This window comes from Haliotis asinina, chromosome 15 (genome assembly GCF_037392515.1).
Source record: "Haliotis asinina isolate JCU_RB_2024 chromosome 15, JCU_Hal_asi_v2, whole genome shotgun sequence".
Lineage (NCBI taxonomy): Eukaryota > Metazoa > Mollusca > Gastropoda > Lepetellida > Haliotidae > Haliotis > Haliotis asinina.
This window is the reverse complement of record NC_090294.1, coordinates 22905706-23011316: the sequence shown is the minus strand read 5'-3', so window position 1 is coordinate 23011316 and position 105611 is coordinate 22905706. Positions and strand designations below refer to the sequence as shown.

The 105611-nt window shown below is 39.8% G+C and overlaps 3 protein-coding genes across 3 annotated transcripts; all 3 read right to left on the bottom strand.

Moving 5' to 3' along the window:
* Positions 1 to 901: 901 nt before the first annotated feature.
* On the bottom strand, positions 902 to 1990 carry LOC137265620 (BTB and MATH domain-containing protein 38-like). The gene has a single exon (XM_067801051.1). The coding sequence runs from the start codon at positions 1878 to 1880 to the stop codon at positions 993 to 995; it is 888 nt and encodes a 295-aa protein (XP_067657152.1). The 5' UTR covers positions 1881 to 1990; the 3' UTR covers positions 902 to 992.
* A 4232-nt stretch (positions 1991 to 6222) lies between these two features.
* On the bottom strand, positions 6223 to 7033 carry LOC137265755 (speckle-type POZ protein B-like). The gene has a single exon (XM_067801204.1). It carries the CDS (start codon positions 6988 to 6990, stop codon positions 6301 to 6303), a length of 690 nt encoding a protein of 229 aa, XP_067657305.1. The 5' UTR covers positions 6991 to 7033; the 3' UTR covers positions 6223 to 6300.
* Positions 7034 to 22168: 15135 nt separating this feature from the next.
* On the bottom strand, positions 22169 to 69573 carry LOC137265371 (serine-rich adhesin for platelets-like). The gene is made up of 3 exons (XM_067800760.1): positions 69442 to 69573; positions 27433 to 31396; positions 22169 to 25965 (listed from the first exon to the last, which is right to left on the bottom strand). The coding sequence occupies exons 2-3, from the start codon at positions 31329 to 31331 to the stop codon at positions 24540 to 24542; spliced, it is 5325 nt and encodes a 1774-aa protein (XP_067656861.1). The 5' UTR covers positions 31332 to 31396; positions 69442 to 69573; the 3' UTR covers positions 22169 to 24539.
* Between the last annotated feature and the right edge of the window lie 36038 nt (positions 69574 to 105611).

Sequence of the window (105611 nt, the reverse complement as noted above, 5' to 3'; positions counted from 1 at the left end):
CCAGTGATCAACAGCATGTGTATCCATCTACACAACTGGGATACTATGACGTGTCAACCTCGTCTGCAAGCCTGACCACCCAATCACCACCTCAACGTTTGGCGAGAGAATATGCAGGTGCAGAAAAATTAAAGTGTATACCCTAAAACCTGAAATCTGCTCATCACCCGAATCTTTCATGTCACAACTTAAGACCTTTCTTTTCTGTCAGGGTTTCTCGTGTCAAGCGCACAAATCATTGGATAGTGAATGATGAACTATAGAAATTCGCGACTTATTATATGGTGTTGGTCTGTAAATAATCAACTCGTTTCCTGTTCCTGCAACAGCGTACTGTTACTTTACGCTTGTAAACCTTCACACGGAAAATTAAAACAAGATAATGATACTTTTTTTTATCATGGAGACAAAGTTTATGAAACTTTTTACAGGGTTGGTCTGATGTTTTCTCAAAAATTCCCCACTCATCGAATCAAGTTTGACGGATTCAAAGTCCTGTCAACCAAAAACCAGGACTTCACAAAAAGGAAACTGTTGGAAGCCATCGAAATCCGCCGCCACAAACCTATGATCAATAGACCAAGGATACTACATACCATCGGCCCATGAAGAACTTATCAAACCACAGACTAAGCATTGTGTCTGTTTGTTGTTACTACTAAATCCCGCTCGTCGTTGTCTTCATCACTAGTGCTCTTTGTTGTTTTAGTTCCCTACTGGCCTCTTCCTATTATGTACCACTTGTTTACTCTGTCACATACTGTTGGTAATGTTTATCTGCTGTTTGTCACAACATACCATTATAATAGTTAACTTCTCACTATTTGGTTGTATTCACACTTAGCGTGAAAACGATGTAAGAATCTACATCGAAAAGTCGATCAACGTAATAAACAAGAAGTTGCAATCAATAAAGCTGTATGTTTAATTTTTTCACATTCTGCGTTGAAATTAATGTTTAATCATGAACTGATTGGGAGCTAGATTGTGATTCACCATGCAATGTCATGTTGACTCAAGACAGACTTAGTTTTGCCTGTAATATTGATAACTCGATACCTAAAACGTGAATCGAGTAGGAACATTCTCTTCAGTTGTTCGATTGATTGCGATAGTTTGTAAAGTATCGATTCAGTATTCTGCTGAAAGGGTACACTAGACACTACACTGGGTGTTGAGCGTTTCTTGAACGAATCTGGAATGTTGACACCAAGCATATTAACCACCGGTATTTCCATAAGTATTAATCTCTCCGACACCAGCCGAAGTTTCGTATCTGGTGTCAAACGTTGGAATTCTGGCAACTTGTTCACTCCATGTATGCCGTCATAGGTTCTGTATTTAAGCTTTTCCAAACATTCGTCCAGCAGTGACGTCAGTTTGTATTTATCTGCCAGGTAGGAAAAGTGAACCAGTTCTTCATTTGCTGGGTTGTTTTGCTCGTTATCTTTAAGAAGGAACATTGTCAGGACAAACTGCTCACACCGCTCCTTGAGCGACTCGACTTCGTACTCGTCAGCGAGGGACAGGACAATGTCAAGCGTTTTCCGCTGAACAGGTTTGCAGGTGGATGGATGAATACACAACAGGAATTCAACAAAATCCGCATACTTCTTTTCCGCGATGGGAACCTCTGTTTTATTCTTAAAGTCACCTTCGAACATTTTCATGAAGACTGGGGAGGCGAGACAAAGCACAACTCGACTCATATGTAGTTTCTTTCCATCGACAACGAGCACCACGTCAGACATGGAGCTGGGCGTAGAGAACAAGGAGTCATCAGGCGCCTGCTCTTTAGTTTGAACACTGACATCAGTATCGGTGTCGAGAGAAGCTTCGGATTCGGCTGTGGCCGCCGTTGACGATGTTGGATTTGACATTGTTACTTAGAAACGACCTGACTCAAGAGAAACGTATACTACTGACTTCCGTATGGCGCATGAGGTGTATTTCCTGGAAACCTACTTTCAAATTAACTTCAGGATCATTCAACTTGAATGGGTTATCTCCCTTCGACTGAATGCTTCCATATTGGCAGTACAAATGGTGCAAGATATGCACACATCTGGATGCGTGGCGTCCTTACACCGGCAGATTCTTTGTTCCTTTAATTAAAATATAAATTATAATCTTTGCAACAAAGTGTTTAATCAGCACAGGGATTGTGTATCATGACCTGGTTTACTGAGGTAAAACATTTTCGTTGTTTTCATTCCTGCACTCTAAAAATGAATTAGCCACGCCCATCAAAGAGACTACTAAGCCCATTTACAGTGAAGAGAATTCCCGTTCTGATAACCCATGTCAATCTTGCATGAAGAACATGTTCAGGATCACTTAAACCATTTCATTCTTACCTTCATACGTCAAGCACCTTTCAGACTTCCCATCACACAATGTTCAAATGTAACGTGTTATATTTAGAATTAGTAGAGTACAGTGATGAGCCCCACCCTCCCGATACACAAACTCAATCCCAGAGTGAGGCACCTGATCGTCAGCACACAAAGTCAGCCATCTAACTCACTGCAGCATAAACACAAACATTTAAGCATGACAATTGGTACCCTTGATCACCTACGCGTGCACCACGGCCGAAAGCTATAAACACGCAGTTCCTTTTCAGAGAGTGATCAAATGGAACATATGTTCATGAAAAAAATGGAACACATGAAAGTACAAGTGTTCCCTTATTTTGTTCCAGGTTTTTTCGAAGGGTTTTATGGCACTTGAGTGAAATTCGTGAAACAAAGGAATACTTGTATTTTCATGTGTTCCTTATTCATTTCAGTGTGTATATCTCACACTTGGGATTACACATTCTAAGCAAACGCTTAACAAGATAGTCTGTGTAGTTTTCTTTACTATATTCACCTCATAGACACTTGTATACGACAAGCATCGAATTTCTTTTCCATATTTCACTTGTCTGATTTGACTCACATGCTCAGTGCATCAACATATTTAATTTAAGTATAATTGATAATGAAGTAATGACGAACTATCTGTATTTGTATGATTGTGATGTGCTGTGCTGGGAATACGTATGTGATCTGGATGAATGTAAAGTGCCATGTGAAAATCAAAACATACGAGGACGGCATACACGAGTCAGTTACAAGTTGCCTCCCTCGGACTGGTGACGGGACAGGGAACTACGTCACATAATCGTGATTTGCATATTGAAATGAACACAAAACAATGTTAAAGATTATATTTATGTATCGATAAGTTATTAATTCTGTTACAACCGAAGGCAGTGCTTGAAAGGACTTAACAAGCAGTGTAGGAAGTAAGCAGGATTCAGCATTCAGGATTGTTTATTCACATAAATCATACAAAACGATATAAAGAACACACATGTTTGGGGTGGATACAATGTGCAAGTATGGCTACTATGCATATGAATATAATATACATGTGCAACTAAAACAGGGATAATACAATTTCAGCTAAATAAGACATTTTTTGCTAATGGATATTAGTCTGATGTTATAAAGAAAATAAATTTATCAATATGAGGATTATTACAAAATTAGCTGGGGAGAATACGTTTTCTTACATCATCTAGAGCTGAGCATGATAGGATAATGTGGAATTCGTCACATATAGCGCTGTGGTTATAGATTGCACATTGTCTATTTTCAGTGTTAGTATTACACCATCTGCCGGTTTCAATCGGTAATCTGTGATTACACCTTCTGAATTTTGTTAACAAAACACGTTGTTTCAATGGGAGGCTGGTTAAATAAGGTTCTAAGTGGAGAGTATCCTTATATAGGGAGTAATATTTACCTTTTGGTGAGTTTTGGAGGTCAGCATTTCATGATTGCTTAAACTGATCTATAAGTGTGTATTTAACAGAATTTTTCAGCCAGGCTGCGGAAGGAAAACTTTGGGACTGCCATATATGTGATAATCCAACATTTTGAAGTATATTTTTACCATATTTAAAACATCAAACTGAATGTCCATACAGATGGACACATTAGCCATTACATTATATACTTTACGGGGTAACTTATGTGATGATGTGATGACTTTTCACCAGTAGCTTATGATTCTTGTTTTAATCATAATTTCAACTGGGTATCTACCAAGTTCCCCATAAACCATAAAATCGGGAGTAGATTGTCTTACTTTAAGTATATATTTACAAAATTTCAAGTGCGTATTTTCTAGAATAGTTACATTTTCATACCCTCATACCTCTGACCCATATAATAAAATTGGTAAAATGCATTGATAGAAAAGTTTCAGCTGACAGTCAATTGGGATTTCAAGTTCCCTAATGGTTTTAAAGACAGAAAACATCGCTCTTGTTGCTTGTTCTGCAAGTCTCTTAATTGTCTCAACAAACTTACCATGGCCATTAAGTAGAATCCCCAGGTATAGGTATTCTCGAACAACTTCTACTTCCTCATCAAAGAGTTTAAACCTGTATTTGTTCTTTACATAGCCTTTGGAAAAGATTACACTTTCGGTTTTTTCTAAGTTAACTTCCACACTATCCAATATGACAAGAAATTGCCTAAGCTAAATTGTAATTCTTCAGCACTTTCCGATAGTAAGACAGTATCATCTGCATATAGTAGTGCTAATAATTTTATATACAAACCAGGCTGTTCTTCAATGAAACAATTTATCGTGCTAAGTCCCTTTACATAGTGTTCACATAAGAACGTTTCAAGATCGCTAAGGTAAAGAGCAAATAAAAACGGAGATAGATGGTCACCCTGTCTAACGCCAATATTACAGTGAAAGAATGGTGAAGAAGAATAACCTTGTTTCACCCATGATTTATTTTGTTGATACGTCATATGAATTATCTTAAAATATTTGCTGCTTATATTACTTTTGATCATTTTAATCCATAAGCCCCGTCTCCAAACCGTGTCAAAGGCCTGACTAAAGTATATGAAAGCACAATAGAGTTTTTTTTATTAAGAACTTTGTATATATCGATAAGGGATTTCAATAACTAAACATGGTCTGTAGTAGAAAAAGCTTTACGGAAACCGGCTTGTGCTGTACTTATGAGTTCAATGGAATCTGAAAGTATTGTAATCTCTGCGATAGTATGGAAGTAAAACCTTTGTCTAAGCAGTTTACAATTGTTATACCTCTGTAATTACTAGGATAGGATGGGCACCCCTTATCCTTATAGATTGATCTGATGTAACTGACTGACCAAGATTCAGGTACAACTCCATAGTTAAACACACAATTAAACAATCTTACATATACAGGCATGAGAACACCAAGCGTTGCTTTTATATATTCATTGTGTACACCGTCAATACCAGAAGCCTTCTTGTTGTTGTTGTTGTTGTTGTTGTTGAGCGCTTTCACTGCACATGCTATTTCGATTTCGGTAATTGGATTATCTAACATATCACATTCACTCAATTCACTCATGTCGATGTTTACCTCGTCGCTTTCGTCAATCTCATTCAATTCAATCTCATTGGTTAAAAAGCTTCACCAACTCAATAGTGACATTATTAGCATGCTTTTTTAGAAAGATTTTAAAATATTCCAAAACGTTTTGGGATTGGTCTAGATGACTCCGGAGAGCTAACCGGTACAGCGACGGGTGGAGCAGGCAAGTAGGGCGCTAGGGGTACACATCCGTATCCCTTGAACACATGGTTCGAACCTCCATAACCTTGATTCGTCGCCATTTCTTGTATTTTGTCGATCGAGGGTGGCGAGGTATTTTCATCTGACTTTTTAGGGATCTTTACAGTGTTGTTTGGGCTGCCCTCGCTTTTTTTCCCTCTTTCGTCTTATGCCCTTTCTATGCCCTTTGTCAACCCATAGTCGGCTTGTGTCCAATCTGTAAAGCTCACCCTGACACGTCCTCTCTCGTCGACAGTCAACGCAGGGAACACCCAGGAAAACACCCAGCCAGACACCGGAACTGGTAAATTAACGTTACCAGCCTAAATGGATTTAACCACACTAGACAATCCAAAGAGATTTACTCAGATGCATGGAACATGTTATCTACAGTTTTTGCCTGACCATCGGGCTGGCGAGCTGTAAAATTAACCCGTCCGCCAGAAATCTAACCCATCTCAGGCGACCAGACGGGCAACAACTGTCGTTAATACATTTATCTTCAATCAGTTGAATATAATCAACAAGTTATGAGATTTTCGTGTGTAGTTTCTGTTGCACAGGTATTCTGTGTTGTTTGATCAATGTCATCTGGGGGGACATCGCCGTTTTCAGTCCGAGGCTCGTAAAAACGTAATCTTCTTTCAACGTTCTCTTCAAGCCTCTGTTAACTATTACTTATTGTACTTTTGGATCAAAGATAAAATGAGCCATGGCAGGCCTAAGGTAAAAATCTATCATTCCACGTGAAAAATGCTCCCTCAGTGGGGTCTCAAGAAGGGACAATCTTTCAGATGTAATCCTATATTTAAGTCCTGGTGACAGCAATCCAAATTCATTCAACTTTTTAACACCGTCTTTCCCATCATAAGATCGGTGAATCACCTTCTCCACAGATTCTTCTAAAAGAGAGTTCAGTTTGAACTTATCCGCCAGGTAGAGGAAATGAACCAGCTCTTTGTTGGGTGGGGTGTTGAATTTTTTATCTCTGTGCTGAAGGCGTGCTAGGACAAACTCCTCACACCGCAGTTTTATAGACTCGATCCCGTACTCGTCAGCCAGCGGTAGAATCACATCAAGCGTTTCCATAGAGATGAGCTTACTTTGTGGCGGGTAGGCACACAGCAGTAGCTCCACAAAGTGGTCGTACGTTTTGTCTGCTAGAGGAACTTCCGTCTTTCCCTTCCATTCCCCGTTGAACATCTTCAGGAATACAGGCGATATGAGAGATAAAACACTTCTATTCACGTGTAGTGGCCTCCCTTCCACAACAAGCACCACGTCACTCAGCTCACTCGGCGTCCGGAACGCCGAGTCATCGAGGCCCTGGGTAGTTCCCTTTTTCTTCTTAGCATCAGAGGTGGCCATTGTTTCTATTTGAAAATATGATCAGATCAAGAGTTGCTTATGACTTTGATATGGCGGTTTGTTTGGGTGTGGAAATACGTGCGGAATTCCTGGAACCCTACTTTCGATTTACCTTTCGTGTGCGACAAATGTAACTCCGTCAGTGACGTTATTGGGTAGACTAGTTTGCCTGCCGTGATGCACTTACGCTCTCTCCACTTTCTGCAGCCACTAAGAAGGCGTTGTACCAATACAATCAATGGCAGCACTCACGTTCGTAGTGTTCAACAGGTTTACGTAAAACAAACGTGTAGACGCGTAATGCCATTGTTTATGTGAACATTGTTTATCATGAAGCAAGGAAAAAGAAACATTACTCCATGGATGTTTCAAATGAATGATTTACAATGAAACAATATAAAAGCTTTACTATTAATTCAGTAACTCTGTACCATAAAAATGTAAAGCTATATATATCACGTGTAACATGGTCTGATTGATTTTGTACATGGCATGCGGAGGGCTAGGAGAGTTCAACTACACGAATTCACTTACATTGAACATCAGTTTAGTAGGGGAGGGGATGGGGGTCACTCACACTGTGCATGCTCTTCCATAAAAAAAAAATACATCATACCACATGACACAGGTATATACAGGTTTATACACAGACATAAGACTGATATATATAGTGTATAGTGAATACAAAGACATAAGTCTGTACAAAGACATAAGACGGGTGTATGTTTGTATTGCAGTGAGAAGAAAGACAGAAAGGTGTATAAAGTATTTTGTCTTCAGTACACATGCAGTAAAACTAGGAAGTTGTAATTGTGGATCGTGGTAATATGAAAATACATTATCATTTCATTACAGGGTCTCAACAGATAGATGCCAGGGAACATGACAGAGGTACGACTCGACTTTGGAATGAATATACGGCGGTGCTGTTGGTGGTGGAAATAGTGTTTAACGTGGCTATCAACAGCTAAGGGCATATCGTCACGGGAAGTGTGAGAAAACTCGACGAAAGTGAACTGTTACATTTAATTTAGAAGTCGCTACTGCGAGTTGTAGAAGTCCTTATCACGAGTTTTTGGAAAGTCGTTATTACGAGATTATATGTCGTAATTACGAGATAGTAAGTCATTATAACGAGATTAATATTTTTCTTCATTGGATACGCAGATGTCCCTCCTACAGCTTCGTATTTTGAAGCTTATTCATTTGACGATTTGAAATAATTTAAATTTAAAAATGTGAACGTAATCTAGAGTGTGTCAGTACAGAGCAGGCCAAATGTAAACAGATGACAAACGTTAATCATGTAGCTATATACACTAGATCCAACAAGGTTCTCAAGGTCACGGTCCGAGTAACGCCACGCACGATTACACCAACGTATCACTTGGGTTCATGGTGTTTTTTTTATTAACACTGTTTTACTAATACGCCTCCATTAGACATAAAAACTGGATAGTTGGCATGTTTTCGGCTGCCTCTATTTCATCTATTTTGTTTCCCACTTGCTCCTTTCCGTAACCTCGCTATTCGGCTTGTCAAGGAATAACACGAGTTGGTATCGAATGCGTCCCGATGTGACGCGAGTTAGTCACGAATGTTCATAGAATATACACGCTGATACACACCAACATATGAAACATAGAGTTACTCCCCTTTCACCATAGCGCGCAGTTGATTAATTTTCGGCAAGCGAACAGCATCAATCAAATGATGACGCTACTTAATCTCTTCAGTCTCACAGACACAGCAGATAATTTACATTCCTAACTAAGACAGTGTTCATGCTGTAGATGCTGGTATTTCTGTGGCTTCTCCAAGGAAACGGAACGTTTCAGCATCTTCGTGCAAATTATCTCCACCTTAAATATTCATTCAGCGCGTGTGTCAATCGTGGAAGTCTTATTCATCATCATGCTTTCACGAACAAGTAATAACCACTAATAGCTTTTACCCTGTTGATTCTGGGTATAATGTGTTAGCCATCTTTCAGACGATTATAGTTCACGGCATGGGTGTGAAGACATTCAGCAGAACAGAAGATTTCTTCAGTCAGGTGAAACACAACGGTATGTGTTATAAACGTGTGTCAAAGACAAGGTGAATACAGTAAATGATTCTAACTCACGATCAGCCGATCCTTGCGACTAGGGGACGCAACTCTCATAGGGATTTACAGACCGCTGAAAAAGTGAGTGAGTTTAGTTTTAAGCCGCACTCAGCAATATTCCACCCATATGGCGGCGGTCTGTAAATAATCGAGTCTGGACCAGACAATCCAGTGACCAACATCATGAGCATCGATCTGCGCAACTGGGAACCAAGTCAGCGAGCCTGATCACTCGATCCCGTTAGTCGCCTTTTATGGCAAGCATGGGTTGCTGAAGGCCTATTCTACCCCGGGACCTTCACGGGTCGACTACTGAAGAAACTCAGGGTACTGACAAATCAGCTTCATAAACAGACTGATAGGAGGAGATTCCGGGGATAATCATCCAGGGAAAATCTATACAACAGGGATAGGTCACTCGCTCGCTTTCTTTACCATTTGTACTAATTAACGTGTGCCTCGTCATCCTCCAACGCACACGGGGACTTGGTTCGTTCCCAGCACAACTTCGGCTGTGTTTAACAGAACTTCAGCCAGTTTATTGTATCAGTGGGAATTTTACAATGAATGGATGAATGAATGAATGAATGAACGAATTATAGTAAGAATTAAGAGCAAAAACAATATGTGAATGAATGAAAAAAAGAGAGTAAAAGAATAAAAGAAAAAAGCACATACGTGAGTAAATGAAAGAATATATGATACACCACTGCCACCCCTCCCAAATTATGTTAAAGAACGCAATATGGACCTCATTGAGCAGTGACATTGTGAAATACATTGTTCACCGTTTCACATACGGGAGGGTGGTAAAATATGCAATAACCCAGAGGGGCGCCAGAAATCGGGGAACAGACGTCCTGTCCAATTTTCACAATGTATATTTCTTCGCGATTAATATCCAAGAAATACTCCGGCAGCATCTTGGCGAGGGAATACTTAAATTGTATGAAAATGGTAAATCAAACTCGTGTCTTCGATATTAAGAGCGAATGCTTTAGTCTTCTGGCCACACCAAGCCTTAATAAGCAAGTAAATAAATAAGTACACGTACGCAGGTGTGCCACAAATGCACTGAGTAGATCCCCTAAGCATTTATATTCATCAAGTACCAAGGAATACCGTCACTTTATTGTGACAGCTACGGTATGAACTATCACTGAACTTGAGAGAGAAAAAACACGCCCTCTGTGGGATCACATACCGCTGGCGTCAACAAACTCATAATGTACCCTGAATAACACTACTGTGCCCTTTGCCTTACCATGCTTCCAAGGCTGTACTGAACGTTGAGCACATGCATGTACAACAATCCATTAAAGAGGGTAGTCTAGATAAGCTGACAGCGAAGACACCAGTCTGTTAGTTGTATAATGCTATAATTTTTTTTACGTACCAATAAAAAGAATTGGGAATTTTCCATTGTGCGTTGATACCACTAGCCATTTGGAATAAATTGTCACACATTTTCCTTAATTCCTCTTCATCATCTGTTTCCTCACTGATTTCATGATTTGCATTTTAGATCTTGTAAATCCATTATCCCCCCCCCCCCTTTTAATTGGTATTTATTTCAAAATTATCAATCATATTAATAATTATTACCTGAGAGATTTGAGCAAGTCTACCTGTGTCTCAGTGTAATCAGTCAAACCCACACTTTTTTCAAGAACGGTTTTAGGTCGAGTGACAACAAAAACGAAATTAAGATTTAGATAATAGAAATGTACTCCATGAGACAAGGTAAAACACACGCATGTGTTTCCGGTAGCTTGCTTCACTGAATGAGTATACATATCGCTGTATCTTTAATTCTTGAACAGCCATAGTGAAATGCAGACCTCGTGCATGGGAGAGAAACGGGCCCAGAAAGCAATCTCGTAATTTCACACACAGGTCTCGCTATTCAAATCACATGTATGTGGAACCATTGAGGGTCAGATTCACTAGACATACGAGCAGACGGCCATACAAAAGGCGTTGTTGTTGATGGGTGAGAGCGCGAATTCCGCCATTCATGCCGCTCCCACGTGGTGATTTCTCGCCTGCCTAGGGCTGCAGACGGGATTGAGTTACTGTTTTGAATACACGTGCTGCATGCTGATAGACGCACGTATTGCACGAGCTTTTGTTAGCGGGCAGACGTGGGAGACACGTGGCTCTGGAGATGGTTAAATTGGAGGGAAACGTTTCAAACAGCTTAATGTTTTTAAACTACATCAGAAAACGTTTGTTTTTATGACTTTCTCTCTTTATAAAACGGATTGGTAACACGAAATTAAATAAGTCCTTTTAATTTCAAAAGGTTTTAACATTTTGCCAGAGTATGTATTGAGTATGAGAAAATCGCGTAAATCTGACTGTACAGAATGGCAGTCAACAGGAACGACTTAAGAGGAATTTATCAGTCACGCCGAAAACACGATATCATTAAAAATAAACGACTGAGCCAATGGTTCAGATATATATTTAGCGAAATCATATTATTCACAACAGCCCTACTATTTACGACCAGATGTATGCACACTCCTTAACCCAGAGCCCCTTCCAATAGCCTATGTCTGATGCTGATTTTGCACCGACCTTTGCAATCCGCCATGGTTCAAAACAAAGGATATCGTGGAAAATTCAACTCTGCATAATTCCTCAACCATTCACAAGTGCTTATGTCTAACATATATACTGAGGTGTTACTACAGGCTGTATGTTGAAACAAAAGGCAATCCAGCGAACTCCCCCTCTATGTTTTCAGGTTCTTAACTCATGACAGTGAGTGAGTGAGTTTGGTTTTACGCCGCTTTTTGCACCATTCCAGTAACATCATTAGAGTAATACCCGTGAAGACCTTCAACAACATATGCTTGCCATAAAGGGCGACTATGCTTGTCGTAAGAGGCGACTAACGGGATCGGGTGGTCAGGCTCACTTACTTGGTTGACACATGTCATCGGTTCCCAGTTGCGCAGATCGATGGTTATACTGTTGATCACTGGATTGCCTAATCCAGACTCGATTATTTACAGACCGTCGCCATATAACTGGAATATTGAATGAGGCGTTAAACTAAACTCACTCACTCACTCACTCACTCATTCCAGTAACATCGCGTGACACCAGAAATGGACTTCACACATTGTACCCATGTGGGAAAACTTTTACCTGTTTTTTTCGAACGCTTTAACCACGAGGCTACCCCACCGCCCACTTTACCATGACAGAATACTTTTCAATCCAAATACTTGGTGTATTTAAAGACAGAGGGATGTAAAGAAATGGATCCTGTACAAGCAACCACTGGATGTCAGGTAGCCAGTCTCTCTGACGATTGAGAATAGTTTAAAGGTCGCATGCAACCAAAACATCAAACATAATTCAAACACAATTAATATCATACACAATACAAGAAAAAAAACCAATTAAACAAAATTACAATCGCGATTCAAAAGTGCAATACTTTGTACTTGGAGTTACTTCCCACGCAACGAAGCCTTCTGGAGACCGAACCCAGTCATAGCGGGTGAATGTGCAATCAAGTGTAACGACGGCTTCCTATTGGCTGGTTCATTTTGCTGATACGCTGAGGGCTCATTGTGTTTCTAGCAAGATGATTTGTTTGATGGGCATTTTAGAAGTACTTGTATGGCAAGTCACAAGAAAGTAAGATTCTTTATGGATAACAACTTCTTTTATTGTACTTGATGCGTCGTTTCAGTATGGATTCATATATCGTTGTCAAACAAAATCATATACACAAGAAGAAGTTGCTATCCATAAAGAATGTATATAGAGATGTTGGGTTGTGTAAATACATGTTCGATCCGATCAACAATCATCTCAGTAGAGATGGTGAACTACTGCATGGCTGGAAACTGTCATTCGTCCAAGCACAAAGCAGGAGTTGAAACTGATACGAGTTTGCACCAGTTTCCGTCCGATCTCAGTTTAAGTTAACTTATCCTCAGTACTTTTCGTTATACTCCACCACTGAGTCTAACAAAACCTTATGGGAGGTCGCGTCAGGTAACCTTTGAGATTGACCAATCAGAACACAGCTTACCAAATCGCAAAAGTGGACATTCGCACATACCTTTTGAACTTTTTATCTCGAAAAGGTTTGTACCCGAACGATTCCGAATGCTATTTAGTGTACGATCCCTTCCGGGTGATGCACACGGCGCACGTCACAACCATGACAACGGTGAGTAAACAGTCGCTGAAAATAGTGGTTTTGGCAATATTCAAGGATGTCATCTTGCGGAAATATTGGCTGATGGTAACCATGTCAACAGAACCCCCAAATGGATGTAGTTTGTTTGCAACCCACAGACATAAAAACATGTCATGTGTACAAAATGTGGCAAAGTCAGGACTCGGGTGCACGAGTCATAAATCAATTAATTTTGTTCATAGCATATAACCTGATAGGTGTTAAGTTCAAACTGTATGTGGTCAATGACTGAAGCTGTGTATTGCATATTGTCTTTAGCAGACAGGCAGGCAGACACATAGGTGTCAATAAACCAGACATTGAGCTTTCTCTGTAACAGAGGCTGCTTACCACAATCAACAAGTTTTTTTATGTAACGAGTAAATTATTTACTTGTTTGTGTACACAACCAAGATTAGACTACTGCTCACGACCTCATACTCCGGATATGCATACTGTTTCAAGCTCCGCGAACCTATTCACTGCGCATGCGTTGTAGGCGCAGCGCAGCACAGCTGTTGAAACCGCTTTTTCCGCCAGCGCTGGAGGAAATTTAGTGAATCGTTTGAACTCTGATTTCGCGGGCTTTTTTCATCGTGTTTTTTTTTCAACTGTATAGGCTGAATTGGAATTTTGGATGATTTGTTTCGGTAGGTGCATACCGAAAGGTATCATAATTTGTGTCGTACGTTGCATGTGACCTATAAATGATGCAAGTCTCCCTAGGACTTATTTTCAATTTTATAGTTTATTTGTTACTATCAAAATTATGTATATCCAGGGACTAAGTGTTAGTCTACCGAATCAGGTGTGTCCCCTCAAGTAGGCATTCCATACAGGTTCAGTCAGGCTAGTGCCAGAGAGTACTGGTTTATAATGCTTCTTTGGACATTATTCCGGATATAATGGCACGTCAGGATGATTCAAGGAGAAAGCCCGAAGCGACGCAGGCGTCAGGGTAGTCTGTCTGAAAGTCCCGAACCACATTCTTTCCTCTACCGCACAAACCATTCAGCAATTCAACACTACATGAAGCAAGTCTAGATTTCATCCATTTCTGAATTTCAAGGCACATTAATTTCAGTTAAAATGGAGTTATTTGTTTCCATCAACATTTTTCAATTTTCAGTTTAAACAACAGTCTTCAGTCAGTCTAAGTAAACTTAGTCTCAGTACTAGTGTTTTTCGTTACACTCCACAACTGAGTCTAACAAACCCTAGTAGAAGGTCGCGTCAGGTAACCTTTGACCGACATATGACCGTCCAATCAATAGCTTACAAATAATTCGGGTAACTGACACCGATCTCTCCACAAACAAAAATCTGTATATAACACAGTTATTTGACCTGCAGTATATACGCATTGGGGTTTCTGTTGACATGGTTACCATCAGCTGATATTCCCACAAATTGACATCCTTGAATATTGCCAAAAACACAGTCTTCAGCGACTGTTTACTCACCGTTGCCACAGTTGTAACGCGGAAGGGATCGTATGCTAAATAGCATTCGGAATCGTTCGGGTACGAACCTTTTCGAGATAAAAAGTTTAAAAGGTATGTGCGAATGTCCACTTGGTAAGCTGTGCTCTGATTGGTCAATCTCAAAGGTTACCTGACGCGACCTCTCATAAGGTTTTGTTAGACCAGGGAGCCTATATAGAGAGATGTTGTAGATTTACCAGGGATCCTATATAGAGAGATGTTGTAGATCATCCCTGGTTAGACTCAGTAGTGGAGTGTAACGGAAAGTAGTAAGGCTAAGTTTACTTAGACTTGCCTTCAGTAACACACAGGAGCACTGACCTGTGAAGATCCCTACTAGAACTGGTCTTCCGTTACCTGTGCTTGTCGTTGGAGCCGAAGGGAGGTCGCTGGAGGTAAGGCTCGTTGACTTGATTTACACATGCCCGTCGGTTCCCAAATGCATACTTTGGTGTTCATGCTGTTAACTATTTACAGACCGCCGCCATATTGGTAGCCTAGTGGTCAAAGTTCGTCACAGGTTCGATTCCCCACCCGGTAGGCCTACGATATGTGAAGCCATTTCTGGTATGCCCGTCGTGATGTTGCTGGAATCATGCTAACACGGCTTACTACACTCACACAACACTGAACTGTTCGGACTAAATAATTTACAAGCCGTCGTACGATTGGAATATTGCATTGGCGAGCCCGATATTAACCGGCAGTCAAAGGAACGATAAGACAAGGAGCACTAAACCGAAGTGTCAACTGATTCATCTATAGGGGCACTACAGTTAAGCAATGCGAGTGACAGTCTTACGAGGTGCTGTCTCAATCGACGTAAAGATTCTTAACTGAAGCAGACAGCCTATCGGCCTCGACCACTTGATCCCAGGGCCAACTCGTTATAAAGGAAAGGGCAGTTAATGGTAGCTGGATAATGGTCGCCAGTTCCGATGGGACTGTCACTGCTGTTCGACAATAGACATTTTCTTGGCATCAAAGTATTATTCGCATCCACTCTGTTCTGAAAATAATGACTGTAGGCAAACTGACCAGACACACTGTCATCATCAGGGCGATATTGCACATATCCCATTGTTACAAGGTGCTCTGCGACCAGAAGAGACTACCTTCAGTGTAGAAATTGGTTAACGTTTTGGATTGATGGTAGATAGATAACACCCAATATCAACAGGCAATTCTTGCGACAAACAGGATTTGGTCCCCTTGTCGTAAAAGGCGATTATCGGGATCTGGTGGTCAGGCTCCCTGACTTGGTTGATGCGTGTTAACGTATCTTCATTACATGGACTGATGTTCAAGGTGTAATAACATCCGATTGTCTGGTCAAAACTCAACTATTTACACATCGTCGCCACACAGCGGAAATATTGATGGGTGCAATGTCAAGCTACAATTATACAGATATTCGTGGGGATGCAACAGAAAATTCTTCTGACTGCGCGAACATATTATGTTCTGTCCAGAAACGTCTTGCAAACATCTCACCAAATGAAATGAAGTGTCATATAAAATATTTCTTGATAGTAATGAGGTGGTGGGGTAGCCTAGTGGTTACATCGTTCTCCCGTCACGCCGATGACCCATGTTCGATTCCGCACATGGGTGCAATGTGTGGAGTCCATTTCTGGTATCCTGACATGTTGGTATTCCTGGCCGTCATATTGCTGGGGATACAGCAAAACTAAACTCACTCAGTCACTCACTTGATAGTAGAACAGGACAGTAGGCTACACACCCAAGGCTCCGGAACGATGGTTCTTTTCGATGTCTTTCGTCCGTTTGTGGCTTCATTTCCGTTCGATGTAAATCGTTCTGTTGAATCAAAGGAAGAAAACAAGCAGTGCAGCTCCCAGGGTTTAATGCTTCACCATTCGGTTGTTACTGTCTCTGCACGTTTTGGTCCTCCATGGGTGTCGAAGCGTATAGCCTATTATGTAGTCAGATCAAACAAGACTGTTCCTTCAGAGCGCGGGCCAGCTGTATTTCATTCTTTGGTAATAATGCCGGGTTGGAAGGCACAACTGATTTAGTTCTCGTGTAAATGAAGACGTGTAATTGTGCGCCACTAGCGGGTGCCTTAACGTCCTTTCAAGTGTTTAGAGCTTCTCATGGCTGACTCATGGGTCCACTTAGAAGAAAACTCAGCAGAAAGTGGGAATGACTTTCATCACGGAGATCGCACGACACAAATAACCTTCTGACCATCCGCCCAAAGAACACTTTCTCCACTGACTAGTGCCGACCTTATAGGACTCGTCTGACGACACGAAACTGGAATTTAAGTACCTGCGATTTTACAAGAAGACGGCAGTGATTTAGAGAATGTCTCCAGGCGGTCATCCCCATTACAGTGCAGCTGCATCAACCTTTGGAACTCCTACTGGTTTCCGGAGATGAAGAGCCAATACCCGATGTTTGACGTCAGCCAGAAACCAGAATGGACTGAGTCGTTGCTCATGATGTCGGTCACAGGTTCATCGCTTGTGTGAAGAGAAACGGTGGGGTAAACTAGTGGTTAAAGCGTTCGCCAACGGCCCGGGTTCGATTCCTCACATGGGTGCAATATGTGAACCCATTTCTGGTCCCATTGCTGGGATATTGCTAAAACTAAACTCACTCACCCACTGGTTTATCTGACCTAATATTCATTTTTCATGACTGTGTTTTGAGTGTGCCCATCAAACTGTATTCCTGTTGATATGATACGTAACAATATAGCTGCAATAATTCCGATGTGACGTTAAATATTAACTCACTCACACTGTTGATATGATAGCATGTTGGCTTGAACTGTGAAGTCGGAAACAACGCAGGTCTATGAAGTTAACAGCGTGTGGTGACACACAGGCAAAGTGTAGCGCAAGATGGGTTGCGCAGCAGAACGAAACTGACCAGTCTTCATATATGCTTCGCCTGTAGGTGACTGTAGCCTAAAACCACCCCATGCTTGTGTGGCAGAGACATTATGTTGTATGTTATAACACAAATTAGCTATTTAACAATTTGTGGATATTTGTATATTGACAGTTACTTTCAAAGTGAGTGAGAGATTTAGTTTTACGCCGCACTCAGCAATATTCCAGCTATGTGGCGACGGTCTGTAAATAATCGAGTCTGGACCAGGCAATCTAATGATCAAGAGCATCAGCATCCATCTGCGCAAATGGGAAACGATGACATGTGCCAACCAAGTCAGCGAGCCTGACCACCCGATCCCGTTACTCGCTTCTTACAAGCAGAATCGCCTTTTATGGCAAGCATGGGTTGCTGAAGGCCTATTTTATCACGGACCTTCACGGGTCAGTTATATTCAGAGTGGCAGTGGATTGTTTCTTACGTGTACTAATGAATGTGGTTTTGTTAATATAGGTCCACGTAATATTAATTATATCAGTATCGTTCTAATTTAATTAACCCTTGTGCTATACACCAGGTATGAATTGCCAAGTGAGTTAAGTTTTGGGCCGCGTTTTGCAATCTTTTAGTCTATTACGGTGGCAAACACCAGAAATATGTTTCATAGTGTACCCCTGTGGGAATCGAACCCGAGTCTTCGGCGTGACGAGCGAACTGTGTGCCATATATGGCTACAACACCATCTCGTTTCTAAACGATGTAATGACCGATCTTAGATCTTATGTACGTAATATGATATTGCATTTATTCAATCATGTATTTTTTCAAGGTGAGTCATTACACGTGGAATAAACACTCACGCGGACATTGTGCCAATTTAGGGAATCGAACCCGGGTCTTCAGAGTGCCGAGCGGACGCTTTAACCACTGAGCTACCCCTCCGCCAGTTAAGATGGGATCTGTATGGCAGAATCAGAGGGGTATTGTACATATGAGGGAAACCGAACCCGAGTCTTCAGCGTGACGAGTGAACGCTTTACCCACTAGGCTCAGTGTGCGAAATAGTTCCAAAGTTTGCTAGCCAGTCGGTATAGCTATGCCTGAGAGTTACTACCCCCTACAATACCCCACTGACCCGAAATGTGAACGTAGGAACTGAGCAAGAAGGTAAAATACCATAAAAAAAACCAAATACTCCAAGAAAATTCACTATCCAGTCGGGCCAGTGACGATGGAGATTTTCTGGCCCGACCTCGTTTGTGCTAGCCACGGACTAGTGGCTATTTCGTACACTGGCTAGACTACCCCACACCCTAAAACAACATTCACACTACCGCCCTACAAGTGCGCGATAGGTCATGCCAACATCCGTGTGCCCCTACCTTAATCAATCTCGCATTACCAATAACACCAGTGGATGTCTACATAAGATCAATAATTCAAGTCTCAATCTCAAACAAATCTTTCTACTCTGACAGTGTCTGTCAGACTCGCCTATCTTTCCAGCTGCATTGACGTTTTGAATCCGCCTGTTGCGAGAGGAGTTACAACAGTAAGGCAGACCTCTGCAAATAGGTGAAGTATTTTAGCAATGCCCTTCGAGCTCTTCATCCTTAACACATGTGTCCGTCAGTATCGTTTCAACCCGTATGTACCTGCCTAGGCTTGATAACCTTCGGCAGCACGTGAAACAGACGTCTTCTTTCTGGCAGCGAGCCAACGGGCCTTGAGTTTGTTTTATCACACAATTACAAGGAAGCCCGAGGCTGTAATTGCTGACAACAGCACCCTGGCCCATTTACACTAGAACATTAATGTATACACGACACTAACTGACAAGGTGAAATTATGCCATCTGAGAAGTCGTGGCTACATTTTGTCTTGGAAACAAGGTCAGCATTTCCGGTGTAAGTCAATCATGACTATATTCTTTCACAATGCTGTGTATAACGTATGTCATTGATATGAAACGTGAGAATGTATTGTTTGGACAGATCACTATAATCTAGTGCCCAGGTGAGTATGGGTCGTTGTTCACATCAATCACTGGATTTTATGCTTGGAGCTGTTATGCATGTGATGTTAAAGCCCACCTGTTTGTTAACATGCATACCTCATTAACAGACTTGCACCAAATCATTGTATTGTCCCCTAAGTTGTGTTTTCTTCTCTGAATGACTAACAATACATGATCTTAAGCACCAGTGCCTTGATTTTCAAACTGTCTTAGCACTAAGATATATAGTCTGAAGTTAACGTTAACATGTATGGCGTTTACGACGATCTTAGAACAATCAGACATGGACTTCTAGATAATAATTGGTCTACATAAACATGTGTTTAGGGAAACTCGTTGGGTGGTCATCCTAAGGCAAATTGGTTGACAAGTGCCCGTGTGGAACTGGGTCTCTGTTCCTTTCAGGTTCTGACCTCGCTTTTCCACGTTACCATCTCACTACTGAATGCTGTGTTATGAAAACATGGATGCGTATTTAAAAAAGGATATTCCACAAGCCTTCAACTTCATAAACGTTTTCATTAACCCTGAAATAAACAGCGAGTGTACCCATTGTAAATAATATTGGATTTCCATTATATCACAACAAATACATTGGATTCACCCGAGCTCTGCATCATTGACAGGATGACAAACATCCAGTAGGAATTTCATCACAGATGTTTGTGCAGTGTAGTGGAAGAGAGTAGGTGAAGTTTGGTATAGCCATGATGGCTGCCACGATGTAACTGGATCTGGGGTATTCATGGAGCGAGTCAGTGGGTTTAGATTTACACCTTTTATAGCAAGTTGAAGCTTTTATAGCCGTATCAAGGTTGGAAACGCCTGAAATGTGGGGAATCAAACTCGGGTGTTAGGTGTGACCAGGAAACGCCTGAACACAATGCCCTGTATGTAAACCCTGACCACGGCGATAAGCAACAGGCACCTGTAAGGCTGACTTTCCAGTCTGCTTTGTGACAGTTCGACCAAAATAATCCCTGTACCATGCATTGATTCCAAACCTCCCACTACATTTCTCGCTATCTAAGTCTGATTGTGTTACTTCCCGTTATTGGTCTATGTTCATACTGCAGTACATTCACAAAGCAAACTCCAGAGATTGTGTATAGCATGTCTATAGCCCTAATAAACATATCATACTCAATGAAACGATGATAATAATCAAAATACTGAACGAATTCTGTGGGGTTTCTTTTCAGGATGTTTGTCCTATATATACAAAAGTTTTTTTAACAATCTATCATTTAAATACTGACACAGTTGACTATTTGTTACGAGATAGGAGTGCAGGGAGATACAGGCACGTGTACAAAAAAGGGCGGGGAGAGCACAGCACAGGTAAATCAACAAGTATCTTTGTCGGTACTTGTGCACGCGCTTCTCGAACACCTCGCCGTCCCTTTTTCCTCCACTCGTCCCTCTATCAAACAGTTATCTGCGTAGTTCAACGATAACTCCTACTCTGTTTAAATACAAAAAAAAATATCTGCAGAAACCTCACAGACTTCGTGCATGATGTTTCAATTATTATCAACGTTTCATAGAGTATTTTATGTATATTATTTTTTGGTTCGTTGGTCCACTTTTGAGCCAAAAGGACAAGAGGATACATTCAAAAAAGCCAAGCCATGTGACAATCATGTTTGATTAGAAGAGTGTGCAATAACGATTCTGTATTCATATGCCGTTCCACTCCTTCCGTGTTGGCAAATAGCTCCTCACTTCTGGACTTAGGTGCCACTCAAGATGTCCCAGCGTTAAGGGTAGAGAGTCTTACCCCATTAATTACTTTGTACTTCACTCCCACAATTTAACTGCTTCAGGTAGCCTTAATGAAATACTGATACCAGCATTCATAGATTTACTGTCCACAGCGCAAAGACACATGTCATGAGATCAATAAGTCTTCCAATCTTGAGTTCAATTGACCCTCCACAGCTTCTTCCAATATTTAGCATTCTACTATGTGACACACCTTTTTACCCTTCTTAAATTACTACATGTACTTCTCTATATCACGGACAGGAACTTAACACAATGGATGCAATCTTCATGTGCAGGTGTTCTAAAGAGATGGCCAGCAGGAGAGAATTCTTCACAAGCCAGAGAACGGTGAGGTAACCTAATGGTTTAAGTGTCAGTTTGTCATGCTTAAGACCAAAGTTCGATTAACTACATGGGTACCTGTGAAGCTCATTTCTGTGTCCCACACTGACATTGCTGGAATATTGCTGTAAGTGGAGTAAAACCATACTCACTAACTCTTCGCCACCAGAAGCTAGTGAGTTTATTTGGTATACGTGCGTGTAGGTGCATTTTTTTACATCCTATGGTCTGAAACTGTATGGCATTTTTAACAAATAAAGACTTCACTGGAAACCAAAGGCAAACAACAAGACCTTCAATAGATATGGTCTTAAAATGACCTATTATCACCAAGTATGGCACTCTACAAATTCTTTTCTGGGACACCAAGAAGCACAGAGACGCCATTTATTTTACACTTTATTAACATTTTTACATCCAAATCTGCTGAAGATGTACTCGTGTTTCTTCACACATGGCTGCAGTCCCAGCCAGCCATCTGTCTATCTTGTTATCAGCCCACATCAGCTGAGATGTCAGACAACTCTGACATAGTGTTGTCAATATGTGGTAGAAGGGGCTATATATACAAGGGCATTCTGTACAAGATATATACACTACTATAATACACCAGTGTACAATTCATTATATACACACACCCGCTGCCAACTCGACAGGGGCAAGATGGCACCAACAATAAGTACAATAACAACATGGCATATGCAGTGCTCAGTCTACAGGCTGGTTAAAATAATATAACCCTGATTCCAGAAGATGTCAAATAATGTGGTTATGTTGAAGAATCTACCAGGCAGATTTTAATTCTCAATTGGAGGTTTTCGTCTAAAAAACATGAAGTTACATATTAGCTGAAGAGCTCCATACATAGATGATCTCATTGGTCAGAAGCTGTTCAAAATCAAATCTGAATTTGTCAAAAATGGGGTCAATTAACGGATGCATCACCAAAGCCATAATTGCATTCTCACATGGAGGTCAAATAAGACAACTTGAAAGAGATGGATTACCTATAAAAAAAACTTCAAAAAAGAATTCAGTTGTTCCTTGAAGCCGTCCCAAATAACTATTTTTACCACAAGTTAAACAGTTTCATTGGTAAATATACATCAATTTGCAAGCCATTATCAATTCATTGTTTGATCAGCAATCTACAAGTTGAGGAATCAAAAAGATACTTCTCACCATTTAGTTGTGGTCACTTTTACCCTGATAACCATTTAAAAATCTAAATTAAAACATCCTCCAATGCACAAAAACAAGAAGTTGTCATCCATAAAGTTCTTTTTTTCCTCGCTTTTTTTCAACTCACCTCAGGGCCCTTATGAATTGTTTCAAGAAGGCATTCAACCAGCTTCAAATCTCACATGCAATATGCTTTAGCTTATACTGGTTGTTCCCTTGGTTCCCTCTTTAATGAGCTCTAAATACAACACAGCAAATGATGTACATGCAACATACAACAGCTTAACTTCCTTACAACCTAAGCGATGATCAATTCAACATTATATGGTGCTAGTCCACACAGAAAATGTGCCAACAAAATTTTAACTAGGACTGACAACAAAGAAAGTAAAACAAATTTTAAAATACCAGTGAATCGAACATTAAAAATTTATCATGCGAATGTGTAAATAAATGACTTGGATCAAATCCCAAAGAAGCCCCCTATGTAAAAGGCATCAACTTTGTAACGATGAAAGAGGCATCATGTTTTCTGAACATACACCTTTTTTTGCTGAATCAAAAGCAGAACCTTGAATGTTTACTTACATCTATAAAACAAAACCATACGCAAATATGGTCAAAACTTAATTTTGTCAGCAAAATGAATTTCTAAATGCAGTTGAACATTGAGCCAAAATGTATATCTGACAAGATATTTCACCACTTCATATGACATAGTTATTAACTCGCAAGTAAACTGAAAACATTAGATCAGGAAGAAACATAAATAACAAGAAATAATTAACAAATACATAATGCACCAACATGTCTACAGACAAAGTACATGACTTAAACAAAGACAGTCAAAAAACAAAATAGCACTTACAATGTATTTGAGAACATTCAGCCAATGGGTGTGCTGCTAACTAAACATCAACGTTTTCTTGTACTGATGTTAATTCTGTAATGATCTTGAACAACCACAGCTTTCCATCTATATGACAATAAACCACAAGAATCAGTTAAACGAAAAGTTCTAATTTCCACAATCCTTAGCAAGTCCAACAAAAGTGTTACTAATTGTCTGACAACAAGTAAGTGTAAATCTCTTATTACTGTACTAGGGTAATATTTACCAAACCTGACTGAATAATGACGATGTTGCTAGGATATGAATTAATAGTTAATCATTGCAATAATTTAAATTCTAAGATAGAATGATAAATGGAGGAAATATTCATGACAAGGATGATAGCAAGTATTGGTAAGCATAAGCGATGAAATCTTATTGATGGTGCAGGATAGTCATATTACAGTTAGAGTAACATCATGACAAATCCTGTGCATTTAGTTTTTCCCCCTGATGCAACAGATGTAGAACCACAGCTTCCTTTGAAGAAGATACATTGCGTGTATACACTTCCACAAAAACTGTACACTTGATAACACATATTTCCACATCAGATTTTTTTGGGTCATTTTTGCCATTTTAGATCATTTTTTTTGTTGAGACTACAAAAGCCACAAGGCTGAAATGCAATATTAATCATGGCTTATCCATATGAGCATCACAGAGACACAGCACATCCTGCTTTAAATCTCGGGTCCATCCTGCAATGCAGTGTAGTTTGTAAGCTCCGGCCCGTTACTCAGAGTTAGGACGCTGTTACAAGCCTCTGCTGCTACTGCTGCAGCCTTGACCTCTGTAGGTGCTGAGACAGCAGGACTAACATCCGCTGCCTCTTCTCCATTCATCGATAAGTCCAGACGAGCTACTTTCTTTGAAAATGAGTAGTTCTCAATAGGAAACAACTGTCTTTCTTTCCTTTTTCTCGAACTCACACGAACACCACTTAAGCCTGGAGCCCTTTGAGGAGGTCCCGTTGCAGTCACTGGCTGCTTAAATTGTGGTACTTCAATCTTTTTCCTCAACTGTGCTTCAAGCTCTGACACAGGTTTATACCCTGCTGGAACTGTATCAGAAAGAGAAGGAGGCTTGTGAACAGTGGCGGGTTTAGGAGGATGAGAGGGGACAGAGTCAGAGGTAGTGATCACAGACTTATTCACAATATTTAAGGGTTTAGACAGCACTATAGGTTTGCTCTCATTTACAGGCTTGGGCCCTTCCAGTTGTCTCCTGCGTTTGTTGAACTCCTGCCAAAGACCTTTCTTCCTGTCTGAGAGCTTAATGGATCGTGGCTCCAGAACCTGAGGCTGGGCCACAGTGGTAAGGATTTCAGTGTCATCAGGATAGTGCTGATGGGTTAGGAAGTTCCTCAAAGAAAAGAACTTCTTGCAACTGCAGCACTTGATACACAAGCTGCTCTTTTTCTGGTATAGATCCAAGTGAATATCCCCATCTTGGGTCACAGATGGATGCGAGTTTGTTGGTTTGGGGTCCTTGTGACGAATCTCAATGATCTTCTTATCAGTATCACTCACATTTTTCTTATTGCCCTTTTTGAAATGAAGTAAACCCTTGATCTTCACCTTCAAGGGCCCCATCTTTTTCAGCCTTGACCTTCTGTTACCATTCAGTGGAGGGTTTGCTCCTCTGGATCTTGAACCACTAAACCTGCGTCTGTTTGCAGGTGAGGAATGATTTTCTTCCTCTGAGTCCTGTTCAACAACTCTAGCTGACTTTTTCTCTTGAACAGCTTCTTCCAAGAGCTCAACCTTCCTCTTTTTCAATTCTTCTTTAGCAAGTTTGAGTTTCTCAGCATCTGACAATTTAGTTTTCTTTTTCCCATTTGGACTTGCTGGTGGAGCAGCTGCTTTCTTGCCAGTTTCACTCACAACTTCTACATCTTTCTCATTCACCTTTTCCTCAACAGGTTCTGGAACAACAGTATTCTCGGAGTTGCTTTCACCCTTTAGTAGTTCCAAGAAATTTATCTTCTTATGTCTCAGACGTTTCGACTCCTGTGGTGGTGGAACCTCTTTGGCAATTTCGGTCACAGGCAAGGGCACATCTTGGCTTGGAGTTACCACTGGTATTGGAATTGGATCTGAATCCATCCTGTAAGACCAAACACATGTACGTTTTTGTACCCATATTATGAACTGGAACAATACAGTACCAATGATTGAAGATGGCTAAAATGTTGCTAATGCCTCTATTATCATTCAACATCACAGTGAAATCAGTCAAGACATGAACTATAGTAGTGGACCATAATCCAGAGATGCCAACCCCAAAGTGTTGCAAATAGTGGTTTCGATGTTCAAAATTAGTAGTTTGAGTATACAATTAGTAGTTAACTAAATAAACAAAATCATTATGGATTCTGAGGAAACAAAATGAATGATATTACGGTCACATGGTTAAATTATTTCCACCGGAACTAAATATGTCAAATTGCAAAGGTATTGAAATCAGCTTCGCTAAAATTACGCTTGTTACTTGCAATCATTCCATTTCAAATATGTCATTAAATATGATGAATGGAATATGATGAATGAATGTATTTCATCGTTGAAAATATGTTTTTGTCTATATATCCAAATTTTAATGCATTTTATTCAAATTTCGTAGGATGTCTAGTGGAATTGTACTGGCATAGTTTTAAGTTAAAATTTGTAGCAACTACGATAAAATCGTAGAGGTTGGCATCTCTGCATAATCCATGACATGAAATTCTGAGGTACTTGCAAGCTGCATTTTCATCCAAAGCAAAAACAATTCAAACTATTACTGGATCAAGCATATGAATAAATCATTAAGCAGATGTAATGTATTTACATTCAGCCAATTAGCCTGAACTTCTACAACAAATAAATTAGTAGCTAAAGTATCTGTCTCCTATGCCCCAGGAAATCTAATTCTTCTCCTGCTGACTGAAATATTACCAAGTTCATACAGCTTATCAGAAACCAGATTGAAAGAACTTTTATGTACTTTTCATGGCTCAAATAACAATTTTTAGGTTTTAGGAACTACAGAAACACAGGCATCAGTGCATACAATTTTGTATTAGCTGCACCTTGATCATTCATTCGTGCACTATAAGAATGAGTGTCTGTTAGAACAAGCGTGACTGAATCTACCAACTCATTAACACATAATAACCTTTCCTAGGTGTATTTCTGAGAGGAAAAAACAAAAAAGTGTTCCTCCCAGTCACTTCCTTTTCAATCAGATTCTCTTAATAAGTCCTACCACCCTTGTCATATTTGAAAAAAAATGTGCCCGAGCAACATTTAATTTTTTTTAAAGCAGCCCAAGTTGCTGCATACATCATTTGAGAGAAATAACTCTTAGCTACATTGCTTCACTGGGAAAGTTCACCAAGGTATTATACATAAGCTCAGTATAAAATATTAACTTGACAAGTTTTGCTAAATATAGGTGCTATTTAGGTCAAATCTCTGGCACTTAGGGTCTTTCAAAGGGTAAAATGTTTTGCTTATCTCATGCAAATCCTGTAATCTCAACAAGAGATCAGATATTACTTAACATCTTACCATCCCTTCAATATGAACTTACTTCTCAACAGCAGCAGTTCTTGGCTGAGCTTTAGGCCTGATCTTCTTCCGCAGAACACCAGGAGTAACCTTGACTGGTTGACTCTCACCAGAGTAAACTGAAGCTACAGAACCATCAGAGGACAATTCAGGGTCATCACGACGGACAACTTCATCCAACTTTGACATCCTTGGCTGAGGGTTTACGTAGTATCCAATCAGGTGCTTGGCATAATCTTTTGAAACAATCAGTGTGCTTTTAGAATTGTATGCTCGACCATACTGAACCAAAAAGTATCTTTGCATTTCTGAACAATTCAGGACATCTATTCCCAGCAACTGACAACGTTTCTTCAGGATGCCTGTATCTTTAGCTGGCAAGATCTGTTTATGGATGTCAACAAGTCTGACAAATGGCTGATTTTCAATCATGATAGCCGGGAGGTCATTCCAGAACATTGTAACAGTCACAATCCAAGGAGTGTTATAGTCTGATGCTGCGGTGGTAGCAGGGGTTGTAGAAGTTGTTACAGACGGAGCAGAGCTGTCCATGACAGTAGCATCTGGAAACAAGTCTGACTTATCAAGTCTAAAATCATGTCCCAAAAGGTCAAATGGCTTCTCAATGTCACCAATTGTTCCCAAATCTGCTTCAAGCAAAGCTCTGACAGGACTTTCACTAGGATTGACTGTGGGAGGGACCACAACTTGAGATGATACAGCTGCTGTCACAGATGTATCTACAGGTGCTGCAGGTGGTGCAGGTGAAGCAACTGTTGTAGTTGTAACTGTTGCAACTGTGTCTGATGAAGTTGTAGGTGCTGCTAGAGGTTCCTTTTTAATCTCAAACCGATCCTTTTCTGTATCAAACTCAGACGCAGCACTAGAAACACTCTGTCTTCTCTCTGTTTCATCTGATGTACTTAAGCCATCCACAGACTGCTGGTCAGAAAGGTCCATGCTTTCCACTGACCTGTCATAGTTCTGGTTGTTGTCCAGGTTATACTTCCCCGCAGCAGAATCAATGATTTCCTCAGGTGTTGTCTCAACATCCTTCACTGCATCCAGGAGAATGTTCACCTGGTCTGCTGTCAAAGTCATGTTTTCACCCATGAAACTGATACCAACAGAGTCTTCAGAAGGGCTGTACAGGTCCACAGTGTCTGATAAGGAAGACTCATGTGCAGAACCAGGAGAAGCTAGACTGTCATTCTCCATGCTGAGAATTGTACTGATGATCCTACTATCCATATCTGCCATGTTCTCCATCGTAGGTGCGTGTGGTGTAGGCTGAGATGACTGTGACTGGGAAGTAGTGCTTTGAGCACTGCCTCCACTGTGGAGTGTAGAGGACAGCCCTGCACCATAGTATTTCTCACTAATGGATAAACCAGCTTTCCCTCTGCGTTTGATTGCTTCAATGTCTGCATCAGTTAGATGTGGGACAATAATGTCTCCAGGTTTGGGAGCTGGAATTATAATCTTATCTGTGGGAGGGGGTGGTGGCAAGTCTGTGCTGGCCCGCCTTCTGCTTCTTGAGCTCTTGTTCAAATAATAGACATAATCATCTTTAAATTTACCCGTTATTTTCAATTTGGAACCATTATCAAGTTCCAGCTGTTCTTGAAGCTTCTCCAGCCTCCTTCGACTTGTCCTCCCAATAACTGAATGTGCTCTGTCCTGAACAAAGTCCACCTCAAACGGTTGTTTGAAGTCAGTCACATCCTCTGTAGATGGAGCAGCTCCTGTTGGACTGTCAAGCAACTCAACCTTTATCTTTTTCACTTTTGTCTTTGTTTTCAATTTTGGTTCTTTCACATGCCTAGCAATTCCAGATTTTGTCTTAGACCATGAAGAATACTTCCTTCTTTCTTGTTTACCTTGAGTGGTATCAATTCCATAACCTGGCAGGAACTGCCCTTCTCGAAGACAGTAGTCATGGTCATGATGAATTGAACTTGTGTCAGGAAGTCCAGGCTCTGTGTTATTTTGTGAACCCCCATTGCTTACAGTACTGTCACTGCAGTGTGGTGGTCCCAATTCATCTTGCACTTCAGACCCTGCGTCTGACCTTTCCCAGTCTCCACAAGGAGACTGTAGGAAGGAGGGTAGTCCAGGAGATGGAGGAACACTCATTGGAGGTGAACCAATTAATCCTTTGTCAAAATATGGAGAGGAAAGTGTGGAATGATCCCTTGACACATTTAATCGGAAATTTTTACTCCCAGTTGCATGACTTGAATTGTCACTTTTAATATTGGAGCTACTGAATGATGCAAATGTTCCTATTCTGAACTTGCCAACTTTTGGTGGAATCTGTCCATGAAGACTATCAACGCTGCCAATGGGTGAACTAAGTCTGCTATCACAACCATCACTAAAACTAAAACCCTGAAGTGTTTGCTGCTGCACAGTAGAATCTGGGTCCTTCTCTGGTAGGGGCAAAGGTGCCACTTTAAAGGAAGGAAAGTCTGTCAGAGAAGAGTCTACAGAAGATGTAGGCGATAGAAGGGATGGTTCTCCAGACATATGATCACTATCTTCATGTTCTTTCACAGGTAGAGTCATGTGTTTATCCTCAAAACCAAATCTTAGACACTCACTTTCTATTGACATGCTCCTTGCACGATGTTCTACTTCTTCAGTCGAACTATTTTCTCCACAAGAATCGGATTCTGCTCCAGTTTCTGTGTCATAATAGTCTGTGCTTTGTCTTTCAGTCACCTTTCCTGGTTGAGAGGCATATGAGTGGTCTGACTCAACACTAGAAGCAGGCCCCGAGGCATCACTGCTCTCCATTCTCACATCACAATCAGTTGTGTCTCTTATACTCTCCTCAGAGCTCTTGCTTGCATGCATTTCCAAGGAAAAACTGTTCTCTTGAACCTTTTCTGTATGACCAGTTGTCAAATATGTTTCTAATAAACTTGACTTTTCTTCATTATCAGAAGTGTCCAAACAAGTCCTATCACTAACAATGGCAACAAAGCCAGACTCAGACTGTTCATTATCAACACCTAAACTTGGTCCTGCAGCTGATCCCGGGACTGGCTCCTCAACAAATCCTGATGGACTAGCTGCCTCATCACTTTCTGACACTGTCTGTTTCTCACAGATTGCACAAAGCTCACTAGGATCAGACACTCCAACAGCATAATCAGTCCTTGGCTTGTGACATACAGGACAACAAGCCGGCGTTGGTTCTGTCAAGTCAAAATCACTGACATTGTCCTGCTCAATCACACTTTCATCATCTTGCTCTACCTGAGCAGGTTCTGTCACACTCACATCACAAGCAACTGATTCCACTGGAGAACATTCAGATGTTTCTTTAACAGATGCAGAGTCAGATGAGTCATCTTCATCTGCACTCTGAGCACCTGTTGGATCAGGTGGAGGTGGTTGTGAAGCATCTTCTGACACTTCAGTAGAGTCCCCACAACCACTCTGACCAATGTCTAAGCTGTCATTTTCACATGGTGCCTCATCAGACTCCTCAAATGCCTTCTTGGAGGAGTCAGTTTTATTGTCTTCATGTTCCACAGACAGGTCTGTAATTTTAGCACTAACACCAACAACTTCTCCTTCCGCACTCCATGAATGTCTCCTTATTGTTCTTCCAGGAGAATCCTCATCCACAACATAGTCAACACCACTTGACTTTTCACTGAACAACTTGCCTACCTCACTTGAGGGTAGGTTGCAAGAGTTCTGTCGCTTAATCTCGCTACGAAGCTTTCTGGCTGAGCCCATTTTGTTACAATTGTTTGAATCTTCTTCCTCTGTTGACTCTTCCGTATTTTTATCATCACAGTTCGCCTCACTCTGAGTCTGGCCTCCTGACTGGTTGGATGACTTGGGATCGTCTCTCTGCAGGGCGGCGGCTGCTGCCAGAAGATCCAGAGGGTTGAAATCCATCATCCACTTGGTTTGTCCAGTCTTTACCCAACATGGAGATTAGTGGTGAGGTGGAAACGTCTAAGAATCTGGAAAAATGAGAGAACTACATTTAACTAGTTGTTCCCACAAGTTATTTTGCCACATTCAATGATCAAAAAAAGCCAACACTACCAGTACTGAAAAACCCAGTCCAGTGATCAAAACGTCCCATTACAAGAACCACAGACGACCAAGGCTTCAGCTAACTGGCCCGTCAAACAACATGTGAGTCAAATGTTCTTTACAAGGCATATACTGTAACATTTGTAGTTAACCATAGGTTTATATTCTCTGAATTTTAGTGTGAATACATACATAACAATGGAAGCTGTAAGAGAATAATAATGACAGCCAATCTTAACTCACCCAAATTAAACCAATCCCAGCTACAGTCCCAAGCAAAGGTCAAATAAATTTATTCTGATCTAGTAACATCTGCTTATGCTAGTGCATTTTATAAACATTATTTTTTAACGAAAAACAAAGCCTAATACATGTTTTGGCTATTAGACTCATAAGTGGTCTTCAGTTGAATAAATTCAGCATATAACTATGAATTGATATAGTCTCACCTTTTGCAATATTACAGCTATATCACAAAATGGATACCAGAAAGTGATCCCTAATATAATATTTCAATTGATTCAATATACAACTAGTAAGAACTTCCCATCTATAAACATCCTCAGTTATTTGAAATCTCTGGCCTTCCGACATACACTCTTTGCATATACTGATACACTTAAACTTACTCTAACAGAGATTTACACCCAGCTGAAAGTGAATTCCAAGGTCAACACATGTTACATCAAACACTTGCCTGTGTTATCAATACTATTGCCAAGCAAATACCCAAACAATACAGTTATAATACTTGACTCAAGAGTGTGTCGACAGAGTTTAAGATCAGTTCATTTCAAGTACACTGGGCAATTTTCAAAATAAAACTCAATAAAGCTTTTTCTACAACATGATAATGAAATAGAAGAAATATTTGATCAAATCATAACCAAGTGTTCATGACAGTAATGCCATTTGTTTCCAACAGAACCGAACTTAATATCACATCATGTTTTGTTCACTGCTTAGGTTCTCCATTATCAACAAAACAACTTGACAAAGATCAGTTGGTACAAACACACATACATTGATCCTGCATTTCAACCACCAACAAAAACAGCTTCGACAACAAGCCTAATCAAACAGCCAATCCAGCCATGGTGAACTCCACAATAAACATGCCAAGGGAGAGAACTCATCTTGACACTCAGATGGCTTTGTTCTTGAAACTCGCTCACCAAGCTAATCAATACTCGGCCAGATTTCAAGAACACCTCAATGAAGGAAGTAGGGATACAGGGCTGCTTGCCTTGCCAACTCACTAAACAGGGAACGCCATGCAGCCCACATGCTTGCTACAGAAAACTTGATATAAGATACACTGTGAGAGAAATCTCGGCATGCATACAAGCACATCCACTGTGACCTAAATGTAGTTTCTGCATCAAGCAGCCATCTCGCCATATGGTGACTCGACATCTGCTTTTAGCACACGTACTCAATCTCCAGGATAAAGCAGGCATTTGTGGGCTTTCTCTCAATCACAAAACCTTTTCCCTTCTTCAAATTGAGTTCATTGCAATTTCAAAGGATGAGGCTGACACAAAACAGACATTATTACTGGTGCTGTGAATTTCATCAGTATTGCTAAAGCATTGAAGATTCCCATCATCTTGAGATATTTTTATTCAGTAAACCATCACTGATTTGCAACAAACTGCAGTTGAGATTTGCAGAGCACATATCTGGTGTACGTGCATCTTCAAAATTAACATCATAAATACTGTTTGTGAATATGTGAACACCATCAAATTCAGAGATGGATCAAGAATAGTATGTACTGAATGCTAATAAGATATCACTTCCGTTATCAGAATTTCTATCATAGATACAAGGGAAATCATTTCATGAAACGTTTTTCACAAAAACTAGAATGAATTTCATTTGATTATCCTTTAGTCACTCGACTATTGACGACTTTTCCCCACTGAAGACAACATGTTTGACAGAACCCTGAACCAAGGCACATCTTCTACAATTCTATTATATCTAATGATATTTATACAACATCCAAACACTCAACCACTTCAAGATCACTTCCTTTCCTGAAGCAATCATGCAAAATTCACAGCATGAGTATCATGCCCTATAGTAATATATCACCATTAAAAGATATTATCGTGACATGCACGACCTAAAATAACAAACCAGCTGATCGTGTCTAATAACCAGTACAGAAAGTTTATGCACTTGCACAATTTTAAGACTACTGACTAAAATTGTGATTTGACTATTGACTAAAATTGTGATTTGAGACAAAGCAACAATATTCAGCTCTAACAATAGTGTCAGGTAAATATTTGAATACACATACATATACCCTTACCATGACTATTTAATAGAAAATCTCAGTGAAACAGCCTTAAAACCATGCTCAAGTTAACTCCCCCACAAACACGAAAATTTCCTCTGTTTGGTCAGCACCAGACTGACATGGTCAGGCAACAGGACCAAGCAAGCAGTGTCCTCCATAAAACTCAGTATTCACTCAACACAAATACAACATTTGTCAAACGTGTCTGTGCCTAATCCTACAGCAGTGTTCACACAGATGCGCTCGGCGGACCACACCTGTATTCAACTAAATAGATCGTTGTACATAGTATGTAGATCGATTCTGATATAAAGAACAAGAAGAGGAGGAGATTTTAGATACTTAACATGAGTAAATAACTGGTTTATCACCCTGTATTATTTACTCAGAAAATAAAATATTGTTCATCAAATGATTCATTCAAAGTGATTTTCAGATCATTTTCTCACAAATTTTCCTGATAAGACACAAAAGGTATTCATAAAAAGTTGTTTATTCCTTAAACCTGATTATGGACAAAATGGAATTTGAGACATGTATACCAAACAACATTTGAGAAGGATCAAACAGCTATCTTCAATTCAAAGTATTTCTAAACATAGGTTGAGTGGTGTAGGATACAAATGAAGCCGATACTTACGCTTACAAAATCACAAACGCACCAAATGATCTTAGAGGCCAGAATGGTTTGAATGATATCAACTTTTCTGCCTGAAGCCCCCAAAACATGCACCAATTAAAAAACTACAGCAATCCATAAAAATAAAACTACAGGGATTGGCTGAAGAACAAAAGAACATTTCCGTATTTTATTCAAACTTCAGTAAAAAAATAGTACAAAATAAGCTTGCAAATAATAAATGACAATTACAATGAACTTAACTGACTGGCCAATATTACCTTCTCAGACCAGCGTAACAAGTTGTTAAAGTCTCATAAGAAAAGCACGACAAGATATACTGCACGTTAATTGTGTCCCCTTGCACAAATCAATGACATTATGGGCTTTGTCTTGCAGGCCTCACTGAAGAGCTCACCAAGCCCCATACAATATTCATTGCCAGCAGTCTCTCCAGCTGATCAATACAGGCGTACAATTCAGATTTACACAAAACTGCCTTTGTTTAGGCCCAACATTGATCCCGGAGGCCTGCATATATATGAAAACATGGTATATTGGGCATTGGAGTCTGGACAAAGTCACTGTCACCAGCTTACAGTGTATGTCATCTGAGGTTCATTAGCACACTGGTCCATGGAGATTTCTTACACCCGTCATAACACAACAAGAATCAACTGTAATTATCACTGCCTTAGCGTATTACCTTCTTGAGGTATAACCACTGTGTTTATATTACCTTTGTGAGGTATAACCATTGTGTATATTACCTCTGTGTTTCTATGTAAAGTCTATTTTCTTTGTTGAATTGGGGAATGTATCAGGGTTTTCGTCGAAACATTTCAAACCATTCATGACAAAACAATTACACTGAAATGAAATTCCCTATCCCTTTATAACATTATCAAGAAATAACTGTCATTATGGCCTTGGCAGATCCTTTGTGGGGTATCACTATTGTGTTTATGTTAAGTGTCTTTCCTTTGTTGATTTATAGAATTTATCAGCAGTTTTCATCAAACTGTTTCAAACCATTCACAGGAAAACACAATTATCACGCTGGTCAAATTAAATTTCTGATTCTTTACTAACATTATTAACAAATGACTGTAATTATTGTAGCCTTAGAAGATTACCTTTGTGAGGTGTAACCTTTCTGTTTTTGAACGCAGGATATTTCCTTTGTTCATTAGTAGAATTTATCAGAGGGTGTCATAAAAATATCACAAAACCATTCTCAAAATCAAGGCTTAGATTTCTAAAATTGCGAATTGTCATGACAGCATATTCAAACAGAGGAACAATCTCTCTTCAGCACCACAGCTCTGAATGGTTTATGAAATCTAACAGCAATGTACCTATACTTAAAACAGAACAAGTGATTACAATGATCAAGCTTGAACATTTGTCAAAGTGTCCTCTTCACAGCATGAAAATTATACCGTCAGGGGTTCTCAGATTTATATACCATACCTAACTCCACAAAAACATCCAAGCCCCAATAAATTTCTAGCCCTACAATGCAATATTTGATGATTTTTAACATTAACAATCAATGCACCCAATTATGTAACCAACTGGAACACATCGAAAAAACTTTAACTGCAATTTTTGTTCGTGCAATTTTCTGATCTCAAATATACAGTACCATGTAACAGTCAAATCCACACATCAATAACCTGATAACACATAAATCTTACAAACAGCAACAACAGGGTTAGCAATATGGTTACATCAAACACTGAGCTGAAATATTTAGCACAACTTGGTAAAACTCCAGATCTCCCAACCTAAAACAAACATTAATCCAGTGACATCCAAGTCTGTTCTTTTCCTGGATGTAATAAAGAAGATTAACAGGCGAATATCTCCTGTGAAGATTCGGAGCAATGTCTCCAGCACCTGACTTTCAGGACTGGCATTGGTACGAAAAAACATAGAACAGGTCCAGAGTAGCTATTGTACTGGACTCCTCTGTTTAACACAGACCAATGACAGTTGTAATATGTGAGACCTCATTGTTGAACAAGCCCTGCCACCAGTCTGACCCCATTACAGAATTTTACTTGCGGGATCTGCTGGCTTTTTCCCCAGGATAGCTGTGCGTGTAAATCAATTTATCCACCATTAAACATGTTCAAGGTTATGCCACTGAGTAAGGTACATGATGGATGCAACACTAGCGCCTTATTACAAACATTTTACCCCTCTGACTATCTTAGTGGAAACGAATTCCTAGAATAATACTATTAATATTCGACAAAGCATGACAAGAGAGTTTCTTCTCTTGCTAGAATACTGAACAGGGACTGGAATTGGCTTCCTACATCCATGCATACAGAACAGTTTCTACAAAGCCCAGAGAGTTGACTCCTTCCAAACAGGAAAGAGTTGAAGACAGTCACAATGAGGTCTCTCCGAAATGCCAGTACAACTTGACTTCAACTTTCCCCACTTCATTCTGTGGCAAAAGATACCTTGATCAATAGATCTGCAATTTCATCACAAACCGGAAACTCTATCCGATTTCCTGATCTTGTCCCAACTGAAGTGTTTTTTATGTGATTATGGTGACCTTTGGAAGGTGCTCAGGAAAATGTAGAATAGCCTAAATGCAACAATCACTTCTCCTTTAGGGATATTCAAAGAGCCTTTATCATAACTGTGAAACACATGAATTATTACTTTAAATACTTCATAAATATATCATTCTTAAACACCTGTGACTTTTCTATGCATTCACAAATACAGTGGGCAGTGGGGAAACGTAGTCGTTAAAGCATTCGCTTGTCATGCTGAAGACATGGGTTTGATTCCCTACAAGAGAACAATGTGTGAAGGCCATTTCTATTGTCTCCCCGCCATAATATTGCTGGAATATTCCTAAAAGTACAGACTACAGTGTTTACAAATGGTGTTTCCAAATAACAGGACATTGGGTCCTGTAAGTTTCAGATGTCTGTGTGACCCACTGAAACTTCACAGGACCCACAGAATAAAATTAAACACATATATCAGATTTAACATTTCTCATAATTGGCATTGAAATTATTAACATTTTATAATGACAAACATTATAAACATAAATTTATAAAGAGTGAACAAGTATCACATGCCACAAATAACAACTTCAGGCAAAGTCCTTGTGATATTTTCAGTAGGACTGGGGCCAGCATGTTGGGGACTTCTGTCTGACCATTGGCAAATCTGGCAGATTTGTCAGAGGGTCAAGACACTATTCGTGAACACTGAAAGTACCTCAAAACTAAAACTCACAAGCATACTAGCACCCATGACATATGTCAACAGTCTGAAAATAGAACACACCACATACTTATCAGACAGACCATTTAACACCACATTCACTCTCACAGGCCAACTGCTGTGTAATTTTACGCTTGACAATACAGAGGGATGCATACAGTGTGGCTATTGAGTTAATCGGCAGGTTGGAAGGGGAGAAGCAGCTTGAAAGATGGTGAAAGTGGGGTGTATGGGCCATGACAGTGGATGGTGACAAGGACAAGTGGAAGCAAGCGAGCGAGCGAGTTTGGTTTTACTGAACCAAATACTTACAATATTCCTGCAATATCAAAGCGGGAGACATCAGAAATGTGCTTCTGTAGGGAATCAAATCCTCGCCTACAGTATGGACGAGTTGCAGGGAGGTGATGGAGTGAAAGGTTATTTAGATTCTACATAAATACTACATGAAAAACAGTAATATCTAAAATAGACATGCTCGCTCTATGCATCTCATGACCAGGTGAAAAACACATTTTCTCATCCGTTTCCATCTCATGACAAGGTAAAAAGCAATACATGTCAATATCAGCTTCCAGGGGACTTATGACAAAGAGCCAACATGTCACCCAGAACACTGCCCTACCTCATTATTACACAAATACTGTTCATAAGGCCGTTAATTTCTGTAATGAATATACAAACTAGCTATCTAGTTTAACAATAACAAATCCATGTTTTCCACACAAAACCAAGACTGCCTCATTATAATGCTGTTCTACATTTGGTCCTTATTATTGTCTGTTCCTCTCTATAGCACGCTGGGCTAGAGGATAACAGCTTCAACAGCAGACAGGCATTGTAATTATCAGCACAAAGCTGTCACAGTGGGTATCATCAGAACACCATAGATATTGCACAATTCACATTCGGTAGAAAATCACAACAATTTTATGTAACTGACAGAAGAGTTTTAAAGCCAAAGTTAAACATTTCCAACAGATATCCACAACCAATTTCTACAGCTAAATGATCTCACATAATTCAGCAAAATAAGAAAATATCACCAATCAAAACTAACGAATGTACTAACCCTAAACAACAGATACAAAACAAGTAAATATGTAGTCTAAAACAGCATTAAAATCCACAGAAAATAACCTAGTTCGAACAAGTAGATTCAGACCTCTTGGGCACAGACTGATAGCATCAAGAATGAAAGTCACTGAAATTATCAAAGGTTATGTTGAGGAAAGTCAAATGAATGCATGTTATCTCCATCTCGTAGACTGGAAGTTGGATGAACTCTGCCAGCCATTGATGCAGGGAGATTCAGGTTGCTGATAAACCTCCCTGTGGGAACAGCCACCTGGTTATAGCATTAACCACTTGATCAAGACCAAGTCCAATGTTTTCACAAACATCACTGCAAGCTCCTCTTGGGAACTGATGAGTAGTGTAGTCAGTTGGTCACATACAATCGAAAGTGTCACACAACTGACTTGATCATCATAACCATAATAGATGGGTTGTAAGATCTTAGTTGCAATCAAAGTTACAGACTTGAGTTTGTGGGATAGCATAGTGGTTAGAGTGTTCGCTCAACATGCCATAGACTAAGGGCACTACGTGTGATGCCTGTTACTGATATCCCCAGCTGTGATACTGATGGACGTAGTAATATAGGCCATTTTTATTTACTTACAATATTTGATGTTTATTTAATACTGCACTAGTAATAGTAGATTTATCACTTTGGCCTGGAATTAATCAAGCTTGGAATGGACACCCAAGCGATTGATATTATGAGCAATAATCAATGTTGAGTCTGATGACATACAGACAGACAACTAGTTACCAAGCCTGACCACCACACATCAGCTGCCTCTGGATTCAGAAGAGCTGTACTGGACTGACAAGCACTCTCTGGTATCAATAATTGATGAATCTCAATAACACTAACGTCATTAGTCAATGTGCTATTGCAGTATACAATGACAGCAATACGTTTTTGGGGAACCAAGACTCGTCTCTCGCTCGCTCGCACACACGCACGCAGTTTCATGATAAGATAAGATGTCCTAAGATATGAGTAATTACATACAGTCCATTTTTAAAGAGTAAGATATGTTTGCACATTCAAAACATACATTTAACTAAACACCAGTGTCTCAATCTCTGGTCTTTCTGGGGATCCTTTTCAAATTTCATGTGTTAGCGTTATTATCAAAATTACAAGTAAAAATATATTCACAGACTTAGCCTTACACCTACATTTGTACTTTGCTTGGCATTATTACAGATCTCCAACATGACCTGTGCCAAGAAATGTACTTCTGAAGAGAAAGTAGCCATAACACACAAGAAACAGCCTTGCTGTACTCACAGACAGACAGCCCGAAGCTTCCCACCAACATGTCTGTGAAAGTTAACAAGAAGTATACCCATGTAAAAATTTGAAACAGACCATGAGTATTGGATCATCAAATCCTTTGATGTGATTTAACAATGAAAATTCCATAAATATTGAACAAATTCAAATTCAATCATATTTTTCAGGCTACATACTGCTATGTCAGGTAAAGCTCCATACCCATTAAGATTTGAATAGGCCATGAATGTGAGTATGAGATTATCCCAAAACATTCAAAGATTCAACATTGAAATTTCCCTATACATTGTAGAAAGTTGAACTGAACCCCGCTACTCTTCACAGACAAATGCCCAACGATACTTTTCTTTACTTACAATTCATCATATGATTACTCATAAAAACGAAAAAGAAACGGAATATGTTTCTCACTGCATTCACTGAGAATGTTGACCGGCCCTTTACAGCAGTTCATTTTGATCTTACACTAGGTCACAGTCAGAAACATATCTCATAAAATGCACACTGCACTCCCTCATTATAGAGACAGGTGGTACTCCCAGCTTAGTGTCTGCTATATTCTTAAGCAGGTTCATTAGATACATACAACTGCCTCATTGTAAAGCAAGGTTGGGCTCATATCAGTACAGGTCAGAAAGCAAGCACAGATAAATTTCATGTCAGGCAAGTTCAATAAATGGCTTTACAGTGAAGCACAATGAGGAGGATGTATTATTCAGACAAAGCCACATTAACTTACAAAAACCAAAAATGCCCTTTTATAAAATAAGGTGAGGCTTGCACCACAACTGTCTAATTTAGAAGCATGGGCCTTTCATCAACAAAACCTCTTTTCATAGCAAAGTGGGGCTGGTATATTATCTTCCTCATTATAAAGTAAGATGATATTTTATTGTTGCATAGTTATTTCCCTTACATAGCAAGACAGGGGTTGCATCATAGCAGCTTTATTTTATAGTAAGGTGTGGCTTATACAATAGAATCATAATGATTACCGAACCAAACAGTGAGGTGGGGCTTGTGCTGTTACTGCCTCATTATACAGCAAGGTGGGGATAGTTCCATGGCTGACCATTTCATAGAAGGTGGTGTTTGAATCATAACTTCCTCATTTGTAGTGAGGGGAGTAGAATCATACTGTCTCACCACACACAACTGCCTTGTTAAAAAGCAAAATTGGGCTTGGATCATCATTGCCTCATTTTATTCTGAGGTGGGGTATGGTAACTGCCTAATTAGTTCATGAGGTGGGGCACCATACCGGAGTCATCATGTACCATGTTGGGCTTAGCATCACGATCAGATGACTAAAATATCTGTCTCACTATAAAGTGAGTAGGGCCACTATCACCTACTTATCTCAAACACCAAGAGAAGACTTTTATGTCAAGCCAGTTCAATAAACGACCTTACATTCAGGTTCAATGAAATGGCTTCCTTAGTAAGAATAACTGCCTCATTACAACAGCGACACTACCTCTTTATAAAGCAAAGCAGAGCATAATATCACTGTTTCATCATTTACTAAGGTGGGGCTTGTATCAACACTGCTATATCATTTATCAAGGTGGGGCTTGTATCATCACTGCTATATCATTTATCAAGGTGGGTCGCTTATCATTACTGCTATATCATATATCATACATCAAGGTGGAAGCTTGTATCATCACTAATATATCACATATGAAGGTGGGGCTTGTATCATCACTGAAATATTATATCTCATAGTGGGGCTTGTATCACCACTGCTATATCATATATCCCAATGCTTCTTTTATCATCACTGCTATATCATATCAAGGTGAGGCTTGTTTGACTGCCATATCATATATCAAGGTGGGGCTTGTATCATCACTAATATATCATATGTAAAACTCGGCTTGTATCATCACTGCTATATCATATCAAGGTGAGGCTTGATAACTGCCATATATCAAGGTGGGACTTGTATCTTCACTTACATATATATCAAGCTGGGTTTCATATCATCACTGGCATATGATGTATTATATATCATGGTGGGGCTTGTATTATCACTGCCATATTACATATCAATGTGGGGTTTGTATCGCCAGTCATACGATAGGTCATATATCATGGTGGGGCTTGTATCATCACTTACATATATATCAAGCTGGGTTTCATATCATCACTGGCATATGATTTATTATATATCATGGTGGGGCTTGTATCATCACTGCCATATAATTATTCCATGTGGGTTTATATCGTCACTGCTATATGAATTATCATTTACATGGTGGGTATTATCACTGCATCATCATATAGAAAGATGCTTGTATCCGTTACCTGCCTCACAATAAATGACATACATAAAGAATCCATTTCATCCTTACATCCAGAAACTATAAAGCAGGCTTACATTGCCACCTGATATTTCCCAACTTCCTTGTTATAACGCAGTGTGTCTTGGTGCATGGTACCTAAATACTCATTATATGTAAACTATACAAGCCTGTGGAGATTAAACCTCAGATACTATTCAACGTCATTGTACAGTGGGACTTGGTCAGGCTTATAACTGCCCATACTGACAGTGAGGACTCGCTGTGTGTCATGAAATGCAGATTTCCCAGTGCCTCATCACAACCCAGGTGGAGCAGCAGTGTTAACTGAGAAAGCCAGGCACGGGAAGTTACAGTATTACCTGTTAAACAGGCAAGTCCGCCCTTTCCAACAAATTACCTCACTATACAAACACACCACACACTAATGCATAACATAGATACTTCACCTCGATATACAGTGATACATGCACATCAGGTACAGCACTCTAATTCCTACTTGCAACACCAAGCAACACTCTCCCTAGCAATAACAGTTAGACAACTACCTCATTATACCAACAGGTGGCTACAACCACTTGGGCCATATCTTATTTACAATGTTCTACCCCTTCCTCCTTGTACAGCCAAGCCAGGCCAGCCCACACTCAACATTGCTTCATTAGGCTGAATGGACTTCATTATTCCAATAGGCTGCCTGGGCTGGTTCTAACTTGTAATGACAACTATTTATAGGTCTATGGCTCATTATTTCACAGCCACATCATTACAGGCCATTTTACCCTGCGTCAAATATGCTCTGTTTCATCACAATGCTGCCTCAACAGAGTAAAGCTTCCCAGATCCTATATTGTGATGTCTGTGAGTAGATATCTGATGATAGGTCACAATATGATCCTTTAACTGTAAAACGATTCCAGACAATGTGAGAACACAATATATCAAGCACACGATCAAAACTGTATGCCCCAAGCTCTTCTTCCATCGAATGGAAAATTTGCATTTGACAAATCTTGCCTTTTCGTTTAGATTTACATGAAAGAATGAGAAAAACAAGCTGATTCATTTATTTTGTCACACAACAAAATGAGTTGGTGCTTGACACATAGACCAGACAGGAATACATTATCAAGAATGTAACTATCGACACAATGACCTTCACCACCAGCACATCCATACGCTATGCAATAATCCATATTCCTCGATATTACTTCCCAATGAAATACATGTCATAAATCAAGCATAATTAACACTTACATGGTCCTCATAAACCATATGTTACAATATGTCAGCTCAAGATAACATATTCCTCTGGCCTGGTACAGTTTGAAAATGGAATATCATTACTTATACCCCACTTACAGTTCACTGCTGTTTGGGGCTGTTATGATCCACTTACATACTCAGTGAATTGAACCGTTAATGAATATTTACAATTTTTTATCTGAGCATGTTTTACTTCAGTCCTTATTACAGTGAGATATGCAAGAATGGAATATGTACTAGCCTTGCAGTAGTGCAAGTCATGTCAGTTTGCAATGGCTACACACGGTACTATGGACGAGAACTATTTAGTGTACTACATACCAAATTTGAATGTCATGTCAGATCACTAGTTAATACTACAACAAATTGACAGCCAACATGGCAGTGTTCACGAATAGTGTCTGACCCACTGACAAATCTTTCAGACTGGGCAATGGTCAGACAGAAGACCCCAATCTGCTGGCCCCAGTGTCTGACTGAATATATTACAATGACTTTGTGTGAAGGGTGTTATTTGTGGCATGAGACACTTATTCACTGTTCATAAATTTATGTTCATAATGTTTGTCATTGTATAATGTTAATAATTTCAATGCCAATTATGAGAAATGTTAAATCTGAAATGTGTGTTTAATTTTATTCCGTGGTCCTGTGAATTTTCATTGGGTCAGACAGACATCTGAAACTTACAGGACCCAATGTCCTGTTGCTTTGAAACACCATTCGTAAACATGGGGGTTCCATGTTGTGTATCAGTCACTATACAATATTATATTCGTGGATAATTATTTGTATTTGTTACCCAATGTTTGTGATACATATCACAATTGCCATACAGTGTATTCGTTGCAGCCCTATTGCTGTTGGATAATTTCAGTTCAGTGCATAAGAGCAGAAAAAATAATGCTGTTCAGAACTTTTCAGCATCCTATATCATCAAGAAACTCCATTTATTACAAAGCCGATCTGAAGGCCTCATCAAGAAATATTCACCAGTTACAGAGTTTTCACCACATAATTAGTTAGTAGAAAGAACTACACCTAGAGGCATTCATTTGAACAGAACCATATCTATTCCTCTGAAACCATCCTCTCACAAAGGCTTGGTATCTTCAGAACCCAAAGCTGACTTTCTTTGTATGGTCTGTTTAATGATTCATACCAGCACTGATGTCACGAGTATCATGTGAATACAGGTCAAATCTACAGACTTGGAAATAGTTTTTTTTACAATACATACATACAATTTTAGGGTATAAAAATCAGTTAAATACATCATTCATGAATAAGTACTAAAAAATAGTCTATTTTGCTATGAAAATACCAAATGATGTTCAAATCTGATTTTCAAAAGTATAAATTGTACCACTGATTGTACCATCAATTGAACCTCATCAATACCACACACAAAACACTGCTGAATTTCCAGTGATAATGAAGCTCCTTATCAAGCCATTTCTTGCTGATTTGAGACAATTTATTTTCAACAATCATTTCTATTACCAAAAGTCTCTCTTATATCGCTTAGCACAAACTCAACGTACTCAGAAACTAAGTCATGAAGACTGAGAGAAGGCAGCAGCATTATTCCATACAATCTCTGTGAATAGGACTGAATTCATTTTGAAGATATTACCAATATTGACAACTGGGGCTTTTACTCCACAATGGCAAAGCTTTCGATCATGAACACGGGAGATGAGACTTGTGTCCTACACTTAATACTAGAGATAGAAGCCAGACATCACTGTACGGCAACACCCACCTCTGTTCAATGCAGCCAGCACACAAAGACGACTAATCAATCAGTTATTGTAGAAAACCTTTCCACTGGTTGCCGTCCATCTTGCAAATCAATACCAGCATCGATCTCACCTGGATACACAATCCATCATGAGAGCATTGCAGGTGGAATACCAGACAAGACAAATTCATACCAGATATATGGACAGCCATTAAAGCAGATATATGAACAGAACTTAAAGCATATACATGGACAGCTCTAACAGCAGATATGCAAACAGCCGTTAAAGCAGATATATGAACAGCCATCAAAGCAGATATATTGAACAGCAGTTTTAGCAGACAGCTTTAACAGCAGATGCATAAACAGCCATTTAAGCAGATATATGAACAGCCATTAAAGCAGACATATGAACAGCAATTTTAGCATATATATAGACAGCCGTTAAAACAGATATATGAAGAGCACTTAAAGCATATACTTAGACAGTTGTAACAGAACATAAACAGCTGTTAAAGCAGATATATGAACAGCAGTTTTAGCAGATATATAGACAACATCAAAAACATACACAGAAGTTATAGCAGTTCTATAATCAGCTGTTATTGTAGATACAGATAGCAGCAAACCACAGTTATAGCAGATATATAACATAGACAACATACATTTTACATAAACATAGACAACAGCAGCAGCAACAACAACATATATTACAGCCATTATATAAACAGCTGTTATTGTAGATATAGACAGCAGCAAGCTGCAGCTATAGCAGATATATTTATATAGACAACGTACAGTTTACATAAACAGACAGCAGCAGCAACAACAGTATACAGACAGCAGCAACAACAGTATACAGACAGCAGCAACAACAGACAGCAGCAAACAGCAATTATACTGAGAAAAAAATAAGGGAACACCACTTCATCACAGTGATCTATTAATTATTCTCAGATTTTCACCCACAGTCAAGAAGCCTGGAAAAGAATTAAGGATGTTCACATGTTCCTTTATTTGTTTCCCTCAGTATATAGAGATGACAGCAGTGCCTCACACCAATTAGAACACACCAAAGACATACATTCACAAAATACAAAATGCAGACAAATGCATTTCAGGATTTTTTTTCAAATTTCAAAGGAGATTCTTAGGTATCAATACCAAAATTTAGACATTATGAATGGTAGAAAATGAGGGAGATGAACATCACAATGTATGGACTTTGTTTCTTTTGTTCTAGAACTAATACTGAAACTAGTGCAACACATTATTCAGTACCAGTGGAGTATCAAATATTCAACATTTTAGGATTGAAAGATACCAACAAAATCATGATTAAGAAATTGCTGTCACAAAAAAAGGTCTCTGAATACATATTACTCCGACAGAAACAAACATCTTCAATTCAAATGAAAAAGATGCTGAGCTGCTATTAGCAATATTCCAGCAAATACCACAGCAATCTTTGAACCCAGGTCTTCAGCGTGACAAGCCAACACTTTAACCAATATGCTACCCTACCGCCCCTTGTAACAGTAACACTGGTGAGTGCACTATTGGGTGCAAAAACTCAAGCTTACAAGAAGGATTTCTGTGAAACATTTACCAGAATACATATCGTGCACCAAAACAGCAGAATCCAGACCTGGTATTCACAGCAGGGAGTACGTTCATCTATTCTGTAACGCCATGTGCGTGTTTGTCATACCACATAGTAAAACTACCGTGTCACCATGACAATTTACTTGTCAATTACTGGAGACCATTCCAGCCTTAATATTCAAGACACTCTCATCAAACTACCTTTGTGAAGCATATATAAAGGTCAGGGTCATGGATGCCTGCACCCAAAACATGTTTGCTTTACTATCTATCTTAAATTTCTTATTTATACTAAGCCAAAACCTGCATGGAAAATTCCTGTAAAGGTTATGTACAAACCACACGGACTACATAACATTACTTGCCAATGACAAATAGTGTAAAAGGAAATTCGAAATAATTCTTAGCACAAGATAACATACATGTGCACACACAAATCACCATGCCTTTGAAAATCAAATACATTATTGAAAACAAAAAATAGAAAAAAAAGAGCTAAAATCCTGTCATAAAGTTTGCAAACCTCTTGACATTTTTCCAACCAAGTATTATTCTGCAGACATATAATGCTACCTGTAATGATTGTCATGCATGGCTGCCAGCTGGGAAAACATGTCTTGGTTATACATTCCACATCATAAAACCAGTAAAGCCAAAAGCACGCCACAATAACACAGGTGTATCACACACCCATGTATATCAACAAGTCAAGGACATACTATAGGACAGGTGTATAGCTTTAGATGAAATAGTTAAGTTCAAGCTATCTACCACTGAAGTCAGAATGAGTCAGAGGATTTATGTCACGTTTTGCAATATTCCAGTAATATCACAGCTGGAGACATCAGAAATGGGCTTCACACATTGTGCCCATATAGAGAATCGAACCTGGGTCTTCAGCAGGACAAGCAAATGCATTAACATCTAGGCTACCTCACTGCCTGTTACATAAGCAAACTTTTACATAGTATCAGTTCATCTATACTCAATAATCAGAGGCATTATAAACTGCATGAAGAGAACCTTTCACTCAGTTGGGCTTTAGCAAGTAGGTAAAAAACTGCACTATGGTACTATCAATTCATAGATCATAATCAGGCCTAAACAATCAAGGCCAAATTGTATCTGACTAACCATTGAAACCCCAATCTGGACCTTATTTCGTTGCGCATTGCACTGAACCACCTTTGTCACAATTTAGATAATCGAAAAAATTAGATTTAATCTTTTGTTTGTAATGAATTAGTTGGTAATTAGTCCAGTCTAAGTAAACTTATCCTCAGTACTTTTCATTACACTCCACTACGGAGTCTAACAAAACCTTATGGGAGGTCACAGGTTATCCTTTGCGATCGACCAATCAGAACACAGCTTACCAAATCACAAAAGTGGACATTCGCACATACCTTTTGAATTTTTTATCTCGAAAAGGTTCGTACCCGAACGATTCCGAATGCTATATAGCGTACACTCGCTTCCGGGTGATGCACATGGCATACATACAACCATGACAACGGTGAGTAAACAGTCGCTGAAAATGGTGTTTTTGGCTATTTTCAAGGATGTCATCTTGCGGAAATATTAGCTAATGGTAACCATGTCAACAGAAAAACCAAAGCGTATATACTGCAGGTCAAATAACTGTGTTATATGCAGATTTTTGTATGTGGAGAGATCTGTGTCAGTGACCTGAATATTTTGAAAGTCCCTCCGATCCCCAAATAGTAGCTGCTGTTTGACTGGTGAAATCTATTTAACTGTCCCGCGTTTGATTGCACGGTCATTGGTCACTCAAAGGTTACCTGACGCGACCTTCTACTAGGTTTTGTTAGACTCAGTGGAGGAGTGTAATGAAATACACTGAGACTAAGTTCACTTAGACTGTAAGTAGTCCGAAGGGACCTTTCTCAAAGTCCAAATAATGCAAAACGCCATGTCACCATGCCAAAGAATAATAAAAAAACTAATATTGTTTTCCTTTCTTAAACTACATCCCGTACCATAATTCAGTAACTGGAATGAATCATTTTTCGCCATCTCAAAAGTCATCAGTGAGTATAGGTTGGACAGTCAACTTTCAATACACTGAAAACTGTAAAGGACATTTTGATTGGCTTGCATAATTGTTTCTGGCTAAGGGAGTTACCTCCCTTACAATACTCAACCGAATTAGCTGTAACTTTCATTTACAATTTCACTGCTCATCACACCTGACAAAAAAAGCTGTCAAAATGGAACAATTTTAAGAAAAAATAACTGAGTAAAACTGAAGATCAGAAGCAAAAGATGTAAATAATGAATAGATTGCTTCCACAAATGCAACTTTCAAACATGTCCTCAGATAAGTACATCCTGTTTTTCCACTTTGCATCACAGTGGGAAAGGACATGTGAACCAATGGCCCAGTGAGGTGTGCTATGTGTATAAATAGTCCACTCAGCTGGTTATACAACCACCATGACAAGGAAAAACTATCTGTGTTACAACTTGTAATACAAGGAAAGGAAGTACAACTGTCCTACCACAAACATTTATTTTGTAATCCTCCTGTTACTTAACTCACGAGGTTTATCTTTGATCAGTAAAGCAAACTGACTTTTGCAATCATTTTTCACAGAACAATATAGTAAGTTCATTACTGAGTAAGTGAGTTAATATTTAACGTCACATCGGCAATATTTCAGCCATGACAGTTCACTACTGAGTGTCTGAAACTCTGCAAATATCAAACTACAAACATGTTGCTTGCACTTGACCTTTATCTGACACACTGACATCTGACCCTGATCTCTGAATCTTTAACCTTAGTTTTTTCATCCAAAGTATTGTGGACCTTCTATCAGGGAAGTACAGTGCAAAAAGTAACATGATACTACCATTTGACAAAAACATACAGAAAATGGACGGCAACTCGAGTTTAACATGAATGCTCTCAAACGATCCCTATAACTGATACCATCAGCAAATACACACATTTGAACTAAACATAAAATATCAGGCCCATCAAAAGTCGTGCGCATGGAACATTGGCACCCAGTTTTGTTTGACACTGCTTTGAACAGCATTAACTGAGAAAATCTCCCTGAACATTACGATGATTCAACATGTCCAAGTAACTGATGAGTGCCATTTTCCTTATAAATTCATTATATTCCCAGTGGCATCTCTGTAAATGACAGACAACTAACTAGCACACAAGCTATTGATATTCACCAGCATGTGGCATAAACATTCATAACACCTGGGCAGAACAATATACACCATTTCAACAGTGCAGGGACTCACTGTCAACCAATCAGCTCAATACATCATACCTGTATGCCAAATAACATGTATGACACACGCATCCACATCAGTGCTGGGCAACGTAGTTGTGCTTACCGAAGACCACACCAGTACTGTCTTTCTTTTCACAAAGACGGTTTGGCAGGTCACAACTGATAAAAATCCATGTCACACTTGTCATTTATCCTCTTCCCCATAAATTTGCTTACACCCTGTGGCATAAATACTGCCCATGTGACCAGACACTTTAACTCAGTTGCTCTAACACACTGAAATTTGTCCTCAGCAGCAGTGAGTGTGCAGTTTTACAGCGCAACATTCCAGCAATATCATGGCTCAGGACACCAGAAAAGGACTTTCACAGTATCCATGTGGGGAATCGAACCCGTTTTTTTCAGTGTGATGGGGGAATCTGTCAACCACTGGGCTACACTACCACCCCTTTTTGGTCATAAGTGAAAAACAATGGATTGGGTGATCAGTGACTTGGTTAATTCAATTTCTTTGTATTCAGACAACATTGGGTACTGATCATACATGTATGGGTCACCAGAACTTATCTTACAAGCTACTATCATTAAGATGGCATATTACTGATGAGGGTATACAAAATGAAAATCCAAAAATACTTTTCCAATAAATAAGAACATTATAGACCCAGTCACAATATAAATGACATCCCTCCACCAAACTACCATGAACCACAAACACACATGAAGGGTAAGTTATCTGGAATCTTATCAGGGCAACAGCAAGGCTTCTGGTATTTCTCTGATGCAGCATGTGTTGAAAGAGGCCCTCAATGACACCAGCCCTGTAGAGCCTCACACTCTTGTACCTGTAGAATTAATAGCACTCTGCAACTTCCACATACTCAGCAAGATCGATGCCCCAGTGTAGTAGGATCCTTTTGTCAAAACACTGATAAATAAAAAATAGATGTGTTGCAATACTGGACTCAAGAACAGAAATAACCAAACAGACGAACTGCCATGATGATCAAACAAACATATCAGAATATCTATGTGTGAACCATCTGTACAGAAACACTTTTGACATAGCGTCATGCACCCCGATTAATTAACAGATAACTTACAACCTAAAAACAGACAATATAAAGAAAACAACACACACCACAGAAACATGACATGATTTAATCACTGTTAGAATATATCTCACAATGACTGAAGACTTATTAAGTCAAATGATCAAAGGCCCATGGGGTCCACCCATGTAGAACCTCTCCCCTAGAGCCTCTATACACAATCATTTCCTGATGGAGCTCGACAAGGGTAGAGATCGAGTACAAGGTGGATTTTACTGGTATGACTGTCCCAACTTTCTATGACTGTCACAGCCGACAGGCACTTAATAGGCTACTCAATGTGTGCTACCTGCTCACACTGCATACAAGCAGCCCTGAACAAATCAGTTCAATTGTGAGTGAGTGAGGTTTTATAGCATTTTCAGCAATATTCTAGCACTATTTACCAGAGGACTTAAGAAATGAGCTTAACACTATCTTTGAAGTAGGGCAGTTTCCTGCAGTTGATGGTGAAGTGTGCAGATTGTGGGAACAAAAAGTATGTCATCATGACTATTGAATAACAAGGAAATAATTTGTGAATGAAAACTTGACTGTGTACAGAGGAAAGTTTTACTTTGGACCCTAACCGGTCAAATTACATCATACTATGAGATGTTTGTAAATTTGGTCATTAGTACCCTCAGACATTGTCACATTTATTGTGACATTCCAAATTTACTCTTCGCGGCGAGTAAACGTTTTTTGTTGACGTAGTGAAGAGCAACATGCACTCACTAAATTTAGATGACACTGTCAGCGAGTGAGTTTGCGTATATAGCTTTACAGCACATTTAGCAATCTTCCAGCAATAATATTATAACAAGGGGACATGTGGGGAATCAAACCTACGTCATCAGCATGATGAGATAACGCTTTAACCACTAGGCTACACCACCAACAATTACATGATAGTGTTTCAACAATGAGTTGAAGACTGCCTCTTATGAAAGGATTCTAGTTCCAGCTGGCAGTTATTCTTCCGTGAAGATCACAAAGCAGCCACTGTGACCCTTATTTGTCACTGTAGATAACTCAAGACCTGGTGTACCTCGGAACTTTCACAAAACTAACTACCAAAAATGTGTATGAAACACAGATTCAAAATGTCTCATTTTACATTACGCTGATTATTATTATTATGATGGTTGCGTTTTAATGAAATGATCAATCAAGTATTGACCTCGTACAGAAACGGGTAGCCAAAAGCTTAAAGCCCAAATCAGGGAATTAACTAGCCATACTTACATGCCAGGAAATTGACTATACAAACATTTGTTACTTTCTCAAAATGTACAACAGTCACAAATGAAAACAAAATTTTGAGCAGAATCAATTTACCAAGCAAAGGCCCAGAATATTCCCATGGCACCCATGAATACTTCAGAACATCAAGTTTACTGTCAATGAAACTATGAACGTACACTTACCCAGTCTATCACCTAGTGGATTTTCATATTCACAGATAACTATCATACAAAACTAAACTTGGAAAAAACCCATAATGAAATCTGAGTGAGAAATGGCAATGTTCCACTCCCTCATTTTAACAATTTTCTCCCCCTTTCCACCTTACACATAAAAATCTTTCCCCAGGCTTGTCCCAAGGAGTGTCAGTTTGTTTCACAACTAATCTAGGTCACACATAAAAACCAAACAATTCACAAAAACACAACACAGCAATCACCACACAATTCAAATACATACAAACGCAAGTACATATTACACTGCCCTATTTTTCCAACACAAGCAAATTACGGAAAATCCTACTACTCAGAAGTTTCGGGATCAATTTTGTAAATGCGAACACGTGTGACCTAGCGGAAACATACTATGAGTCAAGCCAACAGATGGCATCCACATCCTACACACACACACACACACACACACACTGTTTGTGACAAGGAGTCTGGACTACTACAATCCACAGTCAACACCATCATATCTGACAAAGACACCTCCAGCCAGGCAACCAGCTGTAACTCTCAGTACATACACATACCTCAGGGGCGACAAGGGGTCATGCCTTACTTGTCTTCTACTCATACCTGGCAAGCCCAACCACAATTTATTTTCAAATATGAATGGAGTTGGAATTTTGCCTGTACTCACTGATGCAAGATCAAAACTTTCCTGTGTATTATCTGAATTAGGACTGTCCACAAGGACTGGGTAATTGTTCTCTTATAATCATCTTTCACTCATAAAGTTGAATATTAAAAATACATCAATAAAAATCCCAAGGTCCAGTGACTTAGAAAAATAAAATACGTACAAAAGTAATTTCATGATTTTTCAAACTGTCTGAACAGTTTTTGAGGCCAGAACAATCAACTCCTAGAAAACGAACCCTGATATTGTTCACACTATGATAATGTACTAGTCTATAAATTGAAATATTCTCAAACGTCAAAAACATTTTTAAACACTATTAAAAAACAATCAATCCTATGGATATTTATAAGTGTTACAAGTAAGAAAAAGATTCTTCAACATACTTAAAAGTCATGGTAGTCTGCAACAACCTTTCTCATCATTTTCATGAAAGTTAGCACAACTAGCCCAACAGAAAACATATATGACTCCAGCATAACCAAAGTTTTTAAGTCTCATGCAGACATCTTTACCCTTCTCTCAACAACACTTTCCACTCACATGAATAGTGGGACCACACTTCAAAAACATGTTTCAAAAAGAAATATCTGAAATCTATGCCAGAAAAAAGACATTAAAACAAGTCTGTGGTCTGCCAACATTCCTATCCACAAGGGCCTGTTCCCTAGTAACTCTTCAAGCACTTCTATGGAACAATGCTGAACGAACATCAGGCCACCGCTGGTTACTGAGTTCTCTCCCTTGGTTGGAACCTGCTTTGTTGCTGGGCATTGAGCCGTGACATCCCATTGCTTCACAAAGCCGCACTTAAATCCTATTACGGGCCTACTCATTGAAGGTCAAATGGATTACAAAGAACGTCACTGGTCATTTCTGTACAGCAATCAGGGCTTGTATCATTTTAAACATGTTCCAACACTAACTCACAATGTTATTCAATGCTTCTGATGTATTCTGATATATTTAGTGACTCAGGTCATGTTGTATTTGCTCTTATGTGAGACAGATGGTCTTTTTTTTGACCAGTAAAATTCAGCTGTTAACACCAGGTGCATGTAAACCATAAACAAAAACAGCCTGTAAATATTCAAATCACAAAACAAGGGTTTTTTTGTCATAAGTAAATGTAAAGTAAAAATGTAAAAGAGTTGAAACCTGAAACTGATCCAAAGAAACGACCAAAACGAGATCAGCAACAACTATACCAGGGTACTTCTAGACTAATAGTTTATAACATATATGAATTTATATGTAATTTTGATAGTAACAAATTAACAGATTTACATTGTAAAGGTTCCCCAGTAAAATCTAGACCTGCTCCATTTCAAGTTCTAGAATTGCAGGGAGGGCTAGGCAGGAGGTTCAGGAACCATGAGGTAGACTGATGCACAGCACTTCTAAAATTGGTAAGGACTTAAAAATGCTATCTACTAAATACTATCAAATGTATCAAGTTTACAAGATTCATCAATCATGAATCTTATCAATTGATCTTTACATTTCTGTAAATCTTAAACATTGAAATGTGAAGAAAAGGTGTTCACAAAAATATAGATTATATAGCCAGCTACAAAAAAGCGTTAAAATTAAAATTGTTTGCAGAAAACTGCCACCCAAAACTAGAAAAACAATATCTATGCATTTAAGTAACAGGTCAACTAAATCCAGGATCCTACTTTTCACATTACCCATTACACAACTCAGACAAATCACTTCTACCGAAGAACCCACATGGTTACCGAAACCATTGAAGCTTCCATAAACTATCATAGACTCTCTATTCATATTTGAGTATTTTGTGGTCATATACTCAATGGGAAACCAGGAGTGGAAATGCTGAATGGGCTGTCACTGGGTTCTATAAATAAAGAGTGTTTGACAAGTGAAGTGAGTTAGGATATCTCTGGAACTGACAACCCAACACAAATATCCTGCCCACAAAGTTTTTTTTAGGCAGCCATAAAGCAGAAACCTTTAGCTGGTGCTCTTAATTCAAACCATATTTTGATGGACTTTGGTTTGTGAAAAAATTAGACAGTTTCACATTTAATACAACATGCATGCCTGACTTGGCCATGGCAGCCTTTGGAGAATCCACATAACATTTCATCGAAATGTCAAGAAACTTGATGCTTTTCTTTTTTCCTTCTGGAAATTCTGACTGTTGAGCAGAGATTTTAACAGATTTTTAAGTACACCCAAATTTTTTTTTACATATATACTAGGACAAAATAGTTAGGGATATATGTAAAGTTTGAAATTATGAATGATGAAGCCAGTCTAAGTAAACTTAGACTCAGTGTATTTCGTTACACTCTCCACCACTGAGTCTAACAAAACCTGGTAGAAGGTCACATTAGGTAACCTTTGAGCCTCCAATGACCGTCTAATCAAATGCAAGACGGTTAAATAGATTTCACCAATCAGACAACGGCTACTATTTAGGGATCGGAGGAACTTTCAAAATATTCAGGTCACTGACACAGATCTCTCCACAAACAAAAATCTGCATATAACACAGTTATTTGACCTGCAGTATTTACGCTTTGGGGTTTCTGTTGACATCATTACCATTAGCTAGTATTTCCTTAAGATGACATCCTTGAAAATAGCCAAAAAACACCATTTTCAGCGACTGTTTACTCACCGTTGTCATGGATGAAGGTACACCATGTGCATCACCCGGAAGCGAGTGTACGCTATATAGCATTCGGAATCGTTCGGATATGAACCTTTTCAAGATAAAACGTTTGAAAGGTATGTGCGAATGTCCACTTTCGTGATTTGGTAAGCTGTGTTCTGATTGGTCAATCTCAAAGGTTACCTGACGCAACGTCCCATAAGGTTTTGGTAGACTCAGACTTAGACTGTGATGAAGCATGTATTCACTGACATTCTGCTAAAATATCAGTCATAAAAATACCAATATCTCTTACTTATATATAATTTATTTTATAATTTATAGCACATATACATTCTGTGACAAAAATTAGTGACATTGTGGCAGTGTCATTGCACCCTGTAAATAATCTTTCTTGAACCACAGGTTGGTAGTACAAATATATACTTTCAGAGTCTGATGTCACACAATCTTCAGGTCAAACACAAACAACATATCTCCCTGGACAGGGATGATGTGTTCGTTGTTAAATACAGCATTTGGAAATGGTCCAGCTGTATAGTTGGTTGGTTGGTTGGTTGGTTGGTTGGCTGGTTGGTTAATGCTGTTCTCAGCAACATTCCAGCTATACGGTGGTGTCCTTGATATCCATAAATCATAGACCTTATTCTATACAGTGGTGGTCTGTAAATAATCAAGTCTGGACGAGACAATCCAGTGATAATCATTATGAGCATCATTCTATGCATTTGGTATATGACAACTGTCAACCAAACCAGTAAGCCTAACCACCCGATCTCATTAATTGCCTCTTAAGACAAGCATGGGTTGAAGATCAGTTTTAACGCCAATCTTCACAGATGTTCAGGTGTATGTCGACAGCCCCAAAACAGCAAGATTCGGAACCAGACAAAATAGTGGACAATGATCCACATCATCTGGACATCAACCAAAATACTGATTACCATCCATCTGGATTACTGAGTCATGACTATAATCCCAGATTCTGTGCTGGTAATCACAATTTTTCATTCAACTTGACACAAACAAAAGTATTCCTTTATCTTCTTTATATACAAACTATACAAAACAATACAACAAATATTCTACGGTTTAGGTTTCATATACACAAATGAGTTAACATTTCTTTCCTGTACTAACAACTTCATATGAGTTCATAAAATTCATTCTTTTCAGTGTTGTTTATGTGTTTCATCTGCATTAAGTTTCACTTCCTTTAGACCTGTGAAAGTCCGGGGTAGAATAGGCTGTCAGCAACCCATGCTTGCCATAAAAGGTGACTTTCCTTGTCAAAAGACACGACTAACTGACTTGGATGACATGTCGTTGGTTCCCAATTGCGCAGATGGATGCTCATGCTGTTGGTCACTTGATTGTCTGGTCTAGACTTGATTATTTACAGACCAGCGTCTTATAGCCGGAACATTGCTGAGTGTGGCGTAAAATTCAACTCACTCCCTCACTCACTTCCTTGAATACAATCACACACCATCTGGATAAGAACAAAACCCCACAACCTCGTTTTAAGACCAAACGCAGGCAGCATTCTACTCTCTCGGTTATTTAAGCTATGCAAAGGGGTTCAATCAATGTTTCAGCTCAGGAGGACCTATGCTCCCCGTCCCTCCGTATCGTTCTGGACCATATCAATTAAGTCAACATTCCTTTGTTAGAGCGGTACTCAAGTCTGTACTAAAATACCTCTTTCAAAATCTTGAATCCACCTATATATAATACTAATACTGTCTGACTGGCTTTTACATCAAGAATATGTTCTTTTCAGCTTATCGTGCAGATAATTTTCAAAAATTCCTTTTCAAAGATGCATTACTAATATTATGCAACATTTTTGTGAACCAGGCTAAAAATCTCATACTAATCATAGGTTAAAAGAATTTGAAACTAATGATGAACGGTAATACAGTGTCAATATTATTGCTACATTAAGTAGTAACCAAGGATTAAAAATAATCTTATCTGCAATCTATAACAGCTGCTCCAGAAGTATGGGAAGGAAAAACTCCAGTGAGAATTGATTAGAATGTAAGTCACATGATTTATTATTGTCCAATCCTTACGTTGAGCATTACAAAAATCAATGGTTGACAAAGGCACGAAATTAAGGGAGGCAACAAACAACATATTTCAATACTTCTCCAACAAATCTGCAATTGGATCCCACAAAAAACACCCTGGAACTGAAAGATTTTAACAAGACTCTAACGATATATTTTTATTGTACAAGACGCAAAGGTTTACCCAGACTCCCTTGTGAAATCAGCCTTACATCTGCCATTGACATTGAATTATAACAACCCTAAGATATCCATCTCATGCAGTCAAACCAAATGTCTGAATATCTAGAATCAAGGTAATCATGAACAAGGTGCCACATTACACGCAAAAAAGTGAAAAGTGAGTGTTTCATGCCAGTCAAAAACATTCCAGTTGAACTGTACTTTGGTATCCTAGTGATCAGGAATTGGCCACTCACTCAGGTCATCGTATCTTCATGTGAAAAGTAAGTGATTGAAATCTATTTTACACCAGTCAAAAACGTTCCAGTTGAATCATAGCAGTTCCAAGATACCTCATCGATCAGGAACAGGCCCATCACTGACGTCATATCTTCATGTGAAAAGTCAGTGAGTGAAATTTGTTTTACACAGTTCCGAAACATCCAAGCTGGATTGTAACAGTCTGAAGTGTACCTAGACAGTGCAGTCAACCATTAACACCATAAACAATCCACGCCATCAGTAACAATAACACACAGCCACATGACACTCTGAAGTCATCTTATCCTTATCTGGACATAATGGAATCCCCAGGAGTGAACTACTGAATGCACTTTAACTTAAAAAGCCTATAACATTTCATAACCTAAACAACATGCTGAAATGTACTTTGACTTAATTAGTATGTGAAACATCTGGAGATATTTTCACTTTGACAGCGAGTGATCCCTAGGTGTCTGAAATTTTCACATATTTTTGCCTTTAAATAAACTATCACCTAGGTTACCGGTACAAAAACAACCAGATTCTACAATATATCTAAGGTCCAATAACAGTCTTTAGAGCCTAGCACTAATTTTGTCAAAACACTGTTTGGGTAGTCTCAATTTCCATCGAGCCATGTATCTGCATCTATCCAGCACATAAAACCTTGTTATGTATATCTTATGCAAGATCCCCTGTGACACAGAGATGTCACCGGTTTTTGGCATTTCACATGGCATCTCTTGTCCAAAGATGCTTGTACACACAACTGAAGGAAGAATGAGTCTACTAACATCAGCTGGAGCTTGGATACTTAAAACAGGTGATCTGGCCTGGAACCAGTCATGATTTCTTCTTTAATCAATACATCAGCCGAGTACTTCTCTAAATGATTTTCTCAAGTACTTCTTGTATAGTGTTCAGCTATTGGCGTGCAAGGGAATATGACAGCGAGCATTCAAGTAATTCTCACTAATGCAATATTCACATATCACATCTTGTACAATATTGATACTGGATTGAAAGCACTGGTGAATTTGTATACTGCACTAAACTGGAACAATATTCAGAAGAATTACACAGACTGGATTCAATTCCTACAACTTCAAGAGATGCAAGCATTACACAATTTTGGGGATGCAAAGTAATGATTGGGATTCCACACATATATCTGGAAATGGCTTCAACTAAATGTTTAGTATCACCAAATCAGTCTGTAGCACATTGTACAAATGAGGAAGAGACAAAAATCCATATTTGGGGATAAAATATTTAGTCCTTATCGTGAGCTGAACAGGTTCAATTGCTAAACTGGAATGGATGTTTGAGCTATTGATGTTCTTAAGGGAAGATTGCTCATAGAATTCATTAATATGATTAAAAGGGCATCAGGATGTAGGTGCTATGGGCTTGGATTGGGATCAGCTGAAGTGCAATAAAGAAATAATGCTTTTCTCATCAACATTTCCAGTTATTCATCATGTTTATGCAGAAGAAAGACCTGTAGTTCTTCAGTTATTTTCTCATTTACATTTGATCATAATTTGGGGGCATAACTAAAATCTGACAGATAAACTTATGGTTCTATAGAAAAGCCAGGAAACATTCAAAATTGTTTGTCTCTATGGACTTAAGTTTTCAACAAACTTAAATCAACAAAAGAAACTATTTCTTTGCTTACCCACATAACAAGTTGCCAAACCAATTCACAACGGATATTACACAGATGAAGGCATTAATAACATTTATTCAAAATACAAATATCAGCCAAATTTTGTCACTCACTAGAGTAACATACATATTTCGAAAGTCTTGAATTAGTTGAAAAAAAAAATTAAATTAAAAACGCTGAGGTATGCCGATGGGGACTGTATGGTTTGTGCATATTAAAAGGTATGTATCACAAATGTGACCTTTGACCTGCAGAACAAAGAAACGAGACATTTAATTATATCTGCACAAATCTACTGCTGGCTGTCTGTGATGAGGCGTAGGCTGACCATGCAGTGCACTTGGAGGGGCTAAGGCAGCTTGCAGCGGACGATTATGATCACCAGTCGTATACCAGCTAAATGTCAAGGATGAATCAGAGACTGTGAGTGAAACAGGAAGTGATGTGCGATCTGGTCAAAACAGACAGACTTGACACACACCATGATAGATTCATATCCGCCTGTGTTCATGTTTCAATATGCTTCACATCAACGCTGCAGATCAAGCTCAGTGTTTACATATATCTGTGACGCCTTCACTGGTTTTCTAGCTGACAGAAATAATAGAAATGGACATCTCCTATATTCACTGTCGCAGAAACCTGTAGTTTGCATTATAAATGTTGGTAATACACTCACAATGACTGATGTGTCCTATGATACGCAATACATATGACACAGTTTTCAAAAGCCTGAGGAAGACTAGGTTCGAGTGAGAGATTAGTTTCATGCCGTTTTTAGCAATATTCCAGCATTACTAGTACATGGGACACCAGAAATGGGCTTTTCTCAAAGTACCCAAATTTCGGGAGTAGAACCCAGATTTTCAGTAGACAAGTGAAAGCTTTAACCACTTGGCTTCCCCACCAATTTTGCTGTGTTTGAATGAAGTCACACCTAGGTTTTGAAAACGCATTACTACAAGACATTTTCTTTCATACTGTCATCATGTACAAAAATATTAATAGCTAATCACAATTGGACAGCACATTATGCAACTGAAACTAAAAATCAAACCAGGAACACAACCAAGCTGTAGTCAAAATGTCATTCAATTACCTAATTTCTGAATTATGACAAACTAGCAAGATGCATTTCCTTACATAATCATAGAATGATCTCTGTGATGTCCTGCAACAATATCATCAGTAGACATACAGCATCATGCAATACTGGGATCATTTACTGCTTATATGTCGCATGTGACTCAGCCAGAGGCTCAATCTGCCACACAGTTCTTTCCCTGTCTCTGAGCTGCATTTATCATAATGTTCTTGTATGTGAGTCACTAGACCTGCAACAAAAGTTCCCATGTTCACCTGATCACATATTGATTTAGTCCCAACCATCGAGTGATTAAATGTCAGTTTGACATCGCAATTTGAAATATTCTGGTTTAATCACTCTGTCAGGTCTGAGAAAAAAATTGTTGTGGTTTGAATTACCTGACTGACCGCTTTTTCCCTGGCACTGATGGACATTGGTCTTTCTGATAGAGCAAGTCGACATGGTGGCCACAAGTTTGATTGAATAAACAATTCCACATTGATAAATGTGTTATGAGCTTGTTCTCTACTTCTAAACAAAAATGTTAACAAAAATAATGAATCCCTATCTACCTATCCTAAATTTTAAAGAGCTGTAATCTGAATAACATTTGGCCTTTCAGTTTTCTTCAGTTTAGTTTTTGTAAGCTGTTCAACCAACACTTTCAGGAACTTTCCAGATAAATTTCAGTCTTCAGTCAAGTAAGCTAGTATGCTGGTAAACTCTAATGTCTATCAAAGTCTATCATAGTCCCAAAATATATTTGGCACAGGTAAGCGTTCATTGGCAAATCACAGGATTTCACTATCAAGGTAGGTCTTGTTAATGGGGAAATTAACAGGTGCTTGAATTGTGTTTTCACGTCCAGTTGGCAATACTCAAGTCTGTCACAGTCCCTGAACCAAGTTGTTTACCAGTTCACAAAACCCTTACCAGTACTGTAAAAGCCCTGAATGAATCCTGTCCATATTTCCTCAAGTTCAGGCTCTGAATCTATGAGCTCACCAGGGCTCCATCTCAATATGAATGGAGTCGTATGTCAACATTATATAGTTCCAGAGACATCTGTTAGAGAAATTCCAAACAGATCACTGCAACAAAAGTTCCTATGTTCACCTGATCAAATATTGATTTAGTCCCAACAATCGAGTGATTAAATGTCGGTTTTACGTCACAATCTGTTTTAATCACTATGGCAGGCCTAAAACAAATGTTGTAGTTCCAATTACCTCACTGACCATTCTTAAGCAGCTTAAAAAAAAAGCATTCAGATAAAACCGCATTTTTCCCCAGCATCAATGGACATATTGGTCATTCTGATACAGTCGACATGGTGGCCACAAGCTTGATTGAATAAACAATTCCACATTGATAAATGGGTTTTGAGTTTGTTCTCTACTTCTAAAGAAGAAGGTTAACAAGAAAATGATCATAGCGGCCTGTAAATTTTGTATACGAAAACAGGACAGACAAACCAGTAACTTACTATCCATCAAAACAGAGCTCATTATGGTGTCATTACATCCAAAAGACACAAATTTAATTAAAGAGACATCAAGATTACGCACTAAATATCAGAATCATTATCTCGTCCGAACAGGGAGCCAGCAAGTTATTAACAACAGAATGATTATGGTATGGAAATAATTGGAAACTTTCTCATGGCAGTAACCGAGTGAATGGATGACCAGGCAAGATTTGTTTTATGCCACTTCAGGAATATTCCAATAACATCAGTGGTAGACAAAACAAAAGGGGCAGTGGAGTAGTCTTGCGGTTGAAGTGTTTGCTCATCATGTTGAAGACACGAGTTCAATTCCCCTCATGGGAACAATGTGTCCTCTGCCATGATATTGCTGGAATATGGCAGCAAGTGGCATAAAACTAAACTCACACACAAAACATGTGGAGAAATGAACTTAGACCTTCAGAAAACAAGGTGATGCTGAACCATTAGAGTATCCCACCATTCAGACAGTAATTGAACACACATGAAGAAGGTACCCGCACAACCAGGCTTAAAAGTAATTAATTACGAAGTATTATTCCACAGTGGTATGTATTGACTTTCAGGAGCCTGGTTGTAAAACAGGAATAAATATTCATAGACCAAAATGCTTCATTATCTGTTCTGTCAGTTGTAGAGTACATTTTCTCAAACCAACTCAGATGTTTGTGGGAAATGAATATTGTATTTTCCAAGTGATAAGAGTTATGGTATGAATAAACCCATAGAATGAACTGTGCTTAATGCCACAATTCTGATAATTCTCAGAAATGAAAGACTTTGATAACCAGTGAACAATCAATCGCAATCTTCTTCAAACAACTGTATTTGCATGCACTGCATAAATATGAAAGTCTTTCAGCAGAAGCACTTCTATATCACATACTGGTCTAGCAGCAAATACATTCTTAACTGAACAACCCTTTGGCTGACTTCAGCTATTAATCTGCACCAGTCTACAAAGCTAACAATACTTAATGTAACAACAAAATCTACTAAAAATATTGTACCCCTGAAAATAAAGGTTAGCACTGGCCTTCAGCAACCTATGCTTATCGTAAGAAGTGACAAACATGATCAAGCTGACTTAGATGACACATGTCATCGCATCCCAATTGCACAGATTGATCATGATGATGTTGATCAAAGGAATGTCCGCTCCAGACCTGGTTATTTAGAGACTGTGACCATCTCAAAGGAATATTGCTAAGTGCAGTGATAAATGCAATCCAAACCAAACACAATATACCGCTGTTACCACTGCACTGGAACAATGCCGAGACTAAACATTGTTTTTAATGATTATATTTTCCATACATAAACATTTTCAAAAACATTATAGACAGATGTCCACTTGTTCTGCTACATACAATATTCTCGAACATATCCACATCCACAGATGTTAACTGGGCGAGATAATCAGACATCTTATCACCCCTAATTTGCTCTTATCTACTCTTGGTAGGAAATCCGGTCTCATTTCCCTGTGAACATAAGCTTGGGTACTACGCACCGTTTCAATACAGCCTATCAAACATTGAACAAAACAGTTTTAAAACATTAATGGGACAGCATTTAACTAACCTATTTTGTTTCGTCATAAACACCTTTATAGCCATGGTAACCAGTGATTAATCATGTTACTCTCACAAACGTATATCTTATAATATTATATATAAATTTACTCTAAAACACAAATAGTTTTGTGAATGTTATCAAGTACAGATTAAGATCAGTAGATTCATGCACAATAGCGGTAAATCTCACAGTGGGTATTACCCAGGGACCCCTGTAATTTCAAACAGTTATCATTCCGTCATAAAACTTATAGCCAGTAATTCCTTTTAAACCACTGCTACAAATTTTCTCATTTAACGTCTGAAAGATATCCAATAAGATTTAAGTAAATCTAATGATGAAAATCATAGACTGAAGTGTTGATATTGACTCTTGAAAATGTTTTCTCTTAAAAACCAGCATATCTGAGCAAATATCGATGATAACCATTTATTACCAAAGTGGAAAAAATCCTTCGATCAATTTTACAACTTGTTTTTACACTGTGTCATTCAGATCAATTCAAACCCATCATAGAATGCCTTCCCTAAGGTTTAACAAGAGTTACCTCCCCTTCAGTCAAGAAAAAGATGCATGCCCAAGTCTGCGTGCTTCACAAGGAATCAATGGGAAGTTGCTAATTTTCCTCTCACAACTACCTTTCTCGCAGCTGTTATTCCTCACTTCATTACCATGGCAACATACTTAGATCATGTTGACAACAAGCAGCCTAGCAACTGATGATACTGTTATGCAACATCTGTGAAGTAATTAGAAAGCTGAACATTTATAAAGCAGTTTTAGGGGGGAGGGAGGGTTGTGACATGAGCAACTATCTGCACTGAAATTTCAACACTAACAAAATCTATTCCACTTAAGTACATTAGACTTTCATTTCATTTTCATCCTGCATTTCAGAGAAGAACATTTTCTGAACCCACTGTAGCAAGTAACAAATTTATGCAATACAAATAATAATACTGGACCACTGTGACATTCAACTCAAAGATTGTGACTAATGGTCAGATGAGGCTGTTTCTGATACAAAAGCTAAACTCAAATACAACCTTGGCATTTTATGTGTTTCTGCACTGGATGCTCATGGCAACACAGAGGTGGAAGAAAGTCTTGCTTTTTCAATTCAAACAATTCTTTTCAAAAGTACTTCTTCAAATTCCGAAACAAAGAGACAATCCTCATTTCACAGATCAAACTTATGACCTCATTCGCAGTTGTGACCACTGCCATGACTCCAGTGAATCCTACTTTCCTTACAAAGAATCTAGGTTCTTGGTCCATGCAAATGCAAAGTTGATTCCTGAATATTCAGTCATTACTTGAAAATCCAGGGGAAATTTTCAAGGATTAAGTTGACTTAAAAATGATTTTACATTGACCATTAGTCTGAAATAAGGTGCAGATGGTGTCAGTTGGTCAACTTTGGACTGGTGGTTGAAGGAGACGAATGAAAGAGTAAAACATCACTTTCTGACGAGTTCAAATGCTTCAAAAAAGACAAAAAAGTATCAATACACAGATGAGTATAAATCTAATTTATGTACTCACAACATATCAACTAACAAACATCTTATGTAGTATATTTTGAAAATTTGATATCTGTACCATCTGACACAAGTTTCCAAATAATCCTTCAAGTCTGTCTTTGCAAGGGTGAAATAATGGCTAACATTATTTTATGGCCCTTGAATGGTGATGACCTACTGATTTATATATTGACTGGACAGTCTTATGCTGCCACACATACACAGAAATTTATCTTAGAATCTATACAAGACTCCCATAGGAGACAAATTAGGAAGTAAGATCTATTCAATATTGGAATAGTTAATTAAATTCTCTTTTCCCAAACTAAAAAGGTATTTTATTTCCTACACTGCATTCTGAAATGCAATGCAAAAACAGAATCAAAGACACACAAGCCTCTTTATTGCTCCGGCTGTCAGTGAAATACAAGTCAAATCTACAAAGCCGTGACAAATGAATTGGGGATTGTTTAATTCCAACTTGGGAATGTTTACTTACATCCTGGCTCGGGTGTACAGGTCTAGACGAAGGTGCTACTGCCAGATCCTATCAATGAAGGCATTACTCCACTACTGTTAGTCTGTCCACAGTCCTTGAATCACATTATTTTCCAAACTGCCAAGCCCAAACTGCCAATGCTGAAGCTAAATGAAGCAAGTCTACATTTGCTCATGTTTCCCAGCCCACTGGAGCTCCTTCAGTTTTAATGGGATTTTCTGCTACTATCAAAATTCTATACATTCTGAGACAAGGCAATAGTCACAGTGTTACCGGTATATCGCAATACATTTTTCAAAGGACCATACTACAATATTTTTTCTGTGAACCCATATCTTGGGTAAATAACATATCTGAGGTGACTGATTATCTTTAGGGTTGAGACTACAATCTGTTGTTTTTATTCATTATTCAATGACAAAACCGCATACTACAATACTATAAATAGTACAGAAAAGAATACAGAGTCCTTTAGCATGCAACTTATTTTTGACGTTGCTGCTATCAGAACCCTAACACATACCTTTAGGGATTTATAATGAAGTATTGAAGAGAAAAAGGTTGACATGTGCAATTAGTGTTGGTATGTGGCAATAAAGATACCTCATTCACAATAAATTGCAATACGACACGGATTGGGTTAGAGAACTTTGACAATGGGCCTTTTTCAGGATTATTTGCCATTTTCTGAATCTGATGGGCCACAGCGCATGTATCGAAAGTTAACTTCAAAATTTTACTGAGCAACTTTTTTTCCTAATGTGCAAAATGGCCAATGGCCTCTGCTTTTTCCAATCCCTGTAACAATATATTTGCCAATACTCAGCCCAAGTCTACACTATTCTTTCTGTGTAAATGTATCTGATGAGGGCCTGAAATTGTGCTGAACTCACTTCCCTACAGGAAGCAGATCCCCATAGCTACAGCCAAGTGCTTTCTTCTGTGCAGCCATGTAGAGAACTTACATCCATAAAACTACACCACTTCAAAAATGTCAGAACTAAAACTGTCAAGTCATGCGTTGGGTCATAACATGACAACTACATAACGAAACAGCCTCATTATCCCTCAGTTCTGCTACGTCTATTCACAATGACTTCAGAATATCTCAGCGGAGTACGTATCATCTGATAAGTTATGGTGTCTGGTGTCTCAAGTCAGTATGCCTTGCCACTAACCTATCTACTGCCTAGCAGTCAAGGTACACTCCATGCAAGTCAATATCGATTTCACTAGCCTTACTTGGACAATACTAAAAGATATATGAATAACACTAGCCATTTCCATAGTATCACATACTTATCACTGGGCAAAAGGAGGATTTTTTTTTTCTTTGAAAGAAATCTGCACTACTGATTCCCTTTAACTCCAAGATGGACAAACAGTGACAAAATTTAAACAAATACCATTAAACAAGCAAACTTGTTCATAACTAAGTCTGTCAGGAAATCTTATTTCCATTGAAGGTAAGTGTGACTTTTGTGCAAGGGCTTTCTTAGCAAGACCAGCCATGGACTTTAAAGTTAATGGACAAAGTCACAGACTGATTTGCTTTTCACTACTTATCTTATACCACAAGTCACTTATCAGTATGACTTTGACCTTCACCTTGAAGTGACCTAACACTTATCACATGGGACCCTGTACAAGAAAAACATGCACAGGAACAGAAGTATTGAACCACTTCTTAATTACTGTGTCATTTCAAACCTTAAAGGAGAGGATTTGGACATTGTTTCCTTCTTAATAATTTAACACAATTCTACAGTTACTGACAACATATCTACTGAACATTGTTCTGTCCAAACAGAAATTATTCTCCCTGTTTTTCTGTTAACTGCCAAGCAAGTCTGACCTTACTCTCACTGACGATCAGATGCGCATCTTGCAAGAGTATTTCTAGAATCAAAAGGGATATGAATGGCTGGAATAAAGATTCATAGCTTTACATGCATTATTCATTTCTATTACCGGCTGTATACCTGTAGCTAAGAATTATTACAGATTTTCCTGAACAGGTCTAGTCTGATGTGAACTTACGACTTGTTTTATAAAAAACCATTAACACACAGGCAACACCTTGCAGGTATTAAAGACTCAACATGAAGCTTGGATTGTTAACCCTTGTCGAGATATTTCTTGTAGCAATCCATATTCCAGCTACAGTTTATTTCCCAAGTAACCATATGGATTACTGACTAAATACTCCCAGTCTACTATGTGAATGTGGCCTAGCTTATCCCTCTGAACTCACTGAAAGGTGACACTGTACAATGCTTCATTCATGCATGAATCACTGTAAAATTGTTCACAAAATTCTTTCAACACAACAACTGCATTCTCTCATTCATCAATTGTCCTGGTGCTAACGTGCTCATCAAATCAAGTTACTCACATAACCCCTGACCTTCATGAAATCTGCCCCTCCCACCCAACGTACACGCTTGAGCAAATCCATTATATCGTAAGGCCTGTTCAAGCCAAAGTCACACAGATAGTCATTGTTTATTCTCATCAATCAGCTTATTGTTTATTCGTTCTACGACTAATTACTGTCAATTACGGCCCTTCAGCGTGAGATGTGTAATTCACAATGAAACAATGGGGGTCAGTGGTGAATGGTGTTTTGATATGCCCGATTTCTGTGATAAAAATACACTCTCCACTCATATGACCCAAACACAACAAACGACAAAATAGTTGCATGACAACATATTATGTGTTCATAATTAATATCTGGATGAAATAAAATCCATTCTGAAGCGCCGACATCCACATGGTAGGTATCCAATCTGAAATCAACATCCATGGGTGACAGCGAGTGTTGATATTCACCTCGTGTCTTTCACTGAACCCAAACAAAAGCATGTGACCTAGTTTCACTTTGCCGCCATTTCCCACCGCTGTATAGCGCGCTCGATAACACAGGCAATATTCACATATATTCCACAAATGAAGGCATATGCACCCAATATCGTCACACATACTTACGTAAAATAATATTAATATATCCACAGGAATCAAAATGGGCTCACAAACATCCAGATTTCAAACAAAAGACGCATTTTCAACGAGGGACTTTGTTCGCAGCCTTGTTCGTTCGCCAACTGCAGGTGGAATGTAGCCAGCGAGTCACGAGACTGTTGTGTCGTCCAATGGCGAGTCGGAATGCTAAAACGAAACGAAACATATAACCCTGCGCCTCTTTTCCTCGTTGACACAAACATACAAATTTTAACCATTAGATTAACTCAACCAAACCATTAATGTACCCAACACGTAATCATAATCAAGCAATGTCTAGTAATAACCACAATAATTTCCCCACATTTCTCGCTGACATATACAGTATTTATAAGCTTGTATGTCGTGAAGTATATATATTGATTCGATGGTATGGGATATTATTCAATATCATAAAGACAGCCTTTGTTAGAACTAAGATACATTAGCTTGAGAATATACATTTAGCGTCCATATGGTTTTACCACACCCGCTGTTCAGCTTAAGGCAAACTGACTAAATTTAACAGAAATCCGCACGTTTTACCTTCGAGTAAGATATACACAGACTCCGAAACAATGGGGTTTTGTTTAAAATCAAATTACATAGAACGAACCAAGTTTCAGAGCTTTTACAATACAAAATGGAAAAATTCGACTGGGGGTATTATTTCACTGTCATGCACGTGTAATAGATGCGGAACGTTCATGGATGTTCTTCCGAAGCGTTTTTGTTGTTATTTTGAGTGTGTGTGTGTGTGTGTATGTTTTGTTTTTGTTTTTTGTTGGTTCTTTCTTGTTGGTTTTTGTTTTGTTTTGTTTTTTGTTGTTTTTTTTGTTTTTTTGGTGTGTTTTTTTGTTTTTGTTTTTTTGGGGTTTTTTTTGGGGGGGTTGGGGGTTGTTTTGTTTTGTTTGTTTTGTTTTTTGTTTGTTTGTTGTTGTTTTTGTTGTTTTGTTTTGTTTTGTTTTTGTTTTTGTTTTTTTTGGGGGGGGTTCTTTAGTGAGAAACTTTTCCCTTAAAAAGGATATTTAGAGATCTGTATATTCGTATTAATCTTTATCACAAAGTGTCACGGTTTGCGACGTAGTATACCTGGTCCACGACCTTATTGCGAAACACCCTGGGTGTAGAATCTGTTGAAATCTCCATACCACACACTATCTCTTGTGTTAGCTGTAGGGTTTCGTTAACATATGATATCGGCAAACATTTTGTTTTCAATTTCACAGGCGCACACTAAAAAGACCAAACAAAATTAAACACACAAAATATAATGGTTGCAATATTTAGCAACTAAAACCGCTAATTGTGATTCCTAATAAAATCAGTCAGCCATGTTTTGACGATTGTGCATATGCACCCAAAACGCATCGGAGACGCACTGTTTGCTTTTGGGGTAACGACCTTCAAAATAAATTCACTTGGACCTTTCTTCACTCGGGCGTGTCTATCGAAAAAGGCACGATGCGTGGAGCTCCCGTCACACCCGACACTGTCAGTAGTATGGGTAGAATGCCGTTCGAGACAGCTTTAAACATAATTTACGTTTTTTTCCTTTCATACACATGAAATATATAATTAAACTGATCACCGAAGTCACCGATAAATGAACGGCCATAAAACTACCACCCTGAGTCCTCAAGTACACAAACAGCGCAGTATTAATTCAGATAGTCATCATATTCAACCGATTCTGTTCACCTTCAGCATTTCTAACTGTCGTAGGCTGAAAGGCGTTACAATACGCGCCCGCGTAACGTCACCCGCGCAAACTGCGAGTGGGAAGTTGCGTCATGTTCTAAAATTAGTAAAAGACTTTTGGAAAAATTCTAGAACATCCCTCTTCTCGCTATAGACGGTAGGTATTGACGGGAGAGAACTCGAGTGGACTTTGACGAAGATATTTCTAAGCATCTGGAACGACCGATCAGACATATTTACAAGTTTACAAATCCATGAAACACACAGAGTGTTTATCAACCAAGAATGACACAAACATATCAAAAGTGTCCCATCAAGTGGAAATATGGTATTTTAGCGACAGAACACAATTGAAACGATCAATAACAATTTATTAAATCAAATAACGATAGATATCCCATACGTTACCAATTATTATCAATAACCTAAGATACCGTATAAGAAAAACTTCAAATTATAAACTTTTACTTGCAACACCCCTTAACACTTGAATATTCTTAATACCAGTCCTCTGTCAGAGGATAATTCGGCTTGGCATACATGACCATACGTACGGTATTGTTCTTGCGAATTAGTTCAGCGTACAAAGTACACAGTTACTCTGTAAACGACGAGTTATCAAGACTATGGGACCGACAGCACATGCTAGTAGGAAAGTGGCGAGGAGACCACGTGACTCTGAATCACGCTAACATTACACAAACAGGAGGCTTCGGCCTGTACAAGCGAGTACACTGCATTGCACACGTTCCTTAATCGAAAGGTCATACAAAGGGAGGTGACTGGTGTAATGCAGAAAGGAATAATCTGATCCCCTGTGACGTGTTTCCGTATCAATAACACTGAGGATTATGTGCTAAAAATCAAACATTGCAGTTGTTACTTCCTCGAGAAATGACATACGCTGTATGGATGTCACCGTAGCGTTTGTGATGCGAAGGACTGAATAAAAGTGAAATCGGGACTTACTAACTTTAAACAATGTGATTTGTATTATGTAAATTTCAAAATCCGATTGCAATGTAATTTCGAAACGCGTAGTTGAGAATATTTACAAACACGCGACAGAAGTTACTGTTATCAGTACAATAACATAAAGGACACAGCTATCAGATACAGTACGAACAATACCGTACGTATGGGCCTGTATACCTAGCCGAGCTATAATGTTACGAACATTCAATTCGAAATATCTCAAATGAGATAAATATCCCAGTTTTTCAGGAAAGGAAAAGGACATGCAATGTCAAATTCCCCCAGTTGTAGAGAAATTCGCAACGAAATATGTTTGTGAAATCTATGTATCTAATTTTTATTGGGTTCTGATTGCATGAAATTAAACATTCTGCTTCCGCGTGGGTTTATGTAATATTGAGCGTTGGCCACGTTTCAGAAACATAAGAGCACTCTGTTGGTCACGTGTAAAAGTTGGATTTACACAATTTCCTGTAACGTGTAAATCGCAGTCTATACAAGTATACTTGGTCTAATACACGTTGTCAATAGTCTTAGTCAGAAAAGTACTTTCAGGTTATAAAGGAGTCTGTTGTTGAATTTTGGACTTTTCTATTTCAGTTGTGGGTGTTTCTTTACTTGGCGTTATTCTATGGGAACTGCCCTGTACCTCTACTTAAACACGACCCGGCGCCAGACAAACACGTGATTATATCTGTGAAATTTCACATTTACACGCTACTGTCGCTTAAAGTATTACCAGAGGACAACGAAATGTAATACAAAGTACCCCCACCCCCACTGAATTATCGGTATTCACATTCAATTACGGGTATAATAACCAGATCCTCCGTATTTGGAAAAAGTAAATGTTTTAACCGCCATTCCAATCTGACCAGAGGTTTTCCTAGACCTATTACTCTCTAAGCCCTCTACCCCCCCACCCCCCACCCCCACCCGAAATTAATTTCAAGGATCTCCAGCGGAAATCCTGAAAACAATTATTAACGTCATATGTACATATATATAATCTCTATGGCAAAATGATCAGCACAGTGACATCGCATAGTGTAGTGTAAAATTTGATCCTTAATATCTCATGACCCTTGTCAATAATTGAGTGTGTGTACAGTGAATATATCATCTGCGTCAAAAAACTGAGACGCAGTATTGAATGTATTTGTGTTCGGACACACATGTCTATGAAGTGTATTAACCATCTTGTGAAGCGAGAAGTAAGCCTGATTTTCAACATTTTTATCTGTTATTTTGTTGATATTCATGGGATAGTCTAAATAATTGACAATCCAGTGTCTGACATTATCACAGATCTTCGCAAAGTCCGGGAGCCTGTTTCTCTTTATTAGTCAATCGCCCTTAACGACAACATGAGTTGTTGAAAATAACCTCTATCCCGGCCAAACTGATTAACCTTTATGTATACCAATGTACCTCAGATGTATTCATTCATTCTGTATGTTGTCTAAATGTATTTGTTGCTGAAAGATACACAGTAGAGAAGCACGAAAATGTGATTAAACGTTCGTGCAGCATTTACCACGAATTCTTTTCAGTCAGTACTGCGTAATTTGAATTTGAATTTGAGACTATTTACATGATTTATACATACATGTAACACGGAAATCTTTGCTAAGGAAAACATCGAAATGTGAAACTTCCATTTTGAATGGATCACTAATTGTATTAACGTTGTCTCTGATCATCCGTGTTTATGGATCAGGGGCTCGTTTCACAAAGCTTTCGTAAGCTTAAGATCTCGTAAGCTTCCTCATAGCATCACTGCCACCTAGATCGTAACGTAGGAGTTACCGATGTTACGAGAAAAGTTACGAGATATTAGGCTTAAGAGATCTTTGTGAAACGGGCCCCTGGTTGCAAATGTTCGTAGAGTTAAGATCGCTTTGTGAAACGGACCCCAGGGCGAGGTTGCACAAGGCTGTCGTTAGCGGTCACGTGATCTTAGTTAGTAAGCGAGTTGCTATTATGCATTCAGCAATAATCCAGCTCCTCGACTCTGGACCAGACAGCCCAGTGATCAACAGTATGAACATCGATCTGTGCAACTGGGAACCACCCGAGGCCAATATTATAACCCGGATGTTCATGGATATAAGGTGATCAATCTCACCTCTAATAACTTTCGACCGTTGTATCCCAAAAGGTTACTTTGTACAACTTGTAGAAACTTCTATTGTGTAGCAAATATTAGTTACTGGATAGGTAATTCCTCGGTGGTATAATAAAATAACTTTGGATTTCAGGGAAAGCCCCATGCAGTCTGGTCAGTGTTTTAAACCACATCTTTCAGCCCCGGTAGTGTCACGATGCACCATTACTGGGTTCCGTATTTTGGGCAAGTAGATGTAATCTCGAGCTTTCCTGTATGAAGTTAACGCACGACTAAACATGAGTAATGAGTATTGATATACATACGCTGTGCTTGTGAAGCTTTGTAGAAAAGTGTCAAGGATGTGTTGAAATACATTCCGTGCTTAGAGAGATAAAGTTTTGAAATTGACAAGTTATGACTGAACACCACGAAGGTCTGACAGAGATTCTCATTTAAAGAGAGCCATTGTCAGTTATAGAAAGAACACCACGGATTTACTACATGCGTCAGATAAGCTTAGCACGTACATGTTATGATATACAACGTTGTGTTGTGTACCATATGACTGACTGACTGACTGCATGCTTCCACGTACATACTTCAGAGGCGTGCAGAGTACAAAACAACTCTTTACCCGCTCTACCGTGACGAGTAATATTTGAGAAGGACCATTCAAAATCGTTCTGTGTGTATATTGATCACAGGATTGATTTTTCACATACTTCTTTATAATATTGTTAATGAAGTCCTGTCTCATTTTGTTAAATACAGTGGCTAATGGTATTTTTATAAACTCTATGAGTACTTACGTGCATGGGGCTTTCCGGCGAGGATATACGCCCTCAGCAATCTATGGTTGTACAGGCTACTAAATGATCGGTCGGGTGGTCAGGCTCGGCGATCACGTGTTATTATATCCTAGATTGGATGATCTATGCTCACGACGCCATTCGCTGCAAGGGATGTCACATATATACAATTAACAAAAAATAAAGATATAATTTCATGTGACTACATTTAGGCTTGACAGAATGAACTTAGTCGCCTGATATATTGTGGTGTTGTAGAAAGAAACGTCCTTGCCGTGCTTTCACCTAGTGTAAAAGAAACATAGTTGCAACACATAAACTGCATCTGTCTTGAATTCGTCAAGGAGAATGAAACCCTGAGAGGAATTGACAACTTTTCGACACTGTTCCTGTTTTTTGCACACAACAGGATAAGCTCATCTAACGATACATGTATAAATCCGCTTGCACTGGTGGGTAAAGTATTTAATATAAGTTGTGGGCGACATCCAAGCAAAGTGAATGTCGTGACATTTCTAAAAGTTGTTATATTGTCAAGGTGTACCTGTTTCCGCTATATCCCCATAGTATTAAATGACACATACTGAGATCCATGGCGTAATGAAAAATAGCATTTAAAGTTCAAAACATTAACGATCGTACTGTACATGAATTATGGATAAGGCTATCATGGGATTAAGATATTAGTCATGCAATGCCGTTTGAGTGCGTGGTATTCTGTTGAGGGTTTTAACCTTTGAAAATCTTCGACTAAGTATGAAATATATACATCAGTTCGCCATGAAGACTTAGCCCGCGAATGCAACCCAGTTTCGGAAATATGCGAAATATTGCGAAATATGTCCATGTACAAACTGTGGGAGTTGATTCGATGAATCGGGAACAGGGGTGAGTCAATGCGTGAGTGAGTTGGTTTTATGCCGCTTTTAGCAATAGTCCATGCAGCAACATCACGATGAGGAGCACAAGAAATGGGCTTCACACTGGAAACAGGACCCAGCTGTACAGATTACAGGTTGTGTCTATGACCTTTAGAGATAGTGTTGACTGGTGATCCTCGGAACCACTCGACGCTGTAAGGAATCTGAGCAGAAATGTGTTCCCAACACTGTCGAATAAAAGAGTGGGTGAGTTTAGTTTTACGCCATACTCAGCTATACTCCAAGTATATAGCGGCGGTCTGTAAATAATTGTGTCTGAACCAAACAATCCAGTGATCAACAGTATGAGCATCGAGCTACGCAATTGGGATACGATGACATGTCAATGAAGTCAACGTGCCTGACCAGCCGAGTCTAGTCGCCTCTTAGCATGTGTTACCGAAGACCATTTGGTCTATTTGTCAACTACGTATATAATGAAAGGTTAGTCTACTATTTGTACTACCCTACCACTCCCTGGTCTTATTGAGCAGATGTAGAATCACCAGCAGCCAATATACCATCCCATACATTGGTGCACAAGCAGGCATGGCCTCGTTTGCTTATCCAGTGTTCCCGCTCAGATCAGCCACTTTCCTGATAACCTGTTCGGACAATGTCCAGCTGTTGGTCAGGTGCGTGAAATATACTCCTTGGGATAAGTAGCCGCTGTAAATATGGGAGCTACCGATAAGAAGCCCTGCTCCCTCACTACACGTCACCCATTCAGATTTTAAGCATGTCGACCTACAGTCTTACTCACAGTCCCTGAACCGCACCATTTCCCTTTCTGCACTACTGCCCTACATGGAATAAGTCTAGATTTCTTCGGGTTCAGAATCCAATCTCACCGGGGGCGTATTTTCAATTTAAAATGAATTGCTTCTGTCAAAATTATAAATGTTCAGAGGTAAAGCGTTGGACGTGTCTACCCCCTAGTCCCCGACCTCATCTAGTGTTACAGCTCGTCTCTGAAATGAATATATTTAACATAAAAAAACGATTCTCAAATAAAGATAATAAAATGCCATGGAATTAGCCCAGAGATATTCCTCAATTTCAGAAACTGTGGTAATCTAGACTTGACACATATTCTAGACTTGGGATTTCTCATATACATTTGTATATCTGTTTCAGGGTCTGTATGATAAACTGTACCTTGTGCGTGTAGATATTATATGAGTGAGTGAGTTTAGTTTTACGCCGCACTCAGATATTATATGAACGCAAATTTAGATCATATAAAGCAAGTCTAACCAGTTCTGTTATTTGGTAACAGATGAAACTGTGTTCGGTGTTTCATTTCTGTTCGAGGAAAGAAGTATGTGGTAATAAAAGGTGTCATAGATTGCTTGTTAGTCTTGGTCGGGCCGCTTCTTGAAGCGATAAAGGATTGGCCGGTCCAAGCTTGTAGTGATTGGCTGCAATGACGTGGGTTCAAAGGGCATCCACGTTCAATTTCTATGGTATCTATGTGTTAAGAAACCGGCAAATGGAAACAAACACAATTATAATATTCTTCAGCGCGACGTTAAAACACATATCACCACATCCTTATAGTCTGTCTCACGGCCCTGTTGTATCATATCCAACCCACGTGCCCATCCCTTAATGTAATGATACTGCTCTAAATGAAGCAAGTCTAGATTTGTCAAGCTGAGAATGACACCCATTTTAATTTCAAACGGAGTTGCTTGTTTCTGACAAATTTATGTGTTTTTATATACCAAGCTTTAGTTTACTCACCCTAAAACCAATTCATGTATTGAAGGCGGACTACGCCCGATATGGGTGACGGTCCACCAAACAAAGGCAGTGCACCTGTGAATTCAAAACCGATAATGCATGACAATTTTGCAGTGAATGATTGACTAAAGTAATGATATGTGACACCCAATGACATACCTGTCACTAAATACATGTAGACCTATGTAGACCCCAGCGTCTTTAAAGATATGGTGAGTTTTGATACAGTGTGTTCGAGAGTACCATGAAACGTGGCCCTCAGGCGAATGTAAATACACCGTAGTGAGCACACGTCCACCCATATAGCATGACTGCTTCTGTAGTTTGCTGCACGCTGTATCTTACGTAGCCTTGCGTCAAGGCGATATTTCATGATAAGCAGAGGTGTCGACTAACATCTAGTCTGTGAGACGAATACATATTATAGAAAAAAGCATAAATAATGCTCTAAAAAAATAACGGAGAGAAGCCCAGAGGCTGTTCATTTCCAGAAATTTGTATGGGTTTTGTTGGAAGGATATGCATTTGTTTCAGGGACTGTACGGCAGTCAAGTATAGGTACTTCCTTCCTCCAAATCTTGAAAAGCTGGTAATTCAGTTCAAGGACGCCAGTTTTTCACTGGGCCACACGCTAGTTATAATTCATTTAATCTTGCAAGTATACTGAATAGCAAAAGAAAAGCAATTTCGCCCCTAAAATATAAAAGCGTTCATGGTTATGCCTTCTATTTAAAAGCTTATACTTATAAGCCAGGTTTCATTTTCTGTTCAGTATACTTTAAAATTGCAAATCCATATTTTAGAGATCTCGAGCAAGTCTAGATGTACCTCAAGTGATCGCCTTTACAAACACATGGCTACACCAGGATATTTTCACAGGACCATTCATGTGTGATAAATACACGCACCTACATGTGAACCCCGAGGTACGGAGTGACACGGAGGGGTACTGCTTCACATATAATACATGGGAAGTGCAGACTTACATCTAGTCTCTGAAATTAATATAGTTTACAGTAAAATGGTTCCTAAATTATGATTACAAAATTTAATGAAAATAAGCTCAGTGACATTGTTCATTATTATGAACTGTGGTAGTCTGCACTTCCCACACATTCTAGACTTGCGTGGGCTTTCTTGGATACATTTGTTTCAGGGCCCGTATTACAGACTATGGGCGGTGCTGTCTTGGCGTATAAGGGTACAAGGCGGTCACGTTCACGTTCCCTTCATCCGACGTTTCTAAATTATCTATGATTATCTAAAACCGGCTGCTTAATCGTCAGAACGCCGATTTCACATTCTTTAATTGTCTTATTTACTTTAACCAACCAACGCTCTGGACGCTACTCACACCTGCATAGGGGTGCCCATAACTGATGACCTTTCTTTCGCCTTTTAGCCCTCAAAAACCTACGGCACACCCTGGTGCTCGAGTTCTCCTCCGACGGGGGATGATCGACCTCTCGTTATCTGAGTATTTGCAACTTTCTAGGAAAAGATAGGCTTCAGTCACTAAAACATAATTATAAATGGAAACATGATGTTTCTTTTCGCTAATGTTCTATCAGATCACCCCACTCAGCCTGGTTTCAAGGGTGCGCTGTTCCTGCGCTTCACTCAGTAGCGCTGCATACCCAGGGAACCAGGCTGATACCTACCCCTCGATGATAAGCACCGTGTGCGTTCATGTAAAAACTGACTACAGGAACAATCCCGAGTAGCTGCATGTGCAGCAGAAACAAAGTATACTTTTCGGAATCATCGAATCGTCTGAGAAACATGGACGGTAGGGTTACCCCCGTGGTTAAGACGTCATGCTAAAGACTCTGGTTCGCCTCCTAACAAAGTGTAAAAAGTATTTTCCGTGTCCCCCACCGTGATATTGCTGGAATATTCACTAACTCCAAGAAACACTCCTGACTTCACCTTCCTGGGGTTGTTCATAGTATGTATCCTCGGTGGAGAAGAGTAATAGTTAAAACGTTCGTCACCCCGAAGACCGGAGTTCGATTCCCCACATGCGTACAACCCATATCAGTTGCCCCCCGTCGTGATAATACTAACGTTATACACACTCATTTCATATTGTTAGTGTATAGTGATCATTGCTTATCAAGAATATTTTTTTCACAAACAAACTGTCGTTGGTTGAGGTAGGATTGGCAGTGACTCAAGATCTGAGTCAGCGAGAAAGCGGAAACTAGCTTGTGCACGCTGGCAATTTTTTCTGCACACTTATATAACTATATGACAGTTAAACCATTTTACAAATCAACATTTGCTCGTCAAGTTTATATACTGAGTGTAGAACTGGGATTTACGTGTACTTTATTTTAACAACAATGGTAACATCATTTGTATGACAGTGTTGTGACCGCCTGATAAATATTACACCAGGTCACCCATCAATACACATTTGTTGTTATAGATCGTTACATTCTTTAACATTGCATTACGTAGATCATATTTCCCATACGCCAGATTCGATATGTGTATGGGCAAATGATTCCCGAATCGATAACAAGACCGACAAGACATTGGGGATCTCAATCAATTTTCCCTATCACTTACATCCATATTTGCGAAAGAAAAATGTACTGCCATCTAGTACAAGACTGAACAGGCTTAGAAAGAAATGCCTTGCGTTTTAGGGAGTGAGTGACTGAGCTTCATTTTTACACCGTGTAAAGCAATATCATGGAGGACATCAGAAATGGCTTCATTCATTGTGCTCTTAGAGTGTTAGAGAAGCATGTTTGCATTTTAACACAGTGTAAAGATGAAGTTGGCTTCACATAATTTCACATTACAGATTCCACATACATGTACACATAAGCGATTGAGAGGATGAATAATGCTTGCCGCCACTGTTAGCAATATTCAAGCATGCAGGTACTTCAATATGACAAGCATGGATTGCTGAAGACCAATTCTCAATTGAATATTCACAGGTTGGTGTTTAAATGACTCTGAGAAAGCATACCAATGGTTGATAGCATGAGTAAGGCGGGTAACGATGACAGCTGCTCAATGCTGCCACCCGATCTTCAGTATAGCAAGGGTTTGTGTTGATCTTTACTAACTTACTTCGAATGACACGGGATATATGTACAACACAATATTACTAATGAACTAAGATTAAGGGGGTTTTTTGGTCAATGTTCCAACAATATCATAGCGGGGACACCAGAAATGGACTTCACACATTGTACCCATGTGACGAATAGAACCCGTGTCCTCGGCGTAACGAGCCAGCGCTGTATCCAGTAGGCTACTCCACCACCGCTGGTCGTATCTTGGTTAACTGTGATTATTCAAAGTAGTCTGACTTGTCGACTACTCCACCACTGAAGACATTTACATGTCCACTGTTTGCTATGTCGGCAATGCACCTTACATGCCAGCAGGTGCTTTACGTATACTCCTATGAGATGTCTGTTCAGTAACGTGAGATTCTATTGCTATAATGCGTGTCAAAAGGCATTGCACGATGTTTGTAGATACATGTATATGTGGGGCTTGATTATTTTATATTAAAGCACTTGGTATACGGATTACCTGTAGAAATATGTTTCGTGTACAGATTATCTAAAACCGACTGCTCAGCTGACCATCACTGTTCATATCAGTACACGGAAGGCGTGGTCAAGACAACGTGCTGTGCATAGTTTTGTCCACTAAATTTCCAAAGCATCCGGCTATAATCAGACTAACACTAAGAGAAATAACGTCTCTTGAAATAAATATAAGTCTACAAGACAAAAAATCATGGAGGCGAGGCTTGACAAATCATTGTGGATGTTGTTTCTACATGGGTTGTAACGATGCATCCAACTGTCGATTGATTGCAATTGTTGAGTCTCAAATAGCAATTATTCGATGGCAGAAACGAAAAACTATCGCTGCACCGACAGTAAGTGTGACTATCGATTGTTTATCGAATTGACTTCCGTTGATAAATGCGCAGCGCATGATACAGGAAGTACCAGATTGGTTCACTTTGATTTAGAGTTATCTGCCCCGTTTCCTCTTATACAATCTTGACCTGGATTTTGTCAGTTATTAAAAGAGACTGAAACTGCGGTAACCTCAAATTGTTTTAATTTCATATAAACTACACATCTGTTTGGGAAATGACTTCAAACTAGATAAATGAAGGAGAGAAAAACTAATGCAATATAGTATTGCATTACACCAGGGATAATCTACAACATATATAGTCTCCCTGATTACATGTAGTCGGTCACAATAGCATGTTGCAACAGACAAGCAGTATCGCAATAGTTGTTTCAATAGTCACCCCTATCTAACAGATATGCACTTTCTATTCCTTAAAATTCCAGAAGAGACAAAAAAGAGAACTAAACATATGATCGTTTTCAAAGTATGAACTTGTCTGAACGGACAGTCACAATAATGAGACTTTTCAAAATATTTGCGTTCATTTATAGAAGATGATCCTAAAGCAGCACTAACACTTAGTCTCTCAATATAATTTTGACAGAAACAGTTCTTTAGCCTCAAAGGAATGGGAGATTCCCAAATTCAGCCTTAAGAAACCTTGGCATGCTTTATTTAAGGCTCAGCACTCCAGAAAGGGCTGCTAGAAATGAAAATGTCTCAGTTCACTGACGCTGAGGTTACACCAGATGTATACTTTCTTTTGAACGTCAGTCTGTTTTTACGTATGGGAGTTATTATACCGTACCGCTGAAACTGTTTTATACAAGCATACCTGGGTAAACAAACCCTTTGGCAGACCAGGTGGGCAGCATGACGACTTCCCATACACAAATAAAGCTGTGGCTTGAAGCGTCTTGTATTAATGTCTCCGAGGCAATAAATAGCTGTGTGACATTTAATCAAGCGTCTGCCCGAAGCAACTTTACAGTCCTACATTCGGTGTTAGTTTGAACTGAATCACACAGTAATATACACATAGGTGTTCGTGCTTGTAAATCTACGTTGACGCAGGATTCGATCTTCTATCCATCATCTGAAACGTTTCCTTCAGACTGGGCGTAATTAGGCCCGGATTGGCTTACCCTCAGCTGAAGGCTCCCGACAGTGTCGACAAGAGGAACCGGCATAGTAATCAGCTTACATAAACCTTTGTTGTACATTGTGTGGAGAGCCGATGACGTGCGGAAATATGTACTACACTGCATACATGCTGTGGGCAGTGTGAGTTGTGACGTTATAAACACCGATAGGTGGCGTTTTCGATACTGTGTAACTGTCACTTGAATATATCGTTATTTTAAAATATGACATTATACAATCAGACTACAAGCGCAAAATTGTTTAATGTGGGGAGGAATGTGACGTGACTGAAACATGTCAAACAGGCTCAGAAAATGTAAAATTGGATTTATCATGCTTACGTCGATATAAACAAGTTTATACAACTCAAATACATTTAGTTCTGAAGAAGCATGCGTTTGAATAAGTTAATGAGAAATATGTAGGTGGGGGAAAATCATATATAATACAGCTATCTTTTCTTGAATGTACTTTTTTTTACAAAAGCCAAATTTAAAATGGAGCCCAGAGCAATGCTCCATCTCACTTACGAAATCATTCTATACATGATTTGGATTCATTTTGTAATTCATTCTCTTGGTCCTGGGGGACAGACAGAACAAGTAGAAGAGAACTTAAGAAACGATACATGGCGATTATTTTCAGACAGCCGGAAATTTGTTGAATATGGCGATCAACGCCAAACAGACATATCCGTAGTCTTATAGATGTACCCACTTGCAGAAAGCCAGCTTGGTAGTATGTGTCATGAAGAGTAAGAGGGAAAAAACGGACAGGTGTGATCTCTACTTTAACCAGGTCAGACCATATCATGACCATACTTAATTTCAGCTGGCTCTTGCAGCAATCAGAACATACTGAAGGTCACCGTGATCATTGTTGAGATTTGAAAAACACATTCAGGTATGCAATATCCAAGAATATTTTTAGAAAGACTGGAAGTAATCGATTGGTGTATCATAAGAGCCAGGCTAGCTATTCTCGAAACGTTCGTAACCTTGCGAACTTCTTAAGCCCTTTCTTAACACATTCGCCACGATCCAATTTAAGAATTCTTAGGACTACGAACGTTTCGAGAATGTGGGCTCAGCCTCCCTGACACATGTCATCGTATCCCAGTTATTTAGATCGAAGTTCATGCTGTTGATCACTGGATTGTCTGGTCCAGAATCGATCATTTACAGACAGCTGTCATATATGTTAGAATGTTGCTGAAAACTCAACTCAGTATTTCGACATGATACCGCCTACAGTCATATAAACTCATGCTGAGAGGTACTGTTGACCCACTGAGGTGGAGGTCTCTCAGTGTGCAAAATAGTAGTGTGGAGAATCAATTCTTTGTATAGGAGCAGCCATCATGGATGCATGAAGAAACATTTTATACATATATAATCATTATAGAAACAATAGCGATTCGAATAAACATGGCATTTACTGAGAAATGGGGAATATATTACGTCTGTCCTGACAAACGAAACAAAATGGTGACGCCCATATGCGTGCATTTGAATGAAAGATATCTGCAATAAATTCCAAAATAATTTGCACTTGGTAAACGTGATATTCCTGTGGAAAGCGCAGAACAAACATATGTTATTTATAGGATCTATGTACCCCTCCAGTAGGTCCCTTACTGTTCCCCTCCACTAACGGTTTTGTGAGATGCAATTCAAAATAAGAAGACTACCGACGTAGTACTGTATTTGTCAACGTTCCTTGTTTACACTTTGTACTTCATTTAGTCAACATAAGTCACCGGAATCATTAATGCAATGAGTCAGCGTGTGAGCAGCCCGAGGCATGGCCTTGCATATCCCAGCCAGCAAACTGGCCAACTGTGACGACTCCATATAAACTATTCAAGTCCTTTCCTGGACTTAAAATAACAAGAGGAAAAGGTGAATGTTGAACTGACACTTGAGTGTTACGTATGCTACCCAATAAACTCGATTTCTGCTGTCTGAAAAGTGGTTGCTGTGTTAAACTCCGCATTCTGCACTCGTGACCATCATTCCGGAGCGAAGTAATGACTGCTTTTGCCTCTTGTTTCCCTCGTGGCCATTTCATATTTGCCTTTGCTCAATCAGTTTGTTGTATCACATCCTCTTCTAAATTTTAGTGTAAATTAGACATGTTAGAGCTATTTTTTCGGCCTGATGTAGAAGCTAGGACTGTAGCAATGCATTTGCTGTATTTTACATTTAAAACAAGGCAGATATTACCAAAAATACTTTTGGATGGATTCTTTGACTTATAGCCATATACGTATTCTGGGTGTTTTTGGGAGAGGATTTATGGGGAGCGAGAACACCAAAGGTCATCGTTAACGGACGTTTGACAGCTCAAGACTGTCTTGATTTAAAGCTATGGTCAAGGGTTTTTTTCTATTTATTTTGAGCAAGCGTTACTCTCATCCTCAGGACATCAGGTCTGTGATGTCTCCCAGCCTTTGGGTTTGGGCATCGCTGTTTTCTTTAACTGTCCCCAAAATCACAGCCACGCACGACGTTCATGACGTCCCTAGGGCGATGATGACCTAATGCAGTTTTGGTTTTTAAACGTTTAAACGAAGTGAGTATGCATTTGACCAATAAACATTAAATGTCAACTCAGTTGTAGCTTTAACCTTTCCGAAAACCAGAACATCGATTATGTTTACACACAGTGATACTATAGCAAGTCATCCTGCCGTGGGGTTTATTCCTTATCGTTAGACTCTGAATTGATCTGTATCCCCTCCAGTCGTCATTTTATGAGCTGTCTACGAAGTTTATGTCATATCCGGTTTGTAAGGTGAAGGTCATCTTTGCTTTGACAGCTTCGGCGTTGAGCTAAAGAGACAAAATGAACAGCGTTTCATACACTGATATACAAAGACAGTATATTCTTTAGTGCAAATTATCAGATCTGTCGAAGTGTCTTTAACAATGTATGTGTGCATGCATTAATGAGAGACGTACAGTTATGTAGCTTTCATACTGTAATACCAGATTTTCTATTATGCGTTGAACCTTCTATGACCCGTCACTTTGTCAGGCCATGTCACGCGGTGTCACAACAGTTTGTGCCACGCCCCGATCACCTTGTCACAAGGCGTACGTACTTGCATGTGCTGCGCTCGCCTTGTCCATTCGGATATCCTCGAGTTATTTCGTGACGCATCAATAGCGACTCACTTGACGCGATCTGAATGGCCCCAAACTGCGACAGCAGAGGTTGCCATGTGAAACCACGCCTAGTATCTGAAACTGGCTGCGTTTGTTTGGACAAACCATGGTCGCAGTAAACCAAATCGGTACCGGCACGACTGTACTGCAGATCAATAAATACCAGATCGATCAGGGCCAGTGTGTCGGTGACTTAGGTATTTTCTCCTTGGATTAAGCTGTTCATGGCGTAATCATGTCTCAAAGCGCGGCCCGGAACCCTAGTATACTGCATCGCTACTGAATATATCACTCAAAATGTCTCCTAATCCCCAAAGCACCAATGACGCCAAAACAATAAATTCGCTTGGTTTAACACAAGTCCCCCTTTCGACGAGAGCTCCAGCAATCGTTGAACAATGTAATTGACCAAATCCTAGTTCATCTAATTGAACGCGCTCTTTTGACATGGCCTACATATGGAACACGCCACGATATCAACCTGACGCACCGTACACTGCACATTACTTATACAGTATATACCATCGATTCACTGCACGCTCAATATGTGTCATTATCCACACCCTGCCATTGCATGAGACTACTTCAATAGCTTATAGGCAGCGCATATACTTATATTGACATACGAATCCATTTAACTGAAGGTGTATAATCCTAAGTGTATATGGGCATAGGTATCGGCTATTCCATGGGTTTGTAGACCTTTTAACTGCATGCGCTACGTCACTGAAAGCATCCTGTATTTGTATATTGTCCACAATGTATTGACTATTTTTAACATTTTGGGGGTCAAGGTCCCCTTTAAGACGTCATATGGATTGTTATCAATGGTGTATAGTGTGAGTTTATTTACGGGTTATTATTGTATTTACAGGGAGATATCATACGATAGTACCTTAACCAAGTCTTTCAATGAGTCATTAGTCTTACATACATACTTTGTCTCAAAAACCTCCAGAGAACAATAAAAAAAGAGTGAGTGAGTGAGTGAATTTTACGTCACACTCAGCAATATTCCAGCTATATAATAGTCGAGTCTGAACCAGACAATCCAGTGATCAACGGTATGACCATCGATCTGTGCAATTTGGAACCGATGATACGTGTCAACCAAGTCAGCGACCCTGACCACTCGATCCCGTTAGTCGCCTCTTACGACAAGCATAGTTGCTTTTTATGGCAAGCATGGGTTGCTGAAGGCCTAACCCAACTCAAGAATGATTTGGCAGGTCAGGAGTGCATCAAAGCCAGCAAATCAAACATTGCTTTCTGCTCCATTCGGACTGCGTGTTAAAGGTATATATTTGTAAATGAGGTATTTATGAATGACATTTGTGTGACTACATGTTTGTCACGAGTAGAATGGGTCAGCAATGGCGACTGTAACGGACTGGAGGTCAGTCTCGATGACTTGCTTGATTCCATGTCCATTGTGTCTTGCCCCATGGTTTTCATCGATGCTCAGACTTTCAGTCACTGGGGACGGTGTGGTAGTCAAGTGGTAAAAACGTTCACTCATCACCCCGAAGACCCGGGTTCGATTCTCCCCGTATATGCTCAAGGTGTGGGCCCATTTCTGATGTCCCATGTCAGGAATTGCTGGAATATTGCTGAAAGCGGCGTAAAACCATACTCACTCACTCACTCACTCATTGGTTTGGCGTGGATTATTTACAGAATGCCTGAAGTATCTGACCCGACTTCAAACATTAAATTCCCAAACTCACGACTCCCTTATTGATTCACTTTTGCCAATTGTTTCTTTTCTATTAGTGTATATAAAGCACGGGTTTCAATTTTTTTTTCAAAATCTCAACTACTTATGAAATAGCAGCTATTCACTGATCTCTTACATAATGGCTTTCTTTAAAGATGACAATTCTCTGTGTTGTTTAATGACAGCATGCAGTTCGTCTATGTATTCAGTAATAGAGTGAAATAGCCAGTTTATTTTTACGCCGCCGTTGGAACATTCCAGCAGTATCACAGCAGGGAACATCAGAAATGTGCCTTACACATTATACCTATGTGAGGCATGGAACCCGGGTCTTCGGCGTGACGAGCGAACGCTTTAACCACTAGGCTACCCCACCTCCGACGGTAATAGAGACAGTACAGAGATGCGTTGTGTGTGATGTCAGTAAACCAGTGTGTTTCATAACAGTAAACTCATGTCACCAACCGAGACTGTATACAATCTATATTTTCATCACTGCCTTAGGTATGTCTGAAACTACGGTGTTGATTTTATAAACACTGTTTTGTTTGTTTTGCGTTGACATGTAATTATTTCCTAAAGTAAACAATGGCGTCGATCGGGCAACAACAGGCCTCGGGTTTTCTAGGTCCCGTTGAATACAAGGACATAAACAGGTCGGGTCGGCTTGTTTCTAGCGTGTTTATGTTTATTGTGCTACTCCAGCCCAACAAGACTAAAACAGAAATGGGTGTAGGTGTTATCTCCTGCATTGGGTGTGTGGCTCTAACGCCTCCGTAGTATAGACTACGATCTAGACCTGAATAGTGTTTGCAACAGGTTTAACTTGATTTGTCTCTCACATACACACCAACACAAATGAATATAAATTCAACTAAGGGCCTGATGAATTTCTACTATACAATTCCTTACTTTTGTCTGCGTTTTCTGTTTGTTCTCATTTTGGGGCCTTTGAAGATCGGGTTAGAACTGATCTTCAGTAACCCATTCCTAGCGACTAATGGGATCGGATGGTCAGACTCACTGTCTTGGCTGGCACATGTCATCGTATCACAGTTGCGTAGATCGATGCTCATACAGCTGATCACTGGATTGTGTGGCTCAGTTATTCACAGACCGCGTCCACTACGGGAACATTTGCTGAGCAGGGAGTGTAACAACAAACAACAAACCAACCACTCTTATTTTCCACTCACAACACTTATGATGATAGACTAACATCTAATCACTCATGAAATACAATTAATGTGCCCGAAACTTCATTTTCAGGAACTGTGGATATCTCGATGTGCCGAATATTCGACGGTTGCATGGACTGAATTGAGTATACATGTTTCGGCACGGTATGACATGCTATATCGACACTTCTATTATACAACTAATCTCCTCACACTCTATCAGCGTTATCTGTCTCAAACGTTAAGATTCTAAATAATAAAAAGAAGACACATGGACTTATTATAATCTGTCCATACCAGAAGTTCCCTCTTTCCTCTGTCCTCACATTTCAATTTGGTGTTATATCAAATCCACTCATAGCTATTTGTCACACAGACAGCACGCGCCAGTTGTCACGTGACAAGGAAGCTCACCGAAAGCGACGAACGTCATACTTCACGTGGCATGTCTAAATACGTCTTCAGCGACGGCGGAGGCCCACATTGTTGACAGGTTACTGCGGTATCCAAGCATATACATACCAGTTACTCTCAAATATAAACTAGATTTACAATCACGTTTAATTGTCTGGATGGGAATAAGATGCGAATAGTCTTTGTGGTGGCAAGACTTTGATTAGACAGACAGATATATGCGCTGATCGTTGTTGTTCCTATCGAGGCGGGACGTAATTGGTGCGCTGGGGTATATTGGGACCTGTTAGTCTTTAGCTATAAGCACAGAGCCGTCACTGTGATGGTTTGGAATTAGGCCACATTACTGGGGTTTATTTCGAGGACAGTAGTGCTTATGGTTTCTAGTTGCCGTGACGTTAAGAAGATCAACATATTATATCTGTTTTTTTCTCAGTCCCATAAACTTTATGCTCGCTGATTTGGGGGATTTGCTTCCATCTTCCATTGGAAGACTTTTGTTTGTTATTGCCCGACGCTGATCAGTTCTGTGTTTAACACAACAAAGATACATTTGCATTTATTCAGCATGAGGTATGTAAAACGCAGGCCTCATTTCCAAAAGACTTCGTCCACAACTGAACAAGACACACTTGTGAAGAACATTTACACAAACGTGAGACCATCGATTCTAATATCCACCATTGGTTTGTGATCCCAAGATTCCACTATATACAGGTAGTCTATGTAAACCCAGTATGCTATTGAACAACAAAGAATATTACAACTGCCGAACGCCAGTTCTAACTTGGTTCAGTAATATTTTGTCTCTATTTCAGAACTGATGCGTAATTGGTTCCCACAAAACTGACTGACCAGCTTTATTCGACATGGTGGCATGTCTCTGGGCGACCATGGTATAAATCCAGAATATCAAACGGTCGGATTTGAACCCAGGGGAAGATTTAAGATATCTGACAACCTGCAGTCAGTAAGTCTGTCATAGAGACCCTGACACAAATATACCCAAATCAGCCCATCAAAGTCTACAATATGTGGCAAGTGTAGATTACCACCGTTTCTGAGTGGGTTTAGTGTTTTCGCAGTATTCCAGTTATATCACGCTCGGGAACACCAAATACGGGCTTCACATCTGAAAAAAAAGAAAGGCTCTTGGTCCGTTTTTTCTGTCTAATGTATTTGATTTAGGATTTTGTTTATACAATATGTCCATTACAGAGACTAGATGATAGTCGGAATCTAGAGTCTGGAGTAAACATCATTGATATACCTCGTCCAGCAAGATTAACTTTTGATTTTACAGTAAACTAGTTCAGTTGAGTTGCATTTTGCTTCTCACTGGCATTATTTTAGCCATATATAGCGACGTGACCAAGTCTTCATGCATGGGCATTTTTAGCACAAAACTAAAATGAGTTGTTTACTTAAGAACATAGTTATTCATTACATGGTGTACAGTACGCTCCGGTTATGACGAACTCAGCGAGACCACTTATTTTAATTCATTGTAACCTTAGTTCGACTTGTGCATTTCGACTGAAATATACTATTGGTCTGATGTCTGAAATAATACAAGCCACTAGCTACATCCGTCAGTTCGAAATAAGCCGTTAACTATATCTGTCAGTTCGAAATAAGCCGTTACCTATATCCGTCAGTTCGAAATAAGCCGTTAACTATATCTGTCAGTACAAAATAAGCAGTTACCTATATCCATCAGTTCCAAATCAGCCACGAGCTATATCCATCAGTTCGAAATAAGCCGTTGGCTTTATCCGTTAGTTGGAAATAAGCCGTTGTGTATATCTGTCAGTTCCAAATAAGCAGTTAGCTATATCTCTCAGTTCGAAATAAGCCACTAGCTACATCTGTCAGTTCGATATAAGCCGTGGCATATATCTGTCAGTTTGAAATAAGCCATTAGCTAAATTTGTCAGTTCGAAATATGCCGCTAGCTATATCCGTCAGTTCCAGATAAGCAGTTAGCTATATCTGTGAGTTCGAAATATGCCGGTAACTACATCTGTCAGTTCGAAATAAGGTGCTAGCTACATTTGTCAGTTTGAAATAAGCCACTAGCTACATCTGTCAGTTCGAAACAAACCGTTAGCTATATCCGTCAGTTTGAAATAAGCCACTAGCTACATCTGTCAGTTTGAAACAAACCGTTACCTATATCCGTCAGTTTGAAATAAGCGACTACATCTGTCAGTTCGAAACAAACCATTACCTATATCTGTCAGTAAAAATTATGTTCCTTATAAAGTACTGTACATATTTTGGTTTTACTGTATCCATGTGTCGAAGTCGAGTTATTAATTCGACAATGCCATGGCAATAATGTCATCGGCCACTGGGCAATTGCAGCACATTGATCATGTGATCAAACACTACATAACTAATCGCAATATTATTGAGTAACATTTGAATGTGATGAACTGGGATGACCTGCAGTGTGATTGAAGCCGTGTCGTTCCATCTCCCTCCACAAAAACTAATCACTTCTAAGGTTATTTGATCATTTCCCCCGAGAAATTAGCTTTTTGAAGATGCATTGTGTACTTCAAATTCGTGCTGCAAAGTCGTCTCCAGGTTCCCGTGTCCTCGTTACGCAAGGGTCACTGCTAAATATAGCCCAAGAAAAATCACATGACTGCTAATTCTTGCCCATATTTTAATCACGTGATGAGCGAAAATCGGCAAACCAACAACACAGGCAGCCAGCGAAAATGTTAGCAAAATGGAAATTTCTTGAAAGCCCACTTTATTTGTGATGTTTGTCCTTGCTAAATATGCCATTGGTTCCTATTTGCGAAGATCGATGGTCCTGCTGTTCATCACTGGATTGACTGGTCCATACTTGATTACTGGAATGCTGGAAATGTCCTTTGGCCAGCCAGGCGGGTAGATATAAACATTCAAATCAAAGTTCATGCAGACCAAGAGACCAAGGAACCTGTTTTTGTTTTTGTTTCTCTCTCTCTCTCTCTCTCTCTCTCTCTCTCTCTCTCTCTCTGAGCTGCAACCATCACGACACTGAACGTCGCGTATACATGGTCGTTGTTCTATCACTTATTGGACAGCTGAATTTCATATTTAATGTCGCACTATCGACTGTGTATACACGTGGATCAACATATAATCGAATCTCGAACAGACAATTCAGTTATTAAGGATTGGTTGACATTTATGAACCAAATGGTCTAGACCTTACCAAGAACGTGTGACAAAATGTATGTCATGTTACGACTCATTGTGTGTGTCCAATGCCTTTTTTGTTTAATCCAGGCTATTAAATGTGCATCATTCAGCCTTTGTACAGAGCTCCCCGTGTGTAAAGAGACACGGTAAATGACTTCTAAAACTGCGTTCAAAAGGGGTGAAGCTCACAACAGATTTGACACACGCCTCTTAACCATGGCTTGGCGTTTGATATAAAGCAGTGAACCAAGGATTAGAATTGGCCACGTATCACAAAACGTTGACTTGACATCTCGGCACATTACAAAATCAAGATCTAAATCATGTAACTAAACACAGAATTAGAATACGGCACTTGTCCCTGAACGTAGACTTGAAATCAGCTATATGCCCTTGAACCATGACGCTACCAAACCAGATTTGAAACAAGTTAACCAGACCAGGATCGCTGGGAGTGGGTTTTCTTTTAAGGCAACTACTAGCTCTTGAGTAAACGTGGCCTAGATCATCCATGGGCCACGCCTTTACATTATCCTCCTTTAAAAGTGGACTTACTCCACTCTCCCCACGTCCTGAGAAGACGAGGCCAAGATCCTGCATGGCTGGTGTCTTTACGTTAGCCACTTTAAAGGTGGGACTTACTCCACTCTCCCCACGTCCTGAGAAGACGAGGCCAAGATCCTGCATGGCTGGTGTCTTTACGTTAGCCACTTTAAAGGTGGACTTACTCCACTCCCCCCACGCCCTGAGAAGACGAGGCCAAGATCCTGCATGGCTGGTGTCTTTACGTTAGCCACTTTTAAGGTGGGACTTACTCCACTCTCCCCACGCCCTGAGAAGACGAGGTCAAGATCCTGCATGGCTGGTGTCTTTACGTTAGCCACTTTAAGGTGGGACTTACTTCACTCTCCCCACGTCTTGAGAAGACGAGGCCAAGATCCTGCATGGCTGGTGTCTTTACGTTAGCCACTTTAAAGGTGGACTTACTCCACCCCCCACCCCCCCACCCACGCCCTGAGAAGACGAGGCCAAGATCCTGCATGGCTGGTGTCTTTACGTTAGCCACTTTTAAGGTGGGACTTACTTCACTCTCCCCACGTCCTGAGAAGACGAGGCCAAGATCCTGCATGGCTGGTGTCTTTACGTTAGCCACTTTAAAGATGGACTTACACCACTCTCCCCACGCCCTGAGAAGACGAGGCCAAGATCCTGCATGGCTGGTGTCTTTACGTTAGTCACTTTAAAGGTGGACTTACTCCACTCTCCCCACGTCCTGAGAAGACGAGGCCAAGATCCTGCATGGCTGGTGTCTTTACGTTAGCCACTTTAAAGGTCGACTTACTCCACTCTCCCCACGTCCTGAGAAGACGAGGCCAAGATCCTGCATGGCTGGTGTCTTTACGTTAGCCACTTTAAAGGTGGACTTACTCCACTCTCCCCACGTCCTGAGAAGACGAGGCCAAGATCCTGCATGGCTGGTGTCTTTACGTTAGCCACTTTAAAGGTGAAATTACTCCACTCTCCCCACGTCCTTAGAAGACGAGGCCAAGATCCTGCATGGCTGGTGTCTTTACATTAGCCACTTTAAAGGTGGACTTATTCCACTCTCCCTACGTCCTGAGAAGACGAGGCCAAGATCCTGCATGGCTGTTGTTTTTACATAAGCCACTTTAAAGGTGGACTTATTCCACTCTCCCCACATCCTGAGAAGACGAGGCCAAGATCCTGCATGGCTGGTGTCTTTACGTTAGCCACTTTAAAGGTCGACTTACTCCACTCTCCCCACGTCCTGAGAAGACGAGGCCAAGATCCTGCATGGCTGGTGTCTTTACATTAGCCACTTTAAAGATGGACTTATTCCACTCTCCCCACATCCTGAGAAGACGAGGCCAAGATCCTGCATGGCTGGTGTCTTTACATTAGCCACTTTAAAGGTGGACTTACTCCACTGTCCCCGAGTGCTGAGAAGACGTGGCTAGGATCACGTGTTTACATTATCCATGTGTAATTAACGTAATTCATTTAACGTTAGACTGACACACATCTCAACACGAGGAACAGATACAGCTGTGGTCGACCCGCCTGGTGTGTTTGGCCTGAATTCATTGTGCATTACATATTCGATATGTTTCCAGGTTACAATTGCCGTTCTCAGTATTTGTTTGGGAGCTGTCTAATACAAGCAGATGTCCTACATCATGACTGTAGTGAATATAGTAGCGGTACAGTTCGTGCGTTATGACATGTGACGTTGCGAGGAGACAATAGTGTTAACCACTAAAACATTTGTAAAACAATAACATTATGGAATTAAATCATTAAATGGAAAATATTTAGAAGTTGAAAAGTATTTGCATGTACGTAATTAACCTCCCTTTCTGAATGTCCCAAATTTATCTTGAGGAAGAGGCGACTGACAGGTCTCTAGGTAGGACGCGTTGACGTGATTAGTACACTTCACTGTATTCCTGTTACCAACTGTAAACGTCTCTACACTGAGTACTGTAAACCCATAATCATTGTTCTGTCACTTGTGCTGCGGCTGAATTTCATCGTCGCCTTGTCGCGCGCTTTCGTCACTACTCGCGATCGTGTCAAGCCAAATTATGACGTTACGGAAAGAGACGAATGGTGACAATTGGTGAAGTCGCGGTGGCTGAGCGGGTTAGGCGGCTGACTTTGTGTGCTGGCGATTAGGTGCCTGACTCTGAGTGTGCGGGTTCGAATCCCGGATGGGACTCAACCAAAAAAGTACTAGAATTTGTACTTTACTGAGGAAGTGAAATCCCAAATATGACATATGTTGCATTTGACCACCTCCTAAATGGCATCGTGTAATCATAACTCATTTACATTTGTTGCAAGCCCCATCAGGTAGAAGCCATCGGGTTATAAAATCTTTTTTTCAAAGATACTGACCTTGAACTTTGACCTTTAAATGGCACATGTTTGAAGAATTGCAAGAAGGACAACCTATCATCATAAAACTATTTGAGTACCTGTAGTTTTCCAAGTGACGTACCCAAGTCACGATATTCACGATAGTCTAACACTTAGTCACAGAAATGTTTATTTTGGTAGAAAGAAACAGCTGTATTTCAAGTGAAAGTTGTCCTGTTGAAGTTGGACATTTGGAGCATCTTAGATTTGCCCGAGTTATTGCTATAGCATGGCAGTAAAAAGAAGGAAGAAAATTTGGTTCACGGACTGTAAGGCCGAAGGTTATTTACGAAACTTTCTCTAAATATCAATTTGACCTTTAACTTCATTACCGTCCCAAACATATTTGGTGTACAAAAATTATGTTGTGAAATCAGTTCAGTTTTCAGAGAAAAGATAATGATTGAAACAGGGACGGATAAAGTCTCCCCTCAGACAAATGTTCGTGCTGATTTCTCTAACATGTACATGTGCTTATTTATTTACGAGTGTCTCCGTGCTGCCTTGAATTCTCCCTCTCCATACCACAGAATATTGTATATTGTTGAGTTGTAATCAGTGTGGCTGTAATGCGCCAGGACAGTTGAGGTAAGTCAATTATTTTAGCGTCCCTCGTTGTCCTCTTACGTATCCAACAAACCCCACCACCTCAAAGCTTACCTCTTATAATTAGCACATCCGTGCGTCATGGTAATGTGGTCGATCATTATGTCTTATATCACATAGCAGTCAATAATGTCCTACATAGGTCACTGTGTTCACTGCTAACGATCGACCTGGATATCTGCCTTAATGCTGCTGGTGATTGTGATAACGAAGCTAGCAACTGACCTTCCTTACATACGACTCAAATGTTGATATGGGTATGGCGTATTACTATAATGCATGGCCTATAATACTTCGGGTAGGAGTATATGTTATATATTTCAACTGGCATATTTGTTTCATCACTGATAATTATCGCTCTGCTGCCTCCGCTGAACCATAACATCTGTTGCTAGCCCCAGCTGAACCACAACTTCTGTTGCTAGTTACTACCAGTTGAACCATAACATCTGTTGCCAGTTACTGCCAGCTGAACCATAACCTCTGTTACTCGTTACTGCCAGCTGAACCATAACCTCTGTTACTCGTTACTGCCAGCTGAACCATAACTTCTGTTACTCGTTACTGCCAGCTGAACCATAACCTCTGTTACTCGTTACTGCCAGCTGAACCATAACCTCTGTTACTCGTTACTGCCAGCTGAACCATAACCTCTGTTACTCGTTACTGCCAGCTGAACCATAACTTCTGTTGCCAGTTATTGCCAGCTGAACCATAACTTCTGTTGCTAGTTACTACCAGTTGAACCATAACATCTGTTGGTAGTTACTGCCAGCTGAACCATAACATCTGTTGCCAGTTACTGCCAGCTGAACCATAACCTCTGTTACTCGTTACTGCCAGCTGAACCATAACTTCTGTTGCCAGTTACTGCCAGCTGAACTATAACTTCTGTTACTCGTTACTGCCAGCTGAACCATAACTTCTGTTGCCAGTTACTGCCAGCTGAACCATAACTTCTGTTACTCGTTACTGCCAGCTGAACCATAACTTCTGTCACTAGTTACTGCCAGCTGAACCATAACTTCTGTTGCCAGTTACTGCCAGCTGAACCATAACTTCTGTCACTAGTTACTGCCAGCTGAACCATAACTTCTGTTGCTCGTTACTGCCAGCTGAACCATAACTTCTGTTGCCAGTTACTGCCAGCTGAACCATAACTTCTGTCACTAGTTACTGCCAGCTGAACCATAACTTCTGTCACTAGTTACTGCCAGCTGAACCATAACCTCTGTTGCCAGTTACTGCCAGCTGAACCATAACCTCTGTTACTCGTTACTGCCAGCTGAACCATAACTTCTGTCACTAGTTACTGCCAGCTGAACCATAACATCTGTTGCCAGTTACTACCAGCTGAACCATAACTTCAGTTGCCAGTTACTACCAGCTGAACCATAACCTCTGTTGCCAGTTACTGCCAGCTGAACCATAACTTCTGTTACTCGTTACTACCAGCTGAACCATAACCTCTGTTACTCGTTACTGCCAGCTGAACCATAACTTCTGTTGCCAGTTACTGCCAGCTGAACCAAAACCTCAGTTACTCGTTACTGCCAGCTGAACCATAACCTGTTACTCGTTACTGCCAGCTGAACCATAACCTCTGTTACTCGTTACTGCCAGCTGAACTATAACCTCTGTTGCTAGTTACTGCCAGCTGAACCACAACTTCTGTTGCCAGTTACTGCCAGCTGAACCATAACCTCTGTTACTCGTTCCTGCCAGCTGAACTATAACCTCTGTTACTCGTTACTGCCAGCTGAACTATAACCTCTGTTACTCGTTACTACCAGCCGAACCATAACCTCTGTTGCTCGTTACTGCCAGCTGAACCATAACTTCTGTTGCCAGTTACTGCCAGCTGAACCATAACTTCTGTTGCCAGTTACTGCCAGCTGAACTATAACCTCTGTTGCCAGTTACTGCCAGCTGAACCATAACTTCTGTTGCTAGTTACTACCAGCTGAACCATAACTTCTGTTACTCGTTACTGCCAGCTGAACCACAACCTCTGTTACTAGTTACTGCCAGCTGAACCATAACTTCTGTTGCCCTTTACTGCCAGCTGAACCATAACTTCTGTTGCCAGTTACTGCCAGCTGAACCATAACTTCTGTTGCCAGTTACTGCCAGCTGAACCATAACTTCTGTTGCCAGTTACTGCCAGCTGAACCATAACTTCTGTTGCCAGTTACTGCCAGCTGAACCATAACTTCTGTTGCTCGTTACTGCCAGCTGAACCATAACTTCTGTTGCCAGTTACTGCCAGCTGAACTATAACCTCTGTTACTCGTTACTGCCAGCTGAACCACAACCTCTGTTACTAGTTACTGCCAGCTGAACCATAACTTCTGTTGCCCTTTACTGCCAGCTGAACCATAACTTCTGTTGCCAGTTACTGCCAGCTGAACCATAACTTCTGTTGCCAGTTACTGCCAGCTGAACCATAACTTCTGTTGCCAGTTACTGCCAGTTGAACCATAACTTCTGTTGCCAGTTACTGCCAGCTGAACCATAACTTCTGTTGCTCGTTACTGCCAGCTGAACCATAACTTCTGTTGCCAGTTACTGCCAGCTGAACTATAACCTCTGTTACTCGTTACTGCCAGCTGAACCACAACCTCTGTTACTAGTTACTGCCAGCTGAACCATAACTTCTGTTGCCCTTTACTGCCAGCTGAACCATAACTTCTGTTGCCAGTTACTGCCAGCTGAACCATAACTTCTGTTGCCAGTTACTGCCAGCTGAACCATAACTTCTGTCACTAGTTACTGCCAGCTGAACCATAACTTCTGTTGCTCGTTACTGCCAGCTGAACTATAACCTCTGTTACTCGTTACTGCCAGCTGAACCATAACTTCTGTCACTAGTTACTGCCAGCTGAACCATAACTTCTGTTGCTCGTTACTGCCAGCTGAACCATAACTTCTGTTGCCAGTTACTGCCAGCTGAACCATAACTTCTGTCACTAGTTACTGCCAGCTGAACCATAACTTCTGTCACTAGTTACTGCCAGCTGAACCATAACCTCTGTTGCCAGTTACTGCCAGCTGAACCATAACCTCTGTTACTCGTTACTGCCAGCTGAACCATAACTTCTGTCACTAGTTACTGCCAGCTGAACCATAACATCTGTTGCCAGTTACTACCAGCTGAACCATAACTTCAGTTGCCAGTTACTACCAGCTGAACCATAACCTCTGTTGCCAGTTACTGCCAGCTGAACCATAACTTCTGTTACTCGTTACTACCAGCTGAACCATAACCTCTGTTACTCGTTACTGCCAGCTGAACCATAACTTCTGTTGCCAGTTACTGCCAGCTGAACCATAACTTCTGTTGCCAGTTACTGCCAGCTGAACTATAACCTCTGTTGCCAGTTACTGCCAGCTGAACCATAACTTCTGTTGCTAGTTACTACCAGCTGAACCATAACTTCTGTTACTCGTTACTGCCAGCTGAACCACAACTTCTGTTGCCAGTTACTGCCAGCTGAACCATAACTTCTGTTGCCAGTTACTGCCAGCTGAACCATAACTTCTGTTACTCGTTACTGCCAGCTGAACCATAACTTCTGTCACTAGTTACTGCCAGCTGAACCATAACTTCTGTTGCCAGTTACTGCCAGCTGAACTATAACCTCTGTTGCCAGTTACTGCCAGCTGAACCATAACTTCTGTTGCCAGTTACTACCAGCTGAACCATAACCTCTGTTGCCAGTTACTACCAGCTGAACCATAACCTCTGTTACTCGTTACTGCCAGCTGAACCATAACTTCTGTTGCCAGTTACTGCCAGCTGAACTATAACCTCTGTTGCCAGTTACTGCCAGCTGAACCATAACTTCTGTTACTCGTTACTACCAGCTGAACCATAACCTCTGTTACTCGTTGCTGCCAGCTGAACCATAACCTCTGTTACTCGTTTCTGCCAGCTGAACTATAACCTCTGTTACTCGTTACTGCCAGCTGAACCATAACCTCTGTTACTCGTTACTGCCAGCTGAACCATAACTTCTGTTGCCAGTTACTGCCAGCTGAACCATAACCTCTGTTGCTAGTTACTGCCAGCTGAACTATAACCTCTGTTGCCAGTTACTGCCAGCTGAACCATAACTTCTGTTACTCGTTACTGCCAGCTGAACCATAACCTCTGTTACTCGTTACTGCCAGCTGAACTATAACCTCTGTTACTCGTTACTGCCAGCTGAACCATAACCTCTGTTACTCGTTACTGCCAGCTGAACTATAACCTCTGTTACTCGTTACTGCCAGCTGAACCATAACCTCTGTTACTCGTTACTGCCAGCTGAACTATAACCTCTGTTACTCGTTACTGCCAGCTGAACCATAACTTCTGTTACTCGTTACTGCCAGCTGAACTATAACCTCTGTTGCTAGTTACTGTCAGCTGAACCATAAAATCTGTTGCTAGTTACCGCAAGCTTAACCAAAAGCGTTCGCTCGCAGCGCCGAAGTCGCGGGTTTGGTATACTTAATCCATATTTTCTTTGGATTCCATTCCTGGTGTCAATCGCAATGTTATTGCTGGAATATTGCCCGCCTGGCATAAAACATAGACCACCACCCTGACTAACGTTTCATCTCCTGCTACCACTACTGCCACTCCCCAACAATTTCAGATTACACCAGACCATATTATATGGTCTCTGATTACACTACAAAACGCTGATGCTAAGTTTTGGTCTACACGGATCTCAAATTCCATTGTCTCTAATTCTACTGCTTATTGTGTGTCCTGTTTATCAGCTACCTCTTCGTTTGTGACAGAAGCAAAATGTGTGGTTAAGGCAGTCGCTAGTCACTCCCAAAGCCCTAGTTCCCACATGGGTACAATGTGTAACGCCGTTTCTGTCACAGCAATACCCCTGGAACATCGCCAGGAACGACATAGTCTGCCTCACAGTCCCCGAGCTACATTACTTTTCCTACTGCCAAGCCCTCCAGCAGTGCTAAATCTCTAAATAAAGCAAGTCTAGATTTCCCGAAGTTCAGGCTCCCAACTCACTGAGTCTCTTTTTCAATTTAAATAGGTTTATTTGTTATTAGTTTATTTGTTACTATCAAAATGATTTATATTCATGGACTAAGCGTTAGTCTAGAACTGACGCAGATACATGCACTACAAGATGGCGACAAAACTACACCACACCCTGCCACGTCAGCGACTACCACTGTTCTACTTCTCCATGACTACAACACATAAGGCCACGGCTTTATCGCCACGTGTACTACAGCGTCTCTCATCACCGCCGTTAATTGCCTGTCATACACAGACTGGCATCCAGTCTCCACGGACAAGCCAGACCTCGTGTATGTAGTGGCGCAGGTAATCGTAGTGGTGTCATGTTTATTTTATCACCCCCGTCTTAAACTGATACGATTCATCACCAGGAATACATCACAGCGATATATAGCTTTAATAATGAATGGTTCTGGTTATCTGCTGGGCAGAAGTATGAAAAAAACAGTGTCTTGATTTCAGGAAACAGTCAGACGAACACAAACTTACATCTATGTTAATCAATTTCTGATTGATTTCGAAGCACATTATTAAAATCGAAAACATAATGTTTGACTTAATTTTTAGTTAATTTATCATTAAAATGACCCTAAAACTGTTGTTTCTATAACTGATTGTCTACTTGTTGTTTAAAACCCTTGTCCCAAATATTCTGTGTTCAATCTAGAGCCTGAACTAGACAGTCAAGTGCCTGAAATTGTGAGCACTAATTTACACACATGAGTTAGCATGCATCAAACAAGTCCGATCTAACGGGAGGAACAGACTGGCGAAGAGCAAATCTAACCTAGAACCTTTCTGGTTGATATATCTGTCAATCCATATTGTCTGTACCAATGATATAATATGATTAGTTGAGTTTACCCTTAACTATAATTTCAGCAGCGCCGCACATCAAGGTACCGTCTCCAGAGACAGACGAAGGGTGAGGTAATTACGATTTAAACAAGTAGCGCTCTCCGACGTCCGTGCCTTCTCTTCAACGTTCCCCCTGACATTAATTACAGCCTTGTGTGAATTCGATGCGTATCTTATTAATGAATCCCTTCAGATGTTGCAGATTAATTAGATTATACATTTTGACACGTGAGTGAGACTTAAGCGAGTTGCGTTTTACGCAGATTTTAACAATAGTGAAGCCGAGTCAGTCAAGGTTGGGGTGAAATGGGGCAGCAGAAATGGTGTCACCCTCAGGAGTCGAACCCGGATGTCGGCAAGACGAGCAACGTTTTTTGCGGATTCTGGAAAATGAGACCACGACAACTGACGTATTGTAGCTATCTGCGAGGAGCAGACAGGCCATTAGCAAATGGCGTTACAGTTTACTCAGGATATCGAATTGATCGGGACTATAAATGGGTAGTGCCCACATCAGCCGAATCAGTTTCCCACACACAGGGACCATGCATTGGTCACAATTGGTCTACAGCGATCTCTGATTGCGTAAGAGGTCCACAACAGATTGACTGGCGAGACTCGCTGACTGTTCAGCGACGGTGACGCACCTCGATGGCGTTGAACGTTGTTCTTAATTTCAGTCACTGGTTTGACTAGAATAGACTTAATTATTCACAGGTCGGTATGATGGGGTTGGGATTGTGGTGGTATGCAGTTTATGCTTTGGGGTAATCGCGCGAGTGGTCTCCCATACAGACTCTGAAGGAAATGTGCCCACTGTAGCACATGTAGGTCTAGAATACCTGGCAACTTGATAATCGCAGTTTCTGAAAATGAAGAAAGTCTCTAAGCACTTTTTGTTTTATTTAATCAGGATAACGTATTAATCATTTCTCTGTAACATATGTCAATTCAGAGACTACATGTCATTCTAGATGATTAGTTAATCATTCGAGGTGAGCCATGAATATCACAATGAAGTAATATTATGTGAACATTCGTTTGATTTCTTGGAGTAAACGCTGTGTCATGTTCGTCACGTAGCTGATAATCCCACTGCCTTCAAGTTATCTGCAATCTGTCTACTTCTCATGTGAAGGGCTCGGATATAAGTATGAACAATAATCGGATACATTGGAGCTTATTCCATTCACCCAGCAAACCCCACGCTCAAGACAGTCTTAGTCCATGTAAAAAGCAGGCTTTGCAAGAATAAGACACGTGTTCGTGGACGCCAGCTTATTTAGTAGTACTGCAGTACATTCTTTGGCTGTTAGGGCTATTCCGGAAATTGACGAACCATCATTTGTTATTCAAACACTTTCAGTTCGTGAGTACTCGTGCTATTCCGGATCCGTCACAATTCGCAGGATCTCGTATAGGACTCGCAAGCAGGTCACGGTACTTCGCGAGACCTTACTACTACCGGTGACAAAACATGTTTCATACCTTTTCGACTGGACCTATTACTGTCAGAACGGAACGGGTAATCCTTGTAGGAATAACAAATTTCAGATTTAACCATCCCCAAGTTAGCTAACTATCACGACTGTAACAGCTGTGACAGCTATGCATGATTGTACACTTGGTCCGTCCTAATGAAGATGTATTTGGCGGTCGATAAATTTGGAACCAGAGCTGGTATCGGGAGTAAGCTTGCATGTCGCACGTTGGCGCGCGCAAAGGGAGCCGAAGACCAACTTACTACCGAAGTAGCATTTCGCGAGACATGAACTCCCCATTGCATGTAAGGAAATAGAAAGAAAAGTTGTGACAAATGCACTCACTAATTATTGCCGAGAGCGTGGATATTGTTCACGTGTAGGTAAAGTGTGGTCAACGATACTCTCCCTGTTGGTCAAAAAATGAACGAGAGACGAATACTATGATCTAACATCGACAGCCTAAAATCACATTGACCAAACACCTTTTTGGTGTCCACAGTTTTCTCTTTGTGATTAGAATACCAGGACTAGGGTACAGGCTAAGATACGGTAAGGTGAAAACCAAGATCCAGACCAAGTTTAGAAAGGCATGACCTGTATTTCTACGTTGAAAAAGCGTAGGCAACGTCCACTGCCGGATCCACTTTCCACACGACCGGTGTTGTGAATACATGTGCAGAACGCTGACAATGCTGGTTCAAATCAGTTGAATTCAATCAATAGTTGTTGGTATGTATTTCTTGTACTCTATGACTACCCATGTGCAAAGAATACCATGGTCAGGAACATATGAATATGAATCACTATGGCAACGACAATGTATCCAGATCCACTGGCGACGCTCGTGTGCGTGCGTGCGTGCGTGCGTGTGTGTGTGTGTATTCATCGTACGCCAAATCGTGCTTAAGGGCCACCAGTTGTCCAGAACCTTACCCCCCACCCCACCCTTTATTTATTAACCACAGGTATCCCCTTTCCCTCTCGGAACCTACCCTGTTTAATCTGATCTCAGGATTACTCTGAGGAACAGACTCATCTGTTCCTATCCCCGATGAGTGTCTGATAGCCATTGTAACACTCACTTCTTAATGCAGACAGTTTATAGAAGAAATCCTCAGCCACCTCAAGCTGATATGGTAATACAAGATTTCAAATAATATCTCTTGCATAGAATCTTCAGAAATGATACAAAATCGTTTACTGAAAGCGCCGGTAGCAAACGTATGTTGAGTATTGTGTTTCCTGTTTTACGGAGTGTAATTATGTATACTATTCGAGAGGATGTAATTGTGTATACTAAAAACAGGATGTGATTGTGAATCGCCTTCAATATGTCGCCTTCAGTCCTATCCCATGTACCACAGTCATGCCCACCCATATGCAACTACCATTCCACCCTGCCCTATACCCAATGTTCATCCCTCACGAACTTCACCCAATGAACCTTGTGATATTCATCCTACCCAACTTATATGATTCCCCTTCAGCCTAGTCTGTATCACCTTCAGCCTGTTCCCTGAACTACATATTTTCCCTACTGCCAAGCCTTCTTTGCATTACTGAAGCCTTAAATAAGCAAGTCTACTAGATTTCCTCGGGTTCTGAATCTCTGGTCACTCTTGGGCCCCTTTTCAGTTTAAACGGGTTTGTTTGTCACAATTATAATTCAATATGTTCAGAGACAAAGCGTTAGTCTAATAATTAGAAATCTCTGGTCTCCCTGCGGCTCCTTTTTAATTTAAATAGGTTTATGTGTTATTATCAAAATTATATATTCAGAGACATTCAGTCACTGTCTGCAATGTTAAAGCCTTAAAGGAACCAAGTCTAGATTTTCAGCCAGCTCTAAATCTCCCACCTCACTGTAGCTCCTTTTCAGTGTAAAAAGATATATTTGTTTCTCCCAGAGTTGCATATATTCAGGGACTTCGCGTTAGTCTAACAGCACTCATACAAGTGAGACATTGTTCTTGATGGCGAAAAGTGATTATTCTTAACACGAGCTGTAGTAGTCCTCCAGCTGGCTTGAACATAAAACCTCCTGCTGCTCATCTCAATAGCCTCGACAGGAAATACAAACAACGTCATCTGGTCTCTGTTGACCGTTCTTGGCAAGTATCAGAAAAAAACATATTTTCCAATTTCGTCGGAATATCACTCGTATGTTAGCAACATATACCTTACAGGCACAATAATATCCCCAGAATCAATACGCGTCTGTATGTTATAAGGAGACGGG

What these genes read in the sequence shown, in the direction of transcription:
- LOC137265620 (XM_067801051.1), bottom strand. Translation starts at nt 1,880, where the DNA reads ATGTCAAATCCAACATCGTCAACGGCGGCCACAGCCGAATCCGAAGCT.
- LOC137265371 (XM_067800760.1), bottom strand. Translation starts at nt 31,331, where the DNA reads ATGATGGATTTCAACCCTCTGGATCTTCTGGCAGCAGCCGCCGCCCTG. An exon ending in AGAACTGCTGCTGTTGAGAA is followed by an intron (nt 25,966 to 27,432) that starts GTAAGTTCATAT and finishes TTGGTCTTACAG; the next exon opens with GATGGATTCAGATCCAATTC.
- LOC137265755 (XM_067801204.1), bottom strand. Translation starts at nt 6,990, where the DNA reads ATGGCCACCTCTGATGCTAAGAAGAAAAAGGGAACTACCCAGGGCCTC.